At 38.6% G+C, this 135,002-nt stretch overlaps 23 protein-coding genes and 3 long non-coding RNA genes across 38 annotated transcripts in view; 12 read left to right on the plus strand and 14 right to left on the minus strand.

Moving 5' to 3' along the window:
• Positions 1 to 262: 262 nt before the first annotated feature.
• LOC126783610 (BRI1 kinase inhibitor 1) lies at positions 263 to 1,898 on the minus strand. Its single transcript, XM_050509111.1, has one exon. It carries the CDS (start codon positions 1,381 to 1,383, stop codon positions 415 to 417), a length of 969 nt encoding a protein of 322 aa, XP_050365068.1. The 5' UTR covers positions 1,384 to 1,898; the 3' UTR covers positions 263 to 414.
• Positions 1,899 to 3,954: 2,056 nt separating this feature from the next.
• LOC126783609 (probable protein phosphatase 2C 12) lies at positions 3,955 to 7,881 on the minus strand. Its single transcript, XM_050509110.1, has 10 exons — positions 7,699 to 7,881; positions 7,208 to 7,483; positions 6,571 to 6,742; positions 6,171 to 6,324; positions 6,016 to 6,079; positions 5,795 to 5,902; positions 5,473 to 5,598; positions 5,078 to 5,313; positions 4,652 to 4,857; positions 3,955 to 4,537 (listed from the first exon to the last, which is right to left on the minus strand). Exons 2-10 carry the CDS (start codon positions 7,409 to 7,411, stop codon positions 4,512 to 4,514), a joined length of 1,296 nt encoding a protein of 431 aa, XP_050365067.1. The 5' UTR covers positions 7,412 to 7,483; positions 7,699 to 7,881; the 3' UTR covers positions 3,955 to 4,511.
• A 2,709-nt stretch (positions 7,882 to 10,590) lies between these two features.
• LOC126784286 (B3 domain-containing protein At5g42700-like) lies at positions 10,591 to 12,682 on the minus strand. The gene is made up of 5 exons (XM_050509759.1): positions 12,525 to 12,682; positions 12,340 to 12,441; positions 12,022 to 12,228; positions 11,041 to 11,247; positions 10,591 to 10,623 (listed from the first exon to the last, which is right to left on the minus strand). Exons 1-5 carry the CDS (start codon positions 12,660 to 12,662, stop codon positions 10,591 to 10,593), a joined length of 687 nt encoding a protein of 228 aa, XP_050365716.1. The 5' UTR covers positions 12,663 to 12,682.
• A 703-nt stretch (positions 12,683 to 13,385) lies between these two features.
• LOC126783614 (B3 domain-containing protein At5g42700-like) lies at positions 13,386 to 15,839 on the minus strand. 2 transcript variants are annotated; one of them, XM_050509114.1, is made up of 6 exons: positions 15,645 to 15,839; positions 15,456 to 15,551; positions 15,185 to 15,379; positions 14,658 to 14,864; positions 14,315 to 14,383; positions 13,386 to 13,546 (listed from the first exon to the last, which is right to left on the minus strand). In XM_050509114.1, exons 1-5 carry the CDS (start codon positions 15,777 to 15,779, stop codon positions 14,357 to 14,359), a joined length of 660 nt encoding a protein of 219 aa, XP_050365071.1. In that variant the 5' UTR covers positions 15,780 to 15,839; the 3' UTR covers positions 13,386 to 13,546; positions 14,315 to 14,356. The 2 variants fall into 2 exon arrangements, 1 of the variants encoding a protein (XP_050365071.1); XR_007670885.1 differs by having other exon boundaries at positions 14,315 to 14,864.
• An 804-nt stretch (positions 15,840 to 16,643) lies between these two features.
• Positions 16,644 to 18,116, minus strand: LOC126783400 (uncharacterized). Its single transcript, XM_050508861.1, has 4 exons — positions 17,801 to 18,116; positions 17,605 to 17,733; positions 17,037 to 17,510; positions 16,644 to 16,952 (listed from the first exon to the last, which is right to left on the minus strand). Exons 1-4 carry the CDS (start codon positions 18,068 to 18,070, stop codon positions 16,812 to 16,814), a joined length of 1,014 nt encoding a protein of 337 aa, XP_050364818.1. The 5' UTR covers positions 18,071 to 18,116; the 3' UTR covers positions 16,644 to 16,811.
• Positions 18,117 to 18,349: 233 nt separating this feature from the next.
• On the minus strand, positions 18,350 to 21,589 carry LOC126783203 (uncharacterized). Its single transcript, XM_050508623.1, has 7 exons — positions 21,150 to 21,589; positions 20,525 to 20,582; positions 20,307 to 20,387; positions 20,155 to 20,190; positions 19,608 to 19,847; positions 19,394 to 19,535; positions 18,350 to 18,989 (listed from the first exon to the last, which is right to left on the minus strand). The coding sequence occupies exons 1-7, from the start codon at positions 21,329 to 21,331 to the stop codon at positions 18,511 to 18,513; spliced, it is 1,218 nt and encodes a 405-aa protein (XP_050364580.1). The 5' UTR covers positions 21,332 to 21,589; the 3' UTR covers positions 18,350 to 18,510.
• A 532-nt stretch (positions 21,590 to 22,121) lies between these two features.
• On the minus strand, positions 22,122 to 25,203 carry LOC126783705 (origin of replication complex subunit 2). Its single transcript, XM_050509220.1, has 6 exons — positions 25,027 to 25,203; positions 24,825 to 24,931; positions 24,126 to 24,258; positions 23,695 to 23,989; positions 22,969 to 23,196; positions 22,122 to 22,891 (listed from the first exon to the last, which is right to left on the minus strand). Exons 1-6 carry the CDS (start codon positions 25,153 to 25,155, stop codon positions 22,692 to 22,694), a joined length of 1,092 nt encoding a protein of 363 aa, XP_050365177.1. The 5' UTR covers positions 25,156 to 25,203; the 3' UTR covers positions 22,122 to 22,691.
• A 1,637-nt stretch (positions 25,204 to 26,840) lies between these two features.
• LOC126783314 (uncharacterized) lies at positions 26,841 to 30,254 on the plus strand. 2 transcript variants are annotated; one of them, XM_050508765.1, is made up of 7 exons: positions 26,841 to 27,457; positions 27,545 to 27,633; positions 27,718 to 27,859; positions 28,877 to 28,975; positions 29,066 to 29,209; positions 29,379 to 29,638; positions 29,762 to 30,254. In XM_050508765.1, the coding sequence occupies exons 1-7, from the start codon at positions 27,283 to 27,285 to the stop codon at positions 29,873 to 29,875; spliced, it is 1,023 nt and encodes a 340-aa protein (XP_050364722.1). In that variant the 5' UTR covers positions 26,841 to 27,282; the 3' UTR covers positions 29,876 to 30,254. The 2 variants fall into 2 exon arrangements, with proteins under 2 accessions (XP_050364722.1, XP_050364723.1); XM_050508766.1 differs by having other exon boundaries at positions 26,843 to 27,457; positions 29,081 to 29,209; positions 29,762 to 30,245.
• A 413-nt stretch (positions 30,255 to 30,667) lies between these two features.
• LOC126783315 (uncharacterized) lies at positions 30,668 to 33,310 on the plus strand. Its single transcript, XM_050508767.1, has 3 exons — positions 30,668 to 30,816; positions 31,371 to 32,224; positions 32,322 to 33,310. Exon 2 carries the CDS (start codon positions 31,408 to 31,410, stop codon positions 31,933 to 31,935), a length of 528 nt encoding a protein of 175 aa, XP_050364724.1. The 5' UTR covers positions 30,668 to 30,816; positions 31,371 to 31,407; the 3' UTR covers positions 31,936 to 32,224; positions 32,322 to 33,310.
• Positions 33,311 to 33,874: 564 nt separating this feature from the next.
• Positions 33,875 to 35,154, plus strand: LOC126782424 (uncharacterized). 2 transcript variants are annotated; one of them, XM_050507665.1, is made up of 2 exons: positions 33,875 to 34,167; positions 34,404 to 35,154. In XM_050507665.1, the coding sequence occupies exons 1-2, from the start codon at positions 34,138 to 34,140 to the stop codon at positions 34,893 to 34,895; spliced, it is 522 nt and encodes a 173-aa protein (XP_050363622.1). In that variant the 5' UTR covers positions 33,875 to 34,137; the 3' UTR covers positions 34,896 to 35,154. The 2 variants fall into 2 exon arrangements, with proteins under 2 accessions (XP_050363622.1, XP_050363621.1); XM_050507664.1 differs by having other exon boundaries at positions 33,876 to 34,314; positions 34,404 to 35,149.
• Positions 35,155 to 35,270: 116 nt separating this feature from the next.
• On the minus strand, positions 35,271 to 36,730 carry LOC126782423 (succinate dehydrogenase subunit 5, mitochondrial). Its single transcript, XM_050507663.1, has 4 exons — positions 36,480 to 36,730; positions 35,992 to 36,305; positions 35,719 to 35,904; positions 35,271 to 35,513 (listed from the first exon to the last, which is right to left on the minus strand). Exons 1-4 carry the CDS (start codon positions 36,658 to 36,660, stop codon positions 35,451 to 35,453), a joined length of 744 nt encoding a protein of 247 aa, XP_050363620.1. The 5' UTR covers positions 36,661 to 36,730; the 3' UTR covers positions 35,271 to 35,450.
• Positions 36,731 to 38,235: 1,505 nt separating this feature from the next.
• Positions 38,236 to 39,216, plus strand: LOC126805524 (probable carboxylesterase 2). Its single transcript, XM_050532307.1, has one exon. The coding sequence runs from the start codon at positions 38,254 to 38,256 to the stop codon at positions 39,196 to 39,198; it is 945 nt and encodes a 314-aa protein (XP_050388264.1). The 5' UTR covers positions 38,236 to 38,253; the 3' UTR covers positions 39,199 to 39,216.
• Positions 39,217 to 39,521: 305 nt separating this feature from the next.
• Positions 39,522 to 42,159, minus strand: LOC126805525 (26S proteasome non-ATPase regulatory subunit 14 homolog). The gene is made up of 6 exons (XM_050532308.1): positions 41,956 to 42,159; positions 41,540 to 41,717; positions 41,008 to 41,089; positions 40,683 to 40,859; positions 40,437 to 40,604; positions 39,522 to 39,924 (listed from the first exon to the last, which is right to left on the minus strand). The coding sequence occupies exons 1-6, from the start codon at positions 42,095 to 42,097 to the stop codon at positions 39,733 to 39,735; spliced, it is 939 nt and encodes a 312-aa protein (XP_050388265.1). The 5' UTR covers positions 42,098 to 42,159; the 3' UTR covers positions 39,522 to 39,732.
• Positions 42,160 to 43,685: 1,526 nt separating this feature from the next.
• LOC126805570 (patatin-like protein 2) lies at positions 43,686 to 50,094 on the plus strand. Its single transcript, XM_050532368.1, has 7 exons — positions 43,686 to 44,058; positions 44,220 to 44,401; positions 44,605 to 44,785; positions 45,635 to 45,799; positions 45,943 to 46,418; positions 46,698 to 46,830; positions 49,911 to 50,094. Exons 1-6 carry the CDS (start codon positions 43,921 to 43,923, stop codon positions 46,795 to 46,797), a joined length of 1,242 nt encoding a protein of 413 aa, XP_050388325.1. The 5' UTR covers positions 43,686 to 43,920; the 3' UTR covers positions 46,798 to 46,830; positions 49,911 to 50,094.
• A 1,794-nt stretch (positions 50,095 to 51,888) lies between these two features.
• Positions 51,889 to 55,255, plus strand: LOC126805569 (patatin-like protein 2). The gene is made up of 7 exons (XM_050532367.1): positions 51,889 to 52,200; positions 52,344 to 52,549; positions 52,677 to 52,863; positions 52,977 to 53,141; positions 53,554 to 53,859; positions 54,614 to 54,786; positions 54,972 to 55,255. Exons 1-7 carry the CDS (start codon positions 52,009 to 52,011, stop codon positions 55,084 to 55,086), a joined length of 1,344 nt encoding a protein of 447 aa, XP_050388324.1. The 5' UTR covers positions 51,889 to 52,008; the 3' UTR covers positions 55,087 to 55,255.
• Positions 55,256 to 60,037: 4,782 nt separating this feature from the next.
• LOC126785431 (patatin-like protein 2) lies at positions 60,038 to 62,401 on the minus strand. Its single transcript, XM_050511123.1, has 6 exons — positions 61,949 to 62,401; positions 61,639 to 61,826; positions 61,339 to 61,528; positions 61,085 to 61,246; positions 60,680 to 60,982; positions 60,038 to 60,520 (listed from the first exon to the last, which is right to left on the minus strand). Exons 1-6 carry the CDS (start codon positions 62,081 to 62,083, stop codon positions 60,236 to 60,238), a joined length of 1,263 nt encoding a protein of 420 aa, XP_050367080.1. The 5' UTR covers positions 62,084 to 62,401; the 3' UTR covers positions 60,038 to 60,235.
• Positions 62,402 to 74,703: 12,302 nt separating this feature from the next.
• On the minus strand, positions 74,704 to 77,147 carry LOC126782284 (patatin-like protein 2). The gene is made up of 7 exons (XM_050507499.1): positions 76,916 to 77,147; positions 76,303 to 76,484; positions 75,973 to 76,162; positions 75,650 to 75,814; positions 75,238 to 75,540; positions 74,959 to 75,131; positions 74,704 to 74,830 (listed from the first exon to the last, which is right to left on the minus strand). Exons 1-7 carry the CDS (start codon positions 77,048 to 77,050, stop codon positions 74,740 to 74,742), a joined length of 1,239 nt encoding a protein of 412 aa, XP_050363456.1. The 5' UTR covers positions 77,051 to 77,147; the 3' UTR covers positions 74,704 to 74,739.
• A 1,355-nt stretch (positions 77,148 to 78,502) lies between these two features.
• Positions 78,503 to 80,424, plus strand: LOC126782285 (uncharacterized). The gene is made up of 3 exons (XR_007670749.1): positions 78,503 to 78,624; positions 79,109 to 79,172; positions 80,382 to 80,424. It is a non-coding gene; the product is annotated as an uncharacterized LOC126782285 (long non-coding RNA).
• A 3,751-nt stretch (positions 80,425 to 84,175) lies between these two features.
• Positions 84,176 to 86,949, minus strand: LOC126783796 (uncharacterized). Its single transcript, XR_007670895.1, has 3 exons — positions 86,516 to 86,949; positions 85,553 to 85,617; positions 84,176 to 84,457 (listed from the first exon to the last, which is right to left on the minus strand). It is a non-coding gene; the product is annotated as an uncharacterized LOC126783796 (long non-coding RNA).
• A 3,132-nt stretch (positions 86,950 to 90,081) lies between these two features.
• Positions 90,082 to 93,463, minus strand: LOC126783797 (uncharacterized). Its single transcript, XR_007670896.1, has 3 exons — positions 93,012 to 93,463; positions 92,049 to 92,113; positions 90,082 to 90,953 (listed from the first exon to the last, which is right to left on the minus strand). It is a non-coding gene; the product is annotated as an uncharacterized LOC126783797 (long non-coding RNA).
• An 11,607-nt stretch (positions 93,464 to 105,070) lies between these two features.
• Positions 105,071 to 107,313, plus strand: LOC126782732 (patatin-like protein 2). The gene is made up of 7 exons (XM_050508040.1): positions 105,071 to 105,291; positions 105,401 to 105,582; positions 105,710 to 105,899; positions 106,009 to 106,158; positions 106,268 to 106,576; positions 106,717 to 106,892; positions 107,028 to 107,313. The coding sequence occupies exons 1-7, from the start codon at positions 105,154 to 105,156 to the stop codon at positions 107,107 to 107,109; spliced, it is 1,227 nt and encodes a 408-aa protein (XP_050363997.1). The 5' UTR covers positions 105,071 to 105,153; the 3' UTR covers positions 107,110 to 107,313.
• A 279-nt stretch (positions 107,314 to 107,592) lies between these two features.
• LOC126785475 (uncharacterized) lies at positions 107,593 to 113,576 on the plus strand. 4 transcript variants are annotated; one of them, XM_050511174.1, is made up of 10 exons: positions 107,593 to 108,404; positions 108,674 to 109,834; positions 109,992 to 111,140; positions 111,339 to 111,380; positions 111,769 to 111,845; positions 112,253 to 112,337; positions 112,443 to 112,526; positions 112,616 to 112,717; positions 112,799 to 112,897; positions 113,099 to 113,576. In XM_050511174.1, exons 1-10 carry the CDS (start codon positions 107,679 to 107,681, stop codon positions 113,216 to 113,218), a joined length of 3,645 nt encoding a protein of 1,214 aa, XP_050367131.1. In that variant the 5' UTR covers positions 107,593 to 107,678; the 3' UTR covers positions 113,219 to 113,576. The 4 variants fall into 4 exon arrangements, 2 of the variants coding, with proteins under 2 accessions (XP_050367131.1, XP_050367132.1); XM_050511175.1 differs by having other exon boundaries at positions 108,677 to 109,834; XR_007671048.1 differs by lacking the exons at positions 112,443 to 112,526; positions 112,616 to 112,717; positions 112,799 to 112,897; positions 113,099 to 113,576 and having other exon boundaries at positions 109,992 to 111,117; positions 112,253 to 112,321.
• A 593-nt stretch (positions 113,577 to 114,169) lies between these two features.
• LOC126783475 (probable inactive heme oxygenase 2, chloroplastic) lies at positions 114,170 to 116,061 on the plus strand. The gene is made up of 5 exons (XM_050508949.1): positions 114,170 to 114,728; positions 114,807 to 115,030; positions 115,209 to 115,316; positions 115,403 to 115,524; positions 115,612 to 116,061. The coding sequence occupies exons 1-4, from the start codon at positions 114,203 to 114,205 to the stop codon at positions 115,502 to 115,504; spliced, it is 960 nt and encodes a 319-aa protein (XP_050364906.1). The 5' UTR covers positions 114,170 to 114,202; the 3' UTR covers positions 115,505 to 115,524; positions 115,612 to 116,061.
• A 461-nt stretch (positions 116,062 to 116,522) lies between these two features.
• On the plus strand, positions 116,523 to 118,566 carry LOC126782896 (uncharacterized). Of its 5 annotated transcripts, none has more exons than XM_050508246.1 (6): positions 116,523 to 116,653; positions 117,149 to 117,396; positions 117,489 to 117,588; positions 117,655 to 117,747; positions 117,834 to 118,169; positions 118,260 to 118,566. In XM_050508246.1, exons 1-6 carry the CDS (start codon positions 116,591 to 116,593, stop codon positions 118,446 to 118,448), a joined length of 1,029 nt encoding a protein of 342 aa, XP_050364203.1. In that variant the 5' UTR covers positions 116,523 to 116,590; the 3' UTR covers positions 118,449 to 118,566. The 5 variants fall into 5 exon arrangements, with proteins under 5 accessions (XP_050364203.1, XP_050364204.1, XP_050364201.1 ...); XM_050508247.1 differs by having other exon boundaries at positions 117,149 to 117,202; positions 117,287 to 117,396; positions 117,489 to 117,747; XM_050508248.1 differs by lacking the exon at positions 116,523 to 116,653 and adding an exon at positions 116,835 to 117,002 and having other exon boundaries at positions 117,149 to 117,202; positions 117,287 to 117,396; positions 117,489 to 117,747.
• A 110-nt stretch (positions 118,567 to 118,676) lies between these two features.
• LOC126782895 (uncharacterized) lies at positions 118,677 to 126,584 on the minus strand. 2 transcript variants are annotated; one of them, XM_050508242.1, is made up of 16 exons: positions 126,358 to 126,584; positions 125,370 to 125,753; positions 124,986 to 125,211; positions 124,572 to 124,820; positions 124,346 to 124,461; positions 123,533 to 123,631; positions 123,326 to 123,413; positions 122,730 to 122,959; positions 122,094 to 122,278; positions 121,764 to 121,963; positions 120,782 to 121,114; positions 120,557 to 120,658; positions 120,033 to 120,330; positions 119,572 to 119,720; positions 119,210 to 119,494; positions 118,677 to 119,136 (listed from the first exon to the last, which is right to left on the minus strand). In XM_050508242.1, exons 2-16 carry the CDS (start codon positions 125,666 to 125,668, stop codon positions 118,927 to 118,929), a joined length of 3,069 nt encoding a protein of 1,022 aa, XP_050364199.1. In that variant the 5' UTR covers positions 125,669 to 125,753; positions 126,358 to 126,584; the 3' UTR covers positions 118,677 to 118,926. The 2 variants fall into 2 exon arrangements, with proteins under 2 accessions (XP_050364199.1, XP_050364200.1); XM_050508243.1 differs by lacking the exon at positions 126,358 to 126,584 and having other exon boundaries at positions 125,370 to 125,965.
• A 6,629-nt stretch (positions 126,585 to 133,213) lies between these two features.
• LOC126781935 (polyadenylate-binding protein RBP47-like) overlaps positions 133,214 to 135,002 on the plus strand; it is a 3,567-nt gene continuing 1,778 nt past the window's right edge. Inside the window, exons 1-2 of one of the 2 annotated variants that reach the window (XM_050507059.1) lie at positions 133,214 to 133,757; positions 134,755 to 135,002. The exon at positions 134,755 to 135,002 is cut by the window's right edge and continues 221 nt beyond it. In XM_050507059.1, coding sequence (XP_050363016.1) covers positions 133,383 to 133,757; positions 134,755 to 135,002 — 623 coding nt within the window. In that variant the 5' untranslated portion in view covers positions 133,214 to 133,382. The remainder of the gene's footprint in view (positions 133,758 to 134,754) is intronic. The other variant, XM_050507058.1, reaches the window with a different exon arrangement.

The raw sequence follows: 135,002 nt of genomic DNA on the forward strand, positions 1-135,002 counted from the left end.
ACTTCCCACTATAACGGAGGGAGCTGCTAGTATGAAAGTTATAAAAAAAAATAAATAAAAAGCACCAGAACGGAAGATCATACCATATAAGAAAATGCTAACAATCCAAAAAATTAATTCGAGAGCATTGAAGGATCTGACTTCCGCCTTTGGTTATGATTTATGAATTAGTCATTATATGACATTTTTCCTACTTGTTTGTATCATCAATTATACTTGTTCATATATTGCATATTTCTAAATTTAACAGCTAACAGAAAACTCATTTTGAATGCTGTAATCTATTGATAAGTTCATGGGATCGAACTCATTGAGACATCTTCATATATACAATTATATATATATGAAATCCAATTTGTAAAAAATTACAACATAATAATATACCACAGGTTGTTTCAGTCTTTCCCGTTTCTACTACTCTAAGCATTTGATCTTCTCTTCGGTGGCAAAGGAATTCTTGCAATGAGCAATTGCAGCTTGAATTGCTGCTTGCAACTCTTCCATGGTGCTTTCACTGGTATTAGTAGGAGGAGTAGATGCTCCTGAAGTTGCTAGAAGAAGACCACTATTTGTTGGAGATGTCCTCATTGATGCTGGTGCTGAGAACTCTCCTCTCATTCCTCTCATCAAGTGATGCCTATTTCTGGGGTTCAAATTGCCCGAAAACGAATGAGGCTGCCTACTGAAATGGACATTCTCTTTTCTTCCTCTAAAAAACATTAGGGGCCTCACCATCCTCACATACCTCTTTAGTATATTACTCACATCAAACCTCATCTTATTTTTCTTCTGCTTCCCTTCCTTGTCCTCCCTCTGTTCAGAGTCTTTTCGCTTTTTTTGTAACCCGAAAATCGAAAAGGACTTGGACTTGGTTCTCCCCCTCGTCTCGCCATTTTGGCTGTGCTGCTTGCTGTCTTGGATATTGCTGCTGCTGTTGCTCTTCTTCTTGTTGATGATGATGTTGTTGCTATCAATGCTGGTGCTACAGTTGTTTCTTTCCTTGGTTGGTTCTTGATCGTCCACTAAGTCTCTAATGGGGAGAGTGAAGCTGTCTAAGGAGTTAGTAGAGGAGCGAGGAGAGACAGGAAGGTGAGAGAGGAACTGCAAAGGAAGCAAATGGCCATGGAAGAAAATGTCATCTGCAGGAGACAAGTCAATAGCGAAAGAGGGCGTGGTCTTGGCTTTGTTGTTGTTCTTATTACTATGATCAGGGATCGATGCAGAAGAAGAGTGATGAAGAGAGATTGTGAAGGAGAATTCATGAGAAGGAGAAGAAGAAGCTGAGGGTGGTGAGGCTGTAACCGGTGACTGTGGCTTTTCTTGAACCATGTTGTTGCCTGCAGCTTTTTCTCTGGTGTTTTCTAGCAGATGATGGGTGTCCATAACTCAATCAAGGACCACACCTCAGCTTCTGATTCTATCTCTCAATCACTTATTATAATCTGGGGTCTTTGGCTAGAGAGAGAGATAAGGGGATGAGGAAGCAGTGGAGAAAGAGAAAGAGAGAGTACTAGCTAGATGCAGTTGGGTCTTCAAGTGTCTTCTTATGAGAAGTATTCCATATGACACGCAAGTGCAAGCAACAAAGCTTTATTGCCATGCATTATTAATATTAGAGAAAGAAAGAAGATGGAGGAGGAGGATAGAGAGGGGAAGGCTGTGGTGGCCAGTGACACTATGGAAAATTGGAATGAAATGAAAAATTTAGCTGTATTGATGATATAGGTTGGTGGGTCCTTGTCAAAATCTAACAGCTACTGTGCTACTGGGAGAAGAGGTCTGGGAAATGAGGTCACAAAGATCCAAACTTGCTCCAAAAGGTGGATGGGATTGGCGAGGCAATGACTTGGTTTTTGGGTATGTGCCTTTGTATTTAGTTGTTTTACCAGAATGGAAAAGGGACCAAGCTCGGTCATGTTCACGTACACATTGAACCCATAAATCAAGATCAAAGAAGGAATCTTTGAGTTTTATTATAAACTCGTAACACAGCAGCCTCACTTATCTATGCTCCTCCCTAGTTCTCATCTCTTGATTATGTATTTTATGTGCAATAAAACTAGTGAGAAACCACTGCAGGCGAGGTGGTGGTGTACTGATGTTGATGGGTTTATAGTTTATCTAAGCTGAAGGAGGCAAACCTATAACGTGGGATACGAGGTCAGATGTCACTTATGGAAGTTGAGCTAGAGCAGGTACAATTTTGTTCGAGAAGATAAGATTTCAAACCAAGCAACAATTCAACGATGTGTATACACTTTTCTTTCATCTTGACCATTTTGATTCTGCAACTCACGGGCTCATATCGTGCTGTTGGTTGTCGATTTCCGCTGAAGATTTTTATTCCAAATCTCTGTAGAACAATCTAAAACAAGTCTCTTTTTTCACAAAACACTTGCTCACGCAATAATTTCACGTATTACAAATCGCGAAAATAATCCCTATACATTACTTACGTAAGAAATGAATTTCCATGTACACATTGTGTCAAGAATTAAATGCAAATGATTGATAGTTAAATGTCAGAGAAAAGAGGTAGGGGACCTATATAGATATTCTTGTCAAAAAGGATCATAAACCATGAGACCCTGGGGACCAATACAGCAATCAAACTCTTAAGAGAACTCAAGTGAAGCAAGAGAGAATCACAGGTCCTATCCTAGTGATGACCCAGTTAGAACATACAGAAGAGTCATAGGGGGATGAACAAGGAACCACAAAACACAGAACAGAGAACACAGGAAGGAAACACAATGACTAAACCAAATAGTAGTGATGAACAAAATTTTAAAGTTAGGTGCAGAATGGTAGACCCGTACACACGTGCAGCACAGTGGTCCTTGATCAACATCTATATAAGAGGAATTTCGGTGGTTTAGTTAAGGTCGACATCTCAATCATGCAAGCATTATTGTGGTTATGACCGACTCATTCTCATCACTTGACCATTCCAAAAATCTTACTCTAATTTCTCAGAAGGATAAGAGTAGAAGAAACAGCAACAAGGAAACATGGCATAAAACAAAGATTTCGCACTCAGAGACCATTTGCAGATCGTATGAAAGTTTCCAACTTTATGCTTTTGCCATTAGCCGCTCATATATTCTTATTCAATCTTCCAAGACATGCTAATAGGAACACAAGCTAAGAAAGATGAAGAGGTCACAGAAAAATGAGGCCAGCTCATAAGGGGTTGAGAATGATCTCTAACATGATCAGAGGCCATAAATACTAAGGGAAGAGCTTTCTTTCTGGTCTAATCAACTAAATGCCGAAGATGCCATTGACATATAGTTTGGAATTTCTCCTATCCCAACATAATTTTAAATACAATAAGGAAATAATACCAGGTGAAAGGCGCATCTGTGCTATAGAAGGAATTCAACACACAACTAACTTAGAATGGAATTTACTTTTGAGGAAAAATAGTTCTACATTCTGGAAAAAAGGAGTTGCTGTGGTGAAAAAGAAAGTACAGTCAGCAAACTAGCAAAGCTCAGATGTACTTTCACTCTGTCAAAAATCATATTTTGAGAGACCCTTAATCATATGATAACAAAAGAAGTGAAACTTTTAGAAGAAAGAAATATACATAAAGGGCCAACACAACTCAATAGCACAGTTTCAAATATCCATAAAAGGACAACACAGTTTCAAATATACATAATTATACGATAAATAAGTGAAACCTTAGGAAGAAAGAATATAGATAAAGGTACAAGTGTACAACACAGATTAAATAGCACAGCCAAGTAGAATAAATCTTCCATTCATAACTTCCAACTACAACAACAACCGTTTGAACAATTTCAATACAAATGGCATGAGTAGTTGTAGTAGATAAATAATCAGTCAACTATGCAGTAAGTGAGTTAGGTTAAATTTATCACATAAGAGAAAATAGACATCCAAATAGAGGAAAGGAAAGCCATACTTGTTAGAGGAAAAGAAAGATAAGAAAAATAAATGTCTTTCTATTAAAAGTTACCTTCCCAAATTGTCCAGGAAGGATAAATACTAGAACAATTTCATACAGAAAAACCGACAAGAAGGAATTTTTTTCCTAATGTGTAACAACAAATCTGTCTCATCAATTTCACTTATATTACAATATTACATTGAAGCTCGCTGTCATTCATTGTTAGCTCTGTAAAGTAGAAGGGTATGAATCCACAGAAATAATTACCTCCGATGCATTGTTATGCACAAGCAAGTTCATCCAGCCCCTTGACAACCCATTTTATGGGAAGCAGTCACTGTTTACGTCACATTGAAGTCAGAAAACAGATCTTAATGAATGCTCTAACTGGAATCTTCTGTCTTGAAACATTAAAAAATGAGAGAGGTCCACATAGGTTCCTAAGTTGGGTGCCCAAATGGATATAGTTGTGTAAATTCCCATGAGAAGTTAAGGGAACTAGTATAAAAAGAAGCACCACGTTCCCACTCATGAACAAATTCCAAGTAATTGTTAGTGCTCTCAAACTGCAAATAAAGATGAAGATGGTTGGCTAATCACTATCGCTGTCACGCCGATCTGCAAGAAACATAACAGTCTCTTTAATGAAAATTAGAAAACAAAGATAACCATAACAAATAACCATAAATAAAAATAAGAAAAACATAAGATAAGGAGGAGAGCTTGTCATACTTCCAGACGGTCTTTTCCCTTCCATAGCCTCTCTCTTCTCTTGACAACTAGTGCAAAGGAAGGGGCCATCCCAAGGTCGCAATTTTTCTGGGTTAGAGGATGACCTGGAGTGTATCGAAATACCCTCTCCTGGTTTGATTTCAACTTGACATACAGCACACATAAAGAGCTTAAACATGTTGCAGAGTGGGTATTTTGAATCTAACCTGAATTCACAGAATGAACAAGTCAAAAACTACAAAAACCTGTAAAAATTCCCTTTATACAAAGTGCCATGACTAATGAAACAACCCAATTGCACAAAAGTTCCACAGCCACCAAATGAATTACATAGAAATAAAGGAAAGCAAATTAGGGACTTTAAGCAAGTATCAGGAATAAAAGAAAAACAAGTATCACAATAAAGATGGACATTTAAGCACATACCTTTCGGAAAGCGATGCAGAACCTTCCTCAAATATTTCCTCCACCATATCTGGTTCAAGATATTCTTTTTCAGCACTAGATGATGATTCACAAGGTTTTTTCCGGAACATGGACTTAAATACTCCTTTTCCTTGCCTCTTTGGTGGTGCCAATGGAGCCTGTGGCTTCTCCTGGGGTAAAATGTCAATCACAATACAAGTTGTATCATCCCGCAGTCCCTTTGCCCCGACAGCGTCCTGGAATAGAAAATAAAAAGCGTGAAACATAGTTTTATGCGAGAAAACTAACAGCAAGAGTGCTAGGAAAGCATCTAGATTTGTATAAGTTAACGGGCAAAGCCTATAAACTGCATAACATAACAAAGAGCAAACTGAAAACGAAAAAAATTACTGTACCTTGACTATTTGTGCAGCTGCAGCATCTGGAGGCATCCCACGGCAACAGTCAAGAGCTGCTTCTGCAGACAGGGCATCCCATACACCATCACTTGATATGATCAGCCTACCACCTGCCGTAGACAACTGTAGCAAAATAGTTAAGATACATTAATATCCAAATTGCCCTACACAGTAATCGGAGAGGTAATTATTTCCAATAATCAAATGAAGAAGAAAAAATAAAAGATGTGTTCCAAAACATATTGGATAATGGAGTACGTGCATATTTAATCTCAAACATAAACACATTATTGGATTATGGAATGAGACTAAAAACTACCTTCATCTGTTTTACATAAGGAACAGGAACAATGAACTCGCCCACATCCATATCCCCAATGGATCTTGAAAGACACAAGCCACCAGGCCAACACCTCAAGGGACCAATCTACATAAAATAAAAATAATCATGTAAATTAATTGGTTTGTATTCACACAAAACCTTTAACTTTTAAAATGCCCACAATTTGAAAGTAATAATCTTAAGACAAAAAAAAATACCTCTGCCCCACCGCCAGTATTAAGCCGACCGACCTCACCACCACTTGAAGTGATACGCTGTCTCCTGCTCAAATTAAAATAAGATACAGATCAGTGTTAATGAAGGATATCAATGGGTAACTGAGCCATGAAAACAGATTATAATTGATGCTTACTCGTCCTCACAGCATTCAAGTCTATGGTCTGCGGATAAATAATAAACTCCACCTTCAGCAGGTTCAACTATGCAACGAGAATCGCCGACCGATGCAACAGATATTACCCATCCCTCAATAATTACAAAGGTGACAGTGGTTCCTGACGTTTGAGCTGAAAGATGGCAGTAACAATGAATAAATATCATGCATACAGGAACCAAAATCAATAAAATTTGGCTCATAGAATGGTATACGGTGGTTAAAATAACAATCCAGTTTTCTCAACTTCTGAACAAACCTCCATATAGACATTTCGCAGAAAGTGTATTTTGAGAACAAAAAAGAAAACCAAAAACAAGCTTGACGTACAATGAGTCATATTTTTTATTCTTATCGAGATGAGTTGTGTAATAAATACCTCTATCTTGGAAGTCCTTGTCTGTCTTAACAAATCCTGCTACCAACGACCTTGGCAAAGCTGCAATCCATTCATCTCTGTTAAGATCAGAAGGAATAGCGGCTAAAATGTTGTTCAGAAGAGTTTCCTTGGAGTAAATAGCAGCCGCAGACCCATTATGCCCGTCAAATAGCTGCAAGACATAGACCAGTAAGAATAAATCCTACGTAATTGCATGAGCAGAAAAAAAAATCCATACATTTGTTTCAATAATGGCTTCCATAAGCTGGTAAAAAATGAAAATAATAAGAGCTCTGAACTTTGAAAAAGAAGGAGAAAAAAAAAACAACAAAAGTTTAATACAGCCTAGTTAGAAGATCATAATCATTAAAATGACTTAGAAGTCCTTGATTATTCAATCAACAGCACCTGCCGATCACGAGTCTGAAACACAATTCCCCCGACCCTGCGCCCATGGCTATGAACTAACCCCTATCAACTACATAGTCCAATGCTTGGAAATAATGCAAAATGGCAAGGATGTCCCACCAAAACTAGGTGATTCTAAGCTCATATCCCATCGATAATCCATTCAACATATAGTCAATACAAGAAGAAGAAAAAATACAAATGAGAGAAAGAGGAAACGAAAATATACCGCAAAAACAGAATAGGTAGAAACTCCATCCCCCACAACTCTTTGACAATCGGTCTTGACCATGGTGAAATCCTCCCCTTTCTTGCTCTGGCTAGCCTGACCATGTATAATCTCGGGCCTCTCTATCTTCTCATGGGCCAATTCTCGCTTCAGCAGCACCGAGAGCGGGACCGTCTGATGATTATCACTCCTATTGTTGGACATTGTTCACCACACCCCTTAATAACACAGCCCCTCCTCCTAACTCTAATACTCCACGCCCCAATTCACCAAATCCTGCAATAAATCAACACAATTAACAGCGTCTTACAAAACGCACCATTTCCTCGCCCCCAAATCTAATCTCCAATCTTATTTCGTAGCTTAATTTAAAAAAATAAAAAAATCACCACGGCCGTAATTTCAATCTTTCACAAAATAACGGCCGTTACAAAATGAGTGATATTCTAACAGCTATAACAGGAATGAGGAGAGATGAGGAGAGAAATTACAGTATGTTTGCGAGAGGAGGGGCAACGACAGCAGCAATGGCGGTTTAGGCGCGAAGAGGAAGGAAGTGCGGCACGGCGAATACGACGGTTATTTGGTCTCGTCGAGAAACGCGGATCCCGGCGCTCTGTGAAAATTCCATTCTACAAAGAAAAAAAACGGAGAGCGAGAGAGAGAATATGAAAAGCGCAAATGAAGCTGTTCTTCTCCTTTTCTTTCCCTTAAAAATAAAACCAAAATTACGGGATTTAACTCACTGGCGCTGGCGTGGCAGCCAAACGCACCGTTTTGATGCCGCTTTTATTCGGCGCTACCCGCCGCGAAGCCGTTTAACGCGGTTAAGACTTGTGTGATGCGCAAGAGTCAAGTCATGACTTGGGGTAGATCTCTCTCTATTTCTACGGCCCACAAGGGAAGTGGAGCCCACTGGACCCTTTGTGATTGACACATGGAATCTGAGGTCGACGACCAAATTAAGACGAACTCAGGAGGTTAAACTAATTAATCAAGAACTGATCGGGTTTTTAATTTGTATTGGCTGGCACCGGTTTATTTAGTGAAGCAACGAGGAGGCCTCTCTGTAGCGAATCTCGACCCAGTCACACAATATCCAATTTTTTCTATTCAACCTTTCAATTAGAGATAAATTACCTGTTACTGACATAGTAGTGGATTCAAAAGAGGCAAAATACATATATAAACTAAAGAAATCCTTGTGTGCGAGCGAAAATAGTAAAATTTGAAGACAAATACACTAAACGTGATATTTTATTAGTTGAAAAAAAAATAACAAATAGAAATTGAGTGGGAGCACCAGCACTCATGGGGCCTTATTTGGGCTCGTCAGTAGTTACTATTATACATGATTTGACAAACTAAATTTGTCTGTTTTTAAGGAAAAATCATTTATAAGTGTCAATTGTATGACAATGATAAGATAATAGATTTATCTCTATTATAAGAACGAAGATGATTACTATGCTCACAATTAGTTTAAATATTTGAACTTTCATTATTATCTTATTTCGGACACGAGTTTTGTAACTTTGATGTGTAAATTTGAAGATGAGTCAATCGGATGGTTGAAAGCAAATGCACAATTTAAGCTGTTATATGGTACTTTTTCTAAGATCAATACATGTACAGTAATATGTTATAAGGTCTTCAATCACAGTGAGATCATGACATGTTTAATAATTACGTCCTTTTATGTCGCTAGTTGGATTATGGAGACCCTGATTAAGATTACAGTAGTGGGCCTGGACCCACAAGGGCCCCCGTTTCTTTGGTTCCAGCTTAACCCCTTGACCTCCACCTGGCGTGTCCGGAATTCTCGGCGCCAGTTATCTCCAACCTCTCCAGTGTCCCTGTGCCGCAAATGCGCGTGAAATAAGTCGGGGGGGGGGGGGGGGGGGGGGGGGGGGGGTGGGGGACTACGGCTCGATCGGCTTCTAGACCAACCGGCTGACCGGCTTAAGATACTCACCGCCGCAGATGATCATAACTTAAACAAACGTGTTCCAGGGGAAAAAGCCAGACGCAGAAGCATGTTCTAATAAATCGCTTTTGCAAGCTGGAAAAGCTCATCCTTTGCCAAGCAAGCGTCTGTTTTGTACTACAGGAAAAAAAGTTGGTATTATTAAATAAAACCACCAACACCTTCAACCACAACCAGACCAGCTCACTAGCTTGCCCATGTTAAAAAGAAATTCACAGAAAAATAAATAAATATATAGATCTGGTGTAAAAAGAAGAAGAAGATGAAAAAAAAGGAATATCAACACTTACATGGCTAGGTTGAGGGTCTGAAATGCACATGCCCATTTCAATCCGTTCTTAACACTTACATGCCAAATAACATGCAATGTAGCTGTCTTTACCCATCAATATCTGCATAAAATAGACATTATATATATATATATAGAGAGAGAGAGAGAGAGAGAGAGATCGAAGAAGGCGAAAGATAAGAAGAGCTGACATCCATTCAAAGTTGCTCAAAGGTTCATAGATATATTTCAATAAGCATCCCAATAAGATTGGATGTTGATTGGACACAATGGTAAGACTTCTACTTATTTCTCTTGCAGCAAATAAAGGGGTCATTCACTCCAGCAAAATGGATATAAATTCTATCCCAAAAGATTTAACCTGCAAAAGTAAAATAAGATGCTGGATCAGAGAACGAAAGGATCTTTGATGTCTATGAGATAAGAATTTCTTAAAAAGCTGCTATATTCAAGACAAAATAGACAGATTTTTGGATCATGGAGGAGAAGTGACTTTGTAGTTTGTACACTTGCATGCCAGTATGTCAGCCAAGGTTAGGAGCCACATGGTTTGCAGATAGATGCATACCCTATGCCCTCTTTTGTGGTCTTTTGTGTGTGTGTGTGAGCGTGTGTATGCAACTTGCTTGATTTATGTGTGTGCATTACGTAACTACCCTTTACATCCGTGTTTCGTATAAGGACATTTGTTTTTGGTTAAGATCATGGCATATGCAGATCTTCATGGCTGAGTAATTCTGATACCAAATCTGGTTCCAAGAAGCAGTTATACTATATATTCAACAACGAGGAGAAAACGGTCCTCTATTTAAGATTTAGGAGTTACTAGTTACTTTCTGTTTGATTTAATAACTGTATCTATCCATGTGCTTGACAGAATGCTAATAGAATGTGATACACTATCTTTGTATAGGTCAATTCATATAAAATGTGATGACAGAATTAAATGATGAGGAAGGGAATGATACAAATCAGAACACTGCAATTTCCTTTGACAATGGATATGTTGAAAGAACAATGAATCTGAGAGGAACTAAGAAAAAATCAACATCTGGAAGAAAAGAATACCTAATTGATCGGACAGCGTTAGAGTTAGCATACTACTGTTCAGGCCTTTCTTTCCACCCTAATAATGTACACCTGAAATTTGAAATAAGATATTAAAATCTGTAGGCAAAATACAGAACAGTCAACATAGATGCAGCAAGTATCCAAGTATCATAACCTACCAGTGTACTATCTGAGTATCTATCTTGTATTTTATATCAAAATGAAGGCGGCAAATACTTTCCGGGCAACTTATATAGGTGGAAGCAGTTATATTTACATATGCAATAACCAATTCCCTTATATTCTGTTTTATGGCTTCATTTGACTATATGAAGGGAAAATTATAAATAGTTTAATGTAGCAACAAACGATTCTTCATGGATACGATTTTATAAACATAAAACAACCCAGTAGAGTCATAAACTCATAATCCACCAATATACTATATGTCTTTACGTTGAAGGGATTTACTGCATCCTTTATCACTGAAATGTGATGATAAATCACCTTCATTGTTGTAGGCTTGATTAGTTGATAGACCACTGCATCCCCATCCACCAAGTCATGAGCTACTGCAAACCCTTTCCATCCACCACTTAGTCCTGTCTTCCGGGCCAAGTAAATAGTCTTATACTCCTCACCTTCTTCATCTACCAATGTCATAACTTCATCATTCTTTGAAAGATAATCCCTGCAGAACTGGACTTGTAGACCCTTTTTTGCAAAATGAGAAATTTTCACAGGCATCAAGGCTACTTGTAAATCTGGTTATTCCATAACATACAACATCATACACTTAAGTTAAAGCCAAATTATTCTAAGACACAATGATACAATGTACTTTAGATGGATTCATTCTCTAAACCCTAAACATCATTGTTGTAGGCTTGATTAGTTGATAGACCACTGCATCCCCATCCACCAAGTCATGAGCTACTGCAAACCCTTTCCATCCACCACTTAGTCCTGTCTTCCGGGCCAAGTAAATAGTCTTATACTCCTCACCTTCTTCATCTACCAATGTCATAACTTCATCATTCTTTGAAAGATAATCCCTGCAGAACTGGACTTGTAGACCCTTTTTTGCAAAATGAGAAATTTTCACAGGCATCAAGGCTACTTGTAAATCTGGTTATTCCATAACATACAACATCATACACTTAAGTTAAAGCCAAATTATTCTAAGACACAATGATACAATGTACTTTAGATGGATTCATTCTCCAAAGCACAAATTCTGCGCAAATGCGCAATAACTTCCAGTTAACTAGATAACTACCACAGGGCTAATCATCAAACATATTACAATCATTCCCCTAAAAACACAATAGGAATGTTCAAATCCCACATCGACTGTATAGTAAATTGACCTGTATTGTTATGATGTTATATAATTTCAAAACGTGCAACATCTTTGATAAAAACAGAAGAAACATCTAATTAAGTTCAACTAAAATATGACAGAATAATACATTGCTTCATCCTTACCAGCCAGAATCCACCACTGACATGTGATTGGAGCATTGATTTCACAAGGATAGGGAAATCAGACCCCAATTCAGCCTCCAATTTCTCAGCTTTCGCCAGTGCAACCATTCTATCTTCATAATCAGCATACACCCGATTCGACAGATCCCTATGCTTAGAAGTAGAACCCGTACACCTTCTCGGTATCATCACTTTCTCAACAACATCCTGTCACATCAAAACCAAACCACACAACATTGAAACTACTCTGAACAAAAAAAAAAACTACCATGTCTTTGTAAACAAAGTAGAGCCGTAGAGGTAATATGATAGAGATACCATTTCTTTGTAGGAAGGTTGCTCCGGTAGCTTTGCGACTCGAGAGGACCTCCTCACCACAACCATCTGCTTCTCGCCCTTTGGCTTTGGGGTTCGCTTCATCTGTTAACCAAAATAGAAATCAAAGTGAGAAGAGAATACTATTTCCACAAACAAGTCAGGGGTTTAGGGTTTAAGGGGATTACAGGGGAGGGTTTGGGAGAGGAAGAAGTTTTGAGAGCCATAGAAAGCTGAGGGAGGTTGAGAGCCTCCATTCTCTTTCTGTTTTCCTCTATTCTCTCCCTGCGAGTCTCCTCGTATGGTACCATCTTGGGTTTTGCCATGGATGATTCTCAGAGTTTGGCTCTCTGTGATTTGGGGATTGGGTTGTTTGGCGTTTGCGATTGTAAAAACTAAAAAGAGTGAAGATGATGGAGATAGTGGGGAATAGAAGACAGTCGTGTTGATAGAAGAGACCCTAGGACAGTCGACCGTTGGGTTCCCACATCATCTAAACGACGCATTACCCGCCGGTGGCTCACAGCTCGAAAGCTGATTGGTCAGTGGTAATTGTTTGTGGTTCTTTCACTCCATCAAATCAGCGAATAATCTGATACGTGCACTCAACTCAAACGTTCAAATTTCAAATTTGACTGCAGTTGTTTTACTTTTCACAGTAATTAAGTAAGAGTGGATGATTTGGGACAGAAATTTTAGGACCAGATATTGGCCTTTCGTTTACGAAGGAGGGATTAGATTAATGTTGAGTTTACTGATTTGAAATTTGAGGAGATTGGATTAAGCATTTTGATCCTGTTGCATAACTTAGTTAACGTCATCGGGAGGTTGTGCGTTCAACTCACAGACCTGTAGCACGTTCAATTTCCTCGCAACGTTCATTAGTATTCATCTAAACTTCGTTCAAGTAACTGTGTCATCAACATGAACATAAACATTAAAGTTTAATAAATATTATGTTGAGTTAAAGAGATAATGATAGGATGATATTGACATAACCAATCAATGACTTCGTTAGAAGATGAACTGAGAAGTTAAAACACAAATGGTGTGCATAGATTGATCTCTTTCGTTAATACTGATGGTGCATATTCGGACATTCCATCTTTCTAAATGAAGTCCTGTGTTCATGATCTCATAATGACATCTGAATATCCTGGGACAAAAGAAGATCATTGCACTTGGATAGTCCTGTACCAAACATTTTGACCTGCAACAAACAAAGACCTTGAGTGAGAAATGCTAGAAATTAACTCGGAAAAGCTACCAATTCAACTAGAGAAGCAATGAAGAAGACATTTCAAGCCAAAATTGACCTTTTTCGGATTAATGAAAGACATTAAATCGTGATTTCAGTCACTTTGGTGAAGGTAAGTTTATGCATCCCAGTATCTCAGTCAAGCCTTTAGAAACCAAACCACATGCTTTCTACATAAACACATGCACATTTGTAGTAGTTTGTATGTGGAAGTAATCTGTTTACTTCCGATAACATCTGTGTTCATATTTCAGACAAATACAACACACAAGATCCCGGCATAAATATACCTTCATCACCAACTGAATCAGGGTATGCACTTCAAAAGATCTTCCATAAAGAGCCTTTTTCTTAATTTGAGAATAAACTTCCTTAGAGTTTCAATGTGAACATATTCGGAGTCATCTTCTTTCTTAAATGTAATCAATTGCCATGATAACCCATAACGGCATAACATATCCAAGTTTCAGAGCAGATCAGACAAGATTGATAGGGTATCAATAGACATAGACTCAGCATGACTACTACAAGAATTGGCGAGCGTTGTGGAATAAACATTGCACTACAACTAGTAGAAAGATTCAATGCTGGTTTAAACGATGAGTTAGTAACATAAATAGATTGTTATCTCATCATAAATGAACTTGTTGGACAACAACATAAAGCAACAAGTAAATTGCACTATTAGAAGAACTAACCAGCACAACATCAAATATTTACCTCAACTGATCTAACCTATGAGCTAAGCCACTTATTGCACTCCTACTCTTCCGCCCTTGTGATGTACACCTGACAAAATAACACAAGTACAGTTAATTTGAAAAAAAGAAATAAACATAAGCTGGAAAAGAAAACAGAACATATGCAGTTTGAATACTTGTCTCAACTGTATCTGGGATAATATACAGTTTATTCCTCCTACAGCTTTTTGTCGCTTACAAAGAGAATATCTACTCTTCTTGGTCTATCATAAACTATGATGCTTAATCCCCAGTCTTGGCCTCTTGGGTTTAGGAATTCTCCCGTGTCCCCCTGAGTCATAAGAATACTTTAAATTCATCACCTTGAATGTTGTAGGCCTAATCAGCTGAAATACCAATGCATCTCCATCCACCAAATCATGGGCCATTGCAAATCCCCTCCATCCACCGCTAAGTCCATGATTGTTATTTAAGTATACAGTATTGTACTCCTCGCCTTCTTCATCGATCAACACCACAGTCGCATCACGTGTGGGAAGGTAACTCCTGCAGAAAGAGAGTGGAACTCCCTGTTTCAAAATGAAGATAGAACAATTAGAAGACACCCCTAGTGGTTAACCAAGTCGATGATTCCCCCATACACACCTATAAGCAGCATAATGCACAAAGATATCGTCACGCGCATGACTTTTAAGTCTGATTAGTCACCAGTCTAAGACAATGGTTTGCCCCAAATCACACATTCTATAACAGAACATCCACTTAAGAGTACATTGGTTCTTACTACTCTACAGATGATAAATAGCAATGCCACACTAAGCCAATACAGCAGAAACAAAACTATGGAACAAGTGAGATTAAGCACATATATAAAAGTGATTGTTTTTACCAGCCAGTATCCACCAGAGACATGGGACTGAAGCATTGGTTTCACAAAAGTCGGGTAATCAGTTCCCAAACCCGACTCCAACTCCTCAGCTTTCTCTGTTGCCTCAGCTCTGGCGTGGTCACTAGCATAAACCCGGTTCGACAAATCCCTATGCTTTGAGACCCTCACATAGCTTCTTGGTATCTTCACCTCCACCTGTCACAAAATCACAAAACTCTCCTAAAATATCGCACCTTTTTTCGCACCAGATTCAAAATTATAACGGACTCACTTCTCTGTAAACAGGGCTAGGCTGGCCGGCGTTGCGAGCCGACCTCCTGACCTCAACAATCTGCTTCTCCACTTTCGGAGGCTTCTGGCGCTTCATCTGAGTAATCAAGAACAGCAGACAGAAAAGAAATGAGGTTTTCTTTAAACAGAAAAAAAAAAAGGGAAGGGTTCTAGGGTTTTGGGGTTTTACCGGAGAGGCTTTGGGTGAAGAAGAGGTGCGGAGACTGTGAGCCAGCTGAGGCAGATTGAGGGCTTCCATTCGCTTCCTGTTCTCCTCCATTCTCTGCTTTCGAGCTTCCTCGTAGGATGTGGTTGGCTTGGCCATGGCTGATTCTTCTCAGAAAGAAAGCTGTCAACTTTTTGATCTGTGTGGTAGAGACCAGAGAGTGAGTGAGACTGGTGTTTCTATAATCTATATGGAAGAGGAAAGGGAAAGGGAAAGGTAAAGGGTGGGAATTGAAAACTTTAAGGCGTGTGATTGTGAACTTCCTTACATTAAGCTGTTGACGATATTGGGGTTTGCACATACAGTAGTCAGCTTCAATTCAAATCCGATGAGTTCAAATATTTTGAATATATTACCATAAATACAACGCAGTTTGTTCTCTTTTTTTTGTAAGGTTTGAATTTGAAAAAAGAAGAATCAGAAATTTAATAAATTCGGCGTCTCGACCTCTGCACAATCTCGTAAAAAAAGTTGTTAATGGAAGGTAATGGACGCACTTTCGTGCGGATAAGAAAATAGTTTTACCAAACTTGATCATATCATATTTAAAGCAAGCAATTTATAGTTATTGTTACAACTCGTGTAGGATAATAACCACTCATGTCACAATGCATGATAGTTTGTGTTAATTCACGTTTTATATCAGTCACTATCGGGTTTATGTCAGAATTTGTGCGCAATTCATGTTTCATGTTAAAGTCTTCATCGTTCGTGCTTTAGGTCAAAGTTTGTGCCAAAGTTCATGTCAAATTTTGTGTTTCATGTTACAGTTTGTATCACAGTCCATGCTTCATTTCATGATTGTGCCATAGTTCATGCTTCCTATCACATATCTTGTTTTATGTCACAATTCATGTTTCATATCATAGTTCACATTTCATGTTTCTTGTCATAGTTTGCATCACAACCCATATTTTACAAACAAGCAACTAACATGTAGCAATGGCTAGCGCGCATAACCAATAAGCAACTACGATTGTAGCTAGCATTGATCAGTTTTATTCGTGTATGAACTTAAGGAAATTGCACAACTACAACTCTACAAGTACACTGATTTTTACTAACACATGCGCAGCTGCGCCGCACCACCACCAACAACAACAACAACATTTCTCATCAAAGTGGTTGTTATTAGTATTTGATCAAACCCAAATTCTTGAGCCAGGGCAACACCTCCTCCAATCCTTCCTTCAAGCTTCTAGGACTATAATCCAGCTCCTGCTTGGCCTTCTCACACGAATACGCCCATTGATGCCTTAGAGCATAAACAGTCTGAATCCAAAATGAAACACGAGATTAATCACAAGCAGGCATAACATCAAACCACAATGCGAAACCAATTAGCAAATCGCATACCGGTGGACTGATCAGCGGAAGCTTTCCTGTAACTTGAGAGACGAGAATCGACCCCCATCCATAGACCTCAATCAGCCACAATGGGATGTTAAACTTAGGCCTCTGTGTATGAGTCAGCACAGCAGCTACATCAAACACATTCTTAAATGACGCGTTTTCGCCGGTAAGCAGATACCTCTCCCCAGCTCCCCCTTTATTCATAGCTCCAATATGGCCATCCACCACATCATCAACATGACTAAACGAAAACCTATCATTTCCGGCGCCTATATACCCTGGCAGTCGTCCACTAAACCTTTCAATAATCAACAGAGCAACCACATTGCCGGCGGTGAGTTTCCCGGGACCGTAGATCACTCCGGGATAGAGCACCACCATTGGCAAACCCTCCTGCTGCGCAGCCTGTAATGCGATTTTATCGGCGATCGCTTTGGATTTCTCGTACTCCGTGCAGAAGAATTTCTCGGGATGAAACTGTTATTAGAATAAATTTGATCAGCAATGAAAATAAAAAAAAAATGTTTAGAGGTTAAAAGCTAACAAGTTATAAACTGTAACTAGTAACAACCTGAGACTCGTCGGCGACGTCACCGTCGGTAGGTCCGAGAGCGAAAAACGACGACGTGTAGATGACTTTCTTTACCGTCTCCGTCTCCCTGATCGCTCTAAGCACGTTCTTCAATCCGTTGACGTTAACCTGAAAAAACTGAGAATCTCAGCAGCTGAAACCGATGAATTGGGAGTTGAAAAGATCAGAATCTCACGGCGAGGAAGTCGGAGGGGTTAGGAAGCCAAGGCTCGACTAAAGCGGCGGCGTGGAAAACGACGTCGCAGCCGGAGAAGGCGGAGAGAAGGGAGTGGAAGTCGGTGACGTCGCCGTAAATGAATTCAAAGGAAGGGGAGGAGGGTGGAGGGAGGGCGGAGAGGTCGCTGGTGGGCCGGACCAAGGCCCGGACGGAGTGGCCTTGTCTCAGTAGCTGGTGGCATAGTCTTCCTCCTAAGTAGCCGGAGGCGCCGGTCACAGTTATCTTCATCTCCTCCTTTTTCCGCCGCTTCGCCACTGTGGTCTGTCGCAGACTAACGAGCTGACTCCGATTGAACCAGTTTATTTTTTATTTTTATTAAATACAACAACTAACAAACCATTCTTTTAAATTAAATTCAACAATTAATATCATTACGATGGTGTGACGTCACCACATTTTTTATTTATTATAATTTACTGGAAAACCGATATTTAAAATATGGAAATTTTGAATAATAAAACACAGAACTGATATTAAGATCATCATTCTGCCGAGTCATCCCATTGCTGTCCTGGTATATGTAATCATTGTAATGAAATTCCTTTTTACACTTCACAGTTTATACAACGTCCTCTGATTTGCTGCATTACAGTTTATTCAATTTGGTATATCCTCCTATTGCAAGAAAGAAAAACAACGAAAAAACTTTAGATCATCCCTAAACCTTATTACAGTCTTGAGCGACGTAAGCACTTAATTTGGTTTAAGGGAGCTTGCCTTCTTCTAAAACTAAATGAGCGGCCATTACCATTCAAGGAACTTGATTTTATGTCCCAATTCTCGATGGTTTTAGGAACACAGACGTCGAAAAGAACCTGACCGAGAACTCCATGGGCATTCATGGTCGGCGTTGCCGGGTCAGAGAGGTGAATTAAACCTTCATCTTGCACAGACCCTGCTCCGTAATATTCTGTTGAGGTGGGAAAGAGGTCATCACTGGATCCCAATATCACTCCTCGGAATCCATTCGAGGCTCCTGCAGCTTTCCTAAGGCTACTGATTGGCTCGATGACATCATCATGCCCTGCCTGCACACACAAGCTTTCTCCTCCCAGTTGTCTAATTTTCTGGGAATAGACTCCTGCTGCTTTACCAAGGAGCTCATTTACAGCAGCCTTGTAATCAATTGGATAATGCTTAAAATGACCTGTGAGTGCCAGTACTCAAATTCAGTTAGAAACTTCCTTTATATTATGATGCTCTACAAACATATTTTGATTATTTTCCACAATGCTAAGACAAGACTTCTACTGTCAAAACCATACTTTGAAGCAAAAATAGTTTCAAATTATTTATTTTCAACTTGATCTTAAGCAATTGTCATTAATTCTCCTCTTACTGCACAAGCAAATTAACGAAATCTCCAACAATGAGCTTGGGTGCTCTGACCAAAAGAAGAAAAAAAGGTTAAAAAGTAATGCTTGGAACTAAACCTCTTGTCATACGACAAGAAGTAGATTATAATTGGAAACAAAGTGCAATTACCAGTAATAAAGTTTTCAAGCAATGCATTCACTATCATTCACTCTAAGTTTGAGTTTTGAAGCACACCTACGTGAGGAGAGTCATTCCACTTTACTTGTTTTACATCTGCTCCAAGTTCTCGCAAGCGTTCAGCAAAATTACAGATAACTTGATAGGGAGCAAGATCGTCATTCTCTGAGCATAGAATAAGATAAGGGGCCTTCATACCCTGATAAGAAAGATACGTGATAAATAATAATGTAATTCTAAAACTTAGACAACAACAGTACAAGATACTTACAACAGTGGAGTAGAGAGTCTGCCAATACTCAGCCCGTTGTGACTCGAACCGGCTGAGGAAGAGAGCATCAAGACCAGAAGCAATGCCATGTGCCACCCATGATGCTACTCTTGGTGGATGGGACATTTTCAGGACAGTTGGATGAAGAACAAATTTAGTACCCAGATCACTAGTAAAATCCACTGGGCTGGAATCATATATATGACCTGATATACAATCTCTAACCAGTCGGCAGTCATCCTTCATAGCCAAATAAATACATAAGCAAAAAGCCAAAAATGTACACATAGGAATGTTTCTAACTTGCAAAATATAGAATAATTCATAAAATGGAAACATGGGGTGCTTAAGCTCTATCACCGAGTAGAAACAATACCACTGGGACATGCTAGATGAAGTAGGCCCCATACAAGCTCTATGTGACAGTAATTCCTTATGGACACACATCAATGCCTTTTAAGTTTTAAGGTTTGATATTGATATTGTTCTGGTCAATTAAAAATTATCATTCAACGAAAAGCCTAGGAAAAGGGAAAAGGATGTTTACCAGATTCAGTTTTGATTCACAAATTCCCTCAATTATCTGCAGAAAGAAATTGCACTCAGTAACAGGAACTCCAATACATGGATGCTGCAGTACATGAACTTGAGAAATTCTTTAGCTTAAAATATGAAACAGCAGTACTGAAAGAAGTTTACCTGAAGAACTTGGTACATGCAAGCTTTTGGACCACCGGAGAAAGGTGCAAAGACCACAGGGCAAGGCTTAACCTTCAGCTCCTAGATTTAGCATGTAAAAGAACACAGTTATTACACCTTATCAAGTAAAATCAAACTCCAAAGAGGAAAAGGTAAAAGACTTATGTTCAAACAGATTGTTAGCTTGAATATATAGTTGATGAGACAACAGAACTGACCTGAACAAGTTCATTTAAAATATCAGTTGCTAGAGTTGTGGCCTTCTCAGGGAAGAACCTACACAAATTAGGTCTATCAGACACTAGTCCAACATCACATGGATGCACAAAAAATGCAACTTTTCATTTTAGAGGCAGCAATACATTTGAGCTAGTTGCAGCCATTCTAAGGGGCTGGTCCACACAAAATAACTCATCTTCCGAAATCTTCTAAGAATATATTTACGGAATCAAATTCGGAAATGAATAGCATAGACCATCCACCCCAAATTACAATGATTTCATTAGTACAAAACATTCAGGCAAAAATCATGACACTGAAACCATTCTAATAAGGTAAAACAAACAACCAATTCTTTGTTCATTCTTTTCATCTAGAGGAGCATTTGGGACTTCATCAACAAGCAAACTTTATTGTCCATGTAGAACAACCTGCTCTTTTAAGAAACAACTTAAGGGGAATGACTCTAGCAGAGAATTAGAAGCAAGGATACCAACAAGAAAATGAAGCAGCCAATGATCAGAAACAGTCAAACCCAACAAACCCAGAAATGTGAACAACAAACAACAGCTATAATCAAGTCAAAGTAGAAATCTTGAAACATAAGCCAGATTATGAACTCACATATTGAGAATTTGAGAGTGGCAGACGAGCGAGTTCCAACCCAGAGACGAGTAGAGCTCCACATAGTTCTTCAAATGCTTCTCTTCACTGGACATCCAAGCAAACACCACAACTATTCCTTCAATCCCATCATTCCTCCTCTCTTTTCTTCCCCAATAATACCGACCCCCAAAACCCCACATCTCCTCCTCCTCAACTTACAAAGAAGGAACGATCTTTATGCACAATCCTCTAAAACATTTAGCCTTCAGCAAAAGCTTGACTTATTCAATATGAACATAAAGAGACAAAACCAAACTGGCTGTAGCAAAGATTGAAGCTTGAAGCTTCTGGTTGAACTCCCAAGTAAGATTTGCAGGTTCTGAATATGGGAGTTGAGTCAGTTGACAACCTGGAAGCCTGTTTGGACTTTCTGCAATTTCTTGTTTCTGATTTTCAGAAGTCCTTCTCACTTCGCCACAAAAAGCGTGCCACAGCCATAGGAGCTGGTTTGAGTTTTATAGAAACAACTGTAAATACCAACCTAACCCTGGTACCTACTTATTCAATTACGTAACTACCCCTATTCACTCGAGCACTCGAGCGTGTCGAAAGCGGATTGGTGTATTCTTGATGGCTGCAGGTAGAAGGATAGACTGGACTTGAAGGCTAACAAATTTCTTGTCTTTATCGGCAATTCTTAGCTTGCTTGTGTTGAACTGTTGATGTTCCTAGTCATGGTGATTGTTCCTAAACAATGAGAAAAGCTATGATGATCTTTGAGGCAATAGTATTATGTTCCATGTTAAAGCATGCTAAGCTTTCACATAGCTTCCTTGATTCTATTTTTGTTCTGGTAGGTGTAGGTTTTTTTTCAATGTCCTATCTATAACCTATAATCTATCTTTCAGAGCAATTATCGACTAACTCTCACACGAAAAAAGTTCACTTCTACATCATTCGACTTCTCTAAAACCGTGAAAATGAAAATGAGCATATTGGTGAAATTAAGAACCCTGCGAAAGTAGACTGGAGGAAATTGAAAAATTACATTACAAATTCAAAGAGGAATAGAGGATGGAGCATGTTGGATGTCAGAGTATTAGGGCCTAATATTTATCCTAAAAACATGATGAGTTAATTTAAGTAACCCTTATCTTGGGAAAGAGTTCGTCAAGGCTAGTAGGCAGATAAAGCCAGGATATACTTTGGTTTCAGCTGATAAGGTCACAGATTTGTCTTCAGGCATCCCACACCTCACAAACTGATCATTTCTACTGTACCGTGTACAGCACACAGATGCTAACACAAAGTGGACATGACAAAGTTTTGGTTTTCATACTTGGCCCCATCGTTGATCAAAACCGTTCCTCAGAATACCCTTCTAGTTCTTTGTCTTGGTTTTCAGTAATTTACTCTTCTGGCCTGCGCCGAGCTTGGAATCCTTACGGCTAATGCAGCGAACTTTCCTCACCACAGAAATGAAGTAGAATAAAATGTTTGAGCAGGAAGTATGAAATTTTGATACTTGACACCTCTGTTAGAACTCAAATTCTCAAGTAGTTACTGAGTCATCTCCACTAGTAGTTTCTCAAGTGCCTCACTTGTAAGAGGAATGTACAAGCAATCCTGGCCTTCAGAATGCCTTCTGGTCTTGACCAATTCATGGTCTTTAAATTCTGTCAAATGGGAGTTCAGCATAGGCCGGCTACCCACAAGGAAGCGTTCTCGACAGGTTGCAAACAGATTATCAATTGGCATCCCTGAAACGACAGATTATTAAAATGGAGAGATAAAAGGTTAAGGTTCCAAGAGTTCATATAGACTTATAGGTGCTTACCTTCTTCTTCAGAGTGAGATAGTTGAAATTCTGCAAGAATTTTGAACACCCCCTGGGCATTTGGTGTCAAACTCTGTAAAACTATAACAGCATTTTTGGCAGTTTGGGTGGTATTGCCATGAGCTAGGATCAAGGGTAAAAACGTTCCTTCGATCTTGTATGGCGCAAAGGTAGGAACATGACACCAGCACCAGTTGAATTGAGTATGAACCATCTTCTTGTCCCACACTATCAAATGAAGAAAAGGTCAGACCAAACATGATTATAAGCAATTTTCCAATGCGACAGTTCTTTAATGCAGCCAGTTTAGTACATATTTGAGGCCGACATAACTGTAGAGTGGCAAGACAATTCTTCTTTTAGTCTATCATTATAATGAAAATGCAGCCAATGCTTCAGGATATACATTAGTCACAACTCAGAAAAGGAGATATTATTTCACCAGAAGCAAAAATGCCTGAATGAGATACCTATTGAAGAATGTTGACCTTCCTTAACTTAATAAACAAAACCAAAAAAGGTTTAAAGTTCAACCTAATATGAGGGTCCCTAACTTTGTAAGCTGGAACATCAAGAAATAAACACAACAAGAAAGTTTCACTACTCGAAATATGGAACTACTTAGAAATGGCATAACAAAACTAAACAAAAACAGAAATGAGAAACAGTCATTGCATGACACTACCAGCTAAAATATATAGCAATCTCTAAAGAGAGTATGCTTACAAAGAGGTGCGTTCACATGGTCAATAGAGGCCACAATACGAATATTAGGACAAGAAGCAACTCTTGCAAGATACTGTTGGATCTCAGAATCCCTTAATCCAGGTCCATCAATGTTGTGGATGATTACACATACAAGAAATTCACTTGTCCTATCCTCGGTTCGCTCAAAAAATGCAAGAAGATCCTCCACGGATCGAGAACTAAAGGGTTGTTGATTTTTTGACATGATCTTAGATGGAGTCCTCCGTTTGGTTTTCAATTGATCCCATAAAACTTCAGCCAAGGATGTCAAAACCTACAATTCAAACATCAGCCAGAACATTAACAGAGATGGTGATGTTGAGTTTTGCCTATCAGAACAAGTTCTACGAAATGGCAATTTAGAAAAATAATATATTGCTTAGGATTCACATGTCAATTAAAAAAAATACCTGTTTTACATTAATTGCTGGAAGATATCCATTGAGAACAAACGCAGAATACTCTGTCAATGATGTTGAAGCAAAATCTTCAAGCAACGTCTTCTTAGATCCAAATCCATACATGAGAAGGCCAAGACCACACCTAAAAGTATTACATAAAGTTGAATACAAGTATGTGAACAAGTTTTCGGTACTTGTACAGTATAAGCAAGCAAAAAAGAATACACACCAACACACAAAACCAGTTACAAAAGTTGACACATCAAGAGAATTACGAAAGGCAGACCTTAAATTGATCCATGTCATAACGGAATTAAACAATAATGGCTGAAATTTTGAGATAAGAACATGTTTCACCAACTGCCTACAGAATGAATGAACCAGAATGGGGTAAAGAACATTGATCCATAATGTGGTAAACTCCACAATGGGATACGCTTATCAACTGAAAAGCACTATAGTTTCCAGAAGCAGCCATAAAGGTCACTAATGACCGCAAACATCAACAGAGTTTCAGACCAATGGCCGCAAAGGTTCATTAGATTATGGTACAATCCTAACTCTAGAATCCCAATATAGTTAGATGTCTTATTACATCTACATATATCTGATGACAAGCATAATCACCAAATCTACTAATCCTAATTTTTAAAAAAAACTATCATTAAGCATATCACTAATCAATGTCGTATCAAAGCAATTTCATACCTAAGATCAAAAGCCCATCTGGGGTACAAACTCTGATAACCGCAAAGCAAATCCTCGATCTCTTTCTCATGTTTGGGTTCAATTTTAGCTACAGCTTCCCTCAGTTCCTGCCCATTTCATGTACAGATTCCAAAGCTTCAAAACGTTATCGAAAGAAATGAAACTTGATCAAAGATTTTAAGGAATCGGAGGCAAGGATTACCTGCTCGTCGACGATGTTGATATCGGAGAGCTTAGAGTGGGATTTCACGGCGGAGCCACCGAGCTCCTTCGCCAGAAAGTAGTTTCTTGAGAACCCAAACTCTTCGTCGTCGGCGTCGTTCATCTCCATTTCCCTCCGATCTGAGTTTGACCGATTTTGACCACAGCCTCAACTCTAAGTTCCCAAATTGTTTGGTGCCCTAGTTGGTTCTGTAGTTTCTGATTTTCCCGCGGTTTTTACCATCTCTGCTGGATGTGGGTTTGGGCTGAGAATTGGATCGTTTTGAGCGGATTAGTGGCCCAGCTTCAAATTGGGCTTCTTTGGTTGTTGGAGACGTTACGTATTAATGACGTCACGACATGAAAGTAATTATGTCGACAAAAAGACAAATAATGCATTACAGTGACAGTGTAACACCACGCATTTATCATGGACGGACTTTTGATAGGGAACCAATAACTGTTGTAGAATTTAAGCCTTTTTTTTCTTTTGCAAATAGAGGAAACATGCACCTTGTTCTAGCATCTGAAATTAACAGTTCAACTTGTGTGTTGGAAATTTACAAATTACGCGATTCATATACAATAATGGAAGAAAATTAACCAACTTATGTATCTTGATTAAATACGTCATATCCATCACGAGTCGTACAAAAAGTCCTAGATTAAACATTACGATGAATAATCAGATGACATAAATTCTCATACTAGGGTAAAAAGAAAAATGAATGAGTAAACAATTGAGCTACATCTCTACTACTATAAATTCAACACCTTTTAAAAATCACTAAATTATGTTTTACCCAAAATACCCATTTTTACAAATTGTATCCCCACACAAACATACGGACAATTATGTAAAAAATACAAATATTTTCACTGATGTGTTTGCCAAAACTATCATTGGTATGAAACATAATTACATAAAAAGAATTTCAATAATACACTTTAAATAAAATTATGCAACTCCGTGCGATCAAAACACGCGTATCGCACATGTACGAGACTAGTAAACAGAATGTTGATCATTAGTTGATGTAAAATTAGTTCACTTCAATCCATCATCAAATTCACACACTTGAAATGCACCAACTATGTGCACCACAATACATAAATTACCATTTTGTAGCATTTTGTAATTTTTATAGTGTTTTGTGATATTTTATAACATTTTGTAGTGTTTCGTAGTATTTCATAGTATTTTCGTAGTGTTTCGTACCATTTTGTAATATTTCGTAAGATTATAGAAAAATTGTCGTATTTTGTAAACTAAAAGTAACTTTGTTTTTTTATATCCTTTCTCATTATATTAGATTCTCGGGTACTACTACTATTTTGTAGCATTTTATACTGTTTCGTGATATTTTTTTATATTTTATAATATTTTGTCATGTTTCGTAAATTAAGTCTAACTTTGAACTTTATATCTTTTCTCCCTATATTATTTTGTAATATTTCATAGTGTTTTGTGATATTTCGTAAAAATTTATAGTATTTTGTGATAGTACGATAACATTTTGTATATAACTGATCTACTTATATGAGTGAGGGATCCGTGAGACATATAATAAATATTTAAATTTTATATTTACTATTATAAAATGAACAACCATGTACTATTAAGATACGGATTTTTAAAAATAATATTTTTTATATCTCACACTAACAAATAAATAAATAAAAATATTACAGTTAAAAATATAAATATTAAAAAAAACTATCAATTTGTTTACATTAATAACGACCTATTTTTTAGTATAATAAATGAGAAGAGATCCCCTGATAATAAATAGAGAAAAAAGGAAACACGGGACCGGAAGCTATGATCCCTGGCGCAGGATAGCCCAAAGGCACATGACACGAGGTTTGATTAGCTTCCCACCACTGCCCAGAGCTAACCCCAACAATCACGGAATCCAATCTCCCAGAACAATCATAATCCCCCCACCTCTTCCCTAATCCGGTAACCCCCCTCTTCCCTTCTTTCTTACTCCTCTGGCCTCTGCTATTAAACCCCTTTTTAACTGTCTCCTAATTACGACAGCTTACCGCTAATTATATTAGGTTGAAGCCCCCACCCAACTCCATTCACTTACTTGCTTCTTCCTCCCCAATACCCAAAACACAAAAGCAGAGCATCCCGATATCTGGGGTGTTTGTGGGCCGTCGGATTTGATCTGGGTCGATCTGTGTAGAGAGAGAGAGAGAGAGAGAGAGAGAGAGAGGCTCTATGGTGGGATGAAGGAGAGAGAGAGGAATGGCTCGTGGAGGAGGAGAATGGGGGATTCATAAAGCGGTTAGAGGCAAGTGGGCTTGTTCTTACAAGAAGACAACTCTCTTCGTTTGCTGCATTAACATTGTTGTTGCTCTCTATGTTCTTCGTTCTCTCTACGCTTCTCTCTACATCTATTCCGACAGAAATTCACCCAACGGTACTTTTGTCTCTCTCTCTCTCTCTACTTTTTGTTCAATGCGTGTTTGTTTATTAAGGAAATGTTTTGTCTTTCTTTAATTGTCAGCTGTTGAGTACACTCCGGATCAGATTAGGAAAATGGAGGAATCAGTTCGGATTCGGAAATCGGCTGAACCTGTAGAGCTTATTAGATTGGTAAGGAAAAAGCTGAACCTTTGATCTGTTTTGGTTCAAGCTGTAGATGTTTTTGATCAAGGGACTATTTGTTATGACTTTTAGGTGAAGCAACTAAAGAAGGAGCTTTATGCTGAGCTCTCGGCGGGGGTTGAATTGCCAGAGTCTTTGAAGCTGAAGCTAACTAATGATATTATTGAAAAGTTTAAAATATTGCCTCACAAGGCAAATATCAGTGACCAAAGAGGTCAGTACACCCCAATTTGAGTTCTTTTTGCCTGCCTCTCTTTACGTTTTTGAGACTCATGGAGTGTATTAGTGGATAAAAGTAGTAAAATTTTGATCTTGTAGAAATGCACAGCGAAAATGTTCTAATTAGGACGCAGTAGGCAGCACTCTTCTGCGTGAAATAAATACGAGTACGAATTTACATTAGGTGTTGATTAAAAGCTCAGGACGTGGTTGTTATTGTATCTTTAGTCATGGTGAAGTAAATTCTACAACATGGTGTCAAAGCTTGTAAATTAAGGAACAAGCTGCTTTCATGAGCCTCTGATGGTGTCATAGCTTGTAAGTTTGTAGTTAATAAGGATGTAAACCGAGTGCCAAGGGTGAAGGGTGTAAACCAAGATTACAATAAGGATGTAAACCAAGTGCCAGGGGTTAATGTGAAGCGTGTTTCACACCTCTTTAGAACTATATGAATGGTTGGTGCCAGCATAGGGCAGAATCTGTAGTTAATGCAGCTCTTTTTGCCAATACTTCTGTTTTTGGTGGGTGGTGGCCTGGATAATCCTTATTACACTAGTAGGTATTGCAGAATTGCTCAAGCAACTTGAGAACTATTCTAGTTGTGCGAACTTAGGAGTTACTGTACTTCTGGTGTAATAGCTCGTTCGTAATGTATGTGTTTTGTGGTAGGTGCTTTACATGAATTTAAGATGTTTGCGTCCTATGTGATTCACTTTTAATTCTGGATAAGTATAAAGTGATGCTTTCACTTGTGTATTACACAAGTTCTGCTCAATAATGAAATTTTTAAATTTGGTAATCCCATTTAATTCTACTTGTAAAACTTGGCCTTTGCACATCTACAACCCTGAAAACAATACATGCATGTGTTCATTATGTGGTCTTTTGCAAAGCTATCTCCGCTAGTTTTAGCTATTGCCAAATATGATAGCGTAATGAGCTGACTAAACTGTAATTTAGTTCAACTGTGTTATTAACTCATCATGTCTATATCATTTTCTTGAACAAACAGACTTTGCTGAAAGATGGTGTAATGAAAAGCTTGAACAAGCTAAACAGTTGGTCCTTGAGGGAGGGACTTCAAATTCAACAATTTTACTGGAGGAAGCAGGTATTCTGAACTCTGTGTCCCTTTTTGGTGTACTTTAGTCTTCTCTGTGTATAAAATGGGACTTTGATAAATGGTGTTTACAATTCTGAGCTTCATTGTCTGCAGTACTGCTAGTAAAAGCTTTAGAGTCTGATAGGACACAGCTATTGGAAGACATTGGCCTGTGGATACCTTCCGAAATTGTCAACAATGAACATGACGATAAACCTGAGGGTGAACTGGGGGATGAGTTAGGTATTTCATCAGTTCCTTTGCTAGCCCCATCCCACTGCCCCTTTTACATACATTCATAAAAGTATAGGTCATGATTATTATCTTCTCGATTTTGAGAGATGAATCTTCATTTTTTTTTCTGTCACATTCTTATCCTAGTTTTAATGTGTATGATCTTTTCCTTTTGAAGATGAAATTTTGCCCGGCAGGCCTCTCCCACCGGAATGCCACGCTGAACTTCATACAGATTATGATGGTGCTGCTGTAAGATGGGGCCTTAACCACCACAAAGAAAGTGCAGCTGACTGCTGTCAGGCTTGCTTGGTTCAAGCAAAAAGGGCCAAGCCTAATGAAAAAAAATGTAATGTATGGGTTTACTGTCCTGCTGAAAATGGTTGCCATTCTCCAGATATTTATGAGCACAGACTTGGGGAGTGCTGGCTGAAATTTGTAAGAATCAAACTATTCATAATTATCTTCCTTTCTGATCTTGTGAAGTTTGCTGCACATAATTTCTCATTATGTGGATTCGCTCCAGTCTAATATGTCATGTTTTCATTTAATAAAATGCAGGCGGAAACACCTAAGCTTAATTTCAAGGACAGGTATCCGGAGTCATATAGAAATTCACACCCATCTGCCCCAGTTATGGTGCCTTGGGCTTCTGGCTTTGTTGGTGCCGCATAAGAGTGTTGTCCAACAAAAACAACAAAGTTGTTGTCATTCTCAGGTGACCTAAGTAGATTATTACCATGTTCTGGGAATATTGCGAAGTGCATGAAGATAGCCCTGCCGAAATCCGTAATCATTGCCTCCCTGTGTTTGTTATAATTTTCTTTGTATTGCGAAAAAGAATAGAAGTAGGGAGAAATTTTTTTAGGAGACTCTAGGCCCAGGTAAAAGGGGTAAGCTCCATGCTGTTGTTGTTTCACAAGTCATTTTTTGTAACACGGATTGTCATGGTCTTGGTGCTGATAATTCAAGATAAAGTTCTTGGTTAGAGGCGAAGTGAGAGTTTTGTTAGACATGGAAAAATTTCCTGTGAAATATTTATTAATGAGAAATGTGATTTCTGGACAACTTTTGCAATGCTCCCTTCCCAGAAGTATACTTATTTTCGTTTTCTACAGTCTCTTTCTACCAACTTTTCTTCTCTTTTGTATCTTTGAGTCCCATGTAGAGGCTTTACATTCCTTCTGCGGCTTCTGCCTAATCCAAAGTAAGGTTTGATAGCTACTACAAAACTCAAGCTCATTCAGCCTATCTGAAATCTGTTAATTTTCGTACGAAATCATATATAGATGAACGCTATCAAATACCTTAGTAGAAAGAGTTTCCTACATGTCTCGTTTGATGTGTGAAATGCTATCGACTATGCGTTACAATTTACAACACAGTATCTGACCACTTTAACAGCTCGAGTAAGAACCACTAGGTCCAGTTACTGCAGCTCCGTAGTTGACCCGACCCGATTTCAAACATAATGAAATCCAGGCCCAAAAAAAATCAGCTTTTCTTATTTGCTGTCGCGGAACTTGGTGAGCTGCCCGCCTTTCATCACCGCCGAAAGCAGAGAGAGTTTCGGCCGGTGGCAAACCGAGCTCGTCGCCGTGGGATGAAACCAAAAGGTGACAACTTTCTTTCTGTTTTAGTTTCCTTTGGCTTATATATAATCAACACTCGTTCTCAGTTCACAAATTTGGATGAATCTGGTTCTCAAGTTTCTTGTTCTTATTGAAAATTCAATACCTTTGCTTCTTACTGGGATTCCCTTCTGTTCGTATTAATTTACCCTTCTCCTTTTGTTTTGCTCTAACCTTGCTGTAGTCTGAAATTTTACTGAAATTAAAAAAGAAACCAAGTTGAAAGATCAAGCTCAAACCTTTTATATATTTAGGCTGATATGCATCCTTCATTGCATATGTGATTTAACATGGAGAATGGGGTAATGAGGCGAGATATGTATAGCTGGGACATTTCGACTTTTCGTGTTAGATGTCAATTTCCTTGTTACAAATTGTTATCTTGGCAACTCTCTATAGTACTTGATTTAGATTGTGGTGTTGCAATTAGAGTCGAACTTTGGAGATGAATATGCTAGTCATTATTATGTTACACTTAAGGACGGTAATTTAGCTTTTTCGATAAAGAAGTTACTAAGAAGATTTCATTTCATATGCAGTGAAAGATTAATCTGATAGCAAGTAGAGCTCCCCTCCATGGCGCCTGGAAATAACTGCATTCGTGAAACACACTATGAAATACTATCTGTGAAGGAAGATGCAAGTTACGAAGATATCAGAACAAGCTACAGATCTGCGATCCTTAATAGTCATCCTGATAAACTGCAAGCTACATCCGAGTCGGGAGATAGATTCTTGAAGGTGCAAAAGGCTTGGGAAATCCTCAGCGATTCTAGGTCTCGCACACTTTATGACAATATGCTGATAGCTTCTAGACACGACACTTTTGTAGCTGATGATATCAGCTTAGAAGACGTGATGGCTGAAGACGCAGGAGAGGTCATTCAGCTCTTTCACCAGTGTCGATGCGGGGATTACTACTTTGTTGATTCTTCCGAGTTGGAGAAAATGGGATACGCTTTGTTAAGAGATGGTAGCAGGCTTTCTTTTGAGGCACAAAATTCTCTGCCTGCATCACTTGTCCTTCCTTGTGGTTCTTGTTCTTTGAAAGTTCGTATATTGATCAATCCAGACGATTCTGTTTCTATTGATCATCATCACTGAATGTGGTGATATGTAAACACATTTGGCTTGAAATTAAGCCTTAAATACAAAACGCAATACTGAGTATCTGTTTTATTCTTGGCATGCCTCTTGAAATATTCAACCTTCCCAAGTCCCAACAAAAAGTCGTCGGCAGATGTATAGCTAAACTGACAAACCTTTGCCAAGCAATCAAGGTCGGTAAGTTTGTTTTCTAATACTCCAATAATGGCATGATCTCAATTTGGGTCTAACAATTCTCCTCCAACAAATTTAAGAGACTTGATCGCCTACTTTCCCCTCCTTCCTGGTAATCTTACTTCTTTGGTTTCAGATTTGTTTTTAGTAGAAAGATTTCAACTTTCATTAAAAGATTATGTTTTTGAGCAATCCCAAATTGGAAACAGGTTCCTCGGAAATGGGTTCTTCCCAGAAAAGCTCCCAATGGAGAAGTGTCTTCGACGGCGTGAAACTCAAGACCATCCCATCAATGCCAGAAGCTCTAATGGCAGAGATCAACACTGCAATATGCAACCTTGAATACACACGCGCCACTGCTCTTCTCGAATCCACGTCCCCTTCTTCTTCGTCTTCCTCTTCTTCAATCTCGAAGAACGAGAGCTCCTCCTCTGCTCAGCCTCAGTTTGATGCCAGGAAAGCCGATCAGGCTTACAAGGCAGGCTGTGCTGCCTTGGCTGCTGGGAAGCTCGATGAGGCTCTTCTGTCATTGAACGTTTCGCTTTCGAACTGCCCACCTGATCAGACTTCTGCCGTTGCGAAGCTTCAGTCGCTTATCTCTCTCACGTCTCAGCAGCTGCATAAACCCACCAATTGAAATTTATTGTTCTCGTAGTGTTTTATTAGTTGTCCACAGTATTATTGAAATTTCGGAGTTCATAGCTTTTGGTTTAGCTTATTGTGTAAATGTTATCTGCCTTCGTTTGGAGTTATAATGATGTAACCGCAATGCACGTTTTGGTGGGAAAAGTTGGTGTTGCCATGTTTATGTGGTAGCACACATTGTGATTCTGGAAATAGGAATGTGGGGCTATTAAATAGAGCTAAGTAGATAGGAAGATGATGGGTTTCATGTGGCCTTGAGCTTTACAGCTCAATGTAGGAGGTTTATCATTGTCTAAGATTGCGTTTGATTTTCTGGTTATCTGAGATAATTGTGGTTTGTAGTTAAAAAATGATTCTGCATTACTGTTGTTATGTTGAAAATGGAGGCAAGTTCGAGCTTATTAATGTGGATATCATATGACAGTGATATGAACCTGTCAATCTGCGATGTTATTCAAAAACAGTTCTGGTAAGTGTCATTTCTGAACTGATAGGGTTTTAATAGTTGTTAAACCAGTTGTAGAGGTCTGTTGTTACTGGACTTTAAGTGCCCAGGAAATCTTGTATCAGATTAAAATACTGATGAGGGTTCTCTATTGTAGTTTATTTTTTGAAAATGTTCATTGTAGTTTCCTCCATATATAGGGGGTTACTCAGGTTAGATGAGTTTGGAAATATAGTACCTTGGAGGTGTATGGCTTCTTGTTTGAGATGTTTCACTGCGCCAGAAATCTTATGTTACTGTTAAAGTCAAGTAGTGCTAATTTATATTTCTGTTGGAAAATCGGATTACAATTCTAAGGTTTGATTGTTATTCATGAATGTGATGGAGTTTAGGCACGGGATGCTGAAGTTCTTTTGTTAATCACATCGTTTTCCATCAAGATAGCTTACAAGGGACAAGAGAACCCCTTTTAGCAAATTTGATAAAAAGCAATTTGGAGGTTGGTAATGCGTCCTAGTTCACCATGACTTTAGGCCAAAGTGAAAAGATGCAATCCACAGTAGAAGCACTAAAGACAGGAAATATCAAGAATTAATTCGTCGGTATTTCGTTCTTGTCTTTAATGGTAGTCTAATAAACACCAGCGTTTTGAACCTGAAAAAGAAGTTTTACACCACTGGTGGTGGTGATTTGTTAGAACGTCTAATACTATTTTAGCTTAGTCTTTACCTCAAAGGATGGAAAGAAGGATTATATTCCATTTCGAATAAGCTCCAAGGCCACTATCACGCAAGCAGGTTAATTTTGGACAACAAGACGAGTAAGAATAGAGCATTAAACCGCACTAGTTTTGCTGCTATGTATGCGCTTTGCAACGGAAAGAAGCACCATTAACTCCATATCAGAAAAGGAAAGAGCTCCATTAACTCCCAAGCATGAGCATCTTTTATCATGAAGATGAAGAGGTACCAAACCCTTCAAAAAGATCCAAATTTCTTGCTGCATGTCTGATGGATGTGTTTTCCAACTGCCATATCTCTCGACGGCTTCAATCTTCGAGTCCAGAAGCAGATAATCACCCTGCAAGTGATGAGTTTGATAAGGAACAGGAAGTAGTCACTCAAAACCAGAATGAAGAATATATATATCTACATCAAGTTAGCTTCTATACTCTTGCTAACTCTTTATTGTTTTGTATCAGCTAATTGTATCTGCAATTCGAAGCCGTGCAATGGAAAAGTTGAAGCGTAAGCCAAGCGTTTTGAATTTGACAGATAATTTTTCTTGGCTCTACTCTACTAAAACTGGAGAATTATACATAACTGAGAAAGAAGTGCAGAAGAAAGAGGAGTGTGAAGATGAAGAAGATGAAAATGAAGAGTTTTTATCAGTGGGAAGCTGCTTCTATTGCTGCTCATCAAGTGCTGCTGCAAGTAGAGATATGTTTCTTTCTGTGAAGACAAGTCTTTCAAGATGTTCAAGCCTTGATGGTTTTGAGTTCAACTTCAACGACTTTCAGAAGAGGCAGTCCATAATTCAGCAGCTGTGCCATTGTGAGGGTTGGCCGTTTGGCCTTTGCCGAAAGGCTGTGTTGCTCCCACCTCTGCCTAAGTCTCCATCAGACTCGTGGACATGGCGCAAAGGGATTGTAACAAAATCGAAGAGCTTACCCTCCAGATCACACACAAACTGAACAAGAAGTCTTGTGCCTACTTAGAAACGCATGCGTTTGATGAATGTAAATGCAGTTACGCAATAAAGTTTTTCTGTAATAGTGTAATACCATTCGATCCATATCATTATCTTTGGAAGTTTTTATAGTCAGTACGTACTGTAGTGCTTTGTTTACAGCATTGCTTGCAAATTGCATTGTGTTAGTGTATCAACCATCTGGATTCCCTGATTTCAAGTTACCTGTCGCATTGGAGATGAGATGAAATGAGATGAATCTTTTAAAACCCAGAGGTATTTCTTCATTCTGTTTACTCGAATGAATAAATTATAATCAATAAAGTGCTCCTTCATTTGGCAAGAAACACCAAACAAAAGCAAAAGCGAACCAAGAGCATATCAGAAAAGCAAAAGCATCCATTACTCCATTCATAGATCAAAAATACAAGCATGCTCTTATTAACTGCCATCAAAACCTAAACCTTAAGGTTTTCTAAGAGAGTTCGATTGACCTGATTTCAATTACAAACATGATTGGGAAAGAGAGGAATCTTAAACTCAGCAAATCATCCAAAATTTAGCTATTTGCTCTTTGCTCAACATATGACCCTGACAGTCCAGAAGTTCCAAGAACACTGACCTGCAATTAATACACAAAATCATATTAGTTTGTGAGCAAACAAACTACTACTACATACATATGCTCAAAAGATTTAGGGTACAAAATCATAGTTGAGGTAGCACACAAACAGACTTCCATTTGATCACAGTCTACATGTGAATGCACTAAAAAGAATTGCCTATATTGCAGGTAAAGTAAGTGTTTTCAAGGTTCATATCAGTACCTTTCCCCACTCAGAACCAATGCCGCTACACCTCATCTTCAAGTATATCAGCCTGGTTCCCAACTCAGTCTCCACCTTCTTCCGCAAGTAGGTCTCATGAGGCCCAAATGCATCCAAATAGGCAGAATAGCGACTGTAAATTGTCTTCAAAGCATTCACATACTCATCCGACAATGGCTTCACATTCTGCACAAAGATTTCAAAACAAACATATCAAAAACGATTTCCACACACCCACAAAGAAACCAAACCAAACCAAACCAACTCCAAAACCTCTCCGCTGATACCAATACGGTCATCCATGTCCATCTTCAACGACATAACAATCTCTCCAAGCTCCTCCACAGCTTCGGCGGCACGCAACACATTGGTGAGATGCTCCTTGCCAGTCTGATCATCAGTGTTCTTAGACAATGCTGCCTTCACTTTGCTGACCACACTCGTGGGAACCTCATCCCAAGTTGCAGCCATCAAGTCCTTGAAAGCCTTGAGCAGCTCTGGGTCTTTAATCTCAGGAAAATGACCCACATCATTACTGAAATACCTCCTACTTCCCAAACTCATTGAAAGTGAAGACCTCTGTTCATCTGTACATACCATAATACTAATCAAGCTCCAAACTTGAACATCATCCTAATCTATTTCATCACTCACCCCACTTGGGTTTAACTTTTACATGATATCTTTATTGATCGCAATAAAAATCAGTGCTTTCTTAATTTTGTACTAATAAAAATTGGTTCTTGAATACGAGAAAGTACCTGGAGATTGGTTCTTGGAGTTTGGGGAAGCGAAATTGAAGAGGGTTCGAGCAGCGGCGGCGGAGTGGTGGTGAGGTTGTTGATGACGTGGAAGCTGATTGGTGGCGGCGAAGGCGGCGGTTCGGTAAGATCTGGAAGAGAGTGAACGGCAGAGGGATCTGAGTGCCATCATCTTCTCCATTCTTTTTGCCACCAAAAAACGAAAATCAGTGAAGCACTGGAATGTTGAAAGGTGACTCCTTTTGACAAAGGCAGTTCAGGTGGAGGAGGTTATAAGTCTTTGGATTGGGTCATGCTAATGGAAGGTTGGATCAGTTTGGGCCCTATGCTTACCCAAGTGAGTGTTGTTTTCAACTCCTTTTTTTTTTTTTTTTAATGTTAGTGAAGTTTCAATCCATGACTTCGCAAAACTCACAAGCGAGACTGTCCAATATTGATGATATTTGGATGCCATCTTCGTGGAGCTCATAGCAAAGAGAAAAAGTTAATTCAGATTGTAAACTAATGGTCAAACTTGTAATGTTGGCATTCACCGGCCACAAGTATATGATAAGTATCTCTATGTTTGTTGTATAATGTAAAATCTGGATGTGCATAAAGTGTTTTAAAAAAAATTCAAAATACGTAGGTAATGACTTAATGTGATAGCGCTCATAGAGTCATAGACAAGTTGTCATGATGTATTTCCGCTGAACATCAATGGAATTAACTATTTTTTTTGTTTTTCTCTCAAATGTTGGTGAAATATATAAATTCATGACTTTTACAAAACTCGCAATGTTAGTGATATTTGAATGTGCGACTTTCGTAGAGCTCACCGTCAAGTGTGACGGTGAAAATTTCATTTTAAATTTGTCCTCTCTAAATTTATAATGTCAACATTCACCGTTCATAAGTAAACTATGAAATATAAGCAATTACTTATCGTAATTTCAAAGTTGAAACTGCATAGTAGAGTCCTAATCAAATTATTGGACCAGTATTACACCTTCTAAACGGCATAATTTCAATTTTCAACAACGTAAGACATTTTTTAATGGCGCTTGATCACTTTCATCACAATCATACACGATACACCAACTGATATTCAATCGAAGAATTTTGTTGGTAGGTGGCTAGGTGCTTACATTTGTACATGCTATCCAGTCTATACTTAGCTTCAACTCAAAATGAATTCATCCATTTGTTTAATGACCTATTCTTTAGCTTCCAGTTTTATATAAACTGTTGGTACCCACCGGCAGACGAACAAAGCCAAAATACAACTACAACTTGGAACCGAAATAATGCACTAGTCTGATCAGGCACAGCCATTTATATAACTCCAAAACCTTCCTTTTCCTTTCCACCCTCCTTAGCAATAACTCTCTTCTTCGTCTTCTTCCAAATGGGTTCCATTGAAGACTCACTTGAAGTCCCTCCTTATGCTCGAGTCCTTAAAGATGGAACAATTGAGAGACTCGCCGGAACCCAAGTTGTTCCGGCCGGGTTAGACCCTCAAACCGGAGTTGCATCCAAAGACATCGTGCTTTTCCCACAAACCGGTGTGTCAGCTAGACTTTCATCCATTTGTTTAATGACCTATTCTTTAGCTTCCAGTTTTATATAAACTGTTGGTACCCACCGGCAGACGAACAAAGCCAAAATACAACTACAACTTGGAACCGAAATAATGCACTAGTCTGATCAGGCACAGCCATTTATATAACTCCAAAACCTTCCTTTTTCCTTTCCACCCTTCTTAGCAATAACTCTCTTCTTCGTCTTCTTCCAAATGGGTTCCATTGAAGTCTCACTTGAAGTCCCTCCTTATGCTCGAGTCCTTAAAGATGGAACAATTGAGAGACTCGCCGGGACCCAAGTTGTTCCGGCCGGGTTAGACCCTCAAACCGGAGTTGCATCCAAAGACATCGTGCTTTTCCCACAAACCGGTGTGTCAGCTAGACTTTACCGGCCCAACATCACTGACACCAATGAAAAGCTTCCTTTGATCGTTTACTATCATGGTGGAGCTTTCTGTATAGCTTCAGCTGCTGAGCCACTCTACCACAACTGCCTCAACATGCTTGTTGCTGAGGCCAGTGCCATTGCTGTTTCTGTCAATTACAGATTAGCCCCTGAGCACCCACTGCCGATTGCCTACGAGGATTCCTGGGCTGCGCTTCAGTGGGTTTTTGGTGGTGAAGACATTGACGATTGGATGAAGGACCATGTTGATTTTGAAAGAGTATTCTTGGTGGGAGACAGTGCTGGGGCTAATATTGCACACCACTTGGCCTTGCGGGTCAAGAAGTCCGACCCGGATCCGAAACTGAAGATTGCTGGGATTGGGATGATCCATCCTTATTTCTGGGGGAAGGATCCGATTGGCCGGGAGGTGGGGGATTCATTCAGGAAGTCAATGGTGGACACATGGTGGAGCTTCGTCAGCCCGTCGGAGAAAGAGGGTGATGACCCGCTGATTAACCCGTTTGTTGACGGAGCCCCGAGTCTGGAGGGGTTGGCTTGTGGTAAGGTTCTTGTTCTTGTTGCAGGAAATGACATATTGAGGGACAGAGGGAGGCTTTACTATGATGAATTGGTGAAGAGAAACTGGGCAGGAAGCAAAGAGTTTATTGAAACAGAAGGGGAGGATCATGTTTTCCATATCTTCAATCCCAGTTGTGAAAAGGCCAAGACTTTGATCAAGGATTTGGGGTCTTTCATAAATCAAAAATAGTGCAAGTTCAATAGTAGAGTGGACAGTGCTTTTGGTTTCTGTGTGTGGGATATTTCTCGTCTTTCTCGAATTTAGTCGAGTATTGGCATATTCCCATGTACTTGTTCTACTGTTTCTACCTTTTTAGTGATTTGCGACTTACAATTCAACATTCCATTTAGTTGAATATGGCATATACCTAAGCTGATTGCCCCTTGCATATGCAATAAACTACAGAAATATCAGAAGCTTACGATCAGTACAAATTAAGATCTTGGTTCTTAAAGAAATCAATATCAGCTAACCATTAAACTTAACTTATTAGGCCGACACAAAAAAAGGTGTAAAAGAAAGGGGTGAATGCTTGTTTCACATTACTGTGGGAATGTGTAAGTGAAGCAATTCAATCAATTCCATACAGTAAGCTGAAAGAAACATTATAGGTTTACTGGTAATGAAAATCAGGAAACACAAACATTCGTGCATACATCTTAAGTTTGTCTAAAACAAGTCTTACACTCAGTACTGAAGACTTTGTTTAGCACACACTTGAGTCTAGAACACAACAGTATCGAGCATGGTTCCCAAGGTCTGCACTATGTTTGAGGACATTAAGTTGGAGACATGTTCTTCGAGGTGCTTCTTGGCATCTTGTCTTCCCACATTTGCAATGGCAAGCTTCTCTGGTGACAACTCATCCTCCTCCTGCACAGCCTTGTTGTATTTGACAGCTAGGCTCAACATCTCCTGCAACACCCAAATGAAAGAAAGAACCATGATTTTGTGCACCAATTAGTCCGTACACAATCCATCAATCAAAATCCACTTCTTCCGAACTTGCTAGAAAAAAGAACGCGAACTTACGGAGCGAGAGATGTGGAATCTACGGCCTAATGGTGCCATTATAAATAACTATAATCTTTTTAGCAGTTTTATTCTAATTGACATCCATACAGTTAAAACCTGGACGACTGAACCTACAAACATCCTATCACTTGAAAGCTTTTATCACAGATTTTCAGTTATGTGATCAACCTATAGTTTCCTTCCTTATCATCTTCCACCTACTCGTTAACTTCACAAGCAACAGTCTCAAACTTATCAAGAAAGAACACCTATAATATTCAGTGCCAACAGAGTATCCTCCTTCCATATTGGTAACATAAACTACATGTTGTTAGCTATAGATGCCAAATTGAATAAAATAAACCCACGACAATGCTCTCATTAATTTTGCAGTAGGGAAAATCTTTACTTACCTGGACAGTTTGCTCATTAGTTTTTGAATGAGTATCAAAACGTTTGAGGGTTAGCCCATCAGTCCATTTCTTCTTGTGAAGGTTGAGCAACATCTTTTCCTCAAGTTCATTCTTCCTGTAATTGATTGCTATAGAGTAATAATGCCGGTTTAAACCATGGATCAAAGCCTGAAGATGAAATTGCACAAAAGGTTAGAAAGTTTCTACGGCAAACAATGGATACAAATTGACTCAGTGAGGTCATACTTGAATAGATGGTTTATTAAGATGGCCAAGATTGGATGTGGTCTGCCGAGGTTCTTGACCGAGCATCATAGTCTGTGGGTTGATAAGGCGGAAGGCATCAATGACCACCTTCCCCTTCACACTCTGAATTGGATCCACCACCACAGCTACAGCACGTTGATTCAAAGCTTCGAAACTCTTTACAAATTAAACGTAAAAGAAAAGGCATTTGGTTAGTACATAATCATAAAAAGTTACCTATACTGATGGATGCTTACAAACTTATTATATCGACTTTTCCAATGAACCTTGTCAAATGCAATAATTAAAGTAATAAGACCACAACCTGCTGTGTATTAATGTCTACACCAGATAGCCAACAGCCGAATCCAGGATGGGAATGGTACCAGCCTACAACCATCTCCGGTCTGCATTTACAATGAAAATCATGTAAACATAAAAAAGCAGAAATGAAACGATGGGTAGCTTCATAAGACTGTTGAATACACTTCAAAAGCCATGACGGATGTATGCAACTATGCAAGCAAGCAATGGGGCAGTCATCACTATTACATATCTCCTACAAAAAAACTTATATTTGTCATAATTTTTCATGGACAATGAATCATTAATGAAGGATTAAGATTCTCCTTAATCAAAATAGAATGCGCGCTACTGGTCTACATGCTTAGCCCGCTTGCAGAAAAGGACCCAGCAGCATCAAGTGTTCCTCATTAACAGTTCATTATCGAGTAATTTCCTCCGCATATAAACTTTTCACAAACAACGTATGAACATAACAGACACGTGGTTATACCTAAAAAACACATTTCAACTACTATTCTGCAGCTCAATAATCAAAGTTAAAGAGCACACACCTTCCAGTCTGCTTAAGCATATCGAGCATGTTAGTCTGGAACACATGATCGACAGCTTCGACACTAACACCAGTCCCACTCTGAGGCATAGCAAACACATCCACAACTTTAACAGTATAGTCATCCACAAACTCTCCTAGCATCAAGCCCATCACCTCCATCGGAACCCCGGCTCTTCCTATTCATCACCAAATTCCAATTATCCAGTAAGTAAAACACCTAATCAAACTTAGTTTCAACACTATATGAATCCACCACAAACCCTAATTGAGATCTAAAATGCACAATTTCGCTACAATCCATAACCCTAACAGCTCAGATAGGTTCTTTAAAGTCCATAGATCGACTCGAAAGGTAAGCAACTATAAAACCAAACCCTAAATAGGGATTCAGATTGGAGCTAAACAGACGCGTACCGTGCTTAAGCATCTTCAACAGCGCGAGCGAGGAGATGTAGACTTGTTCTGAGGTATCGAGAGTGGGCGAATCGGGCGGCGGGTGACCCAGAGCTCCTCCGGCGCCGGCGAACATCCTCTGAAGCCTCTCCATCCCTGACATTCTGAATCTCTTTGGTTTTCTGGGATTTGGGTTCTAAAATAGATACTGCTTTCTTTTTTAGCAAGACAACTCTCGCTTTTATGCTTCAGCCCCTATATTGAAGCCCAGATAATGGTAAAGGCCCAAGCCTCCATCAAGGCCCGTTTTGTATTTCGTCGTTACACAAGCACTTTGAAAATCTCAAAGGGACCTAAAGTTTGTATAAGAAATGACCGACGCTAATTGGCGTCACACTGTTAGTTGTGAAGATACTATGTTATATACCATGGTTTGTTTATCTCTCGTGTGCATATTTTGCGGTAACATGAGCCTTGTATCACTCATCACAAATTACCTATGCATGCATTATAATTCGCTACACCCCTTGCGTAAGAGGTCGTGTCTGTAATTTTGATCGTAACATGTTTTCTTGCCTAGAAATCTACGAAAATTGTGGTTTGCCTCCATCTATTGCATGTCATTTAGATATGGTTGTGGTTCGATTTAATGGAAATTGACCAAGCTCATACTTATCCAAACCGGCGGCCAAGCTTCAATTGATGGTAAGCTTACATAATCACATTTTGCTCTAACCATTATAATTGGTTAACCTGGGGTGAACGTTCAATACCAACCACGTACATGTATCTTAAGTTCTTAACATATCTTGTATGAGCTTCCTTAATAAAATAGTGAAAACTGAAACCAAATCTTCTGGGTCTTAATCAGTGCATGGAGAAATTCATGGATGCTTTATATCAATTTGACAAAGCAGTGATGTTAGGTAGATGTGCACCAACTTTTAGTAGACCCATTACATAATTAGCAATTGTTGGTTCAATTTTAGCTAGTCAGTATTCAAGATTTCGGGTAATTCTTTAACTACTGCTTATTTACATGTGCTAATATAATTAGGTCAAAAGTTTCGACTAGATGTTAACTACAAGCTTTCTCTGAATCATATAAGAAACGAGATTGTTTCATTCGTTTTTTTTTCCTTTCTCTTGTGCTTTACTTCAAATTTGTTTAAGTTGTCCCACTTTTTGGGTTATGTTTATTTATGTGTAAAGATAAAAGCAAAGGTAAATAGATGCTTAATTATCAGATATGTACCAACAACCAAATACCCTTTTGATAACTAGAGACAACTAGTCAAGTACTTGGACGACCTAACTGTATTATTGAAATGTCGGGTTGATCTCTTCTTGCAATTGAAGTCGATGCAGGTGCTTGGAAATTACTGATCGATTGGTCCTGTTGGGCACGACCTTGTACGTGACGCGAGATTGGTTCTCTGTTGCTGTGATGTTTAATTAGCCACGTACCTAATACTTCTAAGTTCTAACTATGACTTGACTACTTCATTTGGCATCTCCTTTTGATTTTCGTATATATGATTGAAACATAAGCTCAATCAGTCTTAAACAAGAACAAGAAAGCTTCATTGAATCTGTGGTCACAGTAGTTACACATACACGAACATTCGAGGATGTACGTATTACCCCGGCCATTCATGGTGTACGTGTTAATATTTAGATACTGCGACTTGTGGTAGTGGGAAAATTTAACTGTAAGTACAACTGTACAAGGATCTGGTACTTGGAAAATTCTTGGTTACATAGAAACTTGTCCAACTTAAAATCTTATTGTGCCATTAACATACAAGTTTGTGGTCAGACTTGGACGAGAAAGATCTCTATATAAAGGGTGAACCACCTAGGGTTGCTAATCAACTGGATCTATTCCTCCTCGATCAACCTAGCTAGCTAGATCCCGGTTTCGATTCATTACTACTCATTCGATCACTGTGTTTTGATTCATCACTACCTGTCCGTCTATCTCTAATGGCCATGGAGAGAGCACGATCATTCCTTCAGTCTCCCACTTATGGAAACCTCGTTACTGTTCTTAGCATTGACGGAGGTGGAATAAGAGGGATTATCCCCGGGACTATGCTCAGCTTCCTAGAGTTCGAGCTTCAGGTAAATTCATATACTGGGGTATTTTGAATGTATGTACGAACTTAATTACAACAAAAATGTCCAAATATCACGACTACTGCGAGAAAGCTATTTTATCAACTTAAGTTCGTTCCTTCCCTTGGATTTTGCATTAACGTTGGCTACATACATGGCTCATGCAGAAGCTGGATGGTGAAGATGCAAGACTAGCTGATTATTTTGATGTAATCGCTGGAACCAGCACAGGTGGTCTTGTCACTGCTATGCTTACTGCCCCAGGTGAAAATAACCGTCCCTTATTTGCTGCTAAAGATATTAACGACTTTTATCTTGAACACTGCCCTAAGATCTTCCCCCAAGATAGGTACGTAAAATCCTTCTCCACAGGCAATGTCTCATTTTCCTGATGTGGTATTCATATTTCAACGTACTAAGAGATATATATATATATATATATATATATATATATATATATTCACTCTTATTAGTGTTATATATATGTATACTGTGGTGGTTTTTAATCCTGTATTTAACTTAATTTCTTCTGTATTTTGCTTCCTACAACAGCACCTTAATAATAGGTGAAGCTTTAAAAGCTGTGAAAGGGCCAAAATATGATGGGAAGTATTTGCATAACATAGTCAAGGAAAAGTTAGGAGACATAAGATTGAAGGAGACACTGACGAACGTTGTAATTCCAACTTTTGATATAAAGAGGCTTCAGCCAATCATCTTCTCCAGCTATGAGGTTTGCTTAAATAGTTGTATCTGCAGATGTTGTTTAAATTTCTTTTGTTTTTAGGGGTATTTCATTATACACTCAATTTTTTTACCCCATTTTAAACTAAATCCACTCTCACTTTACGCTAAATTATTAGCTTTTATTTTAAAAAAAATTACTCAAATTGCCACAATTTAAATCTGCTAAACATATATAAGTCAACTTCTAAAAATAACGTCAACATTAAATACCTTAATTATAGATTTTTTTAATTATAATTTCATTAAATTTGTCATAATTGCCAAAATGATGGAGTTTTCCTAATTGAAATGTTTTAATATATTTTATTTTCAGTAATCAAAACTTTCTAATTTAGAGGTATTTAAATATTTTGCCTAACTAAAAACTGATTTAAAATATTTACCTATATATTATGATTATATTTTCTCGTCAACCTATTTCTTAGGTATATATATATATACACGTATTCTACCATTGTGAGTTAACCATGACTATTCAATGGGTACATGATCTTTAAACCCTTTTTCTTTGTATGATACCTGGATAATAGATTTTTTGTTATTTCTTTGTTCTCTTTGTTAGATAACTTACTATACTATACATATAATTGAGGGAATAACATCTTACATGTAGTTAGGTTAAATTCGATTTTTGTCTAATGTTAGAAGGGCAATATAATCAATCAAAAGTACATATTTGGTGTAGATTAAATAAAATTAGAGGTATGTGTTTAGTTTTAAAAAGGTGCTCTATTATTGGGCTTATCTCTAATTTTTATGGTGTTCCTTTTATAAAGTAATGAATTGAAGGGTAGGCCTTGATTTCGTGATATGTTGGTATTAATTAATTGGATAGGTTGATAAGAAGAAGAGCTTAAATGCTTTACTCTCCGACATATGCATTGCAACTTCAGCAGCGCCAACTTATCTCCCAGCTCATCATTTCGAAACAAAAGATTCCAGCAGTGGAGAAGCGAGAGAATTTGATCTGATTGATGGTGGAGTCGCTGCTAATAATCCGGTACATATTAGTTTTAGAACAATTAATTTAAGTTTGGGATGGAATTTCGTTAAATCTCTACAATTTTAATTTTTGTACTGATTGATGATATAACATTTAGTGGTAGATCTCTTACATATGAATTCATATTGAATTGTCGTCAGACCTTGGTTGCTATAAGCGAAGTAACAAAACAAATCCATCAAGGAAATCCTGACTTTTTTCCTATAAAACCAACTGAGTATGGGCGATTCCTAGTTGTATCACTGGGTACTGGTTCGGCAAAATGCGAGGAGAAGTATCACGCTGCGCATGCGGCTAGGTGGGGCGTTTTGGGGTGGCTGACTGGAGGCGGTTCATGCCCTCTGGTTGACATATTTACTCAAGCCAGCAGCGACATGGTGGACTTCCACATCTCCACTGTCTTCCATGCTCTTCATTCTGAAACAAATTACCTTCGGATCCAAGACGATACGCTGGACAAAACAGTGTCTTCAGTGGACATTGCTACACATGAAAACTTGAACAATCTTGAAAAAGTTGGAGAGGAATTGTTAAAGAAACCGGTTTCAAGGGTGAATATGGAAACTGGGATGTTTGAGCCTGCCCATCAGTCCACAAATGAAGAGGCTCTCGTAAGGTACGCAGTCTACGTACAAAATAATTTGCAAAATTATCATCTTCTTTTTTCGATGCAAAAATCTTTTTTGTTGGAATGTCCGATCTCACAAGTCCATCTAACAGTCTCGTGAATCATGATATAATACATTAATACGTGTATCTTATCCTTCGTTGTCCATAATGTATGATAATAATTTTATGAACTAGTTATCACTATCTCATACTAATTAGTATAAAGAAAAACGATCTCATACTAATTAGTCTAATTTTTATCTTATTTAATCAAATAAATGTGCAGGGTTGCGGGAATTCTATCTAGAGAGAGGAGAGTTCGGGAAATGAGATCGCCACACGGTCGGAAGGCTGCGGCCGCTACTAAAACTGCTAGCTCCGACTGATGATCCGTTACAGTAATTTCAATAGTTCATTTTAATTATTGTAATAACCCTAAATTTCAAACAATGTTAGTTTGATTTGGAATTCTATAAAATTTCGAATTTTATTAGAATGAATGTGTTTGGTTGCGACGTTAGTAAACGAGAAACGGAAACGTTCTCGGAACGTTTAAATTGAAAAACGTTACATTTCCGTAACGTTTATATCGACTTTTATTCCGTCGATCGGTTGCGAAAACTTCCTTCACGAAAGTTGTAGAGCTCGTCGATACGAGTTCGTGGATATGTGACGCGTCCTAATCGGACGACGTACGAAAACGTTATTAACGACGGAAGTTAGTTTCCGATTTTGGGAGGGGGTATAAAAGGAAATGTTATCAATTAGGGTTCCCATAAGTGGAAACCCTTTCATCCCTCTCTCTCTCACCCCGCCTCCCTCAGTCCTCTCTCCCTCTCGACCCGAACACACACTCTCTCTCTCTCTCTCTCTCTCTCTCTCTCTCTCTCTCTCTCTCTCTCTCTCTCTCTCTCTCTCTCTCTCTCTCTCTCTCTCTCTCTCTCTCTCTCTCTCTCTCTCGCTCTCGCACCCTCCCTCTCCTCACCGACGGCAGCTGCGCCTCACCGCCGTCCCCTGGGCATCACGAGACCCCCTGCTACCACCTCTAGCACGCCGAGCTTTTCCCCCTTCGAAGACTCCATCGCCGACGATCTCCCTATCCAGGCAGCCGTGTGCTACACCGCTACTCCCTACGGCATCGCGAGGTCCATCTCGCCAAAACCCAAGCTCGCCACACCGCTCCTCACCCCGAGCCTAGCACGGCCGATCCGACGAGCTTCGGTGAATCCGAGAGATCGATTAGGTGAGATTTAAGTTTAATTGGTTGTGATGTTTGATTGTTGTGATTTTGGGATCGAATTGGAGTGGTTTTTGAGAAAATCGGAGGAAGGAGGGGTATGGTGAACACCGCCGCCTTAGGCGGCGCGTGTGGGAGCGTGTAGGGGCGTAAGGGCGGTGTGAGGCCGTGGAGGGGGGAGGGAGAAAAAAAAAGGAGGAATTTGGGGCAGCGGTGGCATCACACGCGCCTTGGTTTGCGTCGGCGCGTGGGCCCCACGCGCGGCCGGCCGGAGGTGGCGCGTGTGCCACACGCGCCGCCGTGTGAGGCGGTGGGAACAATTTTGACAGAAGGGCATTTTAGTAATTTACTGTGTACGGTAAATGTAAATGTAAATTTTATTTACTACGGTAAATGTAATTAATTTTTTACCTTCGGTAAATGTAAATATAAATTACTTTCAGTAAATGTAAAAAGTAATTTGTAAAAAGGGTAATTTAGTAAATTTTATTTACTGAGATTGTATTTACATTTAAATCGTACGTATACGTACAGAAATACGTATTAATATTTATATGTACAGAAATACGTATTAATAATTATACGTACAGAAATACGTATTAATATTTATACGTACAGAAATACGTATTAATATTTATACGTACAGAAATACGTATATAATATTTATACGTACAGAAATACGTATTAATCGTATTTGTACGTGAATAGTAACAGTGAACAGTAACACCGAACAGTAATTTCGTAAAACCGAAAATTGCTGAACAGTAACCGATTATTACTGTTTCGGCATTTAAAGGTTTACGAAACGATTCTAAATTCTTTTCTTATCTGTTCAAGGTGATCGATAAATCAAGGAAATGAATTATCTTCGGAAATTGTGGAATTACGCTCGAGTCGATAAGGTGAGTAAAATCTCACTGAATTACGAATCTACCCCCGTGGTGATTCAACATTTTGCAAGTGTGTTTATTAAATGAATTACAACATGTATATAATTTAGTGGACTACATATATACAGTATAATGGTAATAAGTACATATATATATATAGTTCATTAAATTACGTACTGTTATTAATTCATTAAAAATAGTCATTTCAGTGACAGAAAAATTGGGCATGTGTATGTGATTTAAATGGTACAATATGATGTGAGAATATTGTACGTAATTCTTCAGGTGTTTATGAAATATGACATGTATAGGATATAGTGGACTATGTATATATTGTATAAATGGTAATAAATACGAATATATATAGTTTGCTATATAATATACTGTTATGATTTTTATTGTGGTGATATCGTGAAAGTTTTAAAACGTACAATATGATGTGAGATTATTGTACGTGATTTTTAACATTGAGATTGTTAAAATGTTGATTTGTCTTCGGACGTGATTGGTACAATATGATGTGAGATTATTGTACGTGATTTTTAACATTGAGATTGTTAAAATGTTGATTTGTCTTCGGACGTGATTGGTACAATATGATGTGAGATTATTGTACGTGTTTGGCAAGTCGGAACCTAGCATTTGGCCGGGCGAAAGTTACGATACAGTTAGAGCTCTAGTCTGTCTGCCTTAGTACTGCATGTGAGATAACGGGTGGTTATCTGCTCATGGGTACTCAGTTTATTTGGATGTTGGGTAGTGGGTGGCTATCCAATATCAGCGGTGTATTACGAGAGGGGTAACAGATGTGTACCAGCGTTCTTGGTACCCGTATTATAAATGCATTGGGTAACCAGAAGGGTTACTTAATTTCCTCATGAGCGTTTTATTTCATATTTCTTTGGGTCAACCAGATGGGCTGACTATTGACTCATGAGGGCATTTATATTTGTTGTTTTGTGATTTTTCGTATATATTGATATGCGAACTGTATTGTGATTTTACTCATACGAGCTATAAGCTTACCGGGTTTGTGTTTACAATCCCGGTGCACCAATTCGATGGTGTAGTGGATAACTCCGCAGGTGTGGAATTAGCGGGAATTGACGGACCGCTCAGAGGACTTGAAGTTATTTATCTCCAGCTTGCGTGAGGATTTGGTGTGACTATCTTGTGAGGATTATACATTTCCAATTGATATAATGTTGAATTATATGTTTGGTTTGTAATAATTGGTTTCTGAGTTATATTGAGAACTCAGTGATGATCCGCTGTGCACGTTAAATGATTTCGATTTAAATTGAGATTGTTTTAGTGTTCTAACGACTTTGAAATTTTTGAGTTTTTAGGCTTGAAATTTTAGGGTCGTTACAATTATATATAGAAGTAATCACTCGTCATGAAAATAATATAAGTATTGCTTGTGTAATCAAGAGCTAGAGTAATTTACTATTGGAAAATGTTTTAGCGCCAGATCTAGCGCCACAATCTCACGTGACATACCACGTCACCTTGTCATGTCAGCAATTACAATAATCACAAAATGTCATTTTTGAATACAAGACAATATTATCTTTGTTAATCCACCGACTCTAAATTATTATTAAAAAAATTGTAGTTATTTTTTATATAATTTATTTTTTCAAAATATTTTTAAAATGTAATAAAAAAATACGGTATATACAAAATATGTTTGAAATATATAAATATATATGTGTGTGTGTGCGCGCGCGCCCGAGGGAGATATATATATATATATATATATGCTTGTGTGTCTGTGAGGTGTATATATAGTAATTGTATTAATTAATTATAACCATTAATTAATCATAAATATAAATTAATTAAAGATTACTATCAACATAATTGTATTAAATATAGTATTAATTAAGATATGTATACTCTAGGAAAAATAACACTTGTTACCTTACATATCTCATTAAATCGATTATACCATAACAAAAGAATATTCTATTTTAGAAAAAAAAACCAAAAAAATCTTACCAAAAATTTTCATCTAAATATAAATGTTGTACTTACCTTACATCGTTTAAAATTAAAAAATAAATATATTTTGTGCATATATATATATATATATGTTTTGTGCTTATATATATTGCGCGTGCACACACATATTTGAAGCATATTTTCATAAATTTCAATTTTTGTAAATTGTATTTTAGAAATATTATTGTGATGAAAAGAATAAATGATCAAAAGAAATGACATTTTTTGAACAAAAAATATATTTTTATAAAAATTTGGACCGTTGGATTAACAAGGATATAATTGTCTTTTAATTTAAAATGATATTTTTATATAATTTTAATTATTAATGTGTCAATATAACATAGTATACACGTAGTATTGCTGCGTTATATTATGGTTACGTAGCTTAATTCTTTACTATTTTACTTTCCCAATAAACACTACTTAGTTAATTGGTAGTATGACTCGTATTCCCATATACTGGTCATTGTCTGCTCCGACCAACATGGAAAAAAATTCAATCAAACATGTACCACTGTAGTTCTCATACACGAAAACTTTCTCGTTTTAGTTAGTTCTGTACGTTTTATCCAAAACTGGCATCCCGGCGGCCTCTATTAATTTAAGCTGAAGCAAGTTCATTTCAGTTAACCACAAAATCTAACAAGTGCTAATGATCGTTGAAGTTCAGGTAAGAAATCTTCAACCAACTGCTTTGGGCCATCCGTGCATTGATTATATACTTATCTATGATATTGAGTAGGTATCACCAAGCAACTTGCTTTTCAACAACTTCCCATGAACCAACAAATTAATACAGCAGTATTTTTGGCTATACGTATTACTGCATACATAACTAATTGCCAATTAAGAACCTTTTAAGAATGTGCCTTCTGACAATAAGGCCAATTACAGACCTGCTCAATCGATCAAATTGTAATGTTAACCAACTCGATCACTGGTGCTTAAACGACTGACTCTAGCAAATAGTCTTAATTAGTCTTCCAGGTTCTGAAAGTTGTATGCTTTCATTGGCGTCTTCCTGTAAATCTATTTGCTGAATTAGTTACAACGTACCTTAAACAACTACTAAAAAGGAAAACAAAACAATAACAAAGCTTGCCATATGCAATTCGATCTCTTCTACATTATTTCATAAGGTGTCTATATATACTGATCATTGATCAATTTGTTATATTTCGTAAATTACTGGCCCGGTGGAAGAACAGTTCTTCTATGTGTGTGTGTGTGTGTATTGATCGAGATGGGACGGATTTACAATCAACGCAGTAACTTGAACGTTTTGGATTATTATCTGGGTCCAACTTACAAAGTAGCAAAGTAGCAAGCAACACACAAGTTTTAGTCCTGCAGGGACCGGCCTCTATATAAGACATACATAGTACTCAAAGCTCCTACTTGATCCTTCCCAGCAGAAACTTCACATCTCTCAGTATTAGTCAACCATCCTCCTTTATTCCATGGAGATGCCTATCCACGGATCCGCGTCTCTTCCCACTTATCTCATGGGCTCGAATTCCATAAAAAGAGAGAGATCGTTCCTTCAGTCTCCCACTTACGGAAATCTCGTCACTATTCTTAGCATTGATGGAGGTGGAATCAGAGGAATTATCCCCGGCACTCTTCTCAGCTTCCTCGAGTCCGAGCTTCAGGTATAAACTAGATAGCGCCTCTCCTATCGTCTCCAGATTAATATGAGTTCGATGCTGTAATGTACGAGGACTGTTTCGGTGTGATCAAATTTCATTACATCGAACGGAAAAAATAAAGTTATTGGGCGTACGTGTATATGCAGAATCAGGATGGTGAAGATGCAAGACTGGCCGATTACTTTGATGTTATTGCAGGAACTAGTACCGGTGGCCTTGTGACGGCAATGCTTACTGCCCCGGATGAAAAAGGCCGTCCACTATTTGCTGCTAAAGATATCAACAAATTTTACGTTGAACACTGCCCTAAGATTTTCGCCCAAGATAATTGCAATCTTGATTGTCTTCCCTTGTACGTTTCTACTCCCTATCGATAACCTAGCTACTAGTCTCCTTTCTGGTTCTCTCGCTCATTTGAGGTTTGACTGCAGTCAATAACCTGCTAGCTAGTGATTTTCATTTCTCCTTTTCTTGTACAGAACTCCAGTAACTGATGCGGTGGCAGCGGTAAAAGCTCTAAGAGGGCCAAAGTATGATGGCAAGTATTTACACAAAATAGTAAGGGAAAAGTTGGGAGACATTAGATTGCATCAGACATTGACTAACGTCATAATTCCCACTTTTGATATAAAGAAGCTCCAACCAACCATTTTCTCCAGCTATGAGGTTTAATTTGTTCATATATATCTTTCTCACTTATACGCATTTGATTTCTTATACGTCATAGATACTCTTTATAGTAGTTCTTGATTTTGCAGACATGATGATGATATATGTAGGTGAGGAAGAACAGCAGCCTAGATGCTAAACTATCGGATATCTGCATTGCAACTTCAGCAGCTCCAACCTATCTTCCAGCCCACCATTTTGAAACTGAAAATAGCACGACTGGTCATATAAGAGAATTTGATCTCATTGATGGTGGTGTCGCTGCTAATAATCCAGTAAGTAGTGGTGAACTGGTGATTATATATAACCTGAACTGTATCATATGCAATTTCAAACATATATAGAATATCCTGATTAAAATAGGCTATATTGATATAGAATATCTAATTAATAAAATACATGATAAATTAAGCAATTGAATGACTATATACATCTACTTAATTTTGTCTTCACAACTTGATTTTTTTTTTATAAAAAAAGAAAAGGAAATCTTCAGAACCTGGTTTGAATAATGATATCAACATTTTTCAGCTCAAAAAGGCTACAAAGTAGTTAGATTGATAAATATATATATTTGGCTCATCTAGCTAACGGAGCCTAAGAACAATGGCGATGATTTACATCTAATTAAGACATGATTAATTTGTGTACGTAGTTATTGAATTTTTGTTGCCTTTTGTTTATCAGGCTCTGGTGGCTATGAGTGAAGTGTCGAAAGAAATTTTCACGGGAAATCCCGACTTCTTCACTGTGAAGGCAACTGAGTACACCAGGTTTCTAGTTGTATCATTGGGTACTGGCTCAGCAAAGTGTGATGAGAAGTACGATGCCCAAAATGCAGCTAAATGGGGCATTTTGGGATGGTTGATCGGAGGCGGCAGTTCATGTCCGTTGGTCGATATATTTACTCAAGCAAGCAGTGACATGGTCGACTTCCACCTTTCTACAGTATTTCAAGCCCTTCATTCTGAGAAGAATTACCTAAGAATCCAGGTATTAATACGTCAGTGCTAGAAAATTACTGTATTTTCACTATTATGTCATTTTATGTGAATATGTGGTGAAGTTGATATAGTCCATATCCAGAGTGAAACTTCGCTCTGAAATTACATAGTGAAGCTCCAATTTTTGCACACTTTTCGGTCATATTTTTTTTATCATAAGCGATTTAATATTTGGGTATGCTATTCAAGATCATCTCTACAAAATTTCATCTAATTCGGACATCATTAAGGTATTGAAATTAGATTAAATCAATGAATGAATTAAAACTGCTCAACGTGAACCGTTCGTGTAAATCTCAATTTTGAAAGCTCAAACCATTGTCAAATTGGATGAAATTTTGTAGAAATCATCTTGAATAACATACCTAAATATTGAATCGCTTATGGTGAAAAAATTTGACCGAAAAGTGTGCAAAAATTGGAACTTCACTTTGTAATTTCAGAGTGAAGCTTCACTCTAAATAGGGACTGATATACACATATATAACCTAGATAATATCAACGAACATGCAAGCACTAATAAAGGGGGCATTATAAATGACTATTTTGTTGAGCTCCTCCTCTTCTTGAAAACAATTTTAGCTCCAGTGTCTCGATCATATCTAATTTTTATATCCACGACTTTTTGACCCCTCGTGGATGTTTTTCGTTTCCCTTAGATGTGTTTATCATTTATAGTGGATTGTACATTTGTACGTATGATAAGCAGAAAAACAATAATGTTTTAAAAATATATGGCGCAGGATGATGATTTGGGTAAGACAATGTGTTCTATGGACCTTGCTACAGAAGAAAACCTGCAAAATCTTGTAAAAGTCGGAGAAAAATTGTTAAAGAAACCAGTTTCTCGAGTGAACTTGGAAACAGGAATCCATGAGCCTGCCCATAATTCTACCAACGAAGAAGCTCTAGCAAGGTACATACCAGATTTTTTGGTCGCTAAACCCTCCGCTACACATGATATCAAATTTGTCTTCATCACATAATTAAATACAAGAATCATTATATATATATATAACTAAACCTTACTGTGTTCTTATATATGTAACCTGCAAACATTTATTTGTTTTTGAAAAACTAAATTATATTAGTAATCTTCAGGGTAGCTGGAATTTTGTCCAAGGAAAGGAGAGTCCGCGAAATGAGATCTCCACAGGGAAAGAAGGCCGCAACAACAACCAGCTCCAACTTGTCATTCTCCTTCAAAAATGTTTAACCAATATTCTTCGCTTCCCGTTAATTAGGTCATTAATTGTAATACAAGGGAAAGGATCAATCAATTGGGTACTATGATATTAAGCTTCATGCATAATTGTACGTAACGTCTTGTAATCGACTCTGGGATTTGTTTAATTACATGTACGTCTCTCTTAATAAATACGATTTACGGATACTGTGTTCCATCTTGATAGATCAAGTGATTTCTAATCCCATCACGTACCGACTGATTTTTAATCCACAACATTAAGTGACAGAATTTGTCACTAAAACTTCAGTCGTTGCTTAAGGACAAACCGTTGTATATTTGTTGTTCCTAGTTCTGCGACCAAGAAAAGGCTTCTTTTTCTGTTCTTTTCGGTCTTTTGTTTCTTTCTAGTTTGGCTCGTCCTCGTTGTTAGCAATCCCGATGGACAAGGCGATATAGAAGAAACATGATGCTAAATCTTCAGTGAATACCTTTCGATCGATATGCCAATGACGCACGACATATTATTACTATACAAAGTAGCTAGTCATGTTGTCGTTGGTACTTGGTAGCTAGCTGCAGATCGTCCTCGAGTTCTACTGACTTGCTGGTATCAGTCATAATCTAGTTGACTAATCGACGACTGAAAGGTCAAAGGTACATTGTGCGACGACCGTAAGATCTAAGAAGGGTATAGTATCCAGCATCCACTTCTTGATAAAAACTTTCAAACCGGCCCTATCCCTATTGTAAGAGGACTTTTCTATATATTATTGGTGGGATAATAGCCATATATTAGCGAGTAAATCACCTTTCTACGTCGAGAGCTAAACGAAGCCTTCAAATGATTATAAATAATATATCATGTTGAGCATTAATATTCCCGGCCCCTTTATAGCTTATACGTATATTAGGTATATATACACCTTTTATATAAACATACAAAGAGAGTACTGTACGTAATGTTTCTGTTACTGGAAGTCCGGAAGAAACCCAGAGCACGTACAAGGTGTACGTCGACATGCGCGCTCAATTGGGCCGCCAGAGTTCTTTATGAGTTTTATCTCATTTTGTTAGTGTGTTCTTTTACTATATATTCTAGTCGATCATATTTCTGGGTGATCGTCACAGATTTGGTCTGTGTTTTGTTGTGAATTGTCCTCGTTAATAAGTTTCTTTCTCTCCTCGTTTTGTTGTAATTACTAGAGAACCACGGTGTGTAATAACCCTAAATTTCATTACATTATTTGATTCAATTTGAATTCTATTTAGTTATGAATTTCAGTTTAAATGAATATAATTGTTTGCAACGTTACGGAAACGGAAACGGAAACGTTCTCGGAACGTTTGAATTGAAAAACGTTACATTTCCGTAACGTTTATATCGACTTTTATTCTGTCGATCGTTTGCGAAAACTTCCTTCACGAAAGTTGTAGAACTCGTCAATACAAGTTCGTGGATATGTGACACGTTCGAATCAGAAGTCGTACGAAAAAGTTATTAACGACGGAAGTTAGTTTCCGATTTGAAAAAGGGTATAAAAGGAAAAATTTAAGGGTTAGGGTTTCCATTTTCGGAAACCTTTCACCCCGCCTCCCTTTTCCCTTTTCTCTCTCTCCCCTCGCGATTCTCTCCCTCCCCGAGCTCTCTCTCTCTCACTCACTGTCCTCGCCGGCGATCTCCATTATCGTTCGGCCGTGGTCTCCACCGCCAAGCACAGGAGCACTGCACGGCTCATCTCTGCAGACCCCGAGGTCAACGCATCTCCTCGCGATTGTTGTGAGCCTCCGCGCTCCAACCCGAGGCCGCAACCATCGCGCCACCATCGAGCACCACTTCGGCGACGCAAGGGCACGGGGGAGAGCTCCACGACGCCGACCCTCACCCCTCGACATGAATTCACAGGAGGAGACGTTCGATTTGGGCTGCAGCGGCATCAACCACTTCCCCTCGATTCCGAGACTCCACGGCGACTTCATTGAGCTCCTCCGGCGAATCCGACGGTTCAAAACATCGATTGAGGTGAGGGATTACGTATTTGGATTGTTGTGATGCTTGTTGTGAAATTTTGGATGAATTGGAGTTAAGGTTTAGGAGATCGGAGGAGGAATGGCGAAGGGAGGTTACCGCCGCCTTAGGCGGCGCGTATGGGCACGTGAAGGGTGTAGGGGGCGGCCTGAGGCCGTGGGGAGGTGGAGGAGGAAGAGAGGAGAAGTTTTGGGGTGGCGGTGGCGTGAAACGCGCCGTGGTTAGCCTCGGCGCGAGGGCCCCACGCACGGCCGGCCGGAGGTGGCGTGTGTGCCACACGCGCCGCCGTGTGAGGCGGTGGGAACAGTTTTGACAGAAGGGTATTTTGGTAATTTACGGTGTACGGTAAATGTAATTTTATTTACTACGGTAAATGTAATTAAATTTTACCTTCGGTAAATGTAAATCTAAATTACTTTAAGTAAATGTAAAAAGTAATTGTAAAAGGTAAATAGTAAATTTTATTTACTGAGATTGTATTTACATTTAAATCGTACGTTTACGTACAGAAATACGTATTAATATTTATACGTACAGAAATACGTATATAATATTTATACATACAGAAATACGTATTAATATTTATACGTACAGTAACCGTGAATAGTAACAGTGAACAGTAACACTGAACAGTAATTTCGTAAAAACCGAAAATTTGCTGAACAGTAACCGATTATTACTGTTTCGGCATTTAAAGGTTTACAAAACGATTCTAAATTTTTTTCTTATCTTTTCAAGGTGATCGTTAAATCGAGGAAAGGAATTATCTTCGGGAATTGTGGAATTACGCTCAAGTCATTAAGGTGAGTAAAATCTCACTGAATTACGAATCTACCCTCGTGGTGATTCAACATTTTGCAAGTGTGTTTATTAAATGAATTACAACATGTATATAATTTAGTGGACTACATATATACAGTATAATGGTAATAAGTACATATATATATATAGTTCATTAAATTACGTACTGTTATTAATTCATTAAAAATAGTCATTTCAGTGACAGAAAAATTGGGCATGTGTATGTGATTCAAATGGTACGATATGATGTGAGATTATCGTACGTAATTTTCAGGTGTTTATGAAATATGACATGTATAGGATATAGTGGACTATGTATATATTGTATAAATGGTAAATAAATACGAATATATATAGTTTGCTATATAATATACTGTTATGATTTTATTGTGGTTATATCGTGAAAGTTTTAAAACGTACAATATGATGTGAGATTATTGTACGTGATTTTAACATTGAGTTTGTTAAAATGTTGATTTGTCTTCGGACATGATTTTTGGTACAATATGATGTGAGATTATTGTACGTGATTTTAACATTGAGATTGTTAAAATGTTGATTTGTCTTCGGACATGATTTTTGGTACAATATGATGTGAGATTATTGTACGTGATTTTTAACATTGAGATTGTTAAAATGTGAATTGTCTTCGGACCTGATTTTTGGTATAATATGATGTGAGATTATTGTACGTGTTTGGCAAGTCGAAACCTAGCCTTTGGCCGGGCGAAAGTTACGATGCAGTTAGAGCTCTAGTCTGTCTGCCTTAGTACTGCATGTGAGATAACGGGTGGTTATCTGCTCATGGGTACTCAGTTTATTTGGATGTTGGGTAGCGAGTGGCTATCCAATATCAGCGGTGTATAACGAGAGGGGTAACAGATGTGTACCAGCGTTCTTGGTACCCGTATTATAAATGCATTTGGGTAACCAGAAGGGTTACTTAATTTCTCATGAGCGCTTCTTTTTCTTTGGGACAACCAGATGGGCCGTCCACTGACTCATGAGTGCATTTATATTTGTTTGATTTGTGGATTTTCGTATATATTGATATGCGAGTTATATATTTTCATTTTACTCATACGAGCTGTAAAGCTTACCGGGTTTGTGTTTACAATCCCGGTGCACCAATTCGATGGTGTAGTGGATAACTCCGCAGGTGTGGATTAGCGGGAATTGACGGACCGCTCAGAGGACTTGAAGTTATTTATCTCCAGCTTGCGTGAGGATTTGGTGTGACTATCTCGTGAGGATTATACATTTCCAATTTATATAATGTTGAATTATATGTTTGGTTTGTAATAATTGGTTTCTGAGTTGTATTGAGAACTCAGTGATGATCCGCTGTGCACGTTAAATGATTTCGATTTAAATTGAGATTGTTTTAGTGTTCTAACGACTTTGAAATTTTTGAGTTTTTAGGCTTGAAATTTTAGGGTCGTTACACGGTGTTCGTGATTTGACCAGCTCCACAGTTCTGTGTATGTAGGGCAAATCCTATTTTAATCTATTTATATAATATTCGGGAAATTTATAATTATTTACTAATTATTGTTCGAATATATTTAAATTGGTGGTGATCCGATTATATAGTACGAGGGAGAAAACGAAAGTGTTCGATCGATTTATACACATAAAATTTACCGTGACGGGTCAAGAGTTGACTTTTTTATCCGTTAGGAATCTCAGAAAACTTTATTCATGGAAGTCATAGAGTTTATCAATACGAATTCGTGGACACGCGGCACACCTAAATCAGAGTTCGTATGAAGAAGTTACGAATCAAAATGTATTTGGACATTTTTGAAAAATAGTATAAATAGGGGAATTAAAGAGAAAAGAGGGGAGAAAAATTAGAAATTCGGATCGGTACTGTTCATAGGTACTGTTCACCCCGAAAATCCCAGCTTCTTCTGTTTTTGGTGAGAATTGAGTGAATTATACATTTTCATTTATTAAAATACTGAGGTATAAATTAGTTATGTATTATTCGAGTCGAATGAGTTGTGCTGTAAACTCAGTTTCGCTATACTGTTATTATAAGATGATTTTAATATATTTGAGATTGTTTTAGAATTTTCATGATTTCGAATTTAAAATTTTATCATTCGAAATTTCGGGACTGTGACAATTTAATTTTTAAAAACTTCCTGGGTTAAATATCAGGAACTGATATATGTATTGATATCGGAATTTCGAAAAGTGTAAATTAACTTCTACATGTGGATATATGCAAAAGATTAAAAGAGTGATTACATCGATCAGCTTGACGTACTGTATCCAACAGCCAGCATTTATTGAAACATAAATACAAGAAAGATCAGTGTGTCTCCCCCAACAAATTATATCTCAAACTTTAATACTAAGATCAGAGCCATTAGAACTAGATTCAGGTATAGCATGTCCTTGGGGGGACCTAGCAAGGCGAAGCCATTTCTCTTCGGACAGTAGTTTTGCAAACCTTGTAAGAGCTTGTGCATTAGTTTCTTCAGTGAAAGCTTCATAATTACCGGTCTCTAAATTAACTCTAGAGACTGGTTTTTTCAGTAGGCCTTCCCCAACTTTCAAAAGATCGTCTAAATTCTTCTCTACTGCTATATCCACTGAAGATACTATCCCAGTTAGCGTGTCATCCTGCAATTGTTAAGTATGAATGATTAGCCAATCAACCTAGCTTGGTTTTTCCAGTTAATTCATTCATTCGTCCTGCATTATTGTCTTGAATAATTGCAGTACGTAATCATATTTTTATCTGTAGTACAAAATAGCAGGTAAGAAAGTATTTCAAAATACCTGAATTCGGAGATAGTTTTTTTCCGAGTGTAGGGCTTGGAAAACAACCGACAGGTTGAAATCGACCATATCAGAACTTGACTGACTGAAAACATCAATTAATGGGGTGTGTCCACCGCTGGTTAACCAATCCAACAAACCCCATTTGGCAGCAGCATGTGCATGATATTTCAGTTCTATCTTAGGTGAGCCAGTTCCTAATGATATGACTAAAAATCGACCATAATCCATGGGTTTAATGGGAAAGAAGTCTGAACTTCCCTTGAGTATCGTCTTTGTTACTTCACCAAGAGCAACTAAAGTCTGGAAATAAGAGGAGGACAAAGCATATGTTAAAGGCATATTTAAAGAGGAATACCCCATTTACACCAGCTAATGGACTATTTCATTTATGTACGTACTTACCGGGTTATTTGCACAAACCCCGCCATCAATAAGGTTAAATTCTCTTACTTTGCCTTGGATGTCTTCAGTTTCAAAATAATGAGCTGGGAGATAAGTAGGTGCAGCTGATGTTGAAATGCATATATCTCTCAGTAAAGCATCGGAGCATGGCTTGCTTTTCACCTAGCCAAATTAAAATTTACAATCGATCAGTTTTAAATAAACTGTACATGACATTTTGAACACTAAAATTGAAAAGTGTAAAGAAAGCTAACCTCAAAGCTGGAAAAGATAGTTGGCTGGAGTTGTTTTATGTCAAATGTGGGGATAACCACATTAGTCAGTGTCTTGTTTAGCTTTTTGTCACCTAATTTTTCCCTAACTAAGTTGTGGAGATACTTTCCATCGTACTTCGGTCCTGCTAGAGCTTTGATAATCTTTATAGCATGAGGAAACAATGGACAACTGTTGTTTGAAACATTAAAGAACATATTAGTAACTAAGCTATGGAAATATCAATTGAAGAGTTAGAGTTAAATGAACTGCCATTCTATTCACATAAAAACAGCACTTACTGCCTCTGGGGGAATATTTTAGGGCAGTGCGTAAGGTAGAAATCCTTAATATCTTTTGCAGCAAACACAGGGAGGTTGTTGTTGTTCTCGTCTGGAGTTGCAATCATGGCAGTTACAAGACCACCAGTGCTAGTCCCAGCAATCACATCAAAATAATCTGCAAGTCTTGCATCCTCACCATCTATTTTCTGCAACATTCATCACATATATCATATCCAATAATCAGTACTTGATATATGATCAATATCAATCTCTCAGCAAAAATGCTGGATGATCGAATCAAATCAACTAAGCCTGCACAATATTCTACCTGAAGCTCGGATTCAAGGTAATCGAGGATGGCTGCTGGGATAAGGCCTCTTATTCCACCCCCATCAATGCTCAAAATAGTGACTAGGTTTCCGAAGGTTGGGGGCTGTAGAGGTATGCTCTTTGTGCTCGCCATGGTCAAGCAACTCAGAGTTATAGTTGCAGCTTTACAAGAGATAGTAGGAGAAAAGGAGAGTCTTTGAGCTTTAGAGGATGCTTTTAGACAAATAGATAGAGTTCTTGATTCACTTTGTGAGTTTCCATTGACAGATCAAATATGGTACTTATAGCGTACTCCTCATGCGCAACTCGATCTTGTCCCGGGAAAGAACCCAGAAAGAGATTAGATAATCGAATTCAATGAATTGGCTTTCGATTGAACAATATATATTATTCAACTTGGACTGGCTTGTCTACTAAAAATGGAGAATTCGATTATCCAGTCAAACCTTATACACTCTTTGGCTCTTCTCTACAAGAAGAAATGAATTAAAGCTCGCTGTGTTCCTCTAGGTCATGGACATGTCACAATAAGTGAGAATAGAATTCGAAGAATTTTAGGTGAGACTCTCCATGAGACTTGTAGGTAATCAATGTGAGACCATATGCATACATAGTTAGGCCAAAACGATCAAAAGCTGCCTCCATTAAGAATCAATGCAGATAATCCCTTGGGATATTAATTTGAAAGTTCTTTATAGCATGGTTGCGGACAATGAATGCGTGTGCCTAGTTAAATTCCATAGTTTCCAACATTGTATTAAAAATTTAGAATTCTTCACGCGCTAGAGTTTGATTCGTGAAAGGCTACGATGAATCATAACTGAAAGCAGCCTGTTTGATTCTTATATGGCCTGCCAGCTGAAGATTGGGCGACGCACTTATCTGAAATGAAAAAAATTGAATGGTCCATTCAAATTTGCCCACAGATATCTAGCTATATCAACTTTAACTTGATTTTGTAAAATCTGAAGAAATTTCTATGGTCATATGTTTCTCGATCATGGAATTTGAATTCAAGTTCAAAGGACTTAGTATTATCGATTTGTATAACTTGATTAGCTAGCTGCAATCAAAAGTGAATAGTTAAATAATTACATACTGTCCATTGGTGAAACATTACAGATCACTGTAGTAATTTGTTGGTAAGCTTGTTCTATTGGTAGCAGAACTTCTAAAAAGTCCTTGATTGCATCAAGTCCCTCAGCCAACTCAATGTGCATAATCTGTACTAAAACACACGTACACATGCATAATAGACAGTTAAGTACTATATTTGTCCGGGGTTATGTATCTCAATTCCTAATAATTAAGGACAGTAAGTAGCTAGCTAGCTGAAATTCTGTAGGCAGTGAATTGATAATTACTACCATATATAATTGTATGAGAAGATACATATTAGTTGCAGTAAAATGATCAATGAGTCTGGCTCAATAGTATATGTTTTTCCAAAATAAAAATATCTTCTAAAACTAAAATGCAGTACAAGAATGAAGTTTGGTGTTGAATTGTTTATGCGTTAGATTATTACATTCCAGTACAGTAATTAAGTTTGCTTCTGTCTTTATAGAGTAATATGTATTTTTTTGGTACTAATCTCTAAACTTGTTGTTTCTATATCCGTGTGTTTACTGACGAAAACCAGAGACTATTTTGAAAAAGAATGATAATGCAAGTGGATCAAACCCTAAATTTGTTTTCTTGACCCAAACCCTAACTGCGTGTACCTAGAAAACCAGGCCAGCTACTTAGCTAGCTTGCACAGTTTTCAAACGTGCTAGATCTGTGGATTTTATACGTAGTAAGCTCGATCTGGTATAATATATGAGTACGATGGGAAGATAAACTTAAAAACTAGCCGGTATAGACATTCTGACCCAAACCCTAGCGATGAAATTACATGACCTTAGTTCTTATCGATCACATGCCATTTAGGTCTCATAAGAATCAATTAACTATTAATTCCCTCAGGGGGATCAATGTTCAAGAACCCAGGAACGTACAATGAACAACCGCCCATGTGTATATATCGATTACATAACTTCGTACTGTCTGCTGCTCGATTTAGAAGGGCGAATGCAGGAGACAAAGAAGATTGGTAGATTTAATCATGGCGGCTTCGGTTTCAGTTTAATTAACCTTCCAATCGTAACTTAATTAATTTGCTTTAAGCGAGCGCGAAGGTCGTCCGTTATTATAGTTCGTTGACCAACAGGTAAAGAAGTATATAATTTCCGATCTAACTGACCAACTGGTCAAATTCACGACAATAACAGTGGAATTTCTGTTGCTGGATTTTTCAGAAAGAATGAAAGATCTAGCTGCACGTGTAACGACTCTAAAATTTTAAACTTAAAAAAAACTCAAAATTTCAAGTCATTAAACACTAAACAATTTCAATGAAATCGAAATCATTAAAATGCCACAGCGGATCATCTCTGAGTTCAAAATACAACTCAGTTAAATCGATTATTACAAACCAAATTATAATTCAACATTATAATAAATGGAAATGAATAATCCTCACAAGATAGTCACACAATTCCCACACAAGCTGGAGGTAAATAACTTCAAGTCCTCTGAGCGGTCCGTCAATTCCCGCTAATCCACACCTGCGGAGTTATCCACTACACCATCGAATTGATGCACCGGGATTGTAAACACAAACCCGGTAAGCTTTACAGCTCGTATGAGTAAAATGAAAATATAATTCGCATATCAATATATACGAAAATCCAGAAATCAACAAATATAAATGCACTCATGAGTCAATGGACGGCCCATCTGGTCGTCCCAAAAAAATATGAAATAAATCGCTCATGAGAAATTAAGTAACCCTTCTGGTTACCCAAATGCATTTATATTACGGGTACCAAGAACGCTGTGTAACGACCCCAAAATTTCAAGCCTAAAAACTCAAAATCTCAAAGTCGTTAGAACACCAAAAACAATCTCAATGAAAATGAAATCATTTAACGTCCACATCGGATCATCTATGAGTTCCAAATACAACTCAGCCAAACCGATTATTACAAACCAAATTTATAATTCGACATTACATATGATGGAAAATGTAATAATCCTCACAAATAAAATCACTCCAATTCTCACACACAAAATCCACGCTAGAAATCTCACCACGTACGACTTCAAATCTCCGGAGTCGTCACTCGATCTCCACTAATCAGTACCTGCGGAATTATCCCCTACACCATTGAATTGGTGCACCGGGATTGTAAACACAAACCCGGTAAGCTTATAGCTCGTATGAGTAAAATGACAATACAGTTCGCATATCAATATATACGAAAAATCACAATCAACAAATATAAATGCCCTCATGAGTCAATGGACGGCCCATCAGGTTGTCCCAAAGAAATATGAAAATAAAACGCTCATGAGAATTTAAGTAACCCTTCTGGTTACCCAATTGCATTTATAATACGGGTACCAAGAACGCTGGTACACATCTGTTACCCCTCTCGTAATACACCGCTGATATTGGATAGCCACCCGCTACCCAACATCCAAAACAATCTGAGTACCCATGAGCAGATAACCACCCGTTACCTCACATGCAGTACTAAGGCAGACAGACTAGAGCTCTAACTGTATCGTAACTTTCGCCCGGCCAAAGGCTAGGTTCCGACTTGCCAAACACGTACAATAATCTCACATCATATTGTACCAATCACGTCCGAAGACAAATCAACATTTTAACAATCTCAATGTTAAATCACGTACAATAATCTCACATCATATTGTACCAAAAATCATGTCCGAAGACAAATCAACATTTTAACAATCTCAATGTTAAAATCATGTACAATAATCTCACATCATATTGTACAAATCAAAATCACATGCTCGATATTTAAATCTCGTCATCGAAATGACATAAATCACGTTAAAATCATAACAGTATATTATATAGCAAACTATATATATATATATGTACATATTTACCATTTATACAATATATATATAATCCATTATATCATATACATGTCATATTTCATAAACACGTCCGAAGACAAAACTCGTCCGAAGGCAAAACATTTTAACAAACTCATGTTAAAACCACGTACAATAATCACACCTCATATTGTACAAAAATCAAATCACATGCTCAACATTTAATTCTCGTCATTCGAAATGACAAATTCCAATGAATTCATAACAGTATATAATATAGCAAACTATATTTATATGTACTTATTACCATTTATACAATATATACGTAATCCACTATATTGTATGTAATATCCCACATCGGCCAACGGAGAGGGGGTGATGCGTCTTATATGTATGCCCACCTCTATCTAACACGAGGCCTTTTGGGGGCTCAACGGCTTCGGAGGAGAGAAGAACTCCGAAGTTAAGCATGCTTGGCCCAGGGCAATCCCAGGATGGGTGACCCACTGGGAAGGTGCTTCTGAGCTCCCAAAAACAAAACCGTGAGGGCTATGCCCAAAGCAGACAATATCGTGTTACGGCGGAGCGGTCCGGGTCGTGACATTATTGTAATAACCCTCGTTTTTTAAACGATATTTGATTGAATTAAATTCTATTAAGTTGAGAAGTTTGTTTTAAACCGAATATGATTACTTGCAAACGTTATGAAACGGGAACGGAAACGTTCCGAGAACGTTTAATAAGAAAACGTTACGTTTCCGAACGAATTTATCGACTTTTATTTTGTCGCTCGGTTGTGAAAACTTTCTTCACGGAAGTTGTAGAGCTCGTCGATACGAGTTCGTGGATATGTGACGCGTTCAAATCGGACGTCGGAGGTAAAAGTTATTAACGTCGGAAGTTAGTTTCCGATTTGGAAACTAGTATAAATAGATAATTATGGAATTAGGGTTTCCATAATCAGAAACCCTTTCTCTCTCTTCTCTCTCATCCCGCCGCTCTCCCCTTTTCTTTCTCTCTCTCTCTCTCTCTCTCTCTCCCTCCCCGACCTTCACTCTCTCTCCCCGATCTCCGACCTCCAGCTCTCCGTGGCCTGCACCGCCGACTCCATCAACCTTGCAAGCTCGACGCGGCCCCCCTCCAAGCAAGCCACAGCCTCCAGCGCCGACGTGAAGCTCCGATCGTCCCTCAAGAAATCGAACCAGTCGGTCCAAACTCTCCGACGAGTTTCGGCACTCCCAAGGCCGAAATAGGTGAGGTTTCCATCAAATAGGATGTAGTGATGCTTGTTGTGTGATTTTTGTGTTGTTTTTGGTTGGATTAATGGAGATTTGGAGGAGATCGGAGGGAGAGGAAAGGGGGGGAGACACCGTCGCGATGAGTGGCGCGTGTGAGGGCGTGGGTAGGCTAGGGGCAGCGTGAGCCCGTGAGAAGGGCGGAGGTAGAAGGAGGGTGATTTTGGGCCGGCGGTGGCGTCACACGCGCCGTGGGTGGCTTCGGCGAGTGAGCCCCACGCGCCGCCTGCCGGCGGGTGGCGCGTGTGCCCCACGCGCCGCCACGTGCGGTGGTGTGACATTTTTATCCGATAGGGGTATTTTGGTAATTTACTGTGTATGGTAAATGTAAATGTAAATTTTATTTACGTATGGTAAATGTAATTAAGTTTTACCTACGGTAAATGTAATTATAAATTACTTTCAGTAAATGTAAAAAGTAATTTGTAAAAGGGTAAATTAGTAAATTTTATTTACTGAATTTGTATTTACATTTAAATAGTACGTATACGTACAGAAATACGTATTAATATTTATATGTACAGAAATACGTATATAGTATTTATACGTACAGAAATACGTATTAATATTTATACGTACAGAAATATGTATATAATATTTATACGTACAGAAATACGTATTAATCGTATATTTGCACAGTAACCGTGAATAGTGAACAGTAACTTCGTATAAACCAAAATTGCTGAACAGTAGCCGTTTATTACTGTTTTGGCATTTAAAGGTTTACGAAACGATTCTAAATGCTTGTCTTATCTTTTTAAGGTGATCGCTAAATCGAGGAAAGGGATTATTATCGGAAATTGAGGAATTACGCTCAAGTCAATAAGGTGAGTAAAATCTCACTGAATTACGAATCTACCCTCGTGGTGATTCAACATTTTTGCAAGTGTGTTTATTTAATGAATTACAACATGTATATAACTTAGTGGACTACGTATATATAGTATAATGGTAATAAATACATATATATATATATATAGTTCATTAGATTACATACTGTTATTAATTCATTAAAAATAGTCATTTCGGTGACAGAAAATTGTGCATGTGTGATTTTAATGGTACGATATGATGTGAGATTATCGTACGTAATTTTTCAGGTGTTTATGAAATATGACATGTATATGATATAGTGGACTATGTATATATTGTATAAATGGTAAATAAATACGAATATATATAGTTTGCTATATAATATACTGTTATGATTTTTATTATGGATATATTGTGAAAGTTTTAAAACGTACAATATGATGAGAGATTATTGCACAAGTGATTTTATCACGGAAAATGTGAAATATTGTGATTTGTCTTCGGACGTGATGTGTGGTACAATATGATGTGAGATTATTGTACATGTGAGGCAAGTCGGAACCTAGCCTTTGGCCGGGCGAAAGTTACGACACAGTTAGAGCTCTAGTCTGTCTGCCATAGTACTGCATGGGAGGTAACGGGTGGTTATCTGCTCATGGGTACTCAGCTTGTTTTGGATGTTGGGTGGCGGGTGGTTACCCAACATAAGCGGTATACTAAGTGAGGGGTAACAGATGTGTACCAGCGCTCATTAGTTACCATTTTGTGAAAATATTAGAGTAACCAGATGGGTTGCTCGTTTTCTCATGATTTTCATTATACTGTGTTGATGTGGAGTTGTGTCTTTTATGAGACGAGAGTTATTTTAATATTTTACTCATACGAGCTGTAAAGCTTACCGGGTTTGTGTTGCAATCCCGGGGCACCAATTTCAATGGTGTAGGGGATACTTCCGCAGGTGCTGAGTAGTGGTGATTGAGTGACGACTCCGAAGACTCGAAGTCGATCGCATCCAGTCATGGTGAGGTTCCAGCGTGGATTGTGTGTGAGATTTGGTGTGATTTTATTTGTGAGGTTGTTGTGAGGATTATACAATTCCATTTGTTATATGTTGAATTATCATTTGGGTTTGTAATAATCGGCTTGACTGAGTTATATTTTAAACTCAGATGTGATCCGCTGCGACATTAAAATGATTTCGATTTCATTGAGATTATTTTTGTGTTTAACGATTTTAAGATTTTGAGTTTTGAAGCTTGAAATTTTAGGGTCGTTTCATTGTATACGTGTCGTAATTCAATATTAAAAACTCTTCCAAAAATCTTGGAATCACCGCAAGGGTAGATTCGTAAATAAGTGAGATATTACTCACCTTATCGAGTCGAGCGTAATTCCACAATTTCCGAAGATAATTACTTTCCTTGCTTTATAGATCACCTTGAAAAGATAAGAAAATAATTTAGAAACGTTTCGTAAACCTTTAAATGCCGAAACAGTAATAATCGGTTACTGTACAGCAATTTTCGGTACTGTTCACTGTTACTGTGCACGGTTACTATTCACGTATTAATGTACAAATACGCATCCAATACGTATCTCTGTACGAGTACATACTGTTTACGTTTTTATGTACGTATACATACTGTTTTACGTATTTCTGTACGTATAAACACTTTTCCAAAAATACATATTGTTTCACTAAATATTAATTACTGATTTACCCTTCTGAAATTACTTTTACATTTACTGAAAGTAATTTATATTTACAATTACCGTACGTAAATAAAATTTACATTTACATTTACCGTACGTAATTAAAATTTACATTAACCGTACGTAAATCACCTTTTTACATTTACCGTACGTAAAAATAAATTACAAAATTACTCTTTTCGGAAACACTGTTCACGCCGCCGCACGTGGCGGCGCGTGGGGTGCACGCGCCACCTCCGGCAGGCCGCGCGTGGCGCTTACGCGCCACTCACTGTGGCAGCGCGTGGGGCACACGCGCCGAGCCCAAAACCGGCGCGTAGCACGTCACCGCCGCCCCAAATCTCTTCTCCTTCCTCCCCTCTTCCTTCCCACGGTCTCAAACCACTCCTAACCTAACACACGCACCCACACGCGCCGCCCAAGGCGGCGGTAAACCCTCCTCCTCCTCCTCCGACCTCCTAAATCTTAACTCCAATTCATCCAAAATTTCACAACAAGCATCACAACTGTAACGACCCTAAAATTTCGAGCTTAAAAACTCAAAATTCTAAAGTCGTTAAACACAAAATAATCTCAATAAATCGAAATCATTAAAGTGTAACAGCGGATTAATTCTGAGTTCTCAATACAACTCAAACAACCAATTATTACAACCCAAATTTATAATCCATACATAAAATGGAAATGTAATAATCCTCACAAATCACTCACAAATCTCACAAATAAAATTTACACAAATTCTCACACACAAGTCCACACTAAAAACCTCACCGCAAGTAGAATATGAACGACTTCAAGCCTCTGTAGTCGTCACTCAACCTCCACTAATCAGCACCTGCGGAATTATCCCCTACACCATCGAATTGGTGCACCGGGATTGTAAACACAAACCCGGTAAGCTTATAGCTCGTATGAGTTAAAATCAAAATATAATTCGCATATCAAAATATACGAAAGATCACAAAACAACAAATATAAATGCCCTCATGAGTAAATGGACAGCTCATTTGGTTGTCCCAAAGAATATGAAATGAAACGCTCATGAGAAAATTAAGTAACCCTTCTGGTTACCCAATGCATTTATAATACGGGTACCAAGAACGCTGGTACACATCTGTTACCCCTCTCGTAATACACCGCTGATATTGGATAGCCACCCGCTACCCAACATCCAAAACAATCTGAGTACCCATGAGCAGATAACCACCTGTTACCTCACATGCAGTACTAAGCTGATATTGGGTAACCACCCGCTACCCAACATCCAAAACAATCTAAGTACTCATGAGTAGATAACCACCCGTTACCTCACATGAAGTACTATGGCTGACAGACTAGAGCTCTAACTGTATCGTAACTTTCGCCCGGCCAAAGTTAAAAATCACGTACAATAATCTCACATCATATTGTACCAAAAATCACGTCCGAAGACAAATCAACATTTTAACAATCTCAATGTTAAAATCACGTACAATAATCTCACATCATATTGTACCAAAAATCATGTCCGAAGACAAATCAACATTTTAACAATCTCAATGTTAAAATCACGTACAATAATCTCACATCATATTGTACAAATCAAAATCACATGCTCGATATTTAAATCTCGTCATCGAAATGACATAAATCACGATAAAATCATAACAGTATATTATATAGCAAACTATATATATATGTACATATTTACCATTTATACAATATATATATAATCCATTATATCATATACATTTCATATTTCATAAACGTGTCCGAAGACAAAAACTCGTCCGAAGACAAAACATTTTAACAAACTCATGTTAAAATCACGTACAATAATCACACCTCATATTGTACAAAAATCAAATCACATGCTCAATATTTAATTCTCGTCATTCGAAATGACCAATTCCAATGAATTCATAACAGTATATAATATAGCAAACTATATATATATATATATATATACTTATTACCATTTATACGATATATATGTAATCCACTATATTGTATACGTGTCGTAATTCAATCTTAAAAACTCTTGCAAAATCTTGAATCACCGCAAGGGTAGATTCATAAATAAGTGAGATTTTTACTCACCTTATCGACTCGAGCATAATTCCACAATTCCTGATGATAATTCATTTCCTCGATTTAATGATCACCTTAAAAAGATAAGAAAAGAATTTAGAATCGTTTCGTAAACCTTTAAATGCCGAAACAGTAATAATCGGTTACTGTTCAGCAATTTTCGGTTTTACGAAGTTACTGTTCACTGTTACTATTCACGGTTACTGTACAAATACAAAATTAATACGTATTTCTGTACGTATAAATATTATGTACGTAATTCTGTACGTATAAATTTATGTACGTATTTCTGTATGTATAAATATTAATACGTATTTCTGTACGTATAAATATTATATACGTATTTCTGTACGTATAAATATTAATACGTATTTCTGTACGTATAAATATTAATACGTATTCCTGTACGTATACGTACTATTTAAAGGTAAATACAATCTCAGTAAATAAAATTTACTAATTACCTTTTACAAATTACTTTTTACATTTACTGAAAGTAATTTATATTTACATTTACCGAATGTAAAATTTAATTACATTTTACCGTACGTAAATAAAATTTACATTTACATTTACCGTTACACAGTAAATTACCAAAATACCCTTTCTGTCAAAACTATTCACACCGCCGCAGGTGGCGGCGCGTGGGGCACACGCGCCACCCGCCGGCAGGCGGCGCGTGGGGCTCACTCGCCGTGCCCAGGGACGGCGCGTAGCACGCCACCGCCGCCCCATTTCTCTCCCCTTTTCTCTCCTCTTCCTCTCTCCGGTCCTAGGCCGCCTCCTACTCCTCCCAAACTCCTCCACGCGCCGCCTCTAGGCGGCGGTAACCCTCCTTCCACCTCTCTCTCCGATCTCCACCAACAACCTCCCAATTCATCCAAAAACATCACAAAAACATCACAACCATGAATCAAATGCCTCCTTACCTAGATCGGAGTCCAAAACCGTCGGAAACTCTTGAATCGGTGAAGAGCTTCGTGCTCCCTCTTCGTTGTGGCTCCTTGGCGGCGGACAGAGGCACGGCGTGCCAGAGGTGGTAGCAGGGGACGGCGGTGAGGTTCAGCAGCCGTCTGTGAGGAGAGGGAGGGTGCGAGGAAGAGAGAGAGAGAGAGAGAGAGAGAGAGAGAGAGAGAGAGAGAGAGAGAGTGTTTCGGGTCGAGAGGGAGAGGGAGATGGGAGTGAGCTCGGGTTCGAGAGAGAGAGAGTACTGAGGGAGGCGGGTGAGAGTGAAATGAAAGGGTTTCCAATTATGGGAACCCTAACTGATAACATTTCCTTTTATACCCCCTCCCAAAATCGGAAACTAACTTTCGTCGTTAATAACTTTTACGTACGTCATCTGATTAGAACGCGTCACATATCCACGAACTCGTATCGACAAGCTCTACAACTTTCGTGAAGAAAGTTTTTGAAACTGAGCGACGGAATAAAAGTCGATATAATCATTCGGAAACGTAACGTTTCCTTATTAAACGTTCTCGGAACGTTTCCGTTTCCGTTTCGTACGGTTCGCAAACAAACAATTTCATTATAATTGAATTTCGTAACTTCATAGAATTCAATTCAATTCAATAATGTTCTAAAAATCTTGGGTTATTACAACAACAATCCAAATATGCAATCCCTCACCTCAATCGAAGTTTTGAACCGTCAGACTCGCCGGGAAAGCTCAATGAAGTCGTCGTGGGGTCTCGGATTCGAGGGGAAGTGGTTGACACCGCTGCAGCAAAAATCGAACGTCTCCTCCAGTGAAATCATGTCGAGGGGTGAGGGAGAAGCTTGCCAACATGCCTCCTATCTTGCGCGGTGCCCGCGACATCGAGATCGACGGGGCCGAAGCTATATGTCGTCGTCGCTTCTTGTTCCCCGCCTATGGTGGGTCGCTGCTACCACCGGTCGACGTATCTTGGCCGTGCGGTCTCATTGCCACCGGCGGTGTCAAGCACGGTGGCCAGTGGAGGGAGATCGCCGGCAGAGAGATGGAGAGGGGAAGGGATCGGGGAGAGAGAGTGAGTGCAGAGAGAGAAAGGGAAAAGGGGAGGCGGAAGCGAAGAGAGAGAATGGGTTTTCTGAAATGGAAACCCTAAACACAAAATATCCTATTTATACTCGTTTTCAAAATCGGAAACTAACTTCCGATATTAATAACTTCCACATCCGACGTCCGATTAGAACGCGTCACATACTCACGAATTCGTTTCGACGAGCTCTACAACTTTCATGAAGAAAGTTTTCGCAACCGAGAATGGAATAAAAGTCGATATATACGTTGCGGTAACGTTACGTTTTTAATTAAACGATCCGAGAACGTTTCCGTTTTCGTTTCGAAATGTCGCAAACCTCCAATTGTCGTCTTGAATTAATTTCACAAGTTTAACACTTTGAAAATACTCGACATTTAGTTTCTAAAAATTCGGGTTATTACAACACGCCCTGCTCATCAGTGGAATTTCTGTTCCTGTAATCTCCACAGTACTATATTGTAATCTACGTAAATTTCCTTTGCATGTAGTTAATCAAAAGAGGGGAAGAAACAAATTAAAGGTTTTTTTTTAGAGTCAATTGGCGTGCGTATACAACAATTTCATACTTTTACAAACAACTCATGATTCTATATTGATACAAATTTTAAGCTGAATTTTATTTATGCATACTACAGGGTATAACAAATCATTTATGAGGTTCATTGGTGATTAGTGTTTACATATAAATTAAGATAATTATTGCTTGCTTGCAAACTGTCCTTTATTTATTTAAATGTGACAATATATACACTGAAATAATATCCCAGCCTAGCCTGGTTTTATTTGAATGCAAAGAATTAAAAGAATGTTCAAGTATGTTGGATAGTTTTTCTCCAACCTTGAACTACAAGAAACTGTTAATTACTTAAACAGTTACTGCAAATGAAAGAATACAGAACAAACTATGTTTCAGTACTATTATATACGTATAGCGCGCGGCAGCTGCGGCATTCAGAATATCAATACGAGTTCGACTTGAGCATGGCACATTTTCCGTGGGGCGACCTTGCAAGGCGAAGCCCTCTTTCTTCAGATAGTAGTGTTGCAAACCTGCAAATTAATAGTACGTCAAAACCTTCTGTTAATATAATACGAAAATAATATCATAGATATTGGACAAACGACGAACATATATATGTTGATAACAAATTAAATGTGCTTCCGATCCATAGTTATACCTTATAAGAGCCTCTTCATTGGTCTCATGATTAGACGCCTCAAATCTACCATTCTCCAAATTAACCCTAGACACTGGTTTCTTCAATAGGCCTTCTCCAACTTCTATGAGAGCGTTCAAATTTTTCTTTGTGGCTACATCCAAAGAAGATACTTGTCCAGTTAGCGTGTCATCCTGCGTTTTCATATAAGAATATTAATTCTTCGTCAAATCTCACGATTAATACATGGCTATCTAGCTAGAAGAATAAAATATATTACATGATAATGAGTATACGAACCTGAATTCGAAGATAATTTTTCTCTGAGTGAAGAGCTTGGAAAACTACAGAAAGGTGCAGATCGACCATATCGGTACTTGCATGACTGAAAACGTTGATAATAGGGGTGGAACCACCACTGGTTAACCAGTTCAAGATACCCCATTTAGATGCGCTCGGCGCATTGTACTTCAATTCAATTTTTGGTGAGCCGGCTCCTAATGATATAACCAAGAACCTTCCATAGTCCATGGGTTTGATAGGGAAAAAGTCCGAGCTGCCCTTGATTATCTCCTTAGTAACTTCACCAATAGCAACCAGAGTCTGAAATAAAAGCAACATGCGTTCAGGGTTATAGTTAAATTTCATGATTATCAATCTTGGATCGATATATCGGACTAAAATTAAGTATGTACTAGAAGTACATACTTACCGGATTATTTGCAGCCACACCACCATCTATAAGGTTAAATTCTCTAATTACTTTCCCTCCTGCGTCCACAGTTTCGAAATAATGAGCTGGAAGATAAGTTGGTGCTGCCGAGGTCGCTATGCTTATGTCAGATAGCAAAGCATCCATGGATGGCTTTTTTTTTACCTGAGTTTTAATTACACCAATAAAAGCATGCATATATGTTAGAATTACTTGCTCCGGCGCGCTGTAAGTAGATTACTAATATTAGACAGATGATATATATTCAAGACCAAAAAAAAAAGACAGATGATATATATATATATATATATATTTATCTGCACCTCAAAGCTGGAGAAGATTGCCGGCTGGAGATTCTTTATATCAAACGTAGGAATAACAACATTAGTCATTGTCTGGTGCAGTTTCTTGTCACCTAGTTTTTCCCTTATCAATCTGTGTAGATACTTCCCGTCGTATTTCGGGCCTACTAGAGATTTGATGATGTTCATAACACCAGGAAAGAACCACCATCTGTTGAGGGTTTAAGATTGAAACTCAGAGTTAGTTCACAACTTCATTAACTTGAAAGCATCAATGCATAGTAAATGACTATAGCTAGCTAGGTTTAGACCAAAGTACGTATAACGTAATAATATGCAAGCATTACGTACGCCGGCTGGGGAAACATTTTGGGGCTATCATTAAGGTAGAAATCCTTTATATCTTTAGCAGCAAATAACGGTCGGTTATTCTCATCTGGGGCTGTAAGCATGGCAGTCAGAAGACCTCCAGTGCTTGTCCCTGAAATGACATCAAAGTAGTCGGCGAGTCTTACATCTTCCCCATCCAGCTTCTGCAAAATGATCGATGACTTTATTACTAGATTGATTGTAAGACATATTAATCAAAGGAAATTTGGTACTAACGTACATATATAAGAGTAATAAGACGGCTACTGGACATTACAAAGAAATTTGCAATATTTTTATATTTAATTTGTCCTACGTGACGCAGCTTATGCATCCTGATCAAAATGTTAGATTCATTGGTTGATCAACCTAGAAATTCACGAGGCAGAACTTTTGATCATCGTACTTGACATGTATGCAATAGAACTCAACTGATACATTCGCACGTACTGTGAGACAATGGCATTATTCCTAGCATTACTTAGATCGGGCATGCATGTACGTGGCAGAAAACGAATGCGATAACTACTTAACGAGCAAATTCTAGTGTATAAACTTAGGTTGGTACAAAATTGATCTAGAGTTCATTTAGTACCTGAAGCTCAGATTCAAGAAAAGCAAGGATGGTTCCAGGGATAAGCCCTCTTATTCCACCTCCATCAATGCTTAAAACAGTGATTAGGTTTCCATAAGTTGGTGGCTGTAGTGGGATGCTTTTGGTTCTTTCCATCAGACTGATTTGAATCCAAGCTGCTGCTGTATATATGAGAGAGTAATGGAAAAAGAGATTGTACGTTGAACTGATGAACTTTATGAGAAGAGGCTTAGAGGAATATAGTTCGAGTTCCTTGGTGAATTCCTATTTGAGAGATCAAGTATGATATTTATAGAGCCCTAATTGAACTCATATTCTCAACCATGCAATGAAGTCATTGAATCAAGTTGCCCCCAAAGTGTTTGAATCTCTGAATTGTCAATCGATAAACGCGATTCAAAGTTGTTGACCCGGTTTTGATTCTTGGATATATAGGGTTCAAGTTGGACCGCATGCACGTATAATTATATATTAGGAAGTTTATATCTCGTTCCTTCTTTGCTACAGCATGATATACACTGTTCCCCTACATTGTGGAACACATATGCGTTCGTGAGAACTGCAGAATAGTAGGTGAGACTCTGTTAGAATTGTAGGTAAGACTGATCGATCAGCTGAAGCATCGATCGAAGGCTGGCATGCGCAAGGAGAAGACAACTGAGTTAGGCATAATCTCTTTTCTTAAGACTGCTGCCTTATTAATCTGAAGTAAATCCTTTACCTAGACGCCAATGGTTTCAAGTTATCTTTTTCTAGCAAACATACAGTGATGCAATAATGGTGAGATTGATGATGCACTGATTCAATGAGATCATAAGAAATCAGGTTTATGCGGAATAATCAAGTTCGATTCATATAAGGCGGCGAGGTTTTGTGATCAACGATGGCGAAAAGAGGATTGGAAAGATCCAATGTTAAGGATAACTTGACAAAGTGATTGATCAAACATAAATGTAACGACCCCAAAATTTCGAGTATAAAAACTCAAAAATTCAAAATCGTTATGTAATAACCCGAATTTTTAGAAACTAAATGTCGAGTATTTTTTTTAAGTGTTAAACTTGTGAAATTAATTCAAGACGACAATTGGAGATTTGCGACATTTCAAAACAAAAACGGAAACGTTCTCGGATCGTTTAATTAGAAAACGTAACGTTACCGCAACGTATAGATCGACTTTTATTCCGTCGCTCGGTTGCAAAAACTTCCTTCACGAAAGTCGTAGAGCTCATCGATACGAATTCGTGGACACGTCATGCGTTCGAATCGGACATCGGATGCAAAAGTTATTAACGTCGGAAGTTCGTTTCCGATTTTGGAAATAGTATAAAAGGAATGAAATGAGATTAAAAATCAGATTTTTCTAAAAATCAGCTCGGGTTACTGTTCACCCGAGCTCGGGTTACTGTTCACCCGAGCTCGGGTTACTGTTCACCCGACCCAAAAAAAAAAACTTCTCCGGTCGATTTCTCCACCATCCGACGTCGCCTCGTGTCGTGCCACCTATCAAACTGACGGGCTCGACGAGCTCCATGTTTTGGGCTATGCCTTGCACTCCGGCGACAACCACACACGGTGTAGCAACTGCCGGAAGTTACTGTTGTGGCGGCGCCGCCTCTTCCGGCCACCATGGCTCGAGATTCTTGGGGGGTTTTGCTTGTCTCAGTCCCAGCAACATTCCCACAAAAGGAATCGAGCCAAATCGAAGTGTAAGTACCCGAATCAAAATTTCAATTTCTAGGGTTTGTGAATAGTGCGAATATATGTTCTTCGGTGTTTGGACTGTTTAGGCTCGGATTTAGAACTTTGTGTCAATTAGGAAGTTGTTGGAAATGTTGTTTAGGTTGTGGTGATGAAATTTGGTGATGATTGGTGGCGGTCGGTGAACAGTAACGACGCATGAATAGTGACTGTGAATATTACTGGTGAATAGTACAATCGCATGAATAGTGTTCTGTAACAGTAACTGTGAATAGTAAACTGTAACAGTAATTTGAACAGTGACATGGTGAACAGTAACTGTGAACAGTGTTTTGATAAAACAGTACATGTGAACAGTGGTTTAGTAAAAACAGTGATTAGTAAACATGAACAGTGTTCCGTGAACAATGTTTTATGAACAACATTTAGCTGTGCTGAACTCGTCACCTGATATTTTAAGTATCATTTTCTAAGCATTTATCGTGCTATTAGGTGACTGACGAAACGAGTGAGGAAATTACTTTCAGGGTCGTGGAAGTTGCACGCAGGAAAGAAGGTGAGTAAAATCTCACTTATTTACGAATCTACCCTTGCGGTGATTCCAAGATTTTTGCAAGAGTTTTTAATATTAAATTACGACACGTATACAATATAGTGGATTACGTATATATCGTATAAATGGTAATAAGTACATATATATATAGTTTGCTATATTATATACTGTTATGAATTCGTTGGAATTGGTCATTTCGAATGACGAGAATTAAATGTTGAGCATGTGATGTGATTTTTGTACAATATGAGGTGTGATTATTGTACATGGTTTTAACATGAGTTTGTTAAAATGTTTTGTCTTCGGACGTGTTTATGAAATATGACATGTATACGATATAATGGATTATATATATATTGTATAAATGGTAAATATGTACATATATATATAGTTTGCTATATAATATACTGTTATGATTTTATCGTGATTTATGTCATTTCGATGACGAGATTTAAATATCGAGCATGTGATTTTGATTTGTACAATATGATGTGAGATTATTGTACGTGATTTTAACATTGAGTTTGTTAAAATGTTGATTTGTCTTCGGACATGATTTTTGGTACAATATGATGTGAGATTATTGTACGTGATTTCAACATTGAGATTGTTAAAATGTTGATTTGTCTTCGGACATGATTTTTGGTACAATATGATGTGAGATTATTGTACGTGATTTTTAACATTGAGATTGTTAAAATGTTGATTTGTCTTCGGACGTGATTGGTACAATATGATGTGAGATTATTGTACGTGTTTGGCAAGTCGGAACCTAGCCTTTGGCCGGGCGAAAGTTACGATACAGTTAGAGCTCTAGTCTGTCTGCCTTAGTACTACATGTGAGGTAACGGGTGGTTATCTGCTCATGGGTACTCAGATTGTTTTGGATGTTGGGTAGCGGGTGGCTATCCAATATCGACGGTGTATTACGAGAGGGGTAACAGATGTGTACCAGCGTTCTTGGTACCCGTATTATAAATGCATTTGGGTAACCAGAAGGGTTACTTAATTTCTCATGAGCGCTTCTTTTCACATTTCTTTGGGACAACCAGATGGGCCGTCCATTGACTCATGAGTGCATTTATATTTGTTTGATTTGTGGATTTTCGTATATATTGATATGCGAGTTATATATGTTCATTTTACTCATACGAGCTGTAAAGCTTACCGGGTTTGTGTTTACAATCCCGGTGCACCAATTCGATGGTGTAGTGGATAACTCTGCAGGTGTGGATTAGTGGGAATTGACGTACCGCTAAGTGGACTTGAAGTTATTTATCTCCAGCTGGTGTGAGGATTTTGTGTGACTATCTTGTGAGTTTGTTGTGAGGATTACGCAATTCCATTGTTATAATATTGAATTATAATTTGGGTTGTAATAATCGGTTTGACTGAGTTGTATTTTGAACTCAGAGATGATCCAACGCCACCAACGGCGCGTGTCACGCCACCGCCACCCCAAATCTCTCCCCTTCCCTCCTCCGCCCTTCCCACAGCCTCACATCGCCTTTAGACCACCCCATGCACTCCCACGCGCCATCCATGGCGGCGGAAATCTCCTCTCTTTCCTTCTCTGTTCTCCCACTCCGATCTACCTCAGAACCTCTCCAAACATCCACAAATTCACCAACAAGCAATTCAACAATTGAATTAACTAAATCCTTACCCAAAACACGGTTTGAAATCGTTGAAGCTCGTTGGTAGGATTGGACCGACTGTGCCCGGTTCCTGTGAGTCACGCCGAAGCTTCACGGCGTCGCTGGAGTCCGTGCCTTGCTCGGAGGGAGGTCGCGTCGTGGTTGTGAGGCCGCTGATGCCGGTGGTGAGGAGCACGGCGCACGGAGGGCGGCGATTCGTTGGTGAGCCGAGAGGATGAGAGAGTTTTCGGGAGAGAAAATAAAAGAATCGGGGAGGGTGAGGGCGTCGACCTTGGGGTCGACTGCAGGGGTGGTGCGACCCGTCTATATGAGGAGGAAGATCGGTGGCGAGCCGTGAGGGAGAGGGAGAAAGCTCGAGAAGAGAGAGTCAGGAGGGAGAGCTCGAGAAGAGAGAGCCGAGAGGGAGAGAGAGAAGGGAGGCGGAAGTGAAAGAGAGAGAGGGGTTTCCACAAATGGAAACCCTACAACAGAAAAGTTCTTTATATACTCGTTTCCAAATCGAAAACTAACTTTCGACGTTAATAACTTCTACATACATCGTCCGATTAGAACGCGTCACATACCCACGAACTCGTATCAACGAGCCCTACAACTTTCGTGAAGGAAGATTTCGCAACCGAGCAACGGGATAAAAGTCGATATATTCGTTCGGAAACATAACATTTTTCGAATTAAACGTTTCCAAGAACGTAACCATTACTCATTTCATAATGTCGTAACAATTCACCTTCAATCTAATTAAATTTTACAATCTTTATAGAATTCCAAACAACTCAAATCTTGTTTGAAATTTAGGGTTATTACAATAAAAGTACAAGAACTTGTACGAAACTAAGGTTGATGGTCTACCGTACCATTCGATTAATTTGCCTCTGAACTCTAACCTGCAGTAATGATGACGGAGATGTATGATTCAGGAATTGATCATAGTTTAATAGAATCTCATGATTGTCACGTGTTTCTCCTTTTTCCCGATTTTATGTTGAATATGTCATCGATTTGTTACCGTAAACTTCAAATACACTATAATCATTTTGGATATCATCAAAAATCATCTTCAGTTTGCAGATGATAAACTGAAATTGACCGTGATGGATTATGTAAGATAATGATCAACTCATAAAGCTCACCTGCAACAACATTAATGAGTATTGAAAACAGACAATGCCAAGGTTTGATCAAGAATATAATCCTCCAGCTAGATCATCCTTGATTCTTATCACTGAGTAATATATCGATTTTTAATCCTTCTGTTATATATATATATATATATATAGTGCCAAACTATTCTTTTGCCATCAAACTCTCAATTGATAATTTGGTATACGTACATTCAAGCTTTTGTCTTTGTCATAATTTGCTGATTACTTCACGATATAAACGGGTTTATTTATTGTTTAAAATCTTGCCCTCACAAGAACTTAATATCGTAAACTCTAGCTTCAATCAAACTTACCTTCATGTTCATTATCAAAATAAGAACCCTGGGCAGTTTTTGGAGCTCATGTATAAAATACGTACATATAACGATATATAATTAATCATTATTTTTATCAATCAATTCTTTAGTCAAAGACGCAAACTATATATATAATCTATCGATCAAGGTTCAGATAATCATCCTAGCTCCATGTTTTAGGAAGGGATTTCGATAAGACACGAAAAAAGGTCGGAAGCGTGTATAGGACATATGCGTGTATAGGACATATGCGTGTATAGGACATGAGTCGATCTATAAGGAACTTATACAACACACTTTTTCAGAAAATAATACATTAGGAGTTGCATAGAGAGTAGATTTAGTATTGTATGTACGAAATTTTTCTTTAAATACTGTACAATCTATTCTTAATTATATATGCTAGAAAGCTGCATAAATATCCTGTGACATCCATCATAAGCTTATTCCAAATGATAGAATAATACATGCATAAACATGAAGAAGTACGTACGTACGCACGTACGGTACCTAGTCGTTGATACATGTTCGTCAGTTAGATTTAGTGACCACAACATCCTTCTTATATATTCTCTGTCAAGTGATAAAGGCATTTGAATTGGCAGCACCGATGAATTTTCTTTATGACCATGACTTCTTCCATTACTTGCGATTTCTACAGATCGATTTTACAAAATTATACCAATTTTAACTCAAGATTCCCATTAATTTACTACGGTAAACTAGGTTAAGTGAAGCGCTTGTTGAACAAGAAAGAGTACTTTGAGAGAGATTATTGAGAAATGATGACTTCTTGAGAACACATACTATTGAACGATGGAGGCAATCGATATCACAGTTCGTTCATTAAAACAAATCAATCCCTACGTGTCCAGCAAATAATTAACTGAGGATATATCAATTAATTTTCGCAGCTATATGCCTGTATATTGCAGAGCTGGTTTTCCATATATGCTTTCCTACATATATCACTACCAGAAAAAAGTCTAAAACGACGAACTATTTTCGTCGGCTAAGAGCCCACTTTCCTCGTATGATCACCACAACGACGGATATTTCGTCGTTTAAGGTTCGTCGTTTAGGGACCGTGGCTTAAGTACCAAAACGACAAAAGTTAAGCCTTCGTCGTTTAGCTCATTACGTATCCGACGGAGTGTGATTGGTCGTTATCATCTAAGACGACGAACATTTATCACTCTTAAGCGAGGAAATTATCGTCGGTAAACCTTAACGACGAAATCAATTTCGTCGTATGAGTATTAAAGCAACGTAACATTAAAGCAACGTAATATCTATCTGCAACTGTCTCAAAATCTCCTACATATTGTAATAACCCTAAATTTCAAATACATTATTTGAATTAATTTGAGTTATATAAAGACATGAATTTCAGTTTAAATGATTATGATTGTTTGCAAACGTTACGAAAGGGAAACGGAAACGTTCCGAGAACGTTATTAAGAAAACGTTACGTTTCCGAACGAATTTATCGACTTTTATTTCGTCGCCCGGTTGTGAAAACTTCCTTCACGAAAGTTGTAGAGTGCATCGATACGAGTTCGTGGATATGTGACGCGTTTTAATCGGACGACGTACGTAAAAGTTATTCACGTCGGAAGTTAGTTTCCGATTTGGAAACTAGTATAAAAAGGAATTTTTTTTAACTAGGGTTTCCATAACTGGAAACCCCTCAGTTTCTCTCCGCCTCCCTCATTTCTCCTCTCCCTCGAAACCTCTCTCTCTTCCCTCGAACTCTCTCCCTCCGAACCTCCTCAACACCGGCGATCTCAACCTTCAGGCTGCCGTGGTCATCACCGCCTGGCCCAAGAGCACTGTGTAACGACCCTAAAATTTCGAGCCTAAAAACTCAAAATTTCAAAGTCGTTAGAACACCAAAAACAATCTCACTGAAAATGAAATCATTTTAATGTCACAGCGGATCACCTCTGAGTTTAAAACATAACTCAGTCAAGCCGATTATTACAAACCAAATGATAATTCAACATATAACAAATGGAATTGTATAATCCTCACAACAACCTCACAAATAAAATCACAACAAATCTCACACACAATGCGCGCTGGAACCTCACCACAACTGAATGCAATCGACTTCGAGTCTTCGGAGTCGTCACCCGATCACCACTACTCAGCACCTGTGGAAGTATCCCCTACACCATTGATATTGGTGCACCGGGATTGCAACACAAACCCGGTAAGCTTTACAGCTCGTATGAGTAAAATATAAAGGTAACTCTCGTCTCATAAAAGAGACAACACCACATCAACACAGTATAATGAAAATCAAGAGAAAACGAGCAACCCATCTGGTTACTCTAATACTTTCACAAAATGGTATCTAATGAGCGCTGGTACACATCCGTTACCCCTCACTTAGTATACCGCTGATGTTGGGTAACCACCCGCCACCCAACATCCACAACAAGCTGAGTACCCATGATCAGATAACCACCCGTTACCCTCATGCAGTACTATGGCAGACAGACTAGAGCTCTAACTGTATCGTAACTTTCGCCCGGCCAAAGGCTAGGTTCCGACTTGCCTCACATGTACAATAATCTCACATCATATTGTACCACACATCACGTCCGAAGACAAATCACAATATTTCACATTTTCCGTGATAAAATCACATGTACAATAATCTCACATCATATTGTACCACACATCACGTCCGAAGACAAATCACAATATTTCACATTTTCCGTGATAAAATCACATGTACAATAATCTCACATCATATTGTACCACACATCACGTCCGAAGACAAATCACAATATTTCACATTTTCCGTGATAAAATCATGTACAATAATCACTCATCATATTGTACGTTTTAAAACTTTCACAATATATCCACAATAAAAATCATAACAGTATATTATATAGCAAACTATATATATTCGTATTTATTTACCATTTATACAATATATACATAGTCCACTATATCATATACATGTCATATTTCATAAACACCTGAAAAATTACGTACGATAATCTCACATCATATCGTACCATTAAAATCACACATGCACAATTTTTCTGTCACCGAAATGACTATTTTTAATGAATTAATAACAGTATGTAATTTAATGAACTATATATATATATATATTTATTACCATTATACTATATATACGTAGTCCACTAAGTTATATACATGTTGTAATTCATTAAATAAACACACTTCCAAAAATGTTGAATCACCGCGAGGGTAGATTCGTAAATCAGTGAGATTTTACTCACCTTATTGACTTGAGCGTAATTCCACAATTCGCGATGCTAATTCCTTTCCTCGATTTAACGATCACCTTAAAAGAATAAGAAAAGAATTTAGAATCGTTTCGTAAACCTTTAAATGCCAAAACAGTAATATACGGTTACTGTTCAGCAATTTTGGTTTATACGAAGTTACTGTTCACTACTCAATTAATACGTATTTCTGTACGTATAAATATTATATACGTATTTCTGTACGTATATATATTAAATACGTATTACTGTACGTATAAATATTAATACGTATTTCTGTACGTATAAATATTAAATACGTATTACTGTACGTATAAATATTAATTACGTATTTCTGTACGTATAAATATTAATACGTATTTCTGTACGTATAAATATTAATACGTATTTCTGTACGTATAAATATTAATACGTATTTCTGTACGTATACGTACGATTTAATGTAAATACAAATTCAGTAAATAAAATTTACTAAATTACCCTTTTTACAATTTACTTTTTACATTTACCGAAAGTAAATTATAATTACATTTACCGTAGGTAAAACTTAATTACATTTACCATACGTAAATAAAATTTACATTTACATTTACCGTTACACAGTAAATTACCAAAATACCCTTTCAGTCGAAACTATTTACTCCGCCTCACACGGCGGCGCGTGTGGCACACGCGCCACCTCCGGCCGGCAGCGCGTGGGGCCCACGCGCCGAGCCCAAAACCGGCGCGTGTGGCGCCACCACCACCCCAAAACCGTCCTCCTTTCTCCCCTCTTCCTCCCTCCGCTCCTAAGCAGCCCCTACACCACCCCACGCCTCCCCACGCGCCGCCTAAGGCGGCGGTATTCCTAAAATTCCTCCTCCTCCGATTCTCACTCCACAATCATTCTAAACTATCCCAAATTCAACAAATTTCAATCCACAATCACACACCAACAACAATCACTTCCATACTTACCTAGATCGTATAGTGGGGCTCTTGGAACTCGTCGGAGATGGATGGATCGTCGGTGGAGCTCGATCCTTCAAGGGTGACTTGCCTCGGCTCGAGTTGCATAGTGGTAGCTCATCTACGGCGTCGGAGGGAAGAGAGAGGTGTGGATCGTGTGCTTGCGTCGGCGGAGGGCTGCTCGAACGGCGGAGAACTGGAACCTGTTGTTGCTGGGCTCGGTGTGGTTCGATGATCTTCGCGGCGACGCTGGAGCTTGTGCCATGATCGGTGGGACGTCGCGTCGAGCTGCTGAGTGCCATGGAGCCGGCGGTGAGGAACACCTCCCTCGGATGAGGGAGATCGAAGGTCGAAGCCGAGGGAGGGGAAGAGCTCGGGTGAGAGGGGGAAAGAACGAGAGAGAAGAGAGAGAAAGTGAGAGGGAGGCGGAGAGAAACTGAGGGTTTCCAAAAGTGGAAACCCTAATCACAAAACATTCTATTTATACTCGTTTCCAAATCGGAAACTAACTTCCGACGTTAATAACTTTTACATCCGACGTCCGATTCGAACGTGTCACATGTCCACGCACTCGTATCGACGAGCTCTACAACTTTCGTGAAGGAAGTTTTCGCAACCGATCGACGGAATAAAAGTCGATATAAACGTTACGGAAATGTAACGTTTTTCAATTTAAACGTTCCGAGAACGTTTCCGTTTCTCGTTTACTAACGTCGCAACCAAATACGTTCATTCTAATAAAATTCGAAATTTTATAGAATTCCAAATCAAACTAACATTGTTTAAAATTTAGGGTTATCACAATCTACCCCCCTTAAAGGAATTTCGTCCCGAAATTCAAACTCACTTAACAAACAACTGTGGATATCTGGTCATCATGTCTGACTCTAGCTCCCAAGATGCATCACTCTCATCATGGTGACTCCACAATACCTTGACTAGCTCCACGTCTTTCCTCCGAAGCTCCTTTGTAGACCTATCCAAAATACGAACCGGTTCGACAACAAATGTAGCATTTTCCTTCACCTCAATGGTGTTATGATCAATCACATGTGACTCATCTGGTACATACTTCCTCAGCATGGAAATGTGGAAGACGTTGTGTACACCTGACATGCTAGTAGGCAAGGCTAGTCGATAAGCTAGTTCGCCCACCTTCTCAAGTATTTCAAAGGGTCCAACGTACCTCGGAGCCAACTTTCCCTTCTTGCCAAATCTCACTACACCTCTCATAGGCGAAACCTTCAAGAACACATGGTCACCGATCTCAACTCCACATGTCTCCTCTTCAGGTCTGCATAGCTCTTCTGTCTACTCTAAGCGGTCCAGATTCTATCTCGAATAATCGAGATCTTCTCCGTGGTTCCTTGAACCACCTCTGGGCCCATCAGTGCCTCATCACCAACTTCGGCCCATCAGATCAGAGGTCGACATGGCCTACCATAAAGTGCCTCATAGGGTACCATGCCGATGCTGGAATGGTAACTGTCGTGCATGATACCCACCCAAGTACCCTATTTGTATCGGCAACACGATAAGGAAATCTTAACTCATCGAGTTCACCACCACCACCACAGAATCACCACCTTGGACTAAGAATTACTCTCAAACAGTTCACCAGAGAATTGACTAATATACGCAAAAGGTTGTAGAAAATTCTACCACCACCACAAGGGAGAGATGCATCACGCATTCTACCCCTCTCATCAAAACTTACCGTCGAGAATTAATTTCAGCTTCTTGCTTCCCTGAGTGGTGTGCCACAATTTACAAGTCAGACCAAGGTGGTATTTATCCCACAACGGTGAAACATGAAAATTAAGCGAATTTACAGCGCAAAATCCTACAAGACCGCGACCGAGATATACTTTACCCCCTGGTTCATACATGCCTCCAATTCATGACATACGGTCCCACACCAACGCCCCAGTGGCATCATCTAACATATTGATTTCCCCCACCGTCGTAGTACTAAAAAGTTCTGCAATTAATTCAACAACAGAAGCTGGTTATTGGGTCTATTGTCTCCTCCAAAATCAACCCAAAATGGTTGCTACACCACCACTCTAAACAGTTGTTTCTTTACTTTCATTAAGAACTTTCATGGCCGACACATTCGGCCAACATAACTTCTCTGCGAACAGTAATATAATTGATTACTCTTTATCGTAGAATTATCCCCTGTTGAACACTTCAGTCAACTTCACCTTATCCAACAATAAAAATCTGATGCATAGAAGGAAGAAGGGCATCTAAGTCTTCCCATACTAACACCACTTGCACTTGAAAAGAAAATTTAGTCCCCAACCATTTCTTTACCAGTTAGACGGTATTTGTCACGACCAAATCGTTAAAACATCATTAAGCTAAGGTCATCTCATACCTTAACTTCGATAGAGTCACTTCACCGCCATTGCGTCTCATTTGGACCTGTGGCATTGTGAAGTTCCAATCCCCAACACCAAAATATTTAAATCCTGAAAGATCGGCATTCTCAATTAAATGCTCATCTAGCAAAATAATTAATTCATATCGCCACATTGAGATTTCTCCATCACCTTATATTTCTCGCTTAGCCAAGAACAATGCGTAACATCAATTGTCTATAGTCGAACCCAAAACAAGTTTGGAATGTCACGTCGACAAAAAGTGAATCTCAATTCAATAATTGTATTACCACTTTATGGACGTATCATACGCCCTACCACTCTGTTACCAATAGCGTTAGAGATGCTAGTCACGAAAATTTTCGTTAACCACCTCCAACCTATGGTCTCCACATCTCTAGATTAGTTGCATAACTAAAATCTAGTCCTCAACATTTAAACACTGAACATCCCTCAACATAGGGTCAACGCTCTCCATCAAGTCTCCTTGACAGTTCTCTGTCCTGATAGGAAACTATATACTCAAACATGTTAGCATTCCAGTATCTGGATCGCATGTCAAACTCAGAGAGTATTGTAGCCTCTCTAAACTGATCACGCCAGTCATTAAGTCTTTGAATTCATTTGTCCCATCCATACGGCGTCTTCGTTATAGGTGCTACAACACTGTATCTCCGGAAACGTCTCACTTTACTCAGACATCACAACGATGTTTGTGATAGCTACTTCAGATCCCCATACTCAACATATGCTATGACTCAAACTCTCATGGCATTATCCGACTCGAGTCAGAGATACGAAACTCTGGTTTCCTGAGTCTACGAAAGAACCCACCATGTCAAAACAATCAATCACCGCGTATTACAGCCTCAACCAATCGATTCCTCAGATCACCTTATCACCGAGTACTGCGGCCTCAACCAATCGATCCCTCAGATCACATCACAGTGTGGTCCGGAATCAGTATCAAGTAAGCAGAGAACTCTTTACTTCCGATCATAAGAGGACAAGCCGTTCATTGTCTCCAATTTCGAGGAACACTCCAAAAGTGAAGTGACACATAAAGAGTTTCCCATAGGCGTAGGAATCAATCCTAACCCCTCCACTGCCAACTATCAATAAATGAATGTGGCTATCATCCTCTTCTCTAACTCAGAGTACTCAATCATCACCAAGTAAGTCCCAATACTCCGATCCAATGGTCCGCTACCATATGATCCAAGCGTCATGAAATGACAGCACTAGCAGCTCACTCATGTCTGTGATCAACCTCAACACACGACTATCGTCTCTAATGATAGCAACAAGATCAACTTGTCTTTCCAGTGGAGCAGCCTCCTAATAAAGGTTCTGTACATTGCGGACTCGGCCTGCAGCCCTAACTCGGCCTCGACCTCTCGTCCGTCCTCGGCCCTGTCCACGGCCATTTTCCAAATTCATCACCATTCAACAATTAACACTCAGTCATACATGTGAAGTCTCGAATTCGACAAAATAGATCCAACCAATATCAATCATGAAGTTTCAGAAGAAGGTGAATCATCGGAGTATCGTCACAATACTCTCTACAGGACCAAACCATAAGGTATGGCTCCTAACACTCTCGCGTACCCGACAACATATCTATACCGAGGAGCATGTGATGGGAGCCCGCCTGCAGTCGGATCATCGCTCCTGGATGGTATTGATAATCGCCAAATACGCACTTAGGCTCTGATACCAACTGTAACGACCCTAAAATTTCGAGCCTAAAAACTCAAAATTTCAAAGTCGTTAGAACACCAAAAACAATCTCACTGAAAATGAAATCATTTTAATGTCACAGCGGATCACCTCTGAGTTTAAAACATAACTCAGTCAAGCCGATTATTACAAACCAAATGATAATTCAACATATAACAAATGGAATTGTATAATCCTCACAACAACCTCACAAATAAAATCACAACAAATCTCACACACAATGCGCGCTGGAACCTCACCACAACTGAATGCAATCGACTTCGAGTCTTCGGAGTCGTCACCCGATCACCACTACTCAGCACCTGTGGAAGTATCCCCTACACCATTGATATTGGTGCACCGGGATTGCAACACAAACCCGGTAAGCTTTACAGCTCGTATGAGTAAAATATAAAGGTAACTCTCGTCTCATAAAAGAGACAACACCACATCAACACAGTATAATGAAAATCAAGAGAAAACGAGCAACCCATCTGGTTACTCTAATACTTTCACAAAATGGTATCTAATGAGCGCTGGTACACATCCGTTACCCCTCACTTAGTATACCGCTGATGTTGGGTAACCACCCGCCACCCAACATCCACAACAAGCTGAGTACCCATGATCAGATAACCACCCGTTACCCTCATGCAGTACTATGGCAGACAGACTAGAGCTCTAACTGTATCGTAACTTTCGCCCGGCCAAAGGCTAGGTTCCGACTTGCCTCACATGTACAATAATCTCACATCATATTGTACCACACATCACGTCCGAAGACAAATCACAATATTTCACATTTTCCGTGATAAAATCACATGTACAATAATCTCACATCATATTGTACCACACATCACGTCCGAAGACAAATCACAATATTTCACATTTTCCGTGATAAAATCACATGTACAATAATCTCACATCATATTGTACCACACATCACGTCCGAAGACAAATCACAATATTTCACATTTTCCGTGATAAAATCATGTACAATAATCACTCATCATATTGTACGTTTTAAAACTTTCACAATATATCCACAATAAAAATCATAACAGTATATTATATAGCAAACTATATATATTCGTATTTATTTACCATTTATACAATATATACATAGTCCACTATATCATATACATGTCATATTTCATAAACACCTGAAAAATTACGTACGATAATCTCACATCATATCGTACCATTAAAATCACACATGCACAATTTTTCTGTCACCGAAATGACTATTTTTAATGAATTAATAACAGTATGTAATTTAATGAACTATATATATATATATATTTATTACCATTATACTATATATACGTAGTCCACTAAGTTATATACATGTTGTAATTCATTAAATAAACACACTTCCAAAAATGTTGAATCACCGCGAGGGTAGATTCGTAAATCAGTGAGATTTTACTCACCTTATTGACTTGAGCGTAATTCCACAATTCGCGATGCTAATTCCTTTCCTCGATTTAACGATCACCTTAAAAGAATAAGAAAAGAATTTAGAATCGTTTCGTAAACCTTTAAATGCCAAAACAGTAATATACGGTTACTGTTCAGCAATTTTGGTTTATACGAAGTTACTGTTCACTACTCAATTAATACGTATTTCTGTACGTATAAATATTATATACGTATTTCTGTACGTATATATATTAAATACGTATTACTGTACGTATAAATATTAATACGTATTTCTGTACGTATAAATATTAAATACGTATTACTGTACGTATAAATATTAATTACGTATTTCTGTACGTATAAATATTAATACGTATTTCTGTACGTATAAATATTAATACGTATTTCTGTACGTATAAATATTAATACGTATTTCTGTACGTATACGTACGATTTAATGTAAATACAAATTCAGTAAATAAAATTTACTAAATTACCCTTTTTACAATTTACTTTTTACATTTACCGAAAGTAAATTATAATTACATTTACCGTAGGTAAAACTTAATTACATTTACCATACGTAAATAAAATTTACATTTACATTTACCGTTACACAGTAAATTACCAAAATACCCTTTCAGTCGAAACTATTTACTCCGCCTCACACGGCGGCGCGTGTGGCACACGCGCCACCTCCGGCCGGCAGCGCGTGGGGCCCACGCGCCGAGCCCAAAACCGGCGCGTGTGGCGCCACCACCACCCCAAAACCGTCCTCCTTTCTCCCCTCTTCCTCCCTCCGCTCCTAAGCAGCCCCTACACCACCCCACGCCTCCCCACGCGCCGCCTAAGGCGGCGGTATTCCTAAAATTCCTCCTCCTCCGATTCTCACTCCACAATCATTCTAAACTATCCCAAATTCAACAAATTTCAATCCACAATCACACACCAACAACAATCACTTCCATACTTACCTAGATCGTATAGTGGGGCTCTTGGAACTCGTCGGAGATGGATGGATCGTCGGTGGAGCTCGATCCTTCAAGGGTGACTTGCCTCGGCTCGAGTTGCATAGTGGTAGCTCATCTACGGCGTCGGAGGGAAGAGAGAGGTGTGGATCGTGTGCTTGCGTCGGCGGAGGGCTGCTCGAACGGCGGAGAACTGGAACCTGTTGTTGCTGGGCTCGGTGTGGTTCGATGATCTTCGCGGCGACGCTGGAGCTTGTGCCATGATCGGTGGGACGTCGCGTCGAGCTGCTGAGTGCCATGGAGCCGGCGGTGAGGAACACCTCCCTCGGATGAGGGAGATCGAAGGTCGAAGCCGAGGGAGGGGAAGAGCTCGGGTGAGAGGGGGAAAGAACGAGAGAGAAGAGAGAGAAAGTGAGAGGGAGGCGGAGAGAAACTGAGGGTTTCCAAAAGTGGAAACCCTAATCACAAAACATTCTATTTATACTCGTTTCCAAATCGGAAACTAACTTCCGACGTTAATAACTTTTACATCCGACGTCCGATTCGAACGTGTCACATGTCCACGCACTCGTATCGACGAGCTCTACAACTTTCGTGAAGGAAGTTTTCGCAACCGATCGACGGAATAAAAGTCGATATAAACGTTACGGAAATGTAACGTTTTTCAATTTAAACGTTCCGAGAACGTTTCCGTTTCTCGTTTACTAACGTCGCAACCAAATACGTTCATTCTAATAAAATTCGAAATTTTATAGAATTCCAAATCAAACTAACATTGTTTAAAATTTAGGGTTATCACACACTGCACGACCCTCCTCTACGAACCCCAAGATCGTCGCAGCACCTCGTGGCGTCGTGAGTCTCCGCACTCCAACCCGAGGCTGCAACCATCACCTTGGCGACGCGAGGGCACGAAGGAGAGCACGCCGATCGTCGCCCTTGGAGCTTCTGCCATCGATTTAGGGACGAAACCCCACGATTCAAGCCCTCCCCGAGGAATCGAAGGACGGTCGGCGATTCAAGCTCTTTCGGAGCCAAATTTGAATTCTTGGCTTCGATTAAGGTATGATTTGTTGTATTGATGGGTTGGTTGTGATTGTTGGTGAATTGCGAATTGTTTGGAGCAGATCGGAGATAGGAGGTGAGGGTGGACCACCGCCGCATTAAGCGGCGCGTGTGGAGGTGTGGGGTGGCGTAGGGGCTGCCTAGGATCGGAGGAAGGAAGAGGGGAGAAAGGAGGAGGGTTTTAGGGTGGTGGTGATATCACACGCGCCGGTTTTGGGCTCGGCGCGTGGGCCCCACGCGCTGCCTGCCGGAGGTGGCGCGTGCACCCCACGCGCCGCCACGTGCGGCGGTGTGACAGTGTTTTCCGATAGGGGTATTTTGGTAATTTACTTAAATGTAAATGTAAATTTTAGTTACGACGGTAAATGTAATTAAATTTTACCTTCGGTAAATGTAAATATAAATTACCTTCAGTAATTGTAAAAAAGTAATTTGTAAAAAGGTAATTTAGTAAATTTTATGTACTGAGTTTGTATTTACATTTAAACGGTACGTATACGTACAGAAATACGTATATAATATTTATACGTACAGAAATATGTATATAGTATTTATACGTACAGGAATACATATATAATATTTATACGTACAGAAATACGTATATAATATTTATACGTACAGAAATACGTATATAGTATTTATACGTACATAAATACGTATTATTGTGTATTTGTACAATAACCGTGAATAGTAACAGTGAACAGTAACTTCGTAAAACCGAAAATTGCTGAACAGTAACCGAATTATTACTGTTTCGGCATTTAAAGGTTTACGAAACGATTCTAAATTCTTTTCTTATCTTTTCAAGGTGATCGTTAAATCGAGGAAATGAATTATCATCGGGAATTGTGGAATTACGCTCGAGTCGATAAGGTGAGTAAAATCTCACGTATTTACGAATCTACCCTCGCGGTGATTCAATATTTTGCAAGAGTATTTAATAATGAATTACAAACATGTATACAATATAGTGGATTACATATATACTGTATAAATGGTAATAAGTACCTATATATATAGTTCATTATATTATATATTGTTATTAATTCATTAGAAATGGTCATTTCAATGACGAGAAATTGGTATTGAGCATGTGTTGTGAAATATGACATGTATAGGATATAGTGGACTATATATATATGATATAAATGGTAAATAAGTACGAATATATATAGTTTGCTATATAATATACTGTTATGATTTAATTGAGATTATATCGAACATAATTTTGAATTGTACAATATGATGTGTGATTATTGTACGTGTTATTAACACAGTGATTGTTAAAATGTCGATTTGTCTTCTGACTTGATTTTGTACAATATGAGGTGAGATTATTGTACGTGTTGGCAAGTCGGAACCTAGCCTTTGGCCGGGCGAAAGTTACGATACAGTTAGAGCTCTATTCTGTCAGCCATAGTACTTCATGTGAGGTAACGGGTGGTTATCTTCTCATGAGTACTCAGTTTGTTTTGGATGTTGGGTAGCGGGTGGTTACCCAATATCAGCGTAGTACTGCATGTGAGGTAACGGGTGGTTATCTGCTCATGGGTACTCAGATTGTTTTGGATGTTGGATAGCGGGTGGCTATCCAATATCAGCGGTGTATTACGAGATGGGTAACAGATGTGTACCAGCGTTCTTGGTACCCGTATTATAAATGCATTTGGGTAACCAGAAGGGTTATTTAATTTCTAATGAGCGTTTTATTTTCATATTTCTTCGGGACAACCTGATGGGCCGTCCATTGACTCATGAGGGCATTTATATTTGTTGATTGTGATTTTTCGTATATATTGATATGCGAACGGTATTGTCATTTTACTCATACGAGCTATAAGCTTACCGGGTTTGTGTTTACAATCCCGGTGCACCAATTCAATGGTGTAGGGGATAATTCCGCAGGTACTGATTAGTGGAGATCGAGTGACGACGCCGGAGATTTGAAGTCGTACGTGTCCTGTTCGTGGTGAGATTTCTAGCGTGGATTTTGTGTGTGAGAATTGGTGTGATTTTATTTGTGAGGATTATTACATTTTTCATCATATGTAATGTCGAATTATAAATTTGGTTTGTAATAATCGGTTTGACTGAGTTGTATTTGGAACTCAGAGATGATCCGCTGTGCACGTTAAATGATTTCATTTTCATTGAGATTGTTTTTGGTGTTGTAACGACTTTAAAATTTTGAGTTTTTAAGCTCAAAATTTTAGAGTCGTTACACATATAATTAAGTCGCGAACATGTTGCAGCCTAATTGCCGAAATCTGGTTTCTGCTATAACTAAAGTGCATATTAATACCTATCCATGTTCACATGGCAAACATCAGTAGTTTTGCCCTAATAATTAACTAATTACTTTTGACAGAAGAGTAATTTCCAATAAATCAACTAATTTGCCCTGAGGGAAGTGTCGGTAAAATTAATATTTGACCTAAAGCACATACTTGAGCAGATGCATGACTTCAGATCAGTGCTCGAGTACTATCGATCAGCTTAATTTTCACTGTAAAGTTCATACTTTTTTTTTTCTCCATAAACTTAATTACAGTGGCGGACCCATGTGAATGGCCGGTTGGTCTGCAGCCCATACAAGATTTTGACAAAAAAAACCCCTAGATATATACATATATATATATATATATATTATATATACAACAGGTCAGCAGTTATACCAAAAACAAATTGACTAAGATCCCTTACGACAAGGACTCAAGAGCTCTCTACTGCAAGCCTCCAACCAAATTTGCTTCCGTCTCCAGCTCTCCGCTCGTCTCTACCAGGCAATCAAGCATTACTCTCTCTCTCTCTCTCTCTCTCTCACCTTAATTGATTAGTTGTAATTTTTGTGTGTGTATAACAACAAGTCAGCAATTTGGGAATGACAAGAGTAAATCCTAGATTGATGGTAGATGAGTAGATGAGTAGATTGGTAGTGTCAGTGAGCAAAACACATAACCAAATTATCAGCAAGAGTAGTTATTGTAGTTGTTACTGCTTAGGAAGTTTGGAACGACGTCGCCTCAAAAATGAAAATGTAATAATCTTCACGAGTCGAATGCCTATATACACTCAAATAGTAAAGGTAAAACCTGATTTTTGGTCACAACAGTGAAATTAAAGCAGATATACGAAGAAAGACGAAGTATAAGACAAAAAGTTACCTGATCTTAATTCCCACAAAAAAAAAACCAGTATTTTATTGCCACATGCTCGCATACGTCGCATTGCATGCAATGTACGCAGGGTCGATCAGTTCTTGCCCATGTTGATTCTAATTAACAATAAGCAAATGAATGATGTACCGGGAAATTCAAGTTCCTTTTGATAATAATTTGAACCAGTACGTGTTATACTAATTTGATTATATCGACCGTTACACAATCCTAAAAAAATCAAGAACCCGATTCAAAGTTTAGAAAATTTCTTTGTATGTATCATTTAACATTATTTAACGGGGGTTTTAGGTCAAACTAGTTTTCTGTGTCTGGTATTTAGCAACTAATACCGGGTTGAAAAAACTAGTTCCCTGTGTCTGATATTCATATAGTCGTTGGTGTAAATTGTAACGACGATTACTAGCTTCATACGTGATCCAGATGACCAAGATTCATTTATCGATCTGTTTCATTCTTGAAATCTTCCTCCTATTTACTGGTCCATATATATCTTCCCACGTACTCCGCGTTTTCCACATATCTAAGCTAGATCTATACTGCTATACAAGTTAAAACCCTAATTCTATGGACAGTGATAATCAAATAATCAAGTTAACCTTATCTGCGTGCATCACATGAACTGCTGGTCATCATTGTCCTTGTCTTTTTGATCATCAAGAACAATAACAGAGAAGCTGCTGGCCAGATCGAGCAGGGGACCATTACTCTATATGATCAATCAGGTACGTTCACACCAAAGATTCATTTTTGGTCAACCAGCTTCATGCATGCAATACCAATGAAACGACCCTAAAATTTCGAGCTTAAAAACTCAAAATTCTAAAGTCGTTAAACACAAAATATGTAACGACCCCAAAATTTCGAGCTTAAAAACTCGAATTTCTAAAGTCGTTAAACACAAAACAATCTCAATAAATTGAAATCATTAAAGTGTAACAGCGGATCAATTCTGAGTTCTCAATACAACTCAGACAACCAATTATTACAACCCAAATTTATAATCCATACATAAAATGGAAATGTAATAATCCTCACAAATCACTCACAAATCTCACAAATAAAGTTTACACAAATTCTCACACACAAGTCCACCCTAAAAACCTCACCGCAAGTAGAATATGAACGACTTCAAGCCTCTGTAGTCGTCACTCAACCTCCACTAATCAGCACCTGCGGAATTATCCTCTACACCATCGAATTGGTGCACCGGGATTGTAAACACAAACCCGGTAAGCTTATAGCTCGTATGAGTAAAATCAAAATAAAGTTCGCATATCAAAATATACGAAAGATCACAAAACAACAAATATAAATGCCCTCATGAGAAAATGGACAGCCCATCTGGTTGTCCCAAAGAATATGAAATGAAACGCTCATGAGAAATTTAAGTAACACTTCTGGTTACCCAATGCATTTATAATACGGGTACCAAGAACGCTGGTACACATATGTTACCCCTCTCGTAATACACCGCTGATATTGGATAGCCACCCGCTACCCAACATCCAAAACAATCTGAGTACCCATGAGCAGATAACCACTCGTTACCTCACATGCAGTACTACGCTGATATTGGGTAACCACCCGCTACCCAACATCCAAAACAATCTGAGTACTCATGAGTAGATAACCACCCGTTACCTCACATGAAGTACTATGGCTGACAGACTAGATCTCTAACTGTATCGTAACTTTCGCCCGGCCAAGGCTAGGTTCCGACTTGCCAAACATGTATAATAATCTCACATCATATTGTACTAAATCACGTCCAAAGACAAATTAACTTTTTAACAAACTCAATGTTAAACTCACGTACAATAATCACACATCATATTGTACGTTTCAAAATTATGCTCGATATAATCGCAATAAAACTCATAACAGTATATTATATAGAAAACTATATATATTCGTACTTATTTACCATTTATACAATATATATATAGTTTACTATATCCTATACATGTCATATTTCACAAACACATGCTCAATACACAATTTCTCGTCATTGAAATGACCGTTTCTAATGAATTAATAACAGTACATAACATAATGAACTATATATATATATATATATACTTATTACCATTTATACAATATATATGTAGTCCACTATATTGTATACATGTTCGTAATTCATTATTAAATACCCTTGCAAAATATTGAATCACCGCGAGGGTAGATTCGTAAATACGTGAGATTTTACTCACCTTAATGACTTGAGCGTAATTCCACAATTCCCGAAGATAATTCCTTTCCTCGATTTAACGATCACCTTGAAAAGATAAGAAAAGAATTTAGGATCGTTCGTAAACCTTTAAATGCCGAAACAGTAATAATCGGTTACTGTTCAGCAATTTTCGGTTTTACGAAATTAATGTTCTGTGTTACTGTTCACTGTTACTATTCACGGTTACTGTACAAAAATATACCATTAATACGTATTTTTGTACGTATAAATATTATGTACGTATTTCTGTACGTATAAATATTATATACGTATTTCTGTACGTATAAATATTATATACGTATTTCTGTACGTATATGTACCGTTTAAATGTAAATACAAACTCAGTAAATAAAATTTACTAAATTACCCTTTTACAAATTACTTTTTACATTTACTGAAAGTAATTTATATTTACATTCACCGAAGGTAAAATTTAATTACATTTACCGTCGTAAATAAAATTTACATTTACATTTAAGTAAATTACCAAAATACCCCTATCGGAAAACACTCTCACACCGCCGCACGTGGCGGCGCGTGGGGTGCACGCGCCACCCGCCGGCAGGCCGCGCGTGGCACTCACGCGCCACTCACTGTGGCAGCGCGTGTGGTGTCACCGCCGCCCCGATTCTCTCCTCCTCCTCCTCCTCTACCTTCCCACAACCACAGACCCCTCCTAAACTAACCCACGCCCTCCCACGCGCCGCCTCTAGGCGGCGGTAACCATCTCCTCCAACCACCTCCGATCTACTTCAAAACCTTCCCAATGCATTCACAATTACACAACCAACAATTCCAACAATCGAATTTAACCAACCCATACCTAAAACACGATTTGATCGTTGATTGGATCGGATCGACTGTGTTTGGATCCCGAGAGCCACGCCGAGCTTCACGGTGTCGCCGGGACTGCGCCTTGCTTGTGGGGTGGTCGCGTCGTGGTGGTGAAGTCACAGCTGCCGTCGGTGAGGACACCGTACTCGGAGGGCGGCGAATCGTAGGTGAGCCGAGAGGATGAGCGAGTGAGTAAATCGGTGTGTGGGAGAGGGAGGAAGTGAATCGGTGAGAGGGAGAGACTCGGTAGAGGGCGCGATAGGGGAGAGAGTGAACCGAGAGAGGGAGAGAGCTCGGGGTCGAGAGGGAGAGGGAGAAGCTCGAGAAGAGAGAGAGAGAACCGAGAGAGAAGAAAGGGAAGAGGGGAGGCGGCGAAAGGAGAGAGAGAAGGGTTTCCAATAATGGAAACCCTAATCTGAAAATGTCTATTTATACTCGTTTGAAAAATCGGAAACTAACTTCCGACGTTAATAACTTTTACCTCCGACGTCCGATTCGAACGCGTCATATATCCACGAACTCGTATCGACGAGCTCTACAACTTCCGTGAAGAAAGTTTTCACAACCGAGCGACGAAATAAAAGTCGATAAATTCGTTCGGAAACGTAACGTTTTCTTATTAAACGTTCTCGGAACGTTTCCGTTCCCGTTTCGTAACGTTTGCAAACAATCATATTCGGTTTAAATCAAACTTCGCAACTTAATAGAATTTAAATTACACCAAGTATTGTTTTGGAATTTAGGGTTATTACAAAATAATCTCAATAAATCGAAATCATTAAAGTGTAACAGCGGATCAATCCTGAGTTCTCAATACAACTCAGACAACCAATTATTACAACCCAAATTTATAATCCATACATAAAATGGAAATGTAATAATCCTCACAAGTCACTCACAAATCTCACAAATGAAATTTACACAAATTCTCACACACAAGTCCACACTAAAAACCTCACCGCAAGTAGAATATGAACGACTTCAAGCCTCTGTAGTCGTCACTCAACCTCCACTAATCAGCACCTGCGGAATTATCCCTTACACCATCGAATTGGTGCACCGGGATTGTAAACACAAACCCGGTAAGCTTATAGCTCGTATGAGTAAAAATCAAAATATAATTCGCATATCAAAATATACGAAAGATCACAAAACAACAAATATAAATGCCCTCATGAGTCAATGGGCAGCCCATCTGGTTGTCCCAAAGAAAAATGAAATGAAGCGCTCATGAGAAAATTAAGTAACCCTTCTGGTTACCCAATGCATTTATAATACGGGTACCAAGAACGCTGGTACACATCTGTTACCCCTCTCGTAATACACCGCTGATATTGGATAGCCACCCGCTACCCAACATCCAAATAAACTGAGTACCCATGAGCAGATAACCACCCGTTACCTCACATACAGTACTAAGGCAGACAGACTAGAGCTCTAACTGTATCGTAACTTTCGCCCGGCCAAAGGCTAGGTTTCGACTTGCCAAACACGTACAATAATCTCACATCATATTGTACCATAAATCAGGTCCGAAGACAATTCACATTTTAACAATCTCAATGTTAAAAACCACGTACAATAATCTCACATCATATTGTACAATTCAATCACATGCTCGATATAATCACAACAAAATCATAACAGTATATTATATGGCAACCTATATATATTCGTACTTATTTACCATTTATACAATATATATATATAGTCCACTATATCTTATACATGTCATATTTCACAACACATGCTCAATACTCAATCTTCCGTCATCAAAATGACCATTTCTAATGAATTAATAACAGTATATAATCTAATGAACTATATATACATGCACTTATTACCATTATACAATATATATATATTCCACTAAATTGTATACATGTTATAATTCATTATTAAATACTCTTGCAAAAATCTTGAATCACCGCGAGGGTAGATTCGTAAATATGTGAGATTTTACTCACCTTATCGACTCGAGCGTAATTCCACAATTCCTGATGCTAATTCATTTCCTCGATTTAATGATCACCTTGAAAAGATAAGAAAAGAATTTAGAATCATTTCGTAAACCTTTAAATGCCGAAACAGTAATAATCGGTTACTGTTCAGCAATTTTCGGTTTTACGAGATTACTGTTCAGTATTACTATTCACGGTTACTGTACAAATATACAATTAATACGTATTTCTGTACGTATAAATATTATATACGTATTTCTGTACGTATAAATATTATATACGTATTCATGTACGTATAAATATTAATACGTATTTCTGTACATATAAATATTATATACGTATTTCTGTACGTATAAATATTAATACGTATTTCTGTACGTATAAATATTATATACGTATTTCTGTACGTATAAATATTAATACGTATTTATGTACGTATACGTACTATTTAAATGTAAATACAATCTCAGTAAATAAAATTTACTAATAACCTTTTACAAATTACTTTTTACATTTACCGAAAGTAATTTATAATTACATTTACCGAAGGTAAAATTTAATTACATTTACCGTAGTAAATAAAAATTACATTTACATTTACCGTGCACAGTAAATTACCAAAATACCCTTCTGTCAAAAATGTTCACACCGCCGCACGTGGCGGCGCGTGTGCCGGCGGGCCGCGCGTGGGGCCCACGCGCCTACGCTAAACACGGCGCGTATCACGCCACCGCTGTGCCCAAACTCTCCCCCTCCTCCCCCTCTCCCATTCTACGGTCTCCGACTACTCCTAAGCTAACCCACGCACCCCCACGCGCCGCCTCTAGGCGGCGGTAACCGTCTCCTCCATCCACCTCCGATCTGCCCAAATCTCCATCCAAAACACTCGAATCCATTCACAAACATCACAACCATGAATTAGAATACATCCTTACCTAAATCGGAGCTTGAATGGCGTCTGAAATGGTGAAATCACCGACCAGTTCTTCGCGGGGTCCTCGTGCTTCGATGCGACTCCTCGACGACGTGCTGGGTTGCGTCGTGCTTGGAGAATGATGGTGTTGGACCGGCGAGGGTGTATGGGTGGTGGTGATGGCCACGTCGCTTGGAGGTGATCGGTGCGACGCAGAGGAAGGCTCGGGGGCGTGGTGTAGATTCAGGACGGCGAGATGGAGCGTCGCCGCCTCAGGGTCGACTACGGAGGGTCGAGCAGTCCTTTTGGGCTAGGCGGTGTGGCCCACGGTGGCCTGGTTGGCGAGATCGCCGGCATAGACAGTGAGGAAGAGAGGGAGCTCGGGGAGGAAGAGAGAGATAAGGGAGAAGGAGCGAAGGGGGCGCGGGTTTGGGTTTCCAGAAATGGAAACCCTAACTCCTATAATTCACTATTTATACTAGTTTCCGAAATCGGAAACGAACTTCCGACGTTAATAACTTTTACATCCGACGTCCGATTAGAACGTGTCACATGCTCACGAACTCGTATCGACGAGCTCTACAACTTTCGTGAAGAAAGTTTTCGCAACCGATCGACAGAATAAAAGTCGATATAAACGTTACGGAAATGTAACGTTTTTCAATTTAAACGTTCCGAGAACGTTTCCGTTTCTCGTTTAATAACGTCGCACCAAACACATTCATTCTAATTAAAATTCGAAATTTTAAAGAATTCAAATCAAACTAATATTGTTTGAAATTTAAGGTTATTACAACCATTATCCATCTCAATATATCAGCCACACGTACGAGTTAAACGTGGATGCAAGGACCTGCAAATATAAAGACAAAGAAATCGTGTTTCACAAAATCTAAAAGAGACAAGAGAGGAAGCGATGCGCCCCATCCTGGTTACGATGCTCAAACATATTTACGTGTACTGATGTGCACGCTGCCCAGATGGCATCTGGATGTGCTTATCTTTCGTCCACTCGGGTTGGAAAATAATATTTTAATTAGATATGTAGATGAGTTTGGAGAGAATATCAATTTTTAGTAATTGTAATCCCAGCAGGGCTATATATCTTCTAATGTAAAGCATTTTCCGTTGGGCATTTGTTGCTCGATCATAGCACTGGCAACAAATAAGAAAGACTGTTATCGATCAGCTGCTCGATCCGGGATCATACTATATATTAATTTCCCAAAAAAAAGTTAATTACGTTAAAATGTTTTTGAAGTACGTTGGGTTAAATAATTCCAATTTCCAGAAACAATTGGTTAAATTGAAACCCTAGATTCTCTTGATTAAAATTCGTTAACGAATTCCGTGAATGGGTAATTAGCACGTAAAAATAGAGAGTCATGATAGAGAATTAAACCTATTTACAACGTACTTATAATCAAAAGTGTGATTTATATTGGCAATATATGGAAGATCGATTATGATGAAAAATCAACTTACATGTACGTATGTGCACGTCTTGGTTTAGGTGTGGACCGGTGAAAAAGGAACTTATAAAAATGTTTGTATGATTGCATATAAAGTATTTTGTCTCGGTTTGCAATGGGGACGTCCACATTTGAGCAGTTAAACCTACGTGCCAAACAGCGACGGATGTAAGGAAGATCGATCTGAGTACATAGGTTTTGGTACGTATTCATAAATTGAAGTTAAAGCGAGTCTTGGTAACAAGTACGTAGAGATATATTTTGTGAGAGTACGTGTAGTTTTTACCATCCATGATTTTCACGTGCATGTAATATTGAATTTCAATTGCTAACAATTTATGGGAGGTCATGAGATCGAAGACCTCTATATAAAGCCTACACAAGCTTTGTAATCTCCACTCCTCATCAGCTACAACTAGTCGATCGATCTTTCCTAGTATACAAGTTCTTCGAGTTATCTCAGTACGTTCTAATTAGCTTGATAATTAATCCAGATGGAAAGAGCAGGTGCATTTCTTGCCCATCCCCCACCCACTCATGGAAAGCTCATCACTGTTCTCAGCATTGATGGAGGTGGAATTAAAGGGATTATCCCCGGAACTGTGCTCAGCTTCCTAGAGTCCGAGCTCCAGGTAATTAACGAAAACGAAAATTTGAATTTATATGCGTAATTGTTTTGAATATAGACTAATTAAGACGTACTTAACATTAATTATTGGTTGTTATGATGTATATATGCAGAGGCTGGATGGTGAACATGCACGGTTGGCCGATTACTTCGATGTTATTGCAGGGACTAGCACAGGTGGCCTTGTGACCGCCATGCTTACTGCCCCAGATCATAACAACCGTCCCCTGTTTCCGGCTAACCAGATCGTCGATTTTTACCTTGAACATTGCCCTAAGATCTTCCCTCAAATCAAGTAATTATATCTCCGAAATTAATATAGTTATTTAGTTGAAGTTCGATTAGTGATTACTCGTATAATTTACATATTAACCATGATATATTTGATCATTTTTTAATTTGCAATGTATATCTGTCCACAGTATTCCATTGTTTGGCGACGCCTTAGAAAATGCAAAGGGCGTACATGCACCAAAATATGATGGCAAGTATTTGCACAAGCTTATCAAGGAAAAATTAGGAAACAGAAAATTGAACCAGACATTGACCAATGTTGTGATCCCTACTTATGATATTAAGTACCTCCAACCAGCTATCTTCTCCAGCTACGAGGTTTGTTCTGGACTCATCTTTATAATCTTTTAAGTCCGTAATATATATTTTTGGTGCTCGATCTTTCTAATACATAAGTTCTTATAATGAGGTTTTTGTTGGTTTTCAGTTAAAAAAGAACAAGAAAGTAGATCCGCCTTTACTCTCGGATATATGTATCGGAACTTCAGCAGCACCGACTTACCTTCCCGCGCATTGTTTCAAAACCGCAACAAGGGAATACCATCTCGTTGATGGCGGTGTTTGTGCTAATAACCCGGTATATATATCAACTATATACCGTCTATCACTTTTCAAGCTCTATATGATTTATCATCAAAACATTACAAACTCATCGATCGATCACTTGTGTTTATTATACTTATCAGGCTTTGACTGCTATCACTGAAGTGACAAAAGAAATCAAGAGCGGAAATTCTGACTTCTCTCCCAATGAGGGAGCTGCTCATCAGGGAAATAAGTTCCTACTCTTATCACTGGGTACTGGTTCATCAGCAAAATGCCAGTACGATGCCAATAGAGCAAAATACTGGGGTATTTTGGCATGGTTGATGCAACCCAACTTTCAATGTCCACTGTTAGATGTACTGGGTGAAGCAACTAGTGACATGGTAGACTGCCACATTTCTACCCTTTTCCAAGCTCTTTGGTCCGACGAGAACTACCTTCGAATCCAGGTACACCATATATACACGTACATCGATCCGATCAGTCTTAATTGACATGACCTTTTAATTGCTCTACTAATATGGTCACCTACAAGTGTTCCACGGCATCCAGTGCAATGCCTTAGTTAACTCTATAATGTGGTTCGCAGGATGATAAACTGGAAACCAACTTGAATTCTATGGATAATGCGGCGCCTGCAAACTTGAGAGAACTTAAAAAGAAGGGAGAGGCACTGTTAAAGAAACGAGCTACAAGGTTGAATATAGAAACCGGTCTCCATGAGCCTCATGATCGTAATATCACTAATGAAGAGGCTCTCAGAGGGTACGTATTTATTGATTACAGAATGTTACTCTCTATTGGGACATGTAGCAAACTATCAATAATATACATTCATTTCTATTACAATTACTGAGTTAACGAATTGCTTTTATTAATCACAATCTACATATGCTGCAGGGTGGCGGAAAGGCTGTCCAGAGAAAGAAAGGAACGTATCAGATCAGCAGCGCCACAAGCAAACCCGGCATCTGCCAGCTGATCGATAAGCATGACACTCGATCAATCTCTGTTCAAGAAAAATAAAAGCCGTGTGACGGTGGAATACTATCGATTCTTACCAGAGAGCTTCGACTATTTTAATTTGTATTTCAGTGTGGTCCTTAAAAAAAAACAGTGAGTATTTTACTTCAGTTTGTATTTCAGTGTGTACTTAATGAGATTATGTTATCAATAAATTCCAATATACTGCCTGCCTCGGAACCACCTTGCTATCCAAACTCCCATCAGCTCATTGACAATTCCTCGGTATTTTTTTCATCCACTTTTCACAACACAATAGCGCAATAGTTTTTGGGCCGAAATGGTTGGGTCATTTGGCCTTCAGTATCCATTTTCAGCCCAAAAATACATAGCCCACGATAAAGGCGAATATCCTCAAGAAAATTCTCATTTTTTTATACGCTTCACCTCCCCGTATAAGTCGCGGAATTCCCTCCCGCCATGGAAGAGCCTTCTTCTCTTTTCTCCCAAACAATCCAATTTTTCCTTTACTAATAATAATAATTCCATTTCCCAATTTCTCATAATTCAACAAAAAAATAAAAAATAATGATGCTTCGTCTCTGTTACAAAACTCGTCGCTACTGCTCCCCTTACCACCACCGTCTCCGCCGCCGTCTCTTCTCCACTAACCCCATCGATCCCCCCACCAATCTCCAAAATGCCAACCAAGTCCTCCCTCCTCCGCCGCCCACGGCTCTCCACCGCCGCCCAAGCCCTATCTTCCCCACCGCCTTCTCCCGCAAAACCTTCCTCGGCGTCTCCGCCGCGATCGCCTCCGTCGCTGTCGCCTCCTACGCCGTCGTCACCGTGGCCGATGCCGACGAGAAGTCGTTCAATCCTCTCTACGACGGCGTCCAGGGCCTGGCGCGCCAGTCCGCCGAGTCGTGCCGGAGGATCATCCACCACGCGAAGCAGACCGGCGTCACCGCCTCCGTTCTCTGGCACTCTCTCCGGTCGGTGTTGTCCTCCGCCAACCACGAGGTCCGGTCAGGCTTCCAGCTTAGGGTTGCGGCGCTCCTCGCCGATATTTCCGCGGCCAATGCCAGCCGCAGGGCCGCCCTTGTTGGGGCCGGAGGCGGCGCCGTAGTGGATTGGCTGCTGGAGTCGGTGGCAGTCCCTAGGGATGGTTCCCGCACTCAGGCCGAGTCCGCCAGAGCGCTGGCGTTCTTGATCGCCGATCCGAATGTCTCCGCCGCCGTGCTCGGCAGGCCTAACGCCGTCCCCAATCTCTTGAGGTTTATCTATTCCTGCCAGCCTAAACAATCAAGCAAGGTCAGCCTTTCGGTTTTATCTCTTCAATTTTGTTTGAGCTGTGAATAATGTGTTAGGCATTCAATTTTACTGAGCTGATTATGTATTCGATGACTGATTTTCGATAATTGTAGTAGCTACTGATATCATGAATTATAAATACATGTAGTAGTTAATGATATCATGAATACATTTGTTTTATGTTTGTTCTAAATATAAGAGTATACTACATAGTTGATTTTTGCAATGAATATTGTGGTGAAAGCAACTGCATTTTTCTGTGGGAGCAGCAGTCGAGACGTATTTCACTTGATGTAGCTGATTCTTTGAGAGGCAGGAGCATGCTTGTTGCTGCCATAATGGATATCGTCACGTCCCACTGTGATAGTTCAGAGAAGGTGTCTTTTAAGCCTTCTTTGCCAGGTAAGGCTGCAATGCGGGATATAGCGGCTACCCTTCAAGTTATCGAAGATGGTGGCATGCGTTTGGATGATTCAAGTGATCATGAAGGTGATGAAGATGGTGATAGTGGAATCAAGGGTATTGGTATTAAAGTCCTTGGGGGTACATCAGTTTTAGGACTATCAAGAACAAATGGACTTATGGAGTTGGGGACTTCTGATAGTAGTAATGTAGAATCAGGAAGGGTTGATAACCAAAATATCCTTCTGCAAAGTAAGCATGACAGTTCTCTAGCACATTTGAACTTACCTTCAGCTGTCATCCCTGGACTCTGGGATGATTTGACTTGTCAACATGTTGCTGTTCCATTTGCTGCATGGGCATTGGCAAACTGGGCAATGGCATCAGAGGAGAATCGATCACTCATACAAGAATTGGATGCTGATGGAAATGCTGTCATGACTGCTTTAATGGCACCTGAGAGATCAGTAAAGTGGCATGGTAGCTTGGTGGCTCGCTTGCTTTTAGAGGATGATAAGTTACCCGTGGATGGTTCTGTTTCTGATTGGAGTTCCAGTCTTCTTTCTACTGCTTCACAAGCAACGAAAAATAAAGATATTCCTTTGGCTCAGGTGGCTTTATCAGCATTCTTGGTTTCTGTTGAGAAAAGCCCTGAGGCAAGGAAGATAGTGATGGAGAAGGGTCTTCATCTGATAAGAGACACCGCTAAGCGGACAAAGAAGCATAAGCATGTGCAGGAAGCCTTGGCAAAGGCATTAGAATTGCTATGTACTGGAGAATTGCATTTATCTCTTCAAGAGGGTCAAAAGTGGTCCGGTGTACTACTTCCATGGGTTTTTAGGCAATCTTCCTCTGATGCCATACGTATTTCAGCGATTAAAATCCTCTCTCGCATTCTTGAAGACTACGGGCCCCATTCAGTACCAATTTCTCAGGGATGGTTAGCTACTCTGCTAACTGAGATTTTGGATTCCAGCAAAGCATCATCAGTCAAAGGAAATACTCAGCCAAAATCTGATAAAGTTAAGGTCGGTATTTTTCTCCCATCCTTTCTGTTAGGACTTTAGCCTGCTACGCCTAAATTTTTCGTAAGCTCCACCACTTATATACTGCTTATTTGTGTTTAAATTTGTTCATGTCGACCTTGATATATTCACACTTAATAAAGCCAATTACTTTTTGCAGACTCAAATTGATCAGTCAAACATTCTTTCTGCTGCACAAACTGCTAATCAGTTAGTGGCAGCTGTTGTTAATCTAGCAGTGAAGCAGCTAGGAACAATCCCTGATTCTGTTGTTAAATCTCCACTGGCAGATCTTCTTTCCATGGAACCCTTTTCTGCCCCATTAAAAACTCTAAAGAAAGATAGTGTGCCTAAGGTTGATGTGGCAGATTCTGCAATGGCAACCTTGAAGGGAATTAAAGCGCTGACTGAAGTTTGTTCTGTGGATTCATTATGTCAGGAAAAAATAGTTGATTTTGGGGTCTTGTGTTTGCTGAGACGGTTTTTGTTGCGTGATGATTATGAGAAACTTTCTGCAATAGAAGCCTATGATGCTTCTAAAACGCTTGAGGCACAAGATCGAACCTCAAATATAACTAAAGAATCATCAACAGCAGATAGTAATGATCCGTCTAGCGTCAGAGTTCCGCCTACAGCTCACATTCGTCGCCATGCAGCTAGGCTGTTGACTCTCCTCTCGCTACTTCCAAAAGTACAGAAAGTCATTATAGAAGATGAAACTTGGTGCAAGTGGCTTGAGGATTGTGCTAATGGTAAGATATCAGGCTGCAGTGATCTTAAGATACAGAGTTATGCTCGCGCAACACTGTTGAATATATTATGTAATCACCAAATTGATAGAGATTCTGCAAATGGAGACACTCCTGATGCTGGTACAGGAAACAGTAACAAAACTTCTCCGCGATATGGGGACAATATATTTCTAATCAATCCTGAATCATCCCATTGGAAATGTCCTGAAAAATCTGATCAAGACACAGTTCACCAGGATGCATCTTCTTTAAATGGCTCCAATTCTATTGACAGTGAGGATAAATCTGTGGCCATATTTTCAAATGATGTTAACTCATCTAGTTCTGGGGATGCATCTCACAGCGGTACAGGCAAAAGGGAGCTGGATATAGTTTTCGTGCATGGCCTCCGCGGGGGACCTTATAAGACTTGGCGTATAGCCGAGGACAAGTCATCCACTAAATCTGGCATAGTAGAGAAGATTGATCAGGAAGCTGGAAAGTTGGGAACATTTTGGCCAGGTGAATGGCTTTCGGCTGACTTCCCCCAAGCTCGTATGTTTACCCTTAGATACAAGGTTTGTTTTGGAAATTAGTTGTATAGAATATGCTGTTTCTTGGAATTTCTCTCCAAAGTCCAAACACATCACCTTCTCCCTTAATATACATGCTATATCTGTTTGAAGATCGGTTATTTTATTTTATTTTGGTATTTTATTTCTTATATTGGTCGATCCCCTGATTGGCATCTAACTCATGGATTAAATGTTATGCAGTCAAGTCTAACGCAATGGTCTGGCGCTACCCTGCCCCTTCAGGTCAGTGCTTTTAGTTACAACACAGGCTCTCACAAGATTTCATTGGTGTTTTGGTAGTAATTTGGGATCTAGTGACTTGAGGAGTTAGGCTTGCTACATTTTTGAAGAAGGGCTGGTGCAGCCGCCCTTAAGCCTTCATTAATGAAACCATAGAATACAAGGGGGGGCATAAAACCTTAACCCCAAATTACAAAAAGTAACGTATTCTAAAATATAAGGCTTGCTACATTTATGAATGTGTAGTTTGGGTTGATTTTAGCCACTCATATACAGATAGGTGGTTGGAGGTGTTCACTTATAAGTAGTTTTTGATCTTCTATTGTGGTATGGATGTTAATTTTTTATTATTAATGGTACTCATGTTGTTTTTGTCGTCGGGAGTATGCAGGAAGTTAGCTCAATGTTGTTAGAGAAGATTGTTGCTGCAGGTATTGGGGACCGACCTGTTGTTTTTGTGACACATAGGTATGCACATGGTTCTTGTGTGGACGCCAAGTCCTCAACTATTGTTGATTTTCTCACACATCACGTCAGTGTTGATTTTATTTTCTACTGTTTTAATCTTGTAAGTAAGCAATCCTGTTGCATCTTCGCATAAGTTTTAGGTCGTTGACAAATTTTCTGGTACCAAAGATAATAAAGAAAATAAAAATAAAGCTTATTATGTGGGTGAACGTATTACTTCTTTTGAATTCTTGTTGGACACCAATGAAGTGATACAAGGAAACCCAAAAACAATTATCTGATAAGTATCTTCAATATACTTTTTCAATTCTTGCACTTCCTAACTTGACTTTGTTTTCCTTATTTCAAGTTTTAACTGATATTTATATTATTATTTTGATGCAATTATCATATCCTCTGTTTTGCAGCATGGGGGGTCTGGTCGTCAAGCAGATACTGTCTAAAGCAAAATCAGAGAATATCAATAATCTTGTGAATAACACTGTTGGAATTGTATGCCATAGTACTGATAGTAGTTTATATTTTAGTTATAGTGCAGTTCTTCTTTGACCTTTATCATCATCTCTATGAACTCTGGTGTCTTTTCTGTGATATTAGGTTTTCTATAGCTGCCCTCATTTTGGAAGCAAACTTGCGGACATGCCTTGGAAGATGGGATTTGTGTTGCGCCCAGCGCCAACTGTTAGTAAATGTTCTTTATAATATAAAATGCTTTCATGCCTGGCAATACCTAAGTTATGATATTAATGAAGTTTCTTCATATTTCTTAGATAGGAGAGCTAATAAGTGGGTCTCCAAGATTATTACAGCTTAATGACTATATTCGTCACCTTCACAAGAAGGGGTCGCTAGAGGTCCTCAGTTTTTGTGAGGTAGTTCAAAGTAATGTGTATGTGCTTTGTGTGTATGAGCTCTTTTTTAGCTTAATAATCACGTGCCGACTTTTTACGCAGACAAAGGTGACTCCAATTGTAGAAGGTTATGGAGGATGGGCCTTCCGAATGGAGATTGTACCAATTGAATCAGCATATCCTGGATTTGGTGATCTCGTTGTAAGTATAGTTAGGTTGATTATAAACCATTTTGAAAAAAAGAAAAAGATCTGATTGTTCATATAGTGAAATGAAGTGTCTTATATAAATCCGAATAGGTTCAGACCATTTTACTTCCAACATATGTTCCCCGTTTCATGTTCAGGTTTCAAACACACTAGGATTTAGAGTGTGGCTCATAAGTAATTATGTTTGAAACAGGTATTAGAGTCAACAGATCATATAAATTCTTGCAAGCCGCTCAGCCGCAGTGATCCCTCATACACAGAGATATTAGAGTTCTTACGGAAGCTGAAAACCAGTAAACAGACAGTTGCATAAAGAAATGATGCCGCAGAAATTTTTGTTCATTTTAGTATCCCATTTCAAGGACCAGGGTTTGGCACACAACAATGGAGTCCATCTGCTGGTCATATAAATCAGAAACTAAACCAGCCTAATGAGTAATTAGACTAGTATGTACGCAGCGGTAAACATCCAACAGGAGCGGCATATTTTTTTGTACATTCTCCAACCTCCGAGCCATCAATCTTCAACCCAATTATTCTTTGAACTCGTCATGTTGTATTAGTAGTGTAATATTGAAGATGTATGTAGACCTTACTCCTGATAGTCTGATGCCCCCTGATAGGGGAGAATCATGTTTAACTCTTATGTAACTGTACAATAGATAAAGGAATGACAATTTTTGTTAAGACTTCTTCAGAGATCTTTTTTGCATTCTCATCATAGAAATCTTTCAGTCATGTTCTTTTCCAAACAAGAAGTATTCATACCAAAACCAAATGGTACACCGTTTTGCTTTAATTAATCTGCTACACTGTTAGCTTGCCGTATATCTTCTATTAATAATTAATAAAGTCAGAAGAGAAATTCCATGATTAAATTTTTGAGTTACTCAAAATACTTTTATTAATCTTTGAATTATGTGGTACTAAGAGTATAATTGTAATTTACAAATTATAAATGTAAAAAAGAAATAAAGGTGATTTCTACACGAGAAAAATAAAAAGAAAGTCACGGTCTTATAATTTAATTTAAATAGAGAATAACTACCGACTATTGTGAAGATAACCACGTAAACTACTCATTATCAGTTTATTTATTTTCATTAATTTTTATTTTTTATTTTTTTATAGAAATATAATAGTAATATATACGGAGTGTGTATCCTAATATACTCTAATATAAAAGAAAAATCAACAAAAAAAATCAAAATTTAATTGCTTAAATTCTACTGAGACTATCAGCTAGCAAACACTAAACACTAGCTTTTGTCACTCCGAGCTCTCTGAAACTCAAAGAATGCAATACGCAACGACGTTGTTAATGGACAAAGCGGTCTCACCTTCAACTCTTCTACTTCCACCGAAGCCTTCCCCAATTTCAACCAGAAGGCTCCCCTCCTTCGTTCTCTGCTGCTCCAATCCGAGCACCACCGCCGCCACCTCCACCTCATGGTCTCCGCCTCCGATTCCCGCCACAACCGGCACGCCGCCGCCGGTCGTGAGGCGGAGGACGCGGTACAGGAAGCAGTACCCGGGAGAGAGCAAAGGCATCACCGAAGAGATGAGGTTCGTCGCCATGCGCCTCCGTAACATAAACGGCAAGAAATTGGAGCCTCAGTCCGACGGCGATAACACTCAGAGCGAAAGTGACGATAATGCCCCTGACGACACTGACGCTGACGCCTCGGAATCTGACGGTGACGGCGACGGAGAGAAGCAGACTTGGCAGCCTAGCCTGCAAGGGTTCCTCAAGTACTTGGTGGACAGTAAGCTCGTGTTTGACACCGTGGAGCGCATTGTTGATGACTCAAACGACGTCGCTTGTCAGTCCCTCTCTCTTTTTCCTGACTCTTTAGTTTGATTTGATGTTTTGGTAATTTTGAGTGTTTTGGATTTTGCAGATGCATATTTCAGGAAGACCGGGTTGGAGAGATCAGAAGCGATTTCGAAAGATTTGGAATGGTTTGGGGAACAAGGCAATGTGATACCGGAGCCCAGCAATCCGGGAGTTGCTTATGCAAAGTATCTGAAACAAGTTGCGGAGATTTCTCCACCGTTATTCCTCTGCCATTTTTATAACATCTACTTTGCACATGTCTCTGGCGGGCAGGTCATTGCAAGACAGGTACTTTCCGAGTTTCCAGAATCGTCCTGTTTGATCTGAAGCATTCAACTTTATGTGGACAATGTGTAGTTTGCTGATTTGTTTTGAGCCTCGACTTTGTTTGGATGTTATCCTACTCTACTTTGTTGAAGTGTTTGATGGATCGTTTTACTTGGAAATGGGAATGTGGTGGTTTTAGGTATCGGAGAGGCTACTTGAAGGAAGGGAGTTGGAGTTTTACACATGGGAAGGTGATGTGCCGGAGTTGATGAGAGGTGTTCGGGAGAAACTCAACAAGCTTGGGGATGTTAGTACTATCTTGGATGCTATGTTAACTGTGTATGCGTTAGTTTTAGCAGGGTTACTGAATATACTTTACCATTGTGATTGCAGCATTGGAGTCGGGATGACAAAAACAAATGCTTAAGAGAAACAACAAAGTCGTTCCGGTCTCTAGGGCAGATAGTTCGTCTGATCATCTTAGAAACCAAGTGATTTTAGATTGAGCAGTAGTGGTAAGCTTGGATTTCATCTTTGTCAACTCCAATTTCGAGCATCTGTTGCTGTATGTCAATAACGTTTGTTTTTACCCTGTTTACCAGGTAGCGTGGTTCCACTATGGAGCCGTTCGTACAATTAAAGGTGGTTCATCACCAGATTGACGCTGGATGCATCTCCTGGAAATTTTCTTAGGACTCAAAAGCCTGCACTCAGCACAGCCAGTACATCCTATTTATGAGCCTCATCATGCCTTTAGGATCTTGGCTTTACTTGCTGTTTCAGGCTCAAAAGGTCTTCCAGTCTTTTAAGCCTATCATTCAGTTGCTTGCAAAGTGCTCTTTTTCTAGGCTTGGTGGTTCTTCAGGTTAGGTAATGATAGAGCCATGTGTTCACTGTAGTAGGTGATCCATAACTATGGCTACTGGCCCTGAAGTACTATATAAAGCTGTGAAAGTGTGAAGAGTGAAACTTGTCGGCAGTGTACAATTGTCAACGAAGGATTTCGTGTACTTCGGCCTTCCTCCTATTTTATCAATTAGTTTATTATGCTATTGATTATCAAACTCTATCAGTCTATCTGCATTGATTAGCCTTCTGCATTCATACATATATTCACAGCTTGGATTCAAAACTTCAAGAGCCAGTAACATGCCTTCCAAATTAACAATGCCTATTTTCACAGCTTGGATTCCAAACGCACAACAACGTCAATCACACGTCCTCTGTGTTTTCGAATATCGATGGTAACCTTCTTACTAAGACAGAGAGACACACTCTTCAAGTCCCTAAAGTTCTGTGCTTGCCTGCTTGGACTTATAAGTTCTGATCAGCATTGACCTAAGTGAAACTGTGAAAGAAAGAGAGGCACTTGAGAAGTGTCATATAATAGGTATGCTAATAAAATACTCAAGCTAAAATAAGAAGAGCGTGCTGGTCGTAAATGATGTCGTTCTTCACGAGGAGGAGCTTAAAACCAGTATGTTACTTTACCACATCTCCCATTTCTGTTCTCTCTGCAACTCGTAAGATAAACAAGTGCGCTTGTTCCTCCCTTCTTCCTTACAAGAAGACGAAGATTCGATGCCGATATATCTCTCTTCTCATCATGTCAAGATGGATGAAGAACTGTGTTTCTTCACCCAGGTCTGCTTCTCTGCTATGGAGTTCTTTGCCAACCCTCCTTTCCTTTTTTTGTGATATTAGCGACTTCCAATTTTTTACTGTTATCAACCAAACATGTTTTCCTTTGTTGTCTTTTCAGAGATAGATTGTGGTTGATTGGTTATAGATATTGACTTTCGTTAATTAGTAAATACATGTCTAATATATGCATGCAGACTATTCCAGCTGATTTTTTCAAGCTATGACCTTTTCTTTAGCCTTTGTTATCTCATTATAGACAAACTGAATAAGAAACATTGAAGTCCCATTAAGAGGTTTTTCCTTCTTTCTGTTCCTCTACTTTAATGGAGGATCTTAGATGGAAACCACAGTATGCTTCTCTCTGTGATAGTCTCAATTTCTTGGACTAAAATTCTCTCACACATAGCTGTGTTCTTCACTAACCATTCATCCTGCTGCTTCTTATACCTTTCATCAATTCTTCTCACTGACTCTTAAACTTTATTACATGTACAGGATACAATTGTCATTAAGGGTCCCAAGAAAACTCCATTAATATTGACGATGGTGGTAATACTTTTAACAATGGTTTGTGGAGTTTTTATCTGCTCATTCTGTTTGAAGCATATAAACACTAACAAAACGATGATGAAGTTTTTGAACATCGAGGTGATTGACCACCAAAATGTATCATGCCCTGATCCTCATCTTGAGCAATGGGAAATCCCCTATGTGCACTACCCTGAACCTCAAACGTTTGAGAGGTACCTTGCCAATTCATTGATGCATTTATTATTATATTTAGTTGATTGATATGAATTGACTCGATATGCCAAGATGTATGGATCATTTACAGGAAGGAATGCGCCTGCAATCCGGTACGCTACTTTGCAATATTGTCAATGCAGAGATCAGGGAGTGGATGGTTTGAGACATTGCTAAATAATCACACTAATGTAAGTTCTAATGGAGAAATCTTTTCAATCCCGGATAGGAGGCGTAATGTTTCTTCAATTTTGAAGCACATGGATAAAGTTTACAATCTCGATTGGTATAGTAGTGCTTCCAAGAACGAGTGTTCTGCAGCTGTCGGATTCAAGTGGATGCTTAATCAGGTCAGCTACATACTAATGCAAATTAATTAATTTGACATCATATCTTTCTTAGAATTGAATGGTATTTGCTATATAATATGGTGCAGGGTTTGATGGAGAATCATGAAGAGATAGTGAAGTACTTCAAGAAAAGAGGAGTGTCTGCAATATTCCTCCTCCGAAGGAACTTACTCCGCAGAATGATCTCTGTACATGCAAATATATATGACAAAGATGCTAAGCAGCTCAATGGCACTCACAAGTCCCATGTACATTCTCCATTAGAAGCTCAAATACTTGCAAGATTCAAACCCAAGCTTAATGCCACATTACTTATACCAGAGCTGAAGCAAGATGAGGAGACGGCTGCGAAAGCTATGCAATATTTCAAGACTACTCGCCATATGGTTGTCTACTACGAGGATGTGATCAACAACCGCACTGTAATAACTCTACCGTTGCACATCATAATCAACTAGCAGATAATGCTACCCTTTTTGGAACTGTCACTGATTATGAACATTGTTTTGCAGAAACTCAATGAAATTCAAGACTTCCTAAGGTTGCCTCATAGGGAGCTCAGGAGCCATCAAGTTAAGATACACACAACACCGTTATCGAACCAAATTCAGAATTGGGAAGATGTTCAGAAGACACTGAAAGGAACATCATACGAGAGCTTCCTCGCAGACTATCAAATTTCTACTTCAACATCCCTTTGAGTCTTTGACAGTGTCAGTGAGGATGTACATAACCTAACAACCACTATGTCAGTTCAAAATCAACTTATTTCTTGGTTAATAGTTTAGGTCAGATTTTGGCAAAGTCACTGTGTGCTTTAAAACTTCATGCATGGCTATATCCTGCTTCTTACATTCAGTTAATTGATTTCTGTACATTTGGTAGAGGAAATGAACTCTGTAAATTCGACATTTTTGAGGATTCCATCGCATGAATGAATTTGAAACTCGTATCTTATAGAAACGGAGGATATATGATATACAAACTGTGCTAGGCTTCAGCTACAATATAACTTGTCTACAAATCTTTGTCCATCTGTAGGATTGATAAGCTTGACTGATAGGAACCAAGATGTATAATATTACCAACAAAACTACTCGTTTTTCTTCTTTCTTTCCTTTCATTGCCTACCTAAAGGGAAGATAACTACATTAATGTTACATATAGGGCAAGCCCGGATCAGCGAATTGCTGACCCATCACTTCCTGCTACGTCAGCTTTATCTGTTCGTCGAATTACAAACTGATCAACTATCTTTACATTATGTAGTGGGTCTTGCGGAGGAGCTTTTGCACTCCACTTACTAGGATACTTTCGCCGGTGACTCATCTGTTGTGGCTGTTTTGGCTCTGCATCCCAATCAGGGTCCAGCTTCCATTCTTTTGGAACCTGCATATTTTAATGATAAGCAACTCTCTAAAGTCCCAAATGAGTCACTGAAAAACAGACCAGCCTTTCTTACCTTATCAACTGCAAGTGTGTACACTTCAAGATCCCCATCAGTACTGATGTGGAACCGAGTGAATGATTTGTAATTAGCAATTCGCAAGGAGGAGAATGCTTCGTCAAAGTGTATGTGCAACCAGTTAATGCAAATATATAGGTAGCTGCCAAACACCAATGAAACCACTGGAGTAGAGAAGACCCAAAAATAAAGGAAGACAGAAGCATAATATATACACGCGCCCAGTCTAGAGAGTGATTCCATCCCATTCTTGCATATATTGTTCCGGGTGACTGCCATAACCTGATAATATAAGTTGATGATGAGAATTTAACAAATAAGGGGAAAACCGGAAAAGTATACAAGGTATATTTACAAACCTCTGGAACATCAAATGCAGACATAAAGTACTTGATGCAGGCTGGATAAAGACCAAATGTCCATTGTTCTATACGAGCACGAAGACCGGTTGGATCTGGAAAGTGTTCACTCTCCACTGAACGGTACCACTGATATAATGTGTGATAGCCTGAAAACCAAAACTTTCATCATCAGAGAACATACAGTTTGCTACCATTAGTGTTTTGTCAAAACCTATTATTTGAAAAAGTAAGAAGTTACAATAAGATGTCAGGTGATGGAAAATGAAAATTATTGTATATTATATATATGCTCTGGACATGCAAAGTGATGTTTCCATTACAATCATATGTGCCCTTAAATCATATGATTATTTAGGTGGCTCAACCAAATAATATTCAATTTCACTTATCTGACAATTATAATGATCACACAAACTAATAATCAGAAAGAAAAAAAAACATGAAAAAAAAATGGCCACCTGAAGTTCCTAGTAGTTGATGCTGGACACACATCTCAACACCCAATTCCAACAGCAACATTAAAATTAGAGCTGCAGCCAGGTGTGCACACACATGAAGAACACCAATCATAACCCGTTTTTTACGAGACACTTTGGAGGGAACGAATGTGACTGCCACAATCAGCAACACCAGAGCACCTACTAATGACACATAAGAGTCCGCCAGCAGGTATACAAAAGAATTCCAGACTGTTCCAAAGAATGACTTGAAGTGACCAGGAAATGAGTCCTCTCGCAAGATATGGTCAAGCTTACACTACAAAAAGAAAAGGAAAAGTTACATGTCACTGGCCAGTAAGGAAGTAAAATACACATCTATGTAAGCAGAGATGAAATGATTTGGCATTTCGAAAGCTCAAAGAAATGAAAAACCTAAAATTTGAATAATGCGATATCATAATTGTTCAAATCCAATGGAAAAGATGCAAAGTCAAGGGGAGCAATAAATATCACAAAGAGCAGAGAAGCAAGTAAAGACTCACCTGTGGGAACATAGAAAAGACCAAAAGAAAGTAGATAATGCCACCAATAAAATCAAATTGCCAGTTCTTCTTCCGAAACTTTAAAATATTTCCTAAAGCAATCTGCATACAAGTTTAAGAAAAAAAAAGGAGAAGAAGAAACCTCATTAGTCCCAAGCTTTGAAAGGATATAGATACATACCTTGAACTAGGTAGTGGCACTTGAACACTATGATTACAACTTACCCTACTTGAATCTTCAAATGAAGGATAAGCAGCTTTGGTCTCGTATGATGCTCCATAAAATTTCTTGAAATTACTAAATACATGCGTGGGATGTAGAAAAGCCCCACCACAACCATTTACAATTAAATGTTGCACTTGAACTGGAACCTCTGATTTAACGAATGAATGACGCATATAATGATGCAAATCTCCAGCCACCCGTAGCTTACACCTTCCTTTCAGATGATCACATATCAGGTGTGCAACATTCTTTCCAGAAACATCATTCCAGTACCAGTCAAGAAGCCAGGTTGGCTCATGTGTCATGATGATTACAGAATCATCTTCTCCTACCTAAATAAACATGAAGAAATGAGAGTTTACCATCAGAAATGAGAACGTGATTAAAAAGCTAAAGGCATCCCTGGGTAATACATATTGCATCACGTATGACAGTTTACATGCACCCACACAGCACTAGCAGTCAAATCTGGGAGCCCTCCCTCAATTCAGGCACAATCATGATTTGGTGTATACATCAATTCTACTATACAATGCAGAAATATATGATGAATGAGTTCTTTTATTATTCACCAACGAAATAAATATATAAATAAGCAACCTGATGCTGAATGCGAAATTGTGACTTCTCTCCAGTTGACTATTGGGAAATATGGAGCATCTAAAAGAAATATCAAGGCCTGTATATATGGTGGGCCAAATTTTTGATATCCAAGAAGTTAAAAAACAGAGCAAAAGGACCAAAGTAACAGCTCAAAAGGTACCGAGTTAACCATGGGTAATATTTAATTTAAAGTATAAAATTAATGGAATAAAAAAGCAAATGGATAGCTTTTCATTTAAGCTGTACCCTCATTCACGAGTAATGATAGCCAAAAACCAAGAGATTGTTACACCCTAACTGTAATGCCAGTCAGCTCTTATTAAACCAATTTGTAATGCCAAAAGGACGAGAAAAAAAAAAGGACAAACAAAGAAATACCTTGTTCTTTACTAGTTCAGAGAAGAATTTGAATTGATACGCATCAATATCGCCGTGGAGTGCCAAATCAAGACCAAATACCCACCATCTTTTTGGGAGTTTCAGAGCAAAATAACTCTTCTTTTGAGGCATAAGCCATCCACCCAACCAGCTCTTATGACATATATACCTCATAAATGTATTAAGTCCATCAAACCAATCTGTAACACCAAAAAGAAAATAAATTATTACACTATATTAACAATCTATCTTGTAGGTTTATCTCTCTATTTGTAATGTTGTGGTGGGACAAGATCAAAAGTGAAGCTCAGACTGAGATATAAGGCCAACCGTGGTTTCCCGGAATGACAAAGCACTGGGGCCCGTCATATTGCTTTAGCTCAGACACACCACAAGGTAGCTCAGGTTTATCTACAGCAATATGCTCTTCTTTAGACCATGGAGGGGGCTGAAGAGCATACTCAAACGGACAAAAGAGACGCCTTTCATAGGTAAAGGCTGATGGATTAGGATACCTGGACCAGAAGCATGTCATATCAAACTAGGTTAATATGTATTCAACTAGATTTAACGTATAATTGTTAGATAAGATTCATACGCCTAACTGAATAAACAGTAGAAATGATAAGAAGCAAGGTCCCTTGGTAAACAGAGGTCCATATTAAAATCAGAGGTGAAAGCAATTTAGAACATTATTTACTTGTGAAATCTCACCTGACATTTTAAAATCAAATATTCAATTTACCAACCATTTTGAAATTAATATATCTAGATATATCAGCTATCCAATATCACAACTGCAACACTGATTAAACTAGTCCAGGGCGTCAAAATCAAATCAAAGCACAGAAGGCCTAGCAAGACATTTTACCATTGAATTTACCAGAAAACAAATATCTAGATCTATCTATTTAGTAGTTGATCCCTCATGCCCTATCACTAAGCACAAGAACAATATTAACTTACGCAAGATCTCCTCCAATAAGTAGTAGGTCACCACGTGGTAGGTTAAGTACAGAATCATCTGTGTTAACATTGATGGAAGGCTGAGCAAGGAGCCGAGCAACAGAATATGATGAGTTTCCACCATCACCAGTGTCAGCCATGAAGTCGAACCATAAATCATCCTTCTCAACAAAATCATCAAATAAAAGATCCCCTTGTGAAGCTCCATCACTTATCTTGCTCATAGCTGCCTAATGGTTGGAAAGGGAAAAATAAAAGTATCATTACAGCATGGCCTTTATTCAGATTCCAAAAAAGCTTCATGACAATACGTATTTATGAGGAACGGGAAAACAAAGAGCATTGGCAATAAAGGAGGTAACAGAGAAGCTAATAGAGCAACGTGTACTACACCCTATTCAATTACTCCACCACTGGTCAAGCATACAAAGAGATCAAGTCTTGAACAGATGATATATAGACAAACACCAATGAAACAAAAGATACACATACCTCGTTCACAATTTTTATTTTAAATTTTGAAGCATCTATTATAGGCTGCTACAATTTGAAATAAATTTACAGATAACTTTAAAAAATGATACGAAATAACTTACTTGCATCATACGCATGTCGAACCGGCCAACAAAGACAGTTACTGATACCAGGAGGTCAAAAACAGTCTTGAACAAATCAGCTGATGTTCTGTAACGTATACCCATCAGCAAAGGTTATGCAACTATAAAAATATATCTATCAACTCTCCTTAAGTAGAGCACAGAAATAAACGGGAGATGACAGAGAGACACAGAGAAGAATTATACCCTGAATACCAAGGAACCATATCCAAAAAGTCGGGCGTTATTTGCTTGTTCTTTGACTTCTCATGCTCCTCTAGAGACAAAGGATGAGTAAGAGCCCACCTGGTTATTTGGAGAACAAGAAGCATAAGGGAACTATTATAAAAGTAAGGAGGTCTAAGTAATCTAATCCAATTGTAAGAATTATACTATGGGATCAGCACCTATCTACCATATCTAAGCTGGAAGGTTTTACACAATAATTACCATGCAAATTAACTTTCAAACAATACAGGCCCCTTAGTTATTAGACCAAAAACCAATAACCTAATGTCCAAGCAGAGTCAATTATATAAACCATACACAGTACATCACAGATAAGTTTGTGGTGGTTTGACCAAAAAATACATTAATTTAAGATACTAACCCTCCAAAAAAGTAGCACGCCATGAAAGAAGTAGTTATGAAAATAAGAAAAAAAAAATTCATATAACTCCATTGTAAACAAATTCAAAACCATATTGATAATAAAAGCTATAAGGGACTGTAAATCATGTCATTTGTTTGGAGGTCACAATCTTATCAGTTTTATCAAGTCTGAGTTCACAATCACATGTTTGCTCAACTAGATGAAATGAACTTCAGCAACCAAGAACACCCCAGAAGAAAGTTCACCAGGGTTTAGCAACAATTTTAATCAACTAAGGCCATGAAGATAATATCACAAAAGATCCAAACTTTGGAGAGAAAAAAAGTCAGAAAAGATATCATTCTCTACCAGCAACATCAATTGATTACTTATGCGTGATACATAAAACATGTAGCATTATCACTTACCCTGTTGACCTCTCCACTACATAATTAGCAATATACAAGCCTATGAATGTGGCCCATAATGAGTATAATGGGGATATTCCATCCGACGAACCAGCACATGAACCATTACATGCCAACTGCGAAATGGAAATAATAATCAGTAGACAAATATATGACAACAGAGTTATATAAATAGCACAAAGATAGAAACTGGTGGAAAAAATCATGTACTTTTCCTAGTCTGTACCTCACCATAAATGACCCACTTCGACAAAAGAGGATAATCACTTGCAGACCCCACTGGAGCAAACCAATGTGTGCAGACCTCATCTTTCAGCTCATTCATTCGAAGAAATTTAGAGAGCCACGTATTCCTCTCATCTTTCTTCCAAAAATTAAACCAAGACAAATAATTTTTTGGTTCCAGTGGTCTCTCTCTCAGGGTAGCTCGGTTGCCACAATGACTGTAAAATATACAGCATGCTACGCTAAGAACCTACATGAAGAAAAGAAAAGATGCATGAAAAGACATCCAGATATTATAGTTAGTTCACTTAGTTGCACAAACATTCCAAGTCTCTTTTCTACTGCACAGCAAGTAAATTTATGTTTAAAAAAAACTGGAAACAATAAAAGTTAGAAAAAAAATTTGAGGACTTACAGCACAGTTTTGGAGGATTGTCAAAATTGCTGGTCTCCTTCCAGCTACACGTGACACGAGACCAATGTACCATAGGCCAATGAATACAATGTGGAAGAAGAGAAGAAACAGGACAGAAGTGACGAATACATTAAAACCCAAAGACAAACTCATCCTTACATCAACTCCCATTGATTTTAATTTTGGGAGATGATAGACAGCTGCCACAAAAATCCAGGTTATATACCTGCAAGTAACTCCCAGATTTAGAACTTCTATCGGCTCTATGTATCTCTGTGTTAATCACTATGGATTCAGATATATAGACATGCGTGAACAATTTGGTGCAGATGTGAGATAGTGCAAGATACGATACAACTGGAAGATTCAAAGAAAGGTACTTACCACCGACTGAAATTTGAATAACTTGGTTTGATAGTCTTCCCTACGAATGGAGATGAAAAGAAATAGAAGAAACCCAGCAAGCAGGCATACATAGACCACCACTTAATATTGTTGTCTAGCTTCTCTACAAGAGTATTAATGTTGTCGGAGGAGATAAAAAACAAGCAACCCACAACAACAGCAATTATGGCATGACGTGAATGCTCATGGGGATAAGGATATGTATGGGTTAGAATCGTTCTAACCCTCTCCATTTTTAAAGTATGTAGAAAACCAGCAGAATGCTTATTAGGTCCCATCAAATGAACTCTCTTCGCTTCAAATTATAACAAATAGACCAACAATGTGTTTGCCAGAATCACCGCACAGAACAACCCCAATATCCTGAGCAGAAGATTTCACAGGACAAAAAGTGTCAACTCATAGTCAAGACTAAAAAGAAAAACAAAAGAAACTCATATGAAAACAGTGCGAAATAATTGATGTGGCTAAAACAATGATCATCAGCACTTCCAACTCGACTTTCCAGGTCTTTGATGCTCATGCACAGCACAGTTCTGCAGCTAATGTCTTCAGCATTGCAAGTGAACATTTTTATTTCAAAGTTTAAAACTTTCAAAATTTAAACCACCATATTATACTCCCCCACGAACTTGAAAAGGAAAGACCCCACTGATCAAGACTCGGTCATCAATTTCATCAATCACACAGTAATTGCAGTTACAAAAAAAAATCCCAACCCGAACTAAACCCAACTCATTAACCACACAAAAAACTAACCATATTTACTTCTGAGCCCAAAAACAGAAAAAATCAAAACTAAACTGAAAAAACCAGAGCAAGACAAACAGGAACAGCAGACAACTTATAGCCAGACACAACAACTTGGGTTCGGTTCCAGTAATTCCAAACCAAACAGAACAAGAGCTAAAGATTAAACCAATCAACCAATAACCAATTAAAAAAAGTGAGGGAGAAGAAAACAGACCTCAAAGTCGGAGACGGGGGATTGAGCCAATTGAAGAAGCAAAAAAAAAGGGGGGGGTGCGGAGATTGTAAGCAGAGCGGAGCATGCGGAAAAGCAGAAGCAGAATTTGGGATTGGAATATTAAGAATGTCTGAGACGAACAATTTAGAGAGAGGATAATTTAGGAAAGCGTATATTCGTTTTGCACCAAACACACCGACCCCTGTCTTCTCTTTGGTCTTTCTGAGTTTCTGTTTTGGTTTTCTGTGTTTTTTATATTTACCATTTCCAGATTGTGAAGGATTGACCGCACTTGGGCTTGGTCGGTTAATTTGAAAGCAATCAATGCTTACCGACCCTTATTTAACTCGTGTGGCGGTGCCGGCGACCCGACCCGACCCTCTTTTACGCGGTAACTGACCGTTGGCTGATCTGAGGATTGGGCTTGTTTTATGATATACTGGATAGAGATTATCTTTATTTATCCGGCTGTAAGCCCAATTGAGACCTCTTGCTTCTTCTTCTTTTCTTTTTTTCCTTTTTTTTATCGATTTTTTTTAATTGGACGTACATGATGTAATAACTTGGTCAAGTACTGAATAATCATATTTTGAAGAAAATCATCTCTGTTAAGAATCGATGCAAACATAACAAAATTGTATTACTACAAACTAATGAACAATGTTCTTGTGAATATTAGTAGGCTCATGTTACATCAAAATGGACATATTAAACAACATTCGAATGAGCAAACCGCCTTCTTTTGCATTGATATATTTTGCAGACATGATCTTTAGAGATTGATTTAATATTCCTTGAACGGTACGGTTTACATGATCTATATGGTATTTTTCCAATTGAAAAATCCATACTCTTCATATGGTGATCGAGCTCACAATGTTACAATGCGATTTCATGGAAAAATCGCCCTCTCATCTTTTGTAAGTAATATCAGCTTACGATCAAGGTCATATCAATTCCGATAAGCTCCAAGTTATACACCGGTCTGTTAGTTATTGATGAAGTTTAATTTAGAAAACTGACGCTTTTTCACCAAGAACCATAGCTGCAGCTGGTCCAATCTCAATCTCGACTTGACATCTCTCTTAAACCAAAAAAAAAGATTCTGCCGTCAAAGCAAATTGAATCACGACTTGACACTGCTCCGGGCACCATCCATATTGTGCAGGATCTTCGTTTACCCTTCAAATCAAAGAATAATATTCTTCACCTGATCATCTCGATCGACCATGACTTAGACACACAAATAACACTGCTGTACATCAGTGATTCAGATTTGACATTTCGATCTTATATTCATCACGTACAGTAAGTACAAAGCAACACACCATTTTCGACGGTCCGAATTGCGCGCACTGACCTCGCTCGCCAAACTTCTTCCTGGTCTTTGGGAGCCAGCCATGCATGCACATACAAGTACAAACCACTACCACTCCCTTCATTTTCACCAACAATATTAGCCACCACAGTATAACCTATTTGATTTAACAGTTCTACTGGCCGGGGGGCTTCCATGGATATAGATCTTTGTGGTTGTGGGGTTTCAAGACCTGTGGTCTTTTCTTTAAGTAGAATGAGTGTTAAAGTTGAAAACCTCAGTGCGCAGGCACTTGGTCAAAGATTTGTATCACTTGCAGTAGTTCTTGCACTTTTAGTAATGCTTCAAGATCCTCAAATAATTTAAGTTTGATTTCCCGCACGCTTAACCAAACCTTAGTTTCTTAAAGAGGAGAGCAATCTTGATTGATCACCATTAATCATTTGGATCCAAGGTAAACGATAATTTGAAACCACTCAATATGTTTTTTTATTGAACTAGTGGCTTCTCACGTTAATTTTCTTGAATTGTTTCCCACCCTCAGCAAATTCAACTTCGATGCCATTAATAAAAAAAAAGGTGAACGTGTTAAATTTTTAATTATATGTTGCATTTGTTTGTTTTGTTGAAGGATCAGATATATGGCACCCCATATCATTGTTTCTTCATTACCTGTCGACGTACGATCTTATAAGTCGAGTCATGGTGATCGATCTTGTAATTAATCTGGGATGCATGGAGGGTAGTTGAAGTCGAGAGAAATTAACTAATTACGGCCAAAGAAAATGCTCAACTGGCTAGAAAATGGTACGGCTAAAAGTTTGTATCGTACTCGATGTCTCGATCAAAATTCGAAATGAGCAAGCTAGTTAATTAGCCATCACGCGATCGATCCTGGATTCATATACGTACCATGCATGATGATAGCCAGCAGCTTTCTCATTGTTCAATTTTCACACATTTAGTTCGAAACAAACATACGACTTTGATAGTAAACCCAATTTAGCAGACATGATCGTACGTACGTGCTTCAACGTACACATTCGAATAACCATTTACGTACCTCAAATCTCACAAATACATGATATATGTTAATTATCATACCTTCTGTGCATGTATTCCCACTAGCCCACTGGCAAAAGTATCCAATAGGTAAAAACTACACTATTCAGGGTCAGCTTTTGGGTTAATACCAGAAACGTCTCATCACAGTGCAACTAGCTTACCGCCTGATCGTTGATATTTCGACATCATAAAAAAAATGATATTCATTCTTAATCGTCGGATGTAAGATGTATAATATATATTGATGTATACTAGATTAACTGATCACTTCATTTCAACCCATTACCATTTTAATCGTCCGATCCATATACCGCTAGCTAGCTAACTTAGCTAGATTGTGCATATGCAAGGCACATGGAAGTATAAGAGCAAAAGATTCTCCACAAACCCTAAACTCTCAAGAATCTTGGAGAACTGGACTAGTGTACAAATATAATCGTGAATTTAATTACCATTTACATTTACACTTTGACTTTGCTCATACAATATATAAGGATTTTTGCTTCACTACGACAAGTACGTCCTCTAAACTCTTTAAATATCCTCCCACTACATTCAGTTGAAGGCACATCACAACCTCTAAGGCTCTAACTCCTCTCACTCTATCTATCTTGCTCTGTCTACTGTCTTACTGATTAGCCTTTCTCAATCTCCTCATCAGCTTTCTAACTCATCTAAATTTCTCTCATGGCAGCCATTGTCAATAAGCTTCCGTTTTCCAGCGTTATCCTTCTTTTCATGATTATCTCTTATGGAGTCATTTCCACTGAACAAAGGTTGTTGAAAACAACAGATGGGAACGAGAGTCTGCATTACCAGCCGCTGCGACGATACCTCTTAAAAGGTACAACAGATTTTGTACCAATGCCACCCTCAACTAGTTATGACAGTACAAGTAGTACGCTTCCTCGTTCAGATGGCAATGAAGAAAGAGGCGACGATTACAGACCCACAGAGCCAGGCCACAGTCCTGGTGCTGGTCATGGTCATGGCCATTCTGAAGATCCAGGAACAGTAGAGGTAAACCAGTAAACCTGGTCCACTCTTAGTCAATCATATGTTCCAATTAAGTTCATATTACTGTGCACTATGATGATCTGAGAGTGTGCACCGCAGCACCTGTGAATATAGTTGAATAATTTGGATACGATTAGAAGTTTGTAGCAGCCGTAGATGATGATGATCTTAACCAGGTCATGACACGGGTGCCTGCTGTGTATATAACTATATATATATATATATGTGTGTGTGTGTAATTATATCGTTCATTTCATCTGTGAGTTTGGTTGTCATCCCGTTGTATCAGGTTGGATGCTCTTTCATGCATATGATATATAGAGTAGAGTATCGATCAGTAACTGATCACGTATATTGCTGAATCAATATTTAATACTCGGTTTTAACTTGTATATATATTGCTTTTAATTAATTACACACCCATACATCTCTCTGCTAATGCTTCAGTAGTGTGATAAAGAAACAATTGTGTAAATCTCCACAAAGAGAAGTACTTGTAACGACCCCGAAATTCAAAGTATAAAAACTCAAAATTTCAAGTCGTGAACACCAAAATAATCTTAATGAATCGAAATCATTAAAATGCTACAGCGGATCATCTCTGAGTTCAAAATACAACTCAGTCAAACCGATTATTACAAACCACAATTTATAATTCGACATTATAATAAATAGATATGTATATTCCTCACAAAATCCTCTCAAGAGAATCCACACAAATCCTCACACAAGCTGGAAATAAATAACTTCAAGTCCTCATGAGTAAATGGACGGCCCATCTTGTTGTCCCGAAAATATGAAAATGAAAGTACTCATGAGAAATTGGGCAACCCCTCTGTTTACCCAAATCCATTTATAATACAGGTACTAATGAACGTTGGTACACATCTGTTACCCCTCACGTAGACACCACCGATATTGGGCAACCTCCCCGCTACCCAACGTCCAAAAATATGAGTACTCATGAGCCGATAACCCATCTGTTACCTCACATGCAGTACTCCGGCAGACATACTAGAGCTCTAACTGTATCGTAACTTTCGCCCGGCCAAATGCTAGGTTCCGACATGCCAAACACGTCTGAAGACTGGGTCCGAAGACATAAACACATTTTAACAAACTCCATGTTAAAACCACGTACAATAATCATCACCTCATATTGTACAAATCAAATCACAAGCTCGATATATAACTCTTATCATCAAAATGGCATAATCACGATAAAATCATAACAATATATTATACATCAAACTATATATATATATGTACCTATTTACCATTTATACAATATATATATAATACACTATATCATATACATGTCATATTTCATAAACACGTCCGAAGACAAAAACTCGTCCGAAGACAAAATGTTTTAACAAACTCCATGTTAAAACTACATACAATAATCATCACCTCATATTGTACAAAAATCAAATCCAAAGACATTACACGTCCGTAGACAAAATCACGTCCGAAGACAAAACAACATTTTAACAATCTCCATGTTAAAATCACGTACAATAATCATCACCTCATATTATACAAATCAAATCACATGCTCGATATATAAATCTCGTCATTAAAAATGACATAATCACAATGAATTTATAACAGTATATAATATAGCAAACTATATATATATGTACATATTTACCATTTATACAAATATATATATATATTCCACTATATCATATACATGTCGTATTTCGATATTTAAAACTCTTGCAAAATCTTGAATCTCCGCAAGAGTAGATTCGTAAATATGTGAGATTTTACTCACCTTATAATCTTGTGCGTAATTCCACAATTCCGACAATAACTCATTTCTTTGATTTAACGATCACCTTGAAAAGATAAGAAAAGAATTTAGAATCGTTACGTAAACCTTTAAATGCCGAAAAGTAATATTCGGTTACTGTTAAGCAATTTCTGGTTTTACGAATTTACTGTTCACTAAGTACTATTCATGTATTACTGTAGAAATATACATTCATTGCATATTCATGTACGAGTACATACTATTTACGTATTTATGTATATATAAACACTATTCAAATGTACATACGGTCTCAGTAAATAATAATTACTGATTTACCATTTTGAAATTACTTTTTTTACAGTTACTGAATGTAATTTACATTTACATTTACTATACGTAAAATAAATTTACATTTACCATATGTAAATCATATTTTCACATACAACGGAGAGAATTTTCTGAGGAGGGAGAGAGCGATTTCGGGGAGAGAAAAAGAGGGAGGGAGGCGGAGAGAGGAGAGAGAAGGGGTTTCCTGAAATGGAAACGCTAATCACAAAAATATCATTTTTATACTCGTTTCTAAAATCAGAAATTAACTTCCGACGTTAATAACTTTCACGTCCGACGTCCGATTCGAACACGTGACGTGTCTACGAACTCGTATCGATGAGCTCTACGACTTTCGTGAATGAAGTTTTCGCAAACGATCAACTGAGTAAAAGTCGATATACGTGTTGCGGAAACGTAACGTTTTTCTAATAACGTTCCGATAACGTTTTCGTTTTCGATTTCCGACGTCACAAAGCGGAACGAACACGATTTAATATTTTCGAAAACTTATAACTTTAGAAATAGTCTATTAAATCGTCCCGAAAAACGAGTTATTATCGTACTTAATTTGTCCAAGCCTACTACGTACTTTGAAAAAGAGACAATAAGCCTTGAGAGAAGATTAACGTATATATGATGTGAAAAAACATAGTTTTACAATAATTTTATAATCTCGAAATACCCTTTTTGTCTTCAACCCTATTCCATTGCTCTCACCGATGGTAGCCACGTGACTGTCACAAGATGGGTATTATTGGCAATGTGGTAACAAAAGCATTCAGGTGTAATAACATTACCATTCATGGAATGGTGCAATTAATTAAAATATTTGATTTTATACAGTTGGTCCCGTATCTCTTCCTCTAGGGCAAAATAAAGCAGGGAATTCGCTTACCTGAGATAGTTTCCTTATATAGGAGTTTAACTCTGTTTTGGCAAAGATCTTCCTCTCTGATTCCCTGACCCCTTCCAGTGATTCCACTTCCATTTTGGGTTTTAAAAAAAAGCTAGAATTTTTCACCGCTCACTGAAACTGAAAAAGATCTCGTGACGTCAAGCTGGTGAATGGTAAAAAGTCGTACCTCAGAATCTAACAGAGGCAATGTCGAAAGCCATAGATTTTATTTATTTTTTAAATCAGAAATAAAACCTAAAATTGTTGATGGCCTTTGGTGTAAGACCAAAACCAAAGCAGCTGGCGACGGATGAATGAAACCCCAACAGTGTCTAAACCTCATCATTTCGAGTGTGGATTCGACGGGGGATATAAAACCCCACCGTTTAATCTGACGGCTGTAACAACAACCGCGTTTTACGAAGCAAACCCATGAATCCGTCATCCTCAAAATAAATCCTGCCCTTAAGCCCCGCAGCCCCGCCCCTACCCTCCCTTCTCTCTTTTACTTTCTCTCTCTCTAAACCCCCCAGATTCGGAAACCCTTCTCCTCTCTATCCTATTTTCTCTCTGCAACTCCTTAACTCTCTCAGATTCAGTTAGGTTTGAAGAAGAAGGACAACTTCTGTGGAGGGAGAGATATGCAATCCAACGGCTCAGACTCCTCGCTACAGCAACAGGAGCAAAATACTCAGCCACGCCAGCAGCAGCAGCCTTCTCAGTCGCAGCCACAACCACAGCCGCCGCCGCCGCAGCACTGGATGGCTATGCAGTACCCGGCCGCCGCTATGGTAATGCAGCATCAAATGATGCCACCGCAGCACTACGCGCCTCCGCCGCAACACTACATGGCGTACCACCAGTACAAGCAGCAGCACGTCCAGCAACAGCAGCAGCAGCCGCAAATGGTATCTGGCGGCGGCGCAAGCGGCGAGAACAAGACCATCTGGGTCGGCGATTTGCATCATTGGATGGATGAGAACTATCTCCACAGCTGCTTTGCTTCCGCCGGCGAGGTCTAACATTTCTCACTCTGTTTTGTATTTTGTATTATACAGTATATCCGTACAGGTACGCATGGCGTGGTTTTAATCTGTGTATTTGTTCTAGGCATGATTTAAATGTGTCTTTTTGCTGTGAAAATGGACTTTATATGAATGGTTTAATTCTTATAAATGAAACTAATATTTTTTGTGTTTCTTTATTTGATTGATTGATTAAATGCTGGATCTTTAAGGTTTTTGCCTAGGGTTTGCGTATGAAAATTGTCTGTAGCTTCAGTTTTCGCAGTTGCCATGAGTTTTATAGGTTATATTATTTTTCTGTTTTCTGGGAAGTATATCTGATCGATTCAATAACAAAATATTAGTAGTAGCTTTGTCAGTGAATCTGAGAAAACCAGGATAAGGATTTTTTGGGGGCATAATCGGTAATTAAAAGCCAGGAGGATATAGATGAGTCCGGTGAGAGTAACACTACTTGTAACTGAAAAATAAATGCAGTTAGTTCTAATGGTATGCCATTGTTGTTCCCTTAGGGCCTGTTGTGTACTAATCGTAGCACATTTTCTGGGGCTTCATCTTTTAGAGGCAATAACCTTTTTTTTGGCTGTAGGAGGCAGCATGATTTTTTTTGTACTGTCCAAAATTCAGTTGTTTTAATGTGGTCGCAAGTCTTTACTTGTCCATCGACTGTTCAGATTCCTCTGTTCTGTTTTCCGTTGAATAAATGATAATTATGATGTATATATGAGCCTTCAATAAGCAGGCTTGTTGAGGATCAGGTTTTTCCCTTGAAGCTGCAACTTTTTACTTGTTCAAATGTAATTTGATTTATCGTGTCCTTCTGTTAATTAAAGGGCAAAGCTCCTTGCAGCTAAAATGTTGTAAAAAAAAAAATTTGTTGTAGTTCTCACCGGAACTAATATAAAAGGGAATGCTACATATGACCTCCATATTTTTGTAACACTTGATTGTGCACTTTTCACTAAAATTTATTTCTAACTGATTGCAGATTGCTTCCATCAAGGTTATTCGCAATAAGCAGACCTTATTATCAGAGGGCTATGGATTCGTAGAGTTCTTGACACATGCTACAGCCGAGAAAGTCCTACAGAACTATGCTGCACTCTGTATGCCTAACACAGATCAGGCCTTCCGTCTGAACTGGGCAACATTTAGTACGGGTGACAAGCGTTCAGATAATGCTCCTGATCTTTCCATATTTGTAGGAGACTTAGCTGCAGATGTTACAGATAGTTT

This window comes from Argentina anserina, chromosome 2 (assembly GCF_933775445.1).
Source record: "Argentina anserina chromosome 2, drPotAnse1.1, whole genome shotgun sequence".
In the NCBI taxonomy this organism is placed as follows: domain Eukaryota; kingdom Viridiplantae; phylum Streptophyta; class Magnoliopsida; order Rosales; family Rosaceae; genus Argentina; species Argentina anserina.

What these genes read in the sequence shown, in the direction of transcription:
- LOC126782732 (XM_050508040.1), top strand. Translation starts at nt 105,154, where the DNA reads ATGGAAAGAGCAGGTGCATTTCTTGCCCATCCCCCACCCACTCATGGA. An exon ending in AAGATCTTCCCTCAAATCAA is followed by an intron (nt 105,583 to 105,709) that starts GTAATTATATCT and finishes ATCTGTCCACAG; the next exon opens with TATTCCATTGTTTGGCGACG. An exon ending in CTATCTTCTCCAGCTACGAG is followed by an intron (nt 105,900 to 106,008) that starts GTTTGTTCTGGA and finishes GTTGGTTTTCAG; the next exon opens with TTAAAAAAGAACAAGAAAGT.
- LOC126783475 (XM_050508949.1), top strand. Translation starts at nt 114,203, where the DNA reads ATGCAATACGCAACGACGTTGTTAATGGACAAAGCGGTCTCACCTTCA. An exon ending in TGACTCAAACGACGTCGCTT is followed by an intron (nt 114,729 to 114,806) that starts GTCAGTCCCTCT and finishes TGGATTTTGCAG; the next exon opens with ATGCATATTTCAGGAAGACC. An exon ending in GGCAGGTCATTGCAAGACAG is followed by an intron (nt 115,031 to 115,208) that starts GTACTTTCCGAG and finishes TGGTGGTTTTAG; the next exon opens with GTATCGGAGAGGCTACTTGA.
- LOC126783315 (XM_050508767.1), top strand. Translation starts at nt 31,408, where the DNA reads ATGGCGCCTGGAAATAACTGCATTCGTGAAACACACTATGAAATACTA.
- LOC126782284 (XM_050507499.1), bottom strand. Translation starts at nt 77,050, where the DNA reads ATGGAAAGAACCAAAAGCATCCCACTACAGCCACCAACTTATGGAAAC. An exon ending in TTCTTGAATCTGAGCTTCAG is followed by an intron (nt 76,485 to 76,915) that starts GTACTAAATGAA and finishes ATCATTTTGCAG; the next exon opens with AAGCTGGATGGGGAAGATGT. An exon ending in GTGTGGCTGCAAATAATCCG is followed by an intron (nt 75,541 to 75,649) that starts GTAAGTATGTAC and finishes CTTTTATTTCAG; the next exon opens with ACTCTGGTTGCTATTGGTGA.
- LOC126785475 (XM_050511174.1), top strand. Translation starts at nt 107,679, where the DNA reads ATGATGCTTCGTCTCTGTTACAAAACTCGTCGCTACTGCTCCCCTTAC. An exon ending in GTTGTTTTTGTGACACATAG is followed by an intron (nt 111,846 to 112,252) that starts GTATGCACATGG and finishes TCTGTTTTGCAG; the next exon opens with CATGGGGGGTCTGGTCGTCA. An exon ending in TGAATAACACTGTTGGAATT is followed by an intron (nt 112,338 to 112,442) that starts GTATGCCATAGT and finishes CTGTGATATTAG; the next exon opens with GTTTTCTATAGCTGCCCTCA.
- LOC126783314 (XM_050508765.1), top strand. Translation starts at nt 27,283, where the DNA reads ATGGCTCGTGGAGGAGGAGAATGGGGGATTCATAAAGCGGTTAGAGGC. An exon ending in CTGTAGAGCTTATTAGATTG is followed by an intron (nt 27,634 to 27,717) that starts GTAAGGAAAAAG and finishes TATGACTTTTAG; the next exon opens with GTGAAGCAACTAAAGAAGGA. An exon ending in TGAACTGGGGGATGAGTTAG is followed by an intron (nt 29,210 to 29,378) that starts GTATTTCATCAG and finishes TTCCTTTTGAAG; the next exon opens with ATGAAATTTTGCCCGGCAGG.
- LOC126782424 (XM_050507664.1), top strand. Translation starts at nt 34,138, where the DNA reads ATGAGCATCTTTTATCATGAAGATGAAGAGGTACCAAACCCTTCAAAA. An exon ending in AGTTTGATAAGGAACAGGAA is followed by an intron (nt 34,315 to 34,403) that starts GTAGTCACTCAA and finishes GTTTTGTATCAG; the next exon opens with CTAATTGTATCTGCAATTCG.
- LOC126805525 (XM_050532308.1), bottom strand. Translation starts at nt 42,097, where the DNA reads ATGTCAGGGATGGAGAGGCTTCAGAGGATGTTCGCCGGCGCCGGAGGA. An exon ending in ATGCTTAAGCAGACTGGAAG is followed by an intron (nt 41,090 to 41,539) that starts GTGTGTGCTCTT and finishes TTGTAAATGCAG; the next exon opens with ACCGGAGATGGTTGTAGGCT. An exon ending in CTAATGAGCAAACTGTCCAG is followed by an intron (nt 39,925 to 40,436) that starts GTAAGTAAAGAT and finishes TGGGTGTTGCAG; the next exon opens with GAGATGTTGAGCCTAGCTGT.
- LOC126805569 (XM_050532367.1), top strand. Translation starts at nt 52,009, where the DNA reads ATGGAGATGCCTATCCACGGATCCGCGTCTCTTCCCACTTATCTCATG. An exon ending in CCATTTTCTCCAGCTATGAG is followed by an intron (nt 52,864 to 52,976) that starts GTTTAATTTGTT and finishes TGATATATGTAG; the next exon opens with GTGAGGAAGAACAGCAGCCT. An exon ending in GTGTCGCTGCTAATAATCCA is followed by an intron (nt 53,142 to 53,553) that starts GTAAGTAGTGGT and finishes TTTGTTTATCAG; the next exon opens with GCTCTGGTGGCTATGAGTGA.
- LOC126805524 (XM_050532307.1), top strand. Translation starts at nt 38,254, where the DNA reads ATGGGTTCCATTGAAGTCTCACTTGAAGTCCCTCCTTATGCTCGAGTC.
- LOC126783705 (XM_050509220.1), bottom strand. Translation starts at nt 25,155, where the DNA reads ATGGAGATGAACGACGCCGACGACGAAGAGTTTGGGTTCTCAAGAAAC. An exon ending in CAGCAATTAATGTAAAACAG is followed by an intron (nt 23,990 to 24,125) that starts GTATTTTTTTTA and finishes TTTGAATTGTAG; the next exon opens with GTTTTGACATCCTTGGCTGA. An exon ending in CCATGTGAACGCACCTCTTT is followed by an intron (nt 23,197 to 23,694) that starts GTAAGCATACTC and finishes TTCATTTGATAG; the next exon opens with TGTGGGACAAGAAGATGGTT.
- LOC126783609 (XM_050509110.1), bottom strand. Translation starts at nt 7,411, where the DNA reads ATGTCCAACAATAGGAGTGATAATCATCAGACGGTCCCGCTCTCGGTG. An exon ending in CTACCTATTCTGTTTTTGCG is followed by an intron (nt 6,743 to 7,207) that starts GTATATTTTCGT and finishes TATGTCTTGCAG; the next exon opens with CTATTTGACGGGCATAATGG. An exon ending in CAGCTGCACAAATAGTCAAG is followed by an intron (nt 5,314 to 5,472) that starts GTACAGTAATTT and finishes TTTCTATTCCAG; the next exon opens with GACGCTGTCGGGGCAAAGGG.
- LOC126784286 (XM_050509759.1), bottom strand. Translation starts at nt 12,662, where the DNA reads ATGGCAAAACCCAAGATGGTACCATACGAGGAGACTCGCAGGGAGAGA. An exon ending in AACCTTCCTACAAAGAAATG is followed by an intron (nt 12,229 to 12,339) that starts GTATCTCTATCA and finishes TTGATGTGACAG; the next exon opens with GATGTTGTTGAGAAAGTGAT. An exon ending in TCAGTGGTGGATTCTGGCTG is followed by an intron (nt 11,248 to 12,021) that starts GTAAGGATGAAG and finishes TTTGCAAAAAAG; the next exon opens with GGTCTACAAGTCCAGTTCTG.
- LOC126782423 (XM_050507663.1), bottom strand. Translation starts at nt 36,660, where the DNA reads ATGGAGAAGATGATGGCACTCAGATCCCTCTGCCGTTCACTCTCTTCC. An exon ending in CTCCAAGAACCAATCTCCAG is followed by an intron (nt 36,306 to 36,479) that starts GTACTTTCTCGT and finishes TGGTATGTACAG; the next exon opens with ATGAACAGAGGTCTTCACTT. An exon ending in GTATTGGTATCAGCGGAGAG is followed by an intron (nt 35,905 to 35,991) that starts GTTTTGGAGTTG and finishes ATCTTTGTGCAG; the next exon opens with AATGTGAAGCCATTGTCGGA.
- LOC126782895 (XM_050508242.1), bottom strand. Translation starts at nt 125,668, where the DNA reads ATGGGACCTAATAAGCATTCTGCTGGTTTTCTACATACTTTAAAAATG. An exon ending in AGTGGGTCATTTATGGTGAG is followed by an intron (nt 124,462 to 124,571) that starts GTACAGACTAGG and finishes TCCATTTCGCAG; the next exon opens with TTGGCATGTAATGGTTCATG. An exon ending in CTGCATTTGATGTTCCAGAG is followed by an intron (nt 119,495 to 119,571) that starts GTTTGTAAATAT and finishes TTATATTATCAG; the next exon opens with GTTATGGCAGTCACCCGGAA.
- LOC126805570 (XM_050532368.1), top strand. Translation starts at nt 43,921, where the DNA reads ATGGCCATGGAGAGAGCACGATCATTCCTTCAGTCTCCCACTTATGGA. An exon ending in TCCTAGAGTTCGAGCTTCAG is followed by an intron (nt 44,059 to 44,219) that starts GTAAATTCATAT and finishes TGGCTCATGCAG; the next exon opens with AAGCTGGATGGTGAAGATGC. An exon ending in AAGATCTTCCCCCAAGATAG is followed by an intron (nt 44,402 to 44,604) that starts GTACGTAAAATC and finishes TTCCTACAACAG; the next exon opens with CACCTTAATAATAGGTGAAG.
- LOC126783614 (XM_050509114.1), bottom strand. Translation starts at nt 15,779, where the DNA reads ATGGCCAAGCCAACCACATCCTACGAGGAAGCTCGAAAGCAGAGAATG. An exon ending in CTTCACCCAAAGCCTCTCCG is followed by an intron (nt 15,552 to 15,644) that starts GTAAAACCCCAA and finishes TTGATTACTCAG; the next exon opens with ATGAAGCGCCAGAAGCCTCC. An exon ending in CTAGCCCTGTTTACAGAGAA is followed by an intron (nt 15,380 to 15,455) that starts GTGAGTCCGTTA and finishes ATTTTGTGACAG; the next exon opens with GTGGAGGTGAAGATACCAAG.
- LOC126782896 (XM_050508244.1), top strand. Translation starts at nt 116,591, where the DNA reads ATGCCGATATATCTCTCTTCTCATCATGTCAAGATGGATGAAGAACTG. An exon ending in GAACCTCAAACGTTTGAGAG is followed by an intron (nt 117,397 to 117,488) that starts GTACCTTGCCAA and finishes GATCATTTACAG; the next exon opens with GAAGGAATGCGCCTGCAATC. An exon ending in ATGTGATCAACAACCGCACT is followed by an intron (nt 118,170 to 118,259) that starts GTAATAACTCTA and finishes ATTGTTTTGCAG; the next exon opens with AAACTCAATGAAATTCAAGA.
- LOC126785431 (XM_050511123.1), bottom strand. Translation starts at nt 62,083, where the DNA reads ATGGCGAGCACAAAGAGCATACCTCTACAGCCCCCAACCTTCGGAAAC. An exon ending in AAAATATTCCCCCAGAGGCA is followed by an intron (nt 61,529 to 61,638) that starts GTAAGTGCTGTT and finishes TTCAAACAACAG; the next exon opens with TTGTCCATTGTTTCCTCATG. An exon ending in CTATCTTTTCCAGCTTTGAG is followed by an intron (nt 61,247 to 61,338) that starts GTTAGCTTTCTT and finishes TAATTTGGCTAG; the next exon opens with GTGAAAAGCAAGCCATGCTC.
- LOC126783610 (XM_050509111.1), bottom strand. Translation starts at nt 1,383, where the DNA reads ATGGACACCCATCATCTGCTAGAAAACACCAGAGAAAAAGCTGCAGGC.
- LOC126783400 (XM_050508861.1), bottom strand. Translation starts at nt 18,070, where the DNA reads ATGAAGATAACTGTGACCGGCGCCTCCGGCTACTTAGGAGGAAGACTA. An exon ending in ACCCCTCCGACTTCCTCGCC is followed by an intron (nt 17,734 to 17,800) that starts GTGAGATTCTGA and finishes CAGTTTTTTCAG; the next exon opens with GTTAACGTCAACGGATTGAA. An exon ending in ACGTCGCCGACGAGTCTCAG is followed by an intron (nt 17,511 to 17,604) that starts GTTGTTACTAGT and finishes TTCTAATAACAG; the next exon opens with TTTCATCCCGAGAAATTCTT.
- LOC126783203 (XM_050508623.1), bottom strand. Translation starts at nt 21,331, where the DNA reads ATGTGGGGTTTTGGGGGTCGGTATTATTGGGGAAGAAAAGAGAGGAGG. An exon ending in GTGAATCAAAACTGAATCTG is followed by an intron (nt 19,848 to 20,154) that starts GTAAACATCCTT and finishes TTGGCTATGAAG; the next exon opens with GATGACTGCCGACTGGTTAG. An exon ending in AGACTCTCTACTCCACTGTT is followed by an intron (nt 19,536 to 19,607) that starts GTAAGTATCTTG and finishes CTTTCTTATCAG; the next exon opens with GGTATGAAGGCCCCTTATCT.